The 122800-nt window shown below is 28.4% G+C and overlaps 28 protein-coding genes across 32 annotated transcripts; 12 read left to right on the forward strand and 16 right to left on the reverse strand.

The window, feature by feature from the left end:
• Positions 1-5429: 5429 nt before the first annotated feature.
• On the reverse strand, positions 5430-8515 carry OCT59_020538. 2 transcript variants are annotated; one of them, XM_025322789.2, is made up of 14 exons: positions 8356-8515; positions 8059-8171; positions 7863-7980; positions 7707-7781; positions 7472-7610; positions 7260-7401; positions 7035-7127; positions 6849-6957; positions 6636-6776; positions 6442-6553; positions 6282-6340; positions 6134-6205; positions 5682-6058; positions 5430-5578 (listed from the first exon to the last, which is right to left on the reverse strand). In XM_025322789.2, the coding sequence occupies exons 1-14, from the start codon at positions 8396-8398 to the stop codon at positions 5573-5575; spliced, it is 1599 nt and encodes a 532-aa protein (XP_025165390.1). In that variant the 5' UTR covers positions 8399-8515; the 3' UTR covers positions 5430-5572. The 2 variants fall into 2 exon arrangements, with proteins under 2 accessions (XP_025165390.1, XP_065990185.1); XM_066149258.1 differs by lacking the exon at positions 5430-5578 and having other exon boundaries at positions 5603-6058.
• Positions 8516-8841: 326 nt separating this feature from the next.
• Positions 8842-10653, reverse strand: OCT59_020539 (NADH dehydrogenase Fe-S protein subunit 7 ndufs7). The gene is made up of 9 exons (XM_066149259.1): positions 10614-10653; positions 10503-10532; positions 10205-10345; positions 10075-10139; positions 9984-10008; positions 9764-9912; positions 9619-9704; positions 9410-9518; positions 8842-9333 (listed from the first exon to the last, which is right to left on the reverse strand). Exons 1-9 carry the CDS (start codon positions 10648-10650, stop codon positions 9307-9309), a joined length of 669 nt encoding a protein of 222 aa, XP_065990186.1. The 5' UTR covers positions 10651-10653; the 3' UTR covers positions 8842-9306.
• Positions 10654-17750: 7097 nt separating this feature from the next.
• Positions 17751-21916, forward strand: OCT59_020540 (uncharacterized protein; the record flags this gene model as incomplete). Of its 2 annotated transcripts, XM_066149261.1 has the most annotated exons (11): positions 17751-18045; positions 18116-18624; positions 18701-18922; positions 18998-19192; positions 19484-19914; positions 20146-20239; positions 20303-20457; positions 20986-21248; positions 21317-21464; positions 21561-21599; positions 21685-21916. In XM_066149261.1, the coding sequence occupies 11 exons, from the start codon at positions 17751-17753 to the stop codon at positions 21914-21916; spliced, it is 2583 nt and encodes an 860-aa protein (XP_065990188.1). The 2 variants fall into 2 exon arrangements, with proteins under 2 accessions (XP_065990188.1, XP_065990187.1); XM_066149260.1 differs by lacking the exons at positions 17751-18045; positions 18116-18624; positions 18701-18922; ... (5 more) ...; positions 21317-21464; positions 21561-21599 and having other exon boundaries at positions 21710-21916.
• Positions 21917-23397: 1481 nt separating this feature from the next.
• On the forward strand, positions 23398-26723 carry OCT59_020541 (uncharacterized protein; the record flags this gene model as incomplete). 2 transcript variants are annotated; one of them, XM_025322791.2, is made up of 8 exons in its annotated part: positions 23398-23975; positions 24060-24223; positions 24359-24565; positions 24870-25142; positions 25228-25437; positions 25536-25648; positions 25717-25890; positions 25968-26723. In XM_025322791.2, the coding sequence occupies 8 exons, from the start codon at positions 23398-23400 to the stop codon at positions 26541-26543; spliced, it is 2295 nt and encodes a 764-aa protein (XP_025165393.2). In that variant the 3' UTR covers positions 26544-26723. The 2 variants fall into 2 exon arrangements, with proteins under 2 accessions (XP_025165393.2, XP_065990189.1); XM_066149262.1 differs by lacking the exons at positions 23398-23975; positions 24060-24223 and having other exon boundaries at positions 24379-24565.
• Positions 26724-26962: 239 nt separating this feature from the next.
• OCT59_020542 (uncharacterized protein) lies at positions 26963-29883 on the forward strand (the record flags this gene model as incomplete). The annotated part of the gene is made up of 7 exons (XM_066149264.1): positions 26963-27651; positions 27744-27895; positions 27967-28104; positions 28176-28681; positions 28786-29617; positions 29701-29720; positions 29799-29883. Exons 1-7 carry the CDS (start codon positions 26973-26975, stop codon positions 29881-29883), a joined length of 2412 nt encoding a protein of 803 aa, XP_065990190.1. The 5' UTR covers positions 26963-26972.
• Positions 29884-29958: 75 nt separating this feature from the next.
• OCT59_020543 (uncharacterized protein) lies at positions 29959-31614 on the reverse strand (the record flags this gene model as incomplete). The annotated part of the gene is made up of 6 exons (XM_025312083.2): positions 29959-30427; positions 30497-30587; positions 30653-30852; positions 30927-31153; positions 31252-31463; positions 31527-31614. The coding sequence occupies 6 exons, from the start codon at positions 31612-31614 to the stop codon at positions 30001-30003; spliced, it is 1245 nt and encodes a 414-aa protein (XP_025165395.1). The 3' UTR covers positions 29959-30000.
• A 441-nt stretch (positions 31615-32055) lies between these two features.
• On the forward strand, positions 32056-33944 carry OCT59_020544 (uncharacterized protein; the record flags this gene model as incomplete). Its single annotated transcript, XM_025309680.2, has 13 exons — positions 32056-32147; positions 32212-32428; positions 32490-32543; positions 32610-32699; positions 32768-32801; positions 32866-32909; positions 32992-33057; positions 33135-33149; positions 33214-33319; positions 33402-33439; positions 33511-33587; positions 33652-33750; positions 33824-33944. The coding sequence occupies 13 exons, from the start codon at positions 32056-32058 to the stop codon at positions 33942-33944; spliced, it is 1053 nt and encodes a 350-aa protein (XP_025165396.2).
• A 303-nt stretch (positions 33945-34247) lies between these two features.
• On the reverse strand, positions 34248-36626 carry OCT59_020545 (uncharacterized protein; the record flags this gene model as incomplete). The annotated part of the gene is made up of 6 exons (XM_025322793.2): positions 34248-34611; positions 34690-34772; positions 34860-35040; positions 35114-36195; positions 36286-36436; positions 36519-36626. 6 exons carry the CDS (start codon positions 36624-36626, stop codon positions 34579-34581), a joined length of 1638 nt encoding a protein of 545 aa, XP_025165397.2. The 3' UTR covers positions 34248-34578.
• A 1499-nt stretch (positions 36627-38125) lies between these two features.
• Positions 38126-40026, reverse strand: OCT59_020546 (uncharacterized protein; the record flags this gene model as incomplete). The annotated part of the gene is made up of 6 exons (XM_066149265.1): positions 38126-38131; positions 38220-38381; positions 38453-38547; positions 38626-38719; positions 38840-39123; positions 39201-40026. The coding sequence occupies 6 exons, from the start codon at positions 40024-40026 to the stop codon at positions 38126-38128; spliced, it is 1467 nt and encodes a 488-aa protein (XP_065990191.1).
• Positions 40027-40718: 692 nt separating this feature from the next.
• Positions 40719-43346, reverse strand: OCT59_020547 (uncharacterized protein). Its single transcript, XM_025309681.2, has 3 exons — positions 42650-43346; positions 42389-42578; positions 40719-42262 (listed from the first exon to the last, which is right to left on the reverse strand). The coding sequence occupies exons 1-3, from the start codon at positions 42915-42917 to the stop codon at positions 41272-41274; spliced, it is 1449 nt and encodes a 482-aa protein (XP_025165398.2). The 5' UTR covers positions 42918-43346; the 3' UTR covers positions 40719-41271.
• Positions 43347-43513: 167 nt separating this feature from the next.
• On the reverse strand, positions 43514-45555 carry OCT59_020548 (uncharacterized protein; the record flags this gene model as incomplete). Its single annotated transcript, XM_025328713.2, has 10 exons — positions 43514-44050; positions 44113-44201; positions 44288-44385; positions 44465-44489; positions 44558-44761; positions 44821-44950; positions 45018-45131; positions 45215-45250; positions 45324-45404; positions 45469-45555. The coding sequence occupies 10 exons, from the start codon at positions 45553-45555 to the stop codon at positions 43856-43858; spliced, it is 1059 nt and encodes a 352-aa protein (XP_025165399.1). The 3' UTR covers positions 43514-43855.
• A 4073-nt stretch (positions 45556-49628) lies between these two features.
• OCT59_020549 (uncharacterized protein) lies at positions 49629-50162 on the forward strand (the record flags this gene model as incomplete). Its single annotated transcript, XM_025328714.1, has 1 exon — positions 49629-50162. The coding sequence occupies one exon, from the start codon at positions 49629-49631 to the stop codon at positions 50160-50162; it is 534 nt and encodes a 177-aa protein (XP_025165400.1).
• A 14059-nt stretch (positions 50163-64221) lies between these two features.
• OCT59_020550 (uncharacterized protein) lies at positions 64222-65696 on the reverse strand (the record flags this gene model as incomplete). Its single annotated transcript, XM_025320401.2, has 6 exons — positions 64222-64416; positions 64484-64513; positions 64588-64767; positions 64848-65144; positions 65235-65467; positions 65539-65696. The coding sequence occupies 6 exons, from the start codon at positions 65694-65696 to the stop codon at positions 64271-64273; spliced, it is 1044 nt and encodes a 347-aa protein (XP_025171482.1). The 3' UTR covers positions 64222-64270.
• A 1021-nt stretch (positions 65697-66717) lies between these two features.
• Positions 66718-68580, reverse strand: OCT59_020551 (uncharacterized protein; the record flags this gene model as incomplete). The annotated part of the gene is made up of 7 exons (XM_066149266.1): positions 66718-66994; positions 67064-67462; positions 67536-67983; positions 68056-68140; positions 68221-68295; positions 68366-68478; positions 68562-68580. 7 exons carry the CDS (start codon positions 68578-68580, stop codon positions 66988-66990), a joined length of 1146 nt encoding a protein of 381 aa, XP_065990192.1. The 3' UTR covers positions 66718-66987.
• Positions 68581-69256: 676 nt separating this feature from the next.
• Positions 69257-70896, reverse strand: OCT59_020552 (uncharacterized protein; the record flags this gene model as incomplete). The annotated part of the gene is made up of 4 exons (XM_066149267.1): positions 69257-69581; positions 69664-69886; positions 69954-70732; positions 70814-70896. 4 exons carry the CDS (start codon positions 70894-70896, stop codon positions 69368-69370), a joined length of 1299 nt encoding a protein of 432 aa, XP_065990193.1. The 3' UTR covers positions 69257-69367.
• A 183-nt stretch (positions 70897-71079) lies between these two features.
• Positions 71080-71694, reverse strand: OCT59_020553 (uncharacterized protein). The gene is made up of 2 exons (XM_025320398.2): positions 71501-71694; positions 71080-71432 (listed from the first exon to the last, which is right to left on the reverse strand). The coding sequence occupies exons 1-2, from the start codon at positions 71564-71566 to the stop codon at positions 71265-71267; spliced, it is 234 nt and encodes a 77-aa protein (XP_025171479.1). The 5' UTR covers positions 71567-71694; the 3' UTR covers positions 71080-71264.
• Positions 71695-78733: 7039 nt separating this feature from the next.
• On the forward strand, positions 78734-81894 carry OCT59_020554 (uncharacterized protein). Of its 2 annotated transcripts, XM_066149268.1 has the most exons (7): positions 78734-79061; positions 79152-79401; positions 79491-79604; positions 79676-80115; positions 80190-80581; positions 80657-80783; positions 80897-81894. In XM_066149268.1, the coding sequence occupies exons 1-7, from the start codon at positions 78882-78884 to the stop codon at positions 81560-81562; spliced, it is 2169 nt and encodes a 722-aa protein (XP_065990194.1). In that variant the 5' UTR covers positions 78734-78881; the 3' UTR covers positions 81563-81894. The 2 variants fall into 2 exon arrangements, with proteins under 2 accessions (XP_065990194.1, XP_065990195.1); XM_066149269.1 differs by having other exon boundaries at positions 80657-81894.
• Positions 81895-83389, forward strand: OCT59_020555 (uncharacterized protein). The gene is made up of 7 exons (XM_025323604.2): positions 81895-82029; positions 82101-82154; positions 82222-82248; positions 82330-82412; positions 82484-82804; positions 82889-82976; positions 83077-83389. The coding sequence occupies exons 1-7, from the start codon at positions 81970-81972 to the stop codon at positions 83137-83139; spliced, it is 696 nt and encodes a 231-aa protein (XP_025171477.1). The 5' UTR covers positions 81895-81969; the 3' UTR covers positions 83140-83389.
• OCT59_020556 (uncharacterized protein) lies at positions 83236-84848 on the reverse strand. Its single transcript, XM_025320396.2, has 9 exons — positions 84808-84848; positions 84609-84680; positions 84419-84530; positions 84267-84352; positions 84033-84185; positions 83923-83959; positions 83786-83818; positions 83558-83672; positions 83236-83494 (listed from the first exon to the last, which is right to left on the reverse strand). The coding sequence occupies exons 1-9, from the start codon at positions 84817-84819 to the stop codon at positions 83401-83403; spliced, it is 714 nt and encodes a 237-aa protein (XP_025171476.2). The 5' UTR covers positions 84820-84848; the 3' UTR covers positions 83236-83400.
• A 130-nt stretch (positions 84849-84978) lies between these two features.
• On the forward strand, positions 84979-85813 carry OCT59_020557 (uncharacterized protein). The gene has a single exon (XM_025320395.2). It carries the CDS (start codon positions 85102-85104, stop codon positions 85657-85659), a length of 558 nt encoding a protein of 185 aa, XP_025171475.1. The 5' UTR covers positions 84979-85101; the 3' UTR covers positions 85660-85813.
• A 105-nt stretch (positions 85814-85918) lies between these two features.
• Positions 85919-87116, reverse strand: OCT59_020558 (uncharacterized protein). The gene is made up of 2 exons (XM_025320394.2): positions 86615-87116; positions 85919-86511 (listed from the first exon to the last, which is right to left on the reverse strand). Exons 1-2 carry the CDS (start codon positions 87054-87056, stop codon positions 86300-86302), a joined length of 654 nt encoding a protein of 217 aa, XP_025171474.1. The 5' UTR covers positions 87057-87116; the 3' UTR covers positions 85919-86299.
• Positions 87117-90467: 3351 nt separating this feature from the next.
• OCT59_020559 (uncharacterized protein) lies at positions 90468-92692 on the reverse strand. The gene is made up of 2 exons (XM_025320393.2): positions 91412-92692; positions 90468-91343 (listed from the first exon to the last, which is right to left on the reverse strand). Exons 1-2 carry the CDS (start codon positions 92603-92605, stop codon positions 90774-90776), a joined length of 1764 nt encoding a protein of 587 aa, XP_025171473.1. The 5' UTR covers positions 92606-92692; the 3' UTR covers positions 90468-90773.
• A 292-nt stretch (positions 92693-92984) lies between these two features.
• On the reverse strand, positions 92985-97855 carry OCT59_020560 (uncharacterized protein). Its single transcript, XM_025320392.2, has 17 exons — positions 97722-97855; positions 97536-97640; positions 97124-97468; positions 96706-97044; positions 96439-96637; positions 96256-96365; positions 95957-96181; positions 95779-95892; positions 95618-95714; positions 95374-95544; positions 95170-95295; positions 94285-95093; positions 94088-94204; positions 93901-94014; positions 93589-93823; positions 93430-93517; positions 92985-93366 (listed from the first exon to the last, which is right to left on the reverse strand). Exons 1-17 carry the CDS (start codon positions 97779-97781, stop codon positions 93234-93236), a joined length of 3387 nt encoding a protein of 1128 aa, XP_025171472.2. The 5' UTR covers positions 97782-97855; the 3' UTR covers positions 92985-93233.
• Positions 97856-97967: 112 nt separating this feature from the next.
• OCT59_020561 (uncharacterized protein) lies at positions 97968-100683 on the forward strand. The gene is made up of 11 exons (XM_066149270.1): positions 97968-98091; positions 98257-98334; positions 98411-98502; positions 98722-98953; positions 99029-99178; positions 99256-99452; positions 99524-99660; positions 99728-99827; positions 99908-99947; positions 100026-100173; positions 100245-100683. Exons 1-11 carry the CDS (start codon positions 97972-97974, stop codon positions 100331-100333), a joined length of 1383 nt encoding a protein of 460 aa, XP_065990196.1. The 5' UTR covers positions 97968-97971; the 3' UTR covers positions 100334-100683.
• A 1359-nt stretch (positions 100684-102042) lies between these two features.
• OCT59_020562 (uncharacterized protein) lies at positions 102043-104061 on the forward strand (the record flags this gene model as incomplete). Its single annotated transcript, XM_025333541.2, has 5 exons — positions 102043-102513; positions 102587-103481; positions 103549-103683; positions 103755-103787; positions 103862-104061. The coding sequence occupies 5 exons, from the start codon at positions 102043-102045 to the stop codon at positions 104059-104061; spliced, it is 1734 nt and encodes a 577-aa protein (XP_025171470.2).
• Positions 104062-104257: 196 nt separating this feature from the next.
• On the forward strand, positions 104258-105703 carry OCT59_020563 (uncharacterized protein). Its single transcript, XM_025320390.2, has one exon. The coding sequence runs from the start codon at positions 104355-104357 to the stop codon at positions 105363-105365; it is 1011 nt and encodes a 336-aa protein (XP_025171469.1). The 5' UTR covers positions 104258-104354; the 3' UTR covers positions 105366-105703.
• Positions 105704-107279: 1576 nt separating this feature from the next.
• On the forward strand, positions 107280-107600 carry OCT59_020564 (uncharacterized protein; the record flags this gene model as incomplete). Its single annotated transcript, XM_066149271.1, has 1 exon — positions 107280-107600. One exon carries the CDS (start codon positions 107280-107282, stop codon positions 107598-107600), a length of 321 nt encoding a protein of 106 aa, XP_065990197.1.
• Positions 107601-110205: 2605 nt separating this feature from the next.
• On the reverse strand, positions 110206-110886 carry OCT59_020565 (uncharacterized protein; the record flags this gene model as incomplete). The annotated part of the gene is made up of 3 exons (XM_066149272.1): positions 110206-110312; positions 110385-110740; positions 110879-110886. 3 exons carry the CDS (start codon positions 110884-110886, stop codon positions 110206-110208), a joined length of 471 nt encoding a protein of 156 aa, XP_065990198.1.
• Between the last annotated feature and the right edge of the window lie 11914 nt (positions 110887-122800).

The raw sequence follows: 122800 nt of genomic DNA on the forward strand, positions 1-122800 counted from the left end.
TTAATAATCTTTTCCATGTATAATATTAAATAATAAAGAATTAGTAATTATCTATTTAGCTGTAACACATTTTAATTTAAGTTGTTTTGGTGTATGATGTGATGTAATTTTTTTGACAATTGTATCAATACGCAATTGATTTGAGCCTTTAAAGTTGAATATCATCTAATACAATTCTATGTATTGAAAATAAATGCTTCATATGTCCAATTCTACCAACTTTTTTTATATTCATACTTTATTACTATTTGAAAAAATAAGTACTTTACATATATCATGATCATAAATAATCCTAAACAAAGCTTGTTTTTTTAGTTTTTGGATTAATTCAGATTTTTTACATGTGACAACAGTGGCACTTCTTTTATTTTTTTAAACTCTTTTCTTCTAATTGAAATATCAGAGTTTGTTATTTTCTTCATTTGAAACAATATATTCATCATTGCTATTATCCATATTTACTGTATTAAAATTTAAAAAAAAAATTGCAAAGAGTGGCTATGTGTCATAGTTAAGGTTGCTTGCCGAAACCTAGGGGTTTAGGCAAGATGGTATTTCGCCGAAAAGCAAAATTCTGCCGAAACTATATTAAAGTTATATTAAAAAATTGGCGAAACTTTGGAGAAAAGCGAAACTGCCAAAACTTATTATAAATGCCGAAACTGCCGAAACTTTGCCGAAACTATAATAAATCTATAGTAAAATTTTGACGAAACTAATCGTAGGATTTTGAAGAGGTTTAGAACAAAGCAACGCCTAGTCATAGTGTCCTACATATGTGGACTCAAAATAACTTTGCATAGATTCACATTATATAAATAATAATAGTTAAAGTATTATAAAAATTAGCAACTTGACTCGTACTCAATTTACTAATTACATTAATCAATAAAAAAATTTAATCAATGATAGGTGACTAAACAGGCAATCTGACAGGTAATCTGCCAGATTGACCTGATGGGTTGATCCACTTGCCACCACTTAGGTGAAAATTATTACTATCCAAATATATCTATCTGTAGCCTACTTTATATTTTATTTTACTAATTTACTTTACTTTATCTTTTACTTTATGTATTTGTCATTTCATCTTTGCTATATTTTTTTTTGTTTTTTCACTATTCCTTTTCACTCCATTTACTTCATTCCATTTCTTTCATTCCATTTTTTCTACTTTTACTCTATTTCTTTCAATTCCATTTCTTTCAATACATTCTTTTTATTCTGTTTTTTTCATTATATCTGTTTTTTTCACCCTATTTTGTTTTTATTTTTATACCTTTCATTTTTGTATTTTTTTTCTCATTTTATTTCTTTATTTTCTTTTCCTTTTTTTTTCTTTAACTTCTTTCATCCCTCATTATTTAATAATACTATAATTTTTCATTAGTTTTTTTATTTCTTATTGTTTTGTTTTATTATTTCTATTATATCTCATTACCCATAATTTTTATCACTATTATGTTTTTCTTTTCTATTTTATTTTGGTTTATTATTACATTATATGATTATTTGATTATGATTAAATTACAAGTAAAAAAAATAAGTGAAATTCACCACCAGTTAGTGTTTTTTTAAATTTATCAATTTTACTGGTAAAATTCATCTCTATATATACAGTTGCTTTCAAAAAAAATGCAACACCTATATTGTTAATCATTAACTATAAATTTATTTAAAAAAAATTGTATTAATAAATAATATATTATTTTTTTTGCTGTGAAGCACATATAGACCTTTATTAAGATTTTAAAAAAAAGTTCATACAATACATGTAAAACTATCATAAATCCTAATTTAGTAAAGAATTACACCACCCGCTAACTTTGGCAAAGCAACCACAGCATTTACATGCAGCTGAAAGATTAGGCTATAAGTAAAGTTCCACCCTTTTCAGGTGTCCTTTTTTAGAGGGGTCCCCTCTTTTCGGTCTACACCAAAATAATATATTATTATTTAATTAAATTATTTTAATTATATACATAATTTTTGGCATTTTATAATAAACAGTTTTTCATGTTTACTTATAAATACAATGTGAAATTTCACGTAATAGGTGTTTTCTTATAATGGTTTCATTATTTTACATATTAAGGAAATTATATATGCAGTATTACCTTAATTGTAGTTCTATTCATCTTTATGAGAGTAGTTATGTTAATTTCTTCAATATTGGAAATCTTATATATAATGTTATGTAATTATTCTATTAGATAAAATAACTTCAGTATTGAAATATCACCTTGATTTTTATATAAAAAGAAAATTTCTCTTTGCGATAAGGATTCTAATGTTAATGATTTAAATGTATCATCTGATAATGACGATGATTTTAGTGATCTTCCTATTCATTTTATTTATTTTAAATCAACTAGCTAAAACTAGTAATTGTAATGCCTCTAATACTACCTAATGTGGAAATGATTCCTGTTAATCAATCTGTAATGCCTGAAAATTTCTGGAAGGATAAACAAAAATTAAAGGCGTGTATTACAACTGATAAACAAGTCAAAGACCAATCAACAACGGCAAAATCTGATGCACAAACATCAGCTAAAAAACCTCAAAAGTGCAGAAGAAAATATTCAACTGGAAAAGTATTTAAATACGTATCAAGTACGAAAAAATCAAGGAGAAGTGAGAGTGAATCTGTGATATTATAGTCTATGATATTTCATATATCTGGAATCTGCACAAAATTTTAGCAGAGTTAAGCCATTGAGGTCATACTATTAAATTGTCAGTTAAACACTAATACAAGTATCAGACACTTTAAGTCAAAATAGCATTATCCTCATTTGCTTTTCCTCAGTTTAAAAAGTTTTGGATGACCAACTTAAGAGGTATACTTATAAGATAGTTTCCTGCAAATTGGACTTTATGAAAAAAAAAATAATATAAGAAGTTTCGTTTATTATTCGTGACATTAGGAAGAAATGGTAATGGAAATTTACTTTACTTTGTGGGTTGACTATAAACCAACTGAATTTTTAACATAGTGCAGTGCTAGTTTATTTAAAATTATTCAAACAAGTAAAGGAAGGAAAAACTTGTGGCCTATTTTGAAAATTGAAAGACCACAATTAAGGCCTTAAATATATCATAGGTTTTCTTACCTACAAATAAGAAGTTAAAATGGTATTGACATTTTCTTTTCTAACTTAAAGTAAATATAATTGAAACTGAAAGCTAAGAATGTTCTGAGCAAGAAGTCTAGTGGAACTAGACAAGTTTTGGATAGTAATAAGTTTAAAAAGAAGGATAAAAATTATTTCTCAAAGAACCCAAATATTCAGAAAAAGGCAAAGAATTTCTCGCAAAGTAAAGGTAGTAGTAATAATGTTAATAAGGAGGCTTTAGCAGAGATTTTGACATTATTATGGAAATTAGCTAATTAGTTTATTTTTAGTTAAATTTACTAAATAATTTAGATTGTTTTTAATAGCAGAATACTTTGATTTTTTATTTCTACTCTAGGCCCTATGGTTTAGAGAAGTCTTATTTCAGTTGACTCTTTATTTTTACCCAATACATTTGGATTATCTTAGGCAGCATAGTTTTATAGGGTGTGCGATATTAGTCTAATCACAAATATAGTGCAATTATTATAGTAAACATCCTTTATATTAAGGATTTTTCTTGTCGATCATCTGTCGATCATTTTATAATTTATTAATATTTTAGAATCTTGGATTTAAATCATTTAAAAAATTTTAAAAAAGAGGTTTGGATTTAAATTTTTCTATTTAAAATCAGGTTATCGGTTAATTTACAAATATAATGCATTACTATAGTGATCATTACTATAGATTTTTATTAATATATAATAAATTACTAGTAAAATTAAATTGCCTATAACTTTATATACATGTTTAACTCTCCATTTTTAGCAACAGTTTATAATATTAAAATCAAGCGTACACAAACTAATAGAGTCGGATTTTTTGAGTACATATAAATTTAGTTGTAAAAATCATGTTGTAATATTTCACAGCAATGTAAACTTTATTTTTTTTATTTTATTGTTCAAAAACTGGCTCTATTTCATTAAAATACGACATTTAAAATTTCCAAAAAAGTTGTTTTTGGAAGCTAGCATCTACTTACTACAGTGCCAACAGAGTATGTTTCATGTCTCAAAGAGTAAAACACTATCACTTAAAGAATGCATAATGCAGAGTGAATTTTTAGCTGAAACTTTTCAAAGATACTCAAAATAATGTACTAAAGCCTATTGATACTATTTAAATGTTGCAAATCATTTAAAATAATTCAAAACTTTGTAAACTTCTTTCAATTTAATGATCGTCAAAATGATTGACAAAAAAATTCCTCAATAAGGCCTACAATATAGTGGTTTTACTATGTTTGTGATTAGGCCGATATCGCACACCCCAATAGTTTTACCTAGGTATAGCCTTTCTCTTTATCAAAGGATACACATATTAGTTTTTTATATTTATGTACCAATTTGCTTTTATTTGTAATAGACTAGAATTACTTTTTTTCTTAAATTTATTCTTATATGACAAAGGATATGTTTTATAAATGAAATATTTAAGTTTATGGAAAAATTGATAACAGATGGATCTGTGTAGAGAAAGGATTATGCAATGAAATTTTTTTAATGTTAAAGCTAAAATTAAAACATATAAAATTTATTATTCAACTGGAAAAACATATTGGTGAAACTAGTTTTACAGATCAAAGTATTCAACAAAATAAACCAAGTATTTTTAATAGAATTATAACACAAAAATTTGTAAATTAAAATTGAAACAGTTAATTTCAATTTCAATTTTAATCTTAATTTCAATTATGGGTTTTATGAAAAAATTGGTATTTTAAACTTTTTTTTTAATTTTATAAGTAAAGTTGTAAAATAGGCAAAATATGTATAGAATATATATTTTAAAAGTTTACATTATATTTATTTAAAAAAAATGAAATTTATAATATTATGTAATCATAAAATTATTATTTCTTTTGAAAAAAAAGGAATACTATATATAAAAGGTATTAGTATAATAACCTGCATTATATAGTAATATTTTTTAAAAATAAGTATTTATTATAATTTAATAATTAAATAAACTATTTTACTAGTATTTTACTATTTATTAAATATAACTTTGCAGTACAGTATATTAAATATATAATGAATATTGAAAGTTATGTAACTAACAATAAAGATGTAATTTAATAATTACTATTGTACATTAATAATTAATATAAATTTTTTAGTATATTAAAAAGTGTTAAGAAAATACTTTTAAAAAATACATATTATTATATATATATATATATGTAAAAAAATAAGATTTAAATATATAAAAAAACATAATATTTATATAATTATATGAAATTTAAAAGAATATATTATAAATTATTTATAAACAAGATTAATAGTTTAGAGCAATACCAATTATTTTTTATTTGTTATATTAAACAAGAATTCATCAACCAAAAAAAAAAATTCAGTCTCTTAAAATTACAACATTTGCAAATTACAGAACTAATACTCAATAAGTATAAATTGATATAAGAATCTTGGTGAATAATTAATCCGACTTTATGACTTATTTGTTTTATTTTATATATAAAATAGTAAACCAAAATGAACCAAAATTAATAAAATAATTAAAATTTGACTATGTCACTGTCCATTTACTTGAACCTACTTGACCATAATAACTTCTTATACTTCCATTCCTCCTTGGCTTCAACGAATAGACTTTATCGTGAACGGGATATGTTGCCACAATTCCGTCCGTTTTCGAGCTATTAGCTTCAACCATAATCACTTCATCTATTACTTCCATCGAAAATTGTCCATTATTGTTATTTTGAGGATATATTATATCAGAGTATTTTACTGTAGAATCTAGTCTACGCAATAAGTTTTTTTGTGAGCGATTTTTGATTATTTTGTGACGGTAGGATCTTACATATTTTGAAGGACCGTATTCAGCAGGAATGATGGAATTATAAATACTTTCTTCATCAGATGAATCTTCGTACTCATTATCCGGCACGATGTGTTTATCGCAATGTTGTTCTAATAAATACAACGAGATAATCTATATTTGTTCAAACTTTCATAAATAATAACGAAATCATTAAAGAAACGTACGTGATATTCGCTTATCAGGATCGTCTTCCTCTTCGTGAATTTCATCAGATGCAATATTTTTTCCCGGTATTTCTATTATTAAAAAGTAAAACGTTAATAAAAAAACTTTTTTGATTTACTAATGCAATTATAAGAAAATGGACTGAACCTTGTATTTGGACACTCGGTGCGTGCCGTGATCGGTCCAAATTTTCAAAAATTGTGATCCTAAATTATATTATATAAGAGAAAAAAAAGATGATGGGATAATATAATCGTAATTAATCATTTTCATAAGCAAAAAAAAAAAAATTCAATTAAAATCTTACATGATTTTTTCTAAGTATTCTCTCGTGTTTTTATTTTCCATATTGCTAGGATGAACATCCAAGGTGTATTCAGGGCCAAAATAGTCATTATCACTATTATTCGATGGTAATTCTTTCGGTCAGCAATCATAAAATAAATAAACTAATTAATAACTTGATCATAAAATGGAACTCAAATCAATACAACATTTTACCTGGGCCTATTTCTTGCCCAATAATAACTGCAGTTTCGTACGCCCATGCCCTTGAAACATTTCGTATGGTATATCCACCTCCACCCAACACCAACATCGGTATATTAAATTTTTTAACGAACCGAATGCAATCTGCATGACCTAAATTAGCAATCATATCAATGAATAAATTTTAGACATTAATGTTAGCATAAGGAAGCCTCTTATTATTACCTTTAGATGATAAATTAAAACAACCAAGCCGATCCCCGCTTAATGAATCAGCGCCGCATTGTAAAACAATTACTGAGGGTTTATACCATTCGACCACATGTGAAACAACCTAATTATTATAATAAATTCATTATCAAATTTTTACTCATTTTGTTTCACAAAAGACAATTCAAAAAGAATATTTACCGGTTCAAACACACTTTTATAAGTCATGTCATCGACACCCTCTCTCAATGGAAAATTTACTGAATAATATTTACCTTTTCCAATACCAATGTCCTATATATTAATATGTAAGTGAGCGTGTAAGATTAATGAATAAATATTTGTGATAAAATCGTCGACCAAAAAAACCCACCGCCGTTTTTTTTTTCTTTATTCATATATTCATCGAAGAGAATGCAAACATACATGTATATCTCCCGTTCCTGGAAAATATTCACCAAAATTGTGGAAGCTCAATGTCATAACTCGATCTGTTGTATAAAAAGCTTCTTCCACACCGTCTCCATGATGAATATCGATATCGATGTAAAGTACGCGCTTATGGTATCTATTCATAATTAATCATCAATGATTTATTTCCTTGCATCATAAAGATATTATTAATGAGATTAATTTACCTTAATAATTCTAATATTGCAACCACTATATCATTCACATAACAAAATCCGCTTGCCTCCTGTTTTTTGGCATGATGTAAGCCCCCAGCCCAATTTACGGCTATATCACATAATCCCTGGTTTAGTCTAGCCGCACCTTCTGTTGGATTATAAAAAAAGGAATATCAGAAACATCGTAAATAAATTAATTTTCTTAAAAATAAAATTGCATCGAACAAAGGAAACACTTACTAACCAAGAGAACCTCCAGTAGCTCGCCTACAATATTCGAGTAACCCATCAAAAGCCGGACAATCATCACCAACATTAACTACAAAAAAAAACAAACTTTATTCTCTTGAACTTAATAGAATATAAATAAAGTAACAATTCAAAGAAATACGATACTTACATCTTGTACAATCTTTTATACAAGTTTCCATATTCGATGGAGTAACTTTACCCAGGAAATTTATGTAATCATCTGTATGAAATTGTGTTAATTCATCGATTGTGCTTGGTTTTGGTCTCTGTATAAATATTGAATTAACAAGGCAGTCCACTTAACAATATGAGGCTTAAAGGAGGTAAAAATTAAATTGGCTTACAAAAATTTCCATCTTCTTGCACAATCCATAATTCATCACTAGATTATGGGTCATCCTCACCCTGAAGGGTTTCATAGGATGATTTGTACCATGCGTAAAAATACCAAGAGCATCTAAAAAAATATTTAAAATAATCACCATGTGAATTTGATGTAATATCAAAATTTTTCATTTTCTACCCCAAAAATCTCTTTTGATATTATAACCTATATCAAACTAAGACTCTCATATAAGAACGTAAAAGACAATAAACTCCAGCCCCTCCCTCTACAACTTAACGAACAAAAAGTTACTCACGATCATAAAAATAGTTTATTCTTTTTTTTGGTTCTGCAGTCATGGGTATTTTGCTCAAGTCTCAAATAATCTTTTTCTTTATAGTTAAACCTTTCTATAACAGTTTACTTTTGTTTACTAAACCCTTTCTTCCTTTGTTACCTTTAAAAGTTTGTGAATTACTGTCCACGAAAAAAAAGTTTTTGTTGTATTTATAACAAATATATCATATATCAATTTAAAAGTTGTATTTTATAATTATAGTGTTATATGTCATCAAACCCGGTAATATATAAGATATACTGTACATCAGAGATGCGTTTCATGTACAACCCATATATATAAAATAACATACACTTCTTGTAATGTGATCTTTTAAAAAAAATCTTAGTAATTTATTGAAAATTCCTACAAATTAAAACTATTTGGGTAATTATTATAAAATTGATCGTAAAGAACAACCAAGATAATTTACACTTATACTACAACACTTATAATCATTCAAATTTAGATTAATAATGCAATTTATTGTAAACATTTATGTTTCCATCACAATCCCAACTTATAAACAATGAGCAATCGTTCGTTTGTTATGAAATTTCATTAAATTCACTTAATACAAAAAAAATACCACCGTCTTTATAGTATAAAAATATAGACTATTAACATAATTAGTAATAATTATTATCTTAAAAAAGCATTTTGGCTTATTATGATTAATCATTACCTTTTTATTACATCTAAGTAATAAAATTTTGTACAAGTTCTTGGCATACAAGAAATTAAAATGTTTATTTGAATACAATTATTAGTGACAGAAACATTTGGTTAAGTATTCTTTTATCCTTGCATATAGAGCGCATGAAATATGGCATACGTCATATATGCAATCATTAAATTTACCCTTAAATTATTGCTTCGTAATTTACTAATATTTATAAATAAGAAACATATGTTGAGTTACCAACTTGGTTACTTACGATACCAAAGTTGAGTAGTCTTATAAGAAAAAGATAGAAGAAAGATAATTAGTATAAGTTAATATAAATCGTAAAACTTAAAAGAAGATATATACCCTAGAGCGCCTCATTTTCTTCTGCAGTTGTAATACACCATACATTAGCGCCTCTGCTGTCGGAGGGCATCCGGGAACATAAATGTCTACGGGAACAATTCGGTCACATCTAAAAGCAACCAATTATATACATATAATTATAACTAATTTTTTAGTCATTAAATAATAACGATGCTAAAAAAAATATGAAAAAAAAGAAAACAGAATACCCTCTAACAACACTATAGGAATAATGATAATATCCTCCACCATTTGCGCAAGAACCCATAGAAATTACCCATCGAGGTTCAGGCATCTGTATTCGAAATTTATTAGATTAAAAAATAAATAAAAAATAAAAAAGAAATAACCTACCTGATCATAAACTTTTCTTAATGGAGGAGCCATTTTATTAGTTAATGTACCTGCTACAATCATAACATCGGACTGACGAGGAGATGCACGAAATACAATTCCAATGCGATCTTGGTCATATCTAGCTGCTGCCATGTGCATCATTTCAACTGAATGTTATAAAAGGAAATTATTTGAGTCATATATTTATTTATTAAAATGAATTTTATTTTATGCATACCTGCACAACACGCTAAACCAAAAGTCTAGGAGAATATTAATGTATAATTATGTATAATTACAATAAAATTAGGGATAAAAAATTTTCTTACCATAGGCCAAATCGAGCCCTGACGAGACCAATTTACAACTTGGTCTATGGTAGAAAGTACATATTCTATAATTGATGTAAATTGATTAGTATTGTCTGTTACGTACTTCAATAGAATGAAAGAACAGTACCTGCAGTATTAGAAGGCTTGGCTAAAGCAAAATCTCCAGGCGTTGATTTTTTTTGTATATTATCAAGAGGCTTTGAAGGGTTTGAAGTAATTGCTCCATTGCTTTCTGTGACGAACCCACGAATTAGATTAAATCTAAAAGCTATTTAAAAATATAAAATATTAAATATACAGAAAAGAGCACTCATAGTGTAATAAGTCTTGAAAGCTTTTAAGTAATTTAAATTAAAGATAAACTATATTTCGAAGCACAAACGAATTTGAAATTAAAGCTAAAAAATAAACTAACCGTTGCTCACCTTCCTTTGTCTTTAGAAATGGTCGCGTAGCTATTTCCAATAAACGTTCAAAAGTTCACTGAATTGCTACTGAACTAAGAAACACGCAAAAAAATTAGATAAATTATATACCTGCACTAAAAAAAGATGAATTTCGAAAAATTGACATTTTATCAATTGATATCGTAACAAATTTTGATTTTTTATACTATACGGTCACGTGATCCACATACGCCCCTATACCATATTTTTCCAAAATTAGTCACCCCCCGAAATTAAGCATCCCTACAACTTTTCGAACTTTTAACCAAAATTCTTGTAAAAAAGGGGTGACTAATTTTGAAAAATATGGTATGTCACCGATATCTTACTATAAATTAAATCAAAATGAATTAATTTAAGTTTTTCATATATAATTTGGGTAAAATTAAATGTTTAAAAAGTAAAATAGTAGAAAAAAAAGGGAAGTACCATCTATATAAGAGGTATTGTAATTCATGTTATACAGTCACATCTCCATATCCATATGCATTTAGAGAGGGTATGCACTTAAAGAACAGCTAATAGAAAAATCAATATTATTACACAATTAGCAATCTGAAAGAAATTTTATTTAAATTTAATTTTATTTTATATTTTGCAAAATAGAATTACTAAAAGAATTTTTTCCATTAACTTTATATATTCTTTTGCATTTCCTGTTAAAATAAAAATTTCTAAGCCAGCAATTGTAGTATTAGTACTAATAATAGGAAATTCATTGCTATTATCCATTTCTTCTAAATCCATATTCTTCTTGTCAATATTTTTAAAGAAATATATATATGAGTTCTTCAATAATTTCATCATTTTCATAAACAACAATATTCTTTTCAAATATATTAAAAAATTCTTAAAGTATTATATCTGCAAGTTCATCAAATATCAAGTTTTTATTTTGGTAAACCTAAAATATGCCTAAAATACTTGTAAAATATACTTTTAATATACTTGTTTTATCCAAATATTTAAATTATACTTAAAATATACTTAAACTAGAATTTAAATACAATATAAATGTATTTTTACATATTTAAAATATTCTTAATATGCTTAAATGTAAATTTAAGTACAGTATAGGTGTATTTTTTATATACTTAAAATATACTTAAACTTTAATAAAACTCGTATATCTGGACACTTATTAGTGGTCAATAGGTGTCAACGTCATAGCAATTCTGTCAGGATCCCACTTACTTATAATAAAGGTTACCATAGAAAATTGGCCTTTTACTAATAGTTTTTACCTTACTTTTTTCTTAAATTCTATTGGTTAATTAGCTAAAAAGGAAAAAAATCATAACAATATAATATAAAATTTCCTTTTATAATACATCAGGAAATTTGTTTAGGTGTAATTTATTGTAATATTTTGGAGGTGGTGTAAAATTTTGAAATATTACACTAAAAACGTAATATTACAAAAGTTTACGCTTTTAAATTTGAATAATTATAGTAATTTAAGAATATCTCGCTATCTACTAATCCAATCAAGACGATCTATAACTCATTGGAATCAGCTCATCATGATGAATCGAATGGTAGTAAAATCGTATCTTTACATTTGATAGATAACTTTCTATTAATTTAAAACTTTATTGCATACTATAGAACATTCTATCAACTGTAGAAATGCGAATTTACTACCATTCGATTCGTCTTGATGAGCTGATTCCAATGAGCTATAGATCGTCTTAATTGGATCAGTAGATAGCGAGATATTTTTAAATTACTATAATTATTCAAATTTAAAAGCGTAAACTTTTGTAATATTACGTTTTTAGTGTAATATTTCAAAATTTTACACCACCTCCAAAATATTACACTAAATTACGCCTAAACAAATTTCCTGATGTAGGATCTGCAAAGAATTTTATATATTATTTTTACCTTGGGCTTGAGGTGACCTATCTTATAAATAAGCGAGATCCTAATTCTGTCATATTTATTTTATTGTAATATAATAGGCAGTGATTTAGCTGCAATTTATCCACGATGAAAGCTATAATTATTATAATTTTCAAAAATCATATAAAAATTCATTAAATAGCTATAGTAATACTGCAATTAAATTGTGATCCCAAATTAAACATCAAATCACACAAATAATAATAAAATTGAAAATATTGAAATATTCCATATATGTAATATAATATAATTTATTTTTATTAAAATTTGTTTTTAATAATTTCCTATAATTTTATTATCACAGTTTTCAGAATTCTGTGTACATTGTGATGATTGAGTGATTATGATTGCAGGACGATTACATAATGATTACAGGACAACATTATTTGATTTTTGTCTGGTAATTATCCTGTAATCTAATAATTTTTTTATTAGATGATTTATAGGGGGTAGCACAATTTTGAAAAGTGCGATAATATAAATAAAATTTACCCTAAAATTTATTATAAAATAAAATTCTTTGTAAAAATGAATTATTAATAACATTTTTTCTTATTAATATAATTTATTAAATTTTGTTTTACTTTAATAATTTGTATTATATTATTACAATTAAATATATAGTACATAAAATAAATTGTATATTTAAAATATAAGATATATATACTAAATGTAACAAGAATTATAAACTGATAATCATAAACTATATAATTACGTTTAATTAAAACAATATATTACTAAACCTATACTAAAGATAACTTTAGTAAGACTTTCTTTGTGAATTAAAGAAATTTCATACATCTTGCCAGCTGGTGAGATAGCTTATGACCTCTAATCTCAAAGATGTCAAAGATAATTTGCAATAATACCACTTGATAAATTAGGAACAATTTTAACTCTACAAAAATTTATCAAAAATTTTCCTATATTTTAGATAATATTTAAAAGAAAAAAAACAAATAATTAATTCAACTTAACTAAATTTGTATTGATTAGATTTGATGCTTCCTAAACTGAATTTTTAAATGTTTTTTCTTTATTAGTACTTTACATCCCCATAAACAGAGTTGGGTAATTGTACTAAGACAGACTTAATACAGTATAATACAGTATTAAGTACGTGCTATTTCTTGAAAATTTAGTATAAATACAATTTTAGTATATACTATTAAAGATGGTGCTACAAATAAGTAATTGCGAAATATTTGCGATATGTGATATTGCGGAATATTGCAGATTTTGAAGTCTATATATCTGCAATTCCGCAATCCGTATTTAGACACAATTCTGCAATTTTTCTGCAATTCTGCAAATGATCTGCAATTTTGTAATTATTTGCAGAATTGCGAATTGCCCGCAAAAAAAAGGATAATTTTTTTTAATAAATGTAATTTTTTTAATTAACTAATAAAGAAACCGATTTCTTCTTATTACTAAAAGTAAAAAAAAATCGGGTTTTCATTAATAAAATTTTTTTAAAAAAATTATTTATTTTTTAGAAAAAACATATCGGTCGGTTAATTCGACGGTTATTAATATTAATAGTTAATGATATGGATTACATTATCAGATAGCATAGTACAAATCAAATAAGAATTGCGTTGTGCAATTTTAAATTTTTTTTTTCATTTTAAAAAAACAACACCGTTCTTTTTTTTGTAAATTTCGGCCTGGAACTTGAATGGAGACCGGTGAGTATTTTAAGGGGAAGAAGTGGGGTTTTTTTTATGTAAGAACATTTATTAACGTTCTTTTATTACTTTTTTTTTGTAGATTCTGGTCTAGAACTTAGAAATGGAGACCGGTGAGTATTTTAAAGAGAGGAGTGGGTTTTTTGGTTTTTTTATGTAAAAACGTTTATTAATGTTTTTTTACTTCTTTTTTTTTTGTAGATTCCGACCTGGAACTTGGAAATGAAGACCAATGAGTATTTTAAAGGGGGAGTGGGGTTTTTTTGGTTTTTTTATGTAAGAACGTTTATTAATGTTCTTTTACTTCTTTTTTTTGTAGATTCTGGCCTGCAGGCTTAGAAAATGTAAAGATCCGGTAGATGTTTAAAGAAAGAGGGAAGCGGGGTTTTTTATGTTTTATTTATGTAAGAACGTTTATTAATGTTCTTTTACTTCTTTTTTTTTGTAGATTCTGGCCTGGAACTTGGAAATGGAGACCAGTGAGTATTTTAAAGGAGGGAGTGGGGTTTTTTTATTTTTTTTATGTAAGAATGTTTATTAACGTTTTTTTACTTCTTTTTTTTTGTAAATTCCAGCCTGGAATTTGAAAATGAAGATCAATTTATTAATTTTTAATAGGTTATATAAATCATTGATTGAAAAAAACAAACTCATATTATCCAAAATACTAGATTTTTTGATAGGAATAACAAAAAAAAATGAGTCATAACAATAAAGAAAAGAGAATATGTGAATAAAAAAAGGAAAAAAAATGAGGGGAAATGAAAAAAATAGAGTGAGTGAAAGGAAATGAAAGAAACAAAGGAGGATTGAAGAAGGAATGAAATGAAGTAAAGGGGAAGTGAAAAAAACAAAAGGAGCGAAAAAGATCAAGTGAAAATGAAAAAAAATGAAAAAATGAAGGAGAGACGAAATGGAGCAAAGGGAAATAAAAAGAATAAAAGGTAGTGTAAATGAATAAAAAAGATAAAATGGAAATGGAATAAAACAAAAGGAATAAAGGGTAGTGTAAAGAAACAAAAGAGATGAAGTAAAAACAAAACAAAAATGAAAGGAACGAACAGAAAATAAAGAACAACAGAAAAAACAAAAAAGGGAAAAATAAAAAAGCAAAAAAAATGAAGAAACGAAAAAGAATAAAAAATGGAGAAGAAATGAAAATGAGATAAACAGGGGACCAAGTAAAAATCAAACCCATAAAATAAAAGAAAAAATAAAGTTAGGTAGGAAACAGAAATTACATGTAATAAATAAACGAAAACAAAAAAATAAAACATACTTTAGTAGTTGCAGAGAAGAACTGAAAGATCTAAAAAGAGTGAAATACAAAATGTAAGAAATGAAATATAAGAATGAAATAAAAAATAAGAAACAGCCTAGTGCTGGACATATATACCTTAATTGCAAAGCCAAAAGAGCTAAAGGACTTAAAAAAATGAAATAAAGTTAGTAGGAAACAAAATGCAAGAAGCAAATAAAAAAAAAGAAAGAAAACGTACTTTGAGTCATGTAAAGTTAGGTTTAAAATACTTAAAAGAAAAAAAAAGATTATTCAAAAGATGCTTAAAAAAAAAATAACAAAGATAAAAATGATCAGCACATTAATTAGCCAATAAAATTTAAATGAGGTAATATCACCGGGTAAATTATATAAAAATATATAAAATTATCAGGTTAAATCACCCTAGGTGAAAAATTGCTAAATCACTCTGGGTGAAAATAGTTATAATCTTAAAAAAAATATAAAAAATAAAAATGCAAAATATGAATTTTAATTATTATTTATTATTATTTTTATATAAAATTACAGAATATGCAGTATTGTTATATTTGAAATATGATTCAGTGTAAAATAAATGCTAAATTGTTCTTTATAGAAAATTTGCAAAAAAATTAATATTTAAAAAAATTCAGTATAAAAAAAATTGTTATAAAGTAATTCATTTTATATATAAAGTTTACACAATCTACTTTGTTATATGTTATATAGCATTTAATTAGTAAAATTTGATATAACAAGATTTTTTTAATATGTAAAATTCTGAATCACAGTAAAAATCCATTATACTAAAAAATTTGTTACATTAAAATTTGTTATAAAGTAAGCTGACTATATATAAAATGAATTAAATTTAAACTATATCAAAATATTACAGTATATTATACCAATTTGGCATTATATATACTGATGTAATACTAATGTAATTATTTTCATATAAATTTTTAAATAAAAATTTAATATAATAAAAAAAATAAATTAAATTATAAAATTTTTTAAGACTTTTGCTAACTTATTATCCCTTAAACTGTTTTGCGGGCAAATTTGCCCGCAATTTCTAAATTAGAATAAATGACGCTATAAAAAATTCTTTAATTTTGGCCAGATCATCACATAATTTTGCAGCCAAATTGATCTACATTCTGGCCATAAATTGTATAAGTTAGATATACAGTTAATCATTAAAATTGGATTAGAAATTAACCCGTAAAAATAGTATCAGAATTTTTATATAATAAAATTTAAACTTTTTTTACCATATTTTTTCTTTATTTGAATATTTATTATAACTTTTTATTTTTATTATAAAAATTTTGCATTATAATAAACAAAATAGAGATAAAAAAAATCAATTATTATGAATATATAATTAAAATGCATAATAAAATTTTCATTAAAGTTCTATATAAAGTCAAAATCCTACTTTTAAATATCAAAAATCATATTAACAAAAGTCGTTTCTCATACCAAATTCTACATATTCTATTAAGCTTTTATATAGCTACAAATAATTATCAATGAAATCGTCAAAGTTAAGTGCAAAGTTTTTTAAAATTTTGTGATTATCTTAAAATACAACTTTTGACCAATGGGTAATTTTCGATTTTCTAATATATAATTAATAAATGATAATAATTGCTGCACAATATATAATTTAAACTATTTTGGAAAAAAATTTTATTAAAATTGCTTTATTTTTTATAAAATTAGATGAGAGCTGAAATTTGGTAAAATTGCGGGCAAATTTGCCCGCAATTGCTTACAGTTTAAGGGATAATAAAATTATGTAATTTATATTATTTCTAAAACTATATTTATTATATAATACAGACTGTTTTATATATATTATATATATATATATATAAGCTTTATATTGTACTGTATAGATTTTATTTCAATTAATTATATAGGTTGTACAGTATAGTTTATTTATTTATCTAGTAATACTAATTATTTATTATACTAAATGATTCCTCCTTATTTTTAACTTTATTACTAATTTTATAAAATAAGAAATTTTAAACATATAACTTTCAGTTAAATTTTGGAATAAATTTTAATTGAATTTAATTTCAATTTAACTTAATTGCCGATCTGCATGTGATCGATAGAATAAATATAGTAAATTTTGGCGTTATGTTTAATAATAAAAAAAAACTCGTCTAGAAATCTCTTTTTCCCCATAATAAATAAATATCAAAATCTCATATTACTCCAGGAAAACTTGTTGCAACTGGCAGTATTGTGCCAGAACTTCATTATGGTCCATATTTACGCGATTGGTAGATATTTTCTAAAGAAACAGCCCAAGACAAACATTATCCTATTCCTTTACGCCTAGGACTTGAAGTTATGATTCAACTTAATAATAATCCATTTATTATTCGTATAGTTCGTAATGTCCATAGTTTTTTACAGCCTGGTTATATATGTGAAGGAAGAGGACAAAGTAGTGGTATTAGTACAAGTGCTTCTGCAGCTATTACTTCTGTTTATCAATCTATCTTTGGCAGTAAAACGAAATATGCAGGACTTTCTTATTTAGGTTTAGACCAACCTGAAACAGCTCAAAAATTATTAGAAGGAATTACATTTCGTCCTTTTATTATTGAATTAGAAAATATAACAGTTTTTGTTAGTTGTCTTGGTAAAATTACAATATCAAATACAAATAAAGTTGGACATAATTATGCGGCATCATTATTTCATAAATATAGAAGAAGTACAATCAGTTTTTTATCAGCATATTGATAAAAATTTTTTTGTAATTACAATTTACCAAAACAGTCAAATTGTTGCTGAATACAAAGACATTTCACCTAATGCTGTTTGGAATAAAACTGGGGTTTTAACGTCTATTTTAGGTGATACTTTATTCGTTATAAATCATTCTATAACTTTAGATAAAATAAACCAAGCACGTCAAGAACTTGGTTCATGCCAATTACCTAATCAATGCATGCTTACAGATTGGAATAATGAGATAATAATGGAACATTTATATGAGTTGTATTTAAAAAGAAATATTAGAAGATCAGTTGAATGGCGTCAAGTGTTTCAAAATTGGATGCAACAAAAGAGTCATATTATTGAATTATATACTCATTTTTGCGAAATATATGATTTGGATTATAAATTTCAAGAAAGAGAATTACATGCATGGCGTATGATGCTTCGTGCTACAGGATGTACAAATATCACTCCGTATAATAAAGATGTTTCTTGTGTAAGTATAAATACATATTTGATGTAATTATATTGATATTAAAAAATTGTATAATTAATATTATGCATATTTATAGAATGAGTTTTGGACAAATGTGCCTGATCCTGAAAAAGATCGTAAAACAATTGCTAAATTATATGAAGAAGGTCTTTTGAATGTAAATTCACAAGCTGATACATTATGGAACTGTTTTCGTAATAGCTATAATGCAAATTCTAAAGGAATAGATGGAAAAATGCGTATATTATCAATAATTGCTGAAAATTTTACATATAAAGAAATAATTGAGCAATTAGAGGTAATGTAAAATGCAAAATTCTGATGAAGTATAAAAAATATGCGTATAATAACTTACCTCTCACTATTATTATAGGTTTCACCTAATTCAGTTAGCATGGCACGAAAACATTCCAGAATTAATGGACCTGGATGCCCCGCGTTAGAAAAACCAGTTATTGTTCGTTCAAAAATGTCTGAAGTTAAAGAAAAAGAATTCCAACTGTTTTTTGCAGATAAAGCAAACGTAAATATGAGTTCCTATAAAATGGATGCAAAAACACAAATGCCGGTACTTTACCTGAAAGACCAAAAAAGTGCTCTTTGGGAAAAATTTTCTGCCACTTATCCTAAATTGGAATGAAACGTACTTCTTTTATGTTCCTGCTTACAAAACAGCCGTTTCAAATATAGAAAGATTTAGGAGTTATGTATTACATGTAATGATTATGGCTATCAACCTTTTGAAAATTTGATTGAATTGGTAACCATAAATTTTTCTAATAAAATTCAAAGGGTTAGTATTAGTTTAATTTTAATATTTTTGTTAATCTAATCATACTTACATATAATTTCATTGTAGGATCAGTTAATTCATAAATTAGAATGTTTACGTCGTCATTTAAAGAGAAATTATGAAAGGGAGTTATTTGTAAATAAAGATGGTACAGCAGATCATGTAGATTGTATTAATCATTGTTTATTATTTGCATTCGGAGAATGCATGCATCAACATGTTTCACGATGCCAAGAATGTGACGAGATTTTCACTTTATTTAAGGATCTTACTAATCGTCTTGATCCCATCCACCATCCTAAACTCTTAGAATATCAAGAACAACTAGTGTGTTATTTAGCACATCAAACCACCCGTAAAGCATATCTAAATCTCGAATTTAATTCTACCTTACGTCAATTAGATAATTATGGTGCTATTATAGTAGTTGATTACAAAATGCGGATTTTGCCTGCAACATCTCGAGAAACTAAAAGTGAATTCTTTGGGAAGCGTGGGTGAGACCTCCATACCACTCTGGTGTTTCAAAAAAACAAAAATAATTATGAAGAATTAGATGTCAAGAAAACATGATCATTGGAGTGCCGATACGAAAGCAAGATCTTTGGTTTACGACGTCTTGTTTTGAATCGGTATTCGCAGAATGGATGCATAAACCACTTTGGGTTAAGATTATTTCAGATAATGGAGGACATTATCGCAAGCTCTGAATTAATGACAATTATTAGTCGCTGGTATGACTGGTATAATATAGAAGTCCGTGGATGGATTTTTCTTGAACCAGGGGAGGCGAAGACAACTGTTGACTCCCATCATGCAACAGTAAGTATATATTTGATTATTGTTTTTTTATATTTTTTCTGATTTTAAGTCAAATTATTACAGATAGCGCATGCTATAAAAAGGTATATTAGGGTTGGATGTGATCTTACCGAAGGGGAAAATATTGAGACTGCACTTCAAGATCTAAGTGGAACATCGGTATCACATATAGAACCAAACCGAAATATAGAGATATTAGTAGATCAAGAAAATTCGGGGTAAGTGTATTTTCATTAAAACAATAAAATTTATAGAGTTATAGAACAATAGATTTATAGAATAATAATTGATTATAGAACAATAGATTTATAGTATAATAATTGATTATAGAACAATAGATTATAGAACAATATATATTTATAATTAGTTACACGCTTGTGTTTGTGATCATGCTTGCGATCAATGCTGTAAATTTTATTTTGAAATTTTTTTGTAAAAAAAAATGTTTATCGGTAATCATCAATAAAAAAATATAACAACGTGAAGAAAAAAATAAGGTTATCGGTAATCATAAATAAAAAAATATAACAATGTTTAGTAAAAAAAACAATGAGGTTATCGGTAATCATAAATAAAAAATATTACACAAAAGTTAAAAAAAATAATAGGACGAACTAATTAGTCAAAACTATCTAAAAAGTATCTGATATAGTTGAAAAAATGTAAAATGAAAAATATAGGACGTTAATAAGTCCTGAAAAAATCATAAAAAAAAAATTCAATATACATATTCTTGACCATAATAGGAATAACCAAAAATCAAAAAACACTAATGAAAAAAAACCTAAAACTATACCTGGCATCTCAAAATGGTTCGAGTGGAACTGGCCAATAACAGGTCAATTTGCTGGATATATTCGTGCGCGCTCTCTTCCCCATATTGGCAAATGGAATGATTTCTCTCCTGCGCAAATTGATAATCTCTATAGTACAGTCCGACCATCTCCAACCGCCTCAGATCCAACTAAATCAAGCACCCCTTGGATAATGCCAATTCCCAAAAAAACAGGTTATATAAACTCATATTTCATTGCTAACAATCTTAAAATCATGATAAACAAATAATTATCTATTCAGATAGGAGGATAAATGAAATTAATGAAGATAACGAAATAACAAAGGAAATCACAGCAGAAAACAATAAATCAGGTAGTAAATATACTAAAAAAAATAGTTACAACATACCAATTATACTAATACTATATACGTTGTGCGAAACTGTAGGGTAAATATCATTACGAATATATTTGTTTTATTCTAGGAACGCTAAAATACTAAATAACAAAATTCATAGTCTTTGATCAAGAATTTCCTCTTTCAGCAATGGATGGGCCTTACTTTTGTTAAAACCTAAAACTTGGTAATAAGCAAGTGGAGGGAAAACGTATATCAAAAAAAGTTGTTCAGTATTTACAAGGATTTTTTTTAATGGAAATCTAAAAGAGGCAGATCGTTATTCACCCTGAAAATATGCATACCTGCTTAAAAATTGTTGAAGAAGAGAATATTGAAGAAATACCAACAGTGAAAACTATCAAGGGGTGGATAGGAAGGTATAGTGCTAATTTCAAGAAGGAAGCATCAGAAAAAACGCTGGTAGAAAACATGGAAAATAGCCAAAGCATAACAGCTGTTGAAGGTAGTACTAGGCCTAATAAACGCCAAAAAAAAGGTTAAAAACCCTTTATTAGGTATTTTGTCAAAACAGAAATTAGCAGGCTATACCAATAAACTATTATGAAATCTTCTTTTCCCCTATATAAAACTTCATAAGCTGTGATATAATAACTTTTTTTTTTAGCGAATTTGAATTTTTAAGATCCCTGTCGCACAATAATTGTTGTAAATTACGCAATTGTATAACATATAATCATTGTTTTATTGTAATACAAATTGATGATCGACATCGTTATATATGAAAATTGCGCCACATTTTACTATGGAAATTCTATCAATCACATGCAGATCGGCAATTAATTTTAATATGATTTATATATATATATATATATATTGTGCCTCAGATCGATTCTTGCCTCAGATTGAAGTTTACACAGTTCAGGTTGAGATTGTTACCTGACACATCTTATTTGAATCATGCAATAAAGTCTGTTATAAGTAAACTTTTTTTTCTCATTAATTAAACCACTTTTTGTAACATATTCAAACCTATGTACCATAATGAGTTACATGTTTTCTGAAATTTTTATGTAAATCTGATTTATATTGAAGTTTATACTTGTGTTTTATCTGAAAAATCATTAAATTTTAAGTCATTTTCAAATGAAAAGATTTTTATGAGTATGATTCCAACTATTCTGAAATTTTAGGATTGTATACTTAAAATTATGATGAATAAATTTACTTAGTACTTAAAAATACATTAAAGTTGGAAAATTTGATGTTTAATTATAGCTCATTTTATTAGCAATTGAGGTGCACCAGGTGATCTGAGGTGTGAGCTTCAATCTGAAGCACTGAGACACAACATATATATATATATATTTTTACTTTTGAATTTTTAATTTTTTAAAATTCTGATCATTATATAAACTCAATTTCTGAAATTTATTATTACTGTATTAAACAATTAACATGTAAAATTTAATAAAAAATTTATGTAAAACTTAATAAAAAGTAATAACTTGCCATATTTTAATTAATAAAGTAAAAAATAAAAATTTATTATTATTTTAGTTAATTTTAATAAATATTAAATTTTCTATTGGCAGAATTTATGAAAAAAAAAACAAACAGATATAACAACCTACAGTATTTTATAATAAGGAAATATTATATGTAAAGTAATTATCATTGATCAATCACGACACAATTTTTATTTTATTTTATTTTTGTTTATTTTAAAATGAATTGCAAAAGTATGACAAATATAAAATATATTAATGTTTTTAAATTAAATAATTAAATTCATTATTAAAGGATCTGCCGTTAAAATACCAATTTAAAGATCTGTCAATTATAAATAATATCCGGAAATTGCGACGGTTGTATTATATAATTTTCATGTGATTATCATCAATCTGTTTGGAATAAAATAAATAAAATATGAAATTCACGAGTATTTTTTGAAATCATATGAAATCTCGGTATAGATAAATAAACGAGATTTTTATTGTAAGAATCCAAACTATATTTCAAAAATGTGGAGAGCTCTCAATAGGAAGCGCATAGGCTATGCTAGTTTTGCGGCAATTACAGGAGGAGGCTATTATCTTTATAATAAAGCTATAGTTAAAAGGCGCCCACAGCCATATCAACAACGCCTTGCTACCATTTCACCGGAACTTTTTATGTCAGAAACGTATACAGACGCGTCGAACACGATTCAACTTGAAGGTCTATCAGATAGGCCACATACTTTATGGACCCCTCCTTCAAGAAAGGAAATGTTAAATATGCTCAATAATGGTGAAAGTAAGGAACCACCTTTTGATATTTTGATTATAGGTGGTGGAGCCACTGGGTCAGGCACAGCTCTTGATGCTGCTACAAGGGGGCTGAAAGTTGCCTTAGTGGAAAGAGACGACTTTGCTTCTGGAACTTCCTCTCGGTCTACAAAACTTGTTCATGGTGGTGTTCGATATTTAGAGAAAGCCATAAAGGAATTAGATTATGAACAATTCAAGCTTGTAAAAGAGGCACTTCATGAACGTGCCACATTTTTACATATTGCGCCATATATAAGTTATCAATTGCCAATTATGTTGCCTATATACAAGTATGATTTAACGATCTTTTTTGAAAAAATTTTTTAATCGTTTAAACCGGATTGAATTCACAATAATATTACTCATTGATTAAGGTGGTGGCAAGTCCCGTATTTTTGGATTGGTTCGAAATGCTATGATATGCTTGCTGGCAGAGAAGCTGTGGAAAGTTCATACTTTCTGACACGTGGCAAAGCACTTGAAGTTTTTCCATGGTTGAATAAAGACAAGCTAGTTGCTGCAATGGTTTATTATGACGGTTCGTAAAATAATAGCTCAATTACTCAGAGTAATTGTTCTATGTTCCTAACTTCAATAAGAAATTGATATTTTTCGCTGCAGTGTCCGCGTAATCGGTAGATCATTGATGTCCATTCAACCTACCTTCATTCAGGTCAACATAACGATGCACGTATGAATGTAGCAATTGCTTTAACTGCAATTTCACTTGGTGCCGTCGTTGCTAATCATGTGGAAGTGAAAAAGTTGGCGAAAAATGAAGAAGGCAAAGTTAGTGGTGCATATGTAAAAGACACTCTAACCGGAGAAGAATGGCTAATAAGAGCAAAAGGGGTCATAAATGCTACTGGTGCATTTACAGGTAGGTTTATCCTAATTTATCATTTTTATCTTTAATGATTTCTCAGGTTATAATTATAAAATATAATGAATAAGTTTAGTCATTACAATATAATTCACTATGAATTATATTTACGTTAGATTTCAAATATATGGCAAAAGTTAACATTTAGCGCCAAAGGCGATTGAATAATAAGAAAGTTTAAACGATTCATGATTGACATTTGGAGGTGCGTCAGCTATCAACTGACGCAAATCGTCTCCTAAGGCAAGACATATACAAACAAAAAAAAATCTGATCAAATTTTTTTTTTAAAAAATTTCAGACAGTATTCGTTCAATGGATGACCCCAGAAATGAAAATATTGTTGCACCTTCTTCTGGAGTACATGTTACTTTACCCAATTATTATAGTCCCCGAAAAATGGGCATGATTGATCCATCAACGTCTGATGGAAGAGTTATTTTTTTTTTGCCTTGGGAAGGAAATACTATTGCTGGTACAACTGATTCACCTACAGAACTAACATATAACCCAATGCCGAAAGAAGAAGAAATACAATGGATATTGGACGAAATTAAGCGATATCTAAGTCCGGGTATATGTTATTTTAATAGTAATTTAAAAAATTTTCGTTTCTTCTATTTCATCAAAGTCTTTACATAATTTTATTTCAATTGTAGATATTAAGGTTCGTCGGGGTGATGTTTTAGCTGCATGGTCGGGAATAAGACCTTTAGTACGCGATCCTTATGCAAAAAACACTTCAGAGTTAGTACGAAGTCACATGATTTACGTTAGTAATTCTAATTTAATTACTATTGCTGGTGGTAAATGGACAACTTATCGCGCCATGGCTAAAGAAACGGTTGACAAAGCTATTGAGATATTGGGTAAGCAAATATATATAATATATGATATTTGTTTGTTTGTTTCCTTTTTTATTTTTGTAACTATAATACCGAAACTCTCATTTTCATGTGTTGTGAAGGATTAAAGCCTCAAAACGAGTGTCTTACAGAAAAAGCTAGACTTATTGGCTCGCATGGGTATTCAAAAACTATGTTTATTAAGCTTATTCAGCAATTTGGATTGGAAACTGAAGTAAGTTTCATGTTACAATGTAAATAAATAATTAAGTTTGAAATTATAATATTTCTTGCTTTATATAGACCGCTCAACATTTAGTGAATAGCTATGGGGATCGCGCTTGGGCAGTTGCCGCATTATCTAAACCTACAGGCAAACGATGGCCAGTATTTGGTCAACGGATAAGTCCTTTTTATCCATATATTGAAGCTGAAGTACGCTATGCTGTTCGTCGAGAATATGCTTGTACTCTAGTGGTATGTAATTTTAATTATGTTTAAATTATTGATTTAAATTAGTTTAAGGTTAAATTCTATTATGGCGATACTTTTAGGATGTTATTGCACGTCGTACAAGATTATCTTTTCTTAATGCTCAAGCAACTCTTGAATCTCTACCTCGAATTATTGAAATAATGAGTGAAGAACTTGAATGGTCTTCTGAACGACAAACTCAAGAATTTGATAAAGCTGTTGAATTTTTGTTCACTATGGGATTACCTAAACCAAAAGAAAAATTAACTATAAACAAAGTTCGAATTGAATCCTCAAAACGTTCAGAAAATGGAGTTCTTTATTCTCGTTCACAATTTCAGCCAGAAGAATTGGCTAGTTTTCAAAAGGTCTTTTCAGATTTGGATATTTCAGGTGATGGACGTATAATGACAAGCGATTTAGAAAAAGCTTTAGTATTAGTAGAATATTCTATCCCTAAAAATACGTTAAATTCAATTATTTCTGAAGCAAAATTTGATAGAGAAGATTCCATTGAATTTGAAGAATTTTTGGAATTTATGAGTGATGTAAAAGAGGCACAACTTAAGCATGCATTTCCCGAGATAGTTGATTATCAAATAGGCAAGCATGAACAAAAGAGAATTCCAATTGAAAGATCATCTGGCGGTGTATAGATTTAATGACATTATTAATTTCTTCGAAGTTGTTTATGTTGCAGATGAAAATTAATTTTATTCCATTTATTATTATATATCTTATAAATTACACTATATTTTTTTTATCTATTAAATTGCTATAATTACTATGCTAATAATTAAATGGTTATCTTTTTTTTTGTGGAATTACAAAAGTAAATATCACTTAATTACTGTGGTCCGAGTTATCGGATTAATTTATGGGAAATTTTGCGATCCACTTAAAAATATAACAATAAATTATTTATTAGCTAAAAAATGCTTGTTAATTTCAACTTATTGTAGCATCACAGTATCACAGTATCAATTATAAAAAAAAAATCTTAGACGCATCATTGCTGATCAATCTAATTGATAAAAATGATAACCATAGCCGATCAAGAAATTTTTTTTCCCTCGGAAAATTAAATGACAACTACAGAAGAAAAACATTCAATAGCTTCTTTGAATACAAACCAAAACATTTTTGGTTCAAATTCTTCATTATGTAGTAAAACCACATTATTTGTTCGTAGGATACCATATGATGCTATAAACAGTGAATTTGAAGAATTCTTTTCAAGTATGGGGCCTCTTAGATCCTGCTTCCTCGTTAAAGATAAGGAAGAAACTAACAATGCTTTAATAAGCAATTCTATTAGCGACGATTCGATTTTTCCTTCCATTAGTAGTGAAAAAATAACTTTCACTAAAGGAATGATTCCAGTGGTTAAGAATACAGAAAAAAATAAAGGTTTTGGTTTTGTTCAATTTGTTTTGGCTCAAGATGCCGAAAAAGCTTTAAAAGAATTAAAAAAAGTTAAGTTTAGAGGTAAAGGTACTTTGAAAATGGAATATGCTACTAAAAAACATGAAAAACCTCCTGAAGCTATTCAAAAAATTATTAAAAGAAAATCTTCTCCACAAGATGATAATAATAAAAGAAAATTAATAAAAATGGAATTCATTGAAAAAGATAGTGATAGAACCATTGTATTACAGGATTTACCTAAAAATTTGACTAGGAAAAAAATTTATAAAAAAATTAGGAAATTTGGTTACGTTCAAGATATGAAATTTCCTAACGGTGAAAATTCTACTGATATTGGTAAGTCTGCTTATATTTAATATTTAATTTAAAGGAAAAGACGTATTAAAGTTAAATTTATTTTCTTTCTTTCTTTTTATATTTATATATAGTACACGTTATTTTTAAATCAGTCAAAGATGCTAATGATGCATTATTGCATTTGGATGGTCACACTTTCCATGGATTAACGATGAGCGCAAAATTATTGTCAAAGGCAAATGACAAAAAAGGTCGCTTGATAGTTCGCAACATTCCATGGCAGGTATGTATGTAACACTGATTTAAAGACTGTAATTTACCTGTAATTTACTCTTTAACTAAAATTTATAATAGTATCGCGAACAAGAACTTTTAAAAATTTTTTCCAGATATGGTGAAGTAATAGAAGTAAATTTGCCACGTAAATTCATAGGGGGTCCTTTACGTGGATTTGCGTATATACAATATACTAATCCCAAATATGCAGAGAAGGTATCATTTTTTATATATAATGTGAAATCTTTATTACTTTAAAAAAATATATTGATTTATATTTTTTGTAGGCGATTGGTGAACTGAATGAAACGAAACATCATGGACGTACTATAGCTGTGGATTGGGCATTACCAAAAGACAAGTATTTGGAAGCTATTGGATCACGGCAAATAGGGAAACTTGATGAAGAGAGAATGCAAAATAATGATTCTGAAGAAAAGGGAATGGGTAATGATCAGGAAGAAGACAACGATGTTGAAGATGAAATGGAGCAGGATGAGGATGAACAAGAGGAAGATAATATTATAAATGAAGGCGATGATGAGTTGCAGTATGAGAAACAAGAGGTAGATGATGATATGAACTACACAAATGTGTCAGATAATGTTAGCTCTGTTACTGAAAATAAAATTCCTGGTGAAGTTAATGATAAGGAAAAATCAAGCGAGGACGAGAGCGATGTTATAGAAACCCATAACGAAGTACCAAAGATGATGTATCCGCTTTCTAAAGGAACTGTATTATTCATTCGGAATCTATCTTTCGATGCCACAGATGAAGAACTCTCTAATATGTAATATCATATTTGTTAGCTTGATATTTCTGCAAAATAGATGATATTAATAATATTATTATGTCCTTTTACATCTTTTACATCTTTTACATCTTTTACATTAGATTTAGACCATTTGGACCATTACGTTATTGTGTAATAACGATAGATCATCAAACAGGACGTTCACGTGGCACAGGATTTGTTTGTTTCAAACAAAAAGAACACGCGGAAGCATGTTTAGACGAAGCAAGAAAATCAAATCAAGAAATGTTTAGTGAATGGGAAGTGAATAATAAGAAAAAGAAACGAAAAGAAATAATATTTAAATCGATTCTTACAGCAGATCCATCAGATTCATTAGCTAACAAATTTACATTACACGGAAGAGTATTATCAATAGTTAAGGCTGTTGATAGAAACGAAGCGGATAAATTAACGAAAATGAATCAACAAAGAAAGCGCAAAGAAGACAAAAGAAATGTTTATTTGATGCAAGAAGGAGTGATCTTTCCAAATACAAAAGCAGCTAAATTATTAACTCCATCAGAAGTTAACAAATTTGTTGCATCATATTCTATGAGAAAGAATTTATTAGCAAAAAATCCGAATCTTTATATTTCAAAAACTAGATTATCGATAAGAAATTTACCACTAACAATAGATGAAAATAAATTAAGAATTTTAGGAAAAGAAAGCATTAAAAAGTTTAAAGAGGAGGTTGAAAGTAAAGAAAGGAAGGATTTGACTGAAAATGAGAAAATAGGATGGAATAAAAAAGTAGTTATTAAGCAGGCTAAAATAGTTAGAGCCAAGGATAGAATAGATACAGTAACGCAGAAACCACGCAGTAAAGGATATGGATTTTTGGAATTCGCGCAGCATGCACATGCATTAGCAGCGTTAAGATATCTTAATAATAATCCAGAATTATTCGGGGAGAAGAAAAGATTAATTGTAGAATTTGCAGTAGAAAATTTTATTATTGTCAAAAAGAGATTAGCAAGATTAGGCAATAATAAAAAATGACGTTAAATAAGACAATACTAAGAAGAGAAAGGTTAGTGTATAAATATTTTATTAGTAATAAATAATAATGATTTACTACTTAAATATTTATTATCTAATTTTATTCTAGACATGATAATAAATTTAGTAAAATTCTGTATTTTCATGAATCAGTGAATATTATACAATATGGCGACATGTATCTTCTCTATTGATTAATAATAATCTCATAATAATACTAATACATTAGAAAATCAATGGTAATAGAGGAAAAAAAAAAATTTTTTTTTGTGTCTGAAACTAAAAGTAAAAAAGCCTAATCATTTAATTAATTATGTATCTAAACATTCCCGAATATAATCTTTTGGAATGTGAGAATCGACTAAGGTTAAAAACGCTTTTAGAGTACATAAAGATTTATCTTTAGGGTGATGTTTATCATCATTTTGACAGGCAGGCAATTCTAAAATTTTATCGTTATATCTTACACGAACATAATGATTATCTTGAGCAGAAGAAAATTCTTCCTTGGATTCAAATAATTCTAATATAAGATGTGAATTGAATTTTGGCCATCTATGATCAAATGCATTGAATGTTGCTATTAAAGGAGCTAATGTTGAATCATGTCCACTGTATATTGCAAATTTTAAATCTTCTGCTTCGGGTATATTGTTTACTTTTGAGAGAATAATATCACGTAAATCAGCAATGAATGGACCTATTGCTAATCTTCTCATTTCTAATGTTTCATAAAATCTTTTTATATAAACTAGATATTAGTGCACAGTACTTGCCGGAATTGAGAAATTATTCTTGCCAACTTACCCATTAAACCATTCACCAGTGGATATTTCATCGATTTTATCTATAACTTCTTCAGTGAATTCTTTCGGAATAGGAATTTTATTTGCTTTTGCTAGAAAATTAAAAGGTTGTAATAATAAAAAACTCTAGAGAATTGACGTCCAATATTCTACTTACCTGCAGTTACAGTATCAAATATTTCGTTTAAAGAAGGCTTAGAATCAAGCTTAACTTCGTTTACAATAGGTTTTAATTGAGTAGTTAAATATTTTAAATCGGATTCATAACGTAATTTTGAAGCCTCCCCAAATTGCTTAATCAGTGTCATTAAGCGCTTACATTTACTATTTTGATGTAAAGTTTCTTTATAAAAGGCTCTATTTATATAAGAATGTTAGATATTAATATTTTATTACTAAGATCATATATTAATATATTAATAAATAAATACCTAGTATGAATTTTTAAAACGTACGAATTGGATCTGTATTGGGATGGATATAATCCGCCAATAACTAGCTGCTGCAATGATTCGAATGTTCTTGCATAGTTGGTTGAACGTAAATAAAGTAATTTATCGTTTGATAATTTTTCATCCAAAAATTTTAATTTGTCTACATATAATGTTCGAAAGTGAGCACCTAACTCAGTCATTGACCTACGCCCAATATCTGTTAACTACTCGAGCCAAAATTTTATTTAAAAATTTTAAATCTTAAATACTATTTATATACTCATATTATATATTCTATATTTTTATTATTATTTATTATTACCTGTCCAAACGCGCATGTTCCGGGAGAGGGAAAAGAATGAGAGTCAATACGTCTATAAGTAAATTGCTCGTACCCTAATTTTAAATTATCTTGATTATTTTTGTCCTCTTGAAATAATAAAATACTCGATTGAAATTCTTTTGCTTCGTGACATAAATTCCACAATGGGGGTATAACATGTTCTAGGAATGGTTTAACTGGCGTACGTTCACCTAAGTAATAATAAATAAAATAAAAATAAAATTTTTTACATAAATGTCACTTTTTAATTATACCGTGTCTATGAATCACTTGAACCAATTTCAATTGTAAATGATCTGGATAATAAAATCGGATTTTCTCATCGTCGTATGACGGAGGCATTGTTACAATAAAAATTTTTTTTTGATTGCCTTATATAATTTAAATAATAACAATTGAATTTTTTTTCTATTGTCATGTTTTAAAATGTAATTTACTATCACATAATAATTTAGCTTTTTTTTTAGTGATACATAATTTTCAGGAGTTAAAAAAAGCATCGCAGGTCGTTTTTTATTTAGGTTTAAAACAAATAATTTTTAATAAATTTCATTGGCGATACTGAGTCGATTACAAATTGTTCACGTTATCATTCTTTCAACATGGAAATTACAAAAGAACGACGTGTAAACAAAGTAAATAATACGTTCAATGATTTCTTGGAAACTACGTACAGACCAAGGCAAATATAAAAATATAAATTAATTTATTTTAAATTATGGTCTTTTTACTTAAAAACCGACTTTATAATCTAGAACATGGGTAATTCAAAAAATTGAATCGATGATTGAAAGATTATTGTTTGATATTGCAAAGAAACGTCCACCAGTAATTAATTCGGTATCGAATATCAAACGAAAAGAGAATCATTCCAGGTAGTCTAAATATTTGTGCGAAAAAATAATTTCTTCAGCTAAAAATTTTCATGATATACCGTAGATATGACGCACAAAATGGCATTATACGAAGAAAAAACAATAATCTTTCTAATAAACAAATACAGTTTTTATCAACAAAAAATCCCAAAACATTTGTTATTATGATTCGTATTCTTGATATTTGCCATGAACTTTTAATTCAAAATGTAACTGCTACTAAACGTGACATTTATTATAAAGATGTCAAATTATTTGGTAACTCACAAACTGTTGATCTGGTAAGATCAAACAATGCTTAAATTTACAAATCGAAAAAAATTTACATATCTTTTCACTTAGGTAATAGATGAATTGGCATGTTTTTTTCAAATACCAAGATCCTGTTTAAATGTGGTAAGCAACTTGTAATTTGTTACGTATATGATAATTTATGTGAATTAAAATTTTTCTATTCATAAGATTGCTTCCGCCAAAGGATTAGTCGCTGGTTCATTAAAAATAATTCAAAAAGATAGGTCTATATTAGATTGCTCAAAAACGAGTTGTCAGGTAATTCAGTAAAATTACTTTATTTAATTTAACGAAAATTTTTTTTTACGTGTTCTCTTTTTTATAAGGGAACGCTTATACCAACTATGGATCTAATTGATAATATCCTTTAAGTGTCATAACATTTTATTAATTAAAATAAAAAATTTCCCTTAATAATTCAAACGAATTGAGACCAATGCTGAATTCGTCTTGGTCATAGAAAAAGAAGTATAACATACTTTTGTTTATTATACTCATTTTTTTTTCTTTCGATTTTATTCAAAATTTATATCATTTTTAATATAATTAGGCAACATTTCAATACATTTTATCGAGCAAAATGCACGAGCAATTTGGACCTTGCATCTTAATTACAGTGTGTAAAATTGATCATATGTATATCATTTATTTTTATTTTTCAAATTAAATTAATCTTGTATTTTTTTATTAAAGGGAAAAGGGTATCCGGTTTGTATCATTTTATGAGTTTGATATATTAAGCATTGTAACAATTTTTATCGCAGTAAATTAGGATATAGCCACTCGTCAATTAGTTAAAAATTTAAGTGATTTACGTCGACCAGATGAAACGTATCCATTTCTACAAATATTAGGATTCTTTGACAATGATCCATACGGTGAATGACATTCATTTTGATTTTGTGAATTTCTGTTTTTTTTTCTTAAAATTAAAAATGAATTTCGTTTTTTCGTTATTAGGAATAGAAATTCTTTGCGTTTATAAATTCGGATCATTGGTAATATAAAAATCGGATCTTCTGTAAATTATTAAATGGAAAATAATTCACATATAATATACATAATGTAGACCATGTCATTTGACAATGAAAATTTGGCAACGCCTGGTATAAAATGGCTCGGGTTACACTGTTCAGACTGGAAAAAGTAAAGTACAAAGTTCTTGTCAAACTGGTCAGTTGTAACTATATTGCTAAAACTCTATATATAGGTATAGGATTTCAAAGAGTTCTTTAATAAGGATATCTTCCGCCGACAGAAAAAAAGCATATCATTTGTTACAACGCAATTATCTTCAAGCCGAATGGAAGTAAGCTATTATCGTTATGTTCATTACGAGATTTACCATTGTTTAATTACTAAAGTTAATATTGTTTTTTTAGAAAAGAAATTTGCCTAATATTGTATATGGGATATAAAGCTGAAATACAAAGTTTGGACGATTGTGAAAATGTGAATTTACTAAATTACCTAATATCCAAAATAAGTCGTAGCCGTTTTTAAATTTAACTGTATATTACGAAATTTCTTTTAAAAATCACTTTGTAAATATCACATTAATCTTATTTTAAATAATCGGAAATTACACAAATTATACCAAACTGGACGATTTAATCTAGACTATAAAAAAAGCTTCTAGACTTGGTATAGATAGACAAAATGATATCATAAATACGTTAGTGTTACTTACATAAATAAAAGATTGTCTTATGACTCTTAAATATTTGGCTAATTGTTTTAGTTTAATTTGTGTGACAACTTCGAAAAACATGCGTTTATGTAATATGTATGTGTAGCAAATAAATTAGATACGGCACCCATCCGAATAAATCATTCATTGTGATGGGAATTTATTTGAATTTTTATTATACATGTATCAGATAAAAAAATAACCATTGTAAGAAAAAAAGAAATAGTCAAAAAAAATTTATAAAAAAATTGAATTTACAGCATAAAAAAAAACAAATTTATACAACTAAAAATTTCATATTCTAAGTAGTTTAAGCTTTTTTTTTGCTAAATAATCTTATAAACTTACAAACCTTCAATCAAATGGATATTGAATAAATAAAAAATTTAATTAAATAAAATATCATACAATAATGTTTTTGTTGAATTACTCAAAACTTGCACAATGTTATATCTTCGAGCTTATGGAGCTTATGGTATCCTATATAAACATTTGAATGTGAATGTTAGAATAGAAATGTTACATCTGTTATTGAATGGGAGGCATTCATTTACATACATTGCGTCCATCAGGGATAGATATTTCTTCTATAGGATTTTTTACAGGAAATTTATTTATAGTGGCAATGAGATCGTTCATTCCTAATAACATTTTACATAAATAAAAAATAAATTTACAGATCAATAAACTTTTACGTTAAATTAATAAAAATATAGATGATGACATACTTAATGGTTTCGTAACATATTCATCCATTCCTGCAAAAAGACATTTCTCTCGATCTCCTATCATTGCGTGAGCCGTTAAAGCAATTATAGGAACATGACCACCGGTTTCTTGTTCAAATTCTCGTATCTTTTGTGTGGCTTCAAATCCACCCATTATAGGCATTTGTACATCCATCAATATCTAATTAACAACCAGGGAACGTTAGTAATTTTTTTTTTTAATAACAAATATCGATATTATATGTAAGACTCACAAGATCATATCGTTTAGCTTTAAAAGCCTCAACGGCCAATTGTCCATTTGATACTATTTCAACTCTATGGCCAAATTTCTCTAATATTTTAACCGCTAATTTTTGATTCACAATATTATCTTCGGCCATTAAAATATCTAATGGTTGTTGCCTTGCAAAATCACTTGGAACCGCAGCATGAGACTCAAGTGCTGGCAATAAAGCATTCATTAAATCAGGTAAATTCGATGGCGTACTACTATATGATGTGATACCAAGATCAATACAATTTTTCATATTTAAGTTAGGTATCTCTGGAGCTAAAAGAACTATGGGGATGTATCTTAAATGTGTAATCTCTCTTAATCTTTCAACAATGCTTAAATCATCAACAATTACTGTGTCGAACAAGGGTGTATCTGATTTTCGAGAAGCTGTTATAAGTGCGGCCTCCTCTACAGAACAAGCAATTTTTGGTCTAAGGCTTAATTCTTCAATTATACTGACAACACCCGTTTTATCATGCATTGTATCAATAAATAAGACATGCCGACCATGCCAAGGATTCATTTTTTGTTCTATTGTTTCTCGGCTCATTGTACCCAAAGTTACTTTAACTGTAAAGTAGAATTCAGATCCATGTCCGTATACGCTCTTTACCCATAAATCACCACCCATTAAAGACACAAGACGTTTTGATATTGAAAGACCTAAACCAGTACCACCATATTTTCTTGTTGTTGAACCATCAGCCTGACAAAAAGTATCAAATATCATATCAATCTTGTCTTCCTGAATACCTATACCAGTATCACTAACGCAAAATTCCAAAATTACTCGATCATCCTCGATTAATTGTGTGTGTACTGAAAGAACAACTTCACCTTCAGTGGTAAACTTGATGGCATTTCCGATCAGATTTGTTATTACTTGTCTTAAACGTAATGGATCACCGATAAGTTGATCAGGTATTCCATTATCTACATCATAAATTAAATCTAACTTCTTTTGATTTGCTTTAACCGCAAGTGTTTTAAGTACTCCAAATACGGCTGATCGTAGTGAAAAAGGAATTTGTTCAATAGTCATACGACCGGCTTCAACTATATTTAATGAATTTAAACATCAAATAAATTTTTAAGTTTCACTATTAAATAAAATAACGATAGATACAAATTGCTCGCTTAACTTACTTTTTGAGATGTCTAAAATATCATCGATAATTGTCAACAAAGAGTTGGCTAATGTACTTACAATCATCAGATTTTCGCGTTGCTGTCTTGTCAATTCGGTTTCTAGGGTTAACGTAGTCATTCCAATAATGCCATTCATAGGTGTACGAATCTGTATTCAAAAATTGATCAAATTACAAAATGTGCCTTGTTATTTAAAAAAAGTAAAAAAAGTAAAACAAATAATAAAATACCTCATGTGACATATTAGCTAGAAATTCACTTTTACTTCTATTAGCTAATTCTGCAGCTTCTCTTGCAGCTGTATTCTTTTGAATACTTTCTCTTAAGTTATAAACCATTTGATTGATTTTTGTTTTAAGGGAATCCATTTCACCCGAAGCATCAACAGTAATATACTGTGTGAAATCGCCATCCGTTGCCGCAGCGGATATTTGAGCAAATGCACGGACCTGCGAAGTTAAGTTGGAAGCCATAGTATTGACGTTAGATGTAATTTCTTTCCATGTACCTTTAACATCTTTTACTTGTGCTTGGACTCCAAGTTTTCCCTCTGTACCAACTTCACGAGCTACACGTGTTACTTCAGCAGCAAAGGTAGACAACTAATACAGTTTTGTTATAATTTCGATATCAAAAAAAACATTTATATTCAATTTTTTTTTTTAGCTAATAAATTTAATCCATAAAGATAAACATATAATTACCTGATCTACCATAGTATTTATAGTATTCTTCAAATCCAAGATTTCTCCTTTGACATTCACTGTAATTTTCTTGCTGAGATCACCACAAGCCACGCTCTTACAGACATTTGCAATATCACGTACTTGTGCCGTAAGGTTAGACGCCATGGTGTTGACATTATCCGTTAATTCCTTCCATGTACCACCAACGTCTTTGACATGCGCTTGGACTCCAAGTATACCTTCTGTACCTACTTCACGTGCTACACGTGTTACTTCTGCAGCAAACATACGAAGTTGGTCAACCATGGAATTTACTGTATCTTTTAATTCAAGTATTTCGCCTTTGACATCTACACTGATCTTTTTGCTCAAATCACCGCAAGCTACAGCGGTCGTGACCTCGGCTATAGACCGTACTTGCGTGGTTAAATTAGCTGCCATAATATTTACATTATCCGTTAGTACTTTCCACGTGCCTTCCACATCTTTAACAACAGCTTGGCCTCCAAGTTTTCCTTCGGTTCCCACCTCTAAAGATACTCGTGTTACTTCCGTAGCGAAAGTTTGTAGTTGATCTACCATAGTATTTATTGTATTTTTAAGATCCCATATCTCTCCTTTTACGTCAACTGTTATTTTTTTACTTAGGTCACCGCGTGCTACTGCTTTTGATACATTTGCAATATCACGGACCTGAGCCGTGAGATTTGCGGCCATAGTATTGACATTGTCTGTTAGTTCTTTCCAAGTACCACCAACATCCTTTACTACGGCTTGTCCTCCTAATTTACCTTCTGTACCTACTTCTCTTGCTACTCTTGTTACCTCTGCTGCGAATGTTCTTAATTGTTCCACCATAGAATTTACAGTATTTTTTAAATCAAGTATCTCACCCTTAACATCTACAATAATTTTTTTGCTTAAATCGCCTTTGGCTACAGCGGTAGTGACCTCGGCAATCGATCTTACTTGAGTTGTAAGGTTTGCAGCCATTATATTCACGTTGTCAGTAAGCTCCTTCCATGTTCCACCTACATCTTTAACTACAGCTTGGCCACCTAATTTCCCTTCAGTTCCTACTTCCAAAGAAACACGAGTAACTTCAATAGCAAATGTCTGCAATTGATCTACCATAGTATTGATGGTGTTTTTCAGATCTAAAATTTCTCCCTTTACATCCACAGTAATTTTTTTACTTAAATCACCACGAGCTACAGCTTTTGATACATTTGCAATATCACGGACCTGAGCCGTGAGATTTGCGGCCATAGTATTGACATTGTCCGTAAGAATCTTCCACGTTCCATCGACTCCTTGAACTTCAGCCTGACCACCAAGCATACCCTCAGTACCGACCTCACGAGCAACACGTGTGACCTCGGCTGCGAACATACGCAATTGTTCAACCTAAGAATAAGATAGTTAGTAAAATTACAAACCAAACACAATCTACTTATTATAAGTATAAAAATAAGTACCATAGTGTTGATTGTTACTTTAAGTTCCAAGATTTCACCTTGTACAGGTACGGTAACTTTTCTTGATAAATCGCCACAAGCAACAGCTTTACATACTGTAGCAATATCACGCACTTGATTAGTAAGATTTGATGCCATAAGATTTACATTGTCGGTCAAATCTTTCCAAATACCGCCAACATCTTTAATATTCGCTTGGCCACCTAATTTCCCTTCTGTACCGACTTCAAGCGATACTCGGGTAACTTCAGTAGCAAAGGTTTGTAGCTGTTATTGAATGGATGAAAATAAAAAATTAAAAATTAAAAATTAAAAATTACAGTGTGATTAATCTTCAAACCCTTTAAAAAGGATCTCAACTAAGTTAGTTAATTTAAAATATCTTACCTGATCCACCATAGTATTTATCGTATTTTTAAGGTCTAAAATTTCTCCTTTGACATCAACAGTAATCTTTTTGCTAAGATCACCTCTAGCAACAGATTTAGATACATCAGCAATATCACGGACTTGAGCGGTAAGATTGGCAGCCATTGTATTGACATTATCAGTTAATAGTTTCCACGTTCCGCCAACACCTTGGACTTGGGCTTGTACGCCCAATTTACCTTCAGTACCAACTTCATGAGCAACGCGAGTGACTTCCGAAGCGAATGAATTTAGCTGGTCAACTGCAAAATATATGTATGTATATATGATAAGTATAAGACCAATTCTAAAAATGTATATATTTTTTAGAAATACTTACCCATAGTATTAATAGTATTTTTCAAAACAAGAGTTTCTCCTTTTACTTCAACAGTAATCTTTTTACTAAGGTCACCGTGAGCGACAGCTGTACATACTTCCGCAATATCTCTCACTTGTTTTGAATGGTTACTAGCCATCATGTTCAAATGGACCATCATATCCCTGAAATCACCTTCTAAATTTTCACTTTTAGATTGTACACCTAGTTTCCCTTCTTCGCCAACCTCGCGAGCAACATGAATAAGTTCAATAGATACTCTGTCAATTTTGTCGACCATGGTATTAATCGCGTTTCTTAGTGTTAGCATTGGGCCGGATGCAACGGGACAAATAACTCGTTTTTTAAAATCGCCACTAGTAACAGCCAAAGCAACGTTTGTGCATTGATCCAGACATTCCAGACAAACTCGATCACCATGTTCCAAGGAGGGTGGTGTATTAGGAGAACTGTCTGAATTTGAGTCGTGAATCTGATTATTTATATGATTACTATTGATTTGATTGGTTTGACATTTATCAGAAGGTGGAGCTAATATAGCGGTTTCATTAGATTGTTTCACTTGGAGACAATCTTCATTATTAGTAGCGGGCAAAGAACTGTCTTTAATAATGACTACAGAATCATTTTCATTCAATAGTGATTGGTAACGAGCGACCTCCTCTTCCAGGTAAATATGTTTTTCTAGTAGTTTTCTTAAAACAGAATCAAATTGTTCAATTTGTTCATTACGTTGTCCTTGATAACGCACTGTCTTGCAATATTCCACATTGCCATCATTAATGTTTTGAAGGACGTCGGTAACGTATCCGAGAACGTCCGTCATGTATGATTATTGGATAGCGGTTAATGTCTTATCTATTTTATATCTAATTTTGTACTTTCTAATAAATAGTTTAACAGCTTGTAGCTGGAAGTTTGAATGAATTAACTATAATTGCACCAAAGAGTACACGAAACGTGAAAAAAAATATTAAAACATATATGTAAAAAATATAAATAATATATAAAAGTAGATGTATTTTATGACAAATACCTAAATAACAAATTTGAGATGAAAAAGCGAATTTCTCTTAGAGAGTAAATAAGTTAACCACCCAAGAACTGGAGGGTGAAAGTTTCTTAACGGAACGGGGAAAAAAAAAAATTTTTTTAAAATTCAGTAAGTCAACATGTACAGTATGGTGATATATGTGTAAGGTGTAAAGCTTGCGTTATATATAATCGAAGCAAAATAAGGTTATTTCTAGGTTATTTATCACTATCACATAGAGTATCACGCATGAACCTTTTAAGTTTCTGAATTATCACAATAATATCAAATATGATCATATAGTTAAGCTTGAACATCTAGAATTCCAAAAAAAGTTTATACAGCCAAAGACACCAGATAATTATAGTTAAGGTCATATGCTCTGCTAAAAATTGATTGGGTATATGACTTCCTATTATCTATAGCTATTGTTAAAACAATGCTTAATATTTTTATATATAGAGATGGTGAAAAAGTCGAGATCTATGGTAAAAAGTTACATTTTTCATATGCCGTTTAATTCCCTAATATTTGGCAATTATCCGCAGCCAGTTCACAGCTCACGTGATATGTAAAATCCACATGACATATAACAAAAGAATTCACATTTCAAAAAGTCCGTTATATTAATATATATATATATATACAAACTATAGTTGATAATACAAGTAATACATTTAACAAAGTAGAATTTTCACTAATAAAAACAGGGATGTATAATAATAATATAATGAGTAATATGATAATAAGAGAGAGAAAGGAATAACAACTAGTATCTACAAGTTTACAACAAATATATATACAAATTAAATCATAGCAAGAGAAATATACAAATAAAAGTTGATATCGAAAAAGCAATTGTCCAAACATAGAAAAATAGGAAAAGCTAAATGAAGGAGTAATGTAAAATGCAATAAAAACGTGACAAAATCGCGTACGTTATCCTCTAAATAAATAATTATTTACAAAAAAAAATGTTCAACAACATTTATTCTTACACTATTAAGCCTGAATAAATAAAATAAAACACCATATAATTTACCAATAACGAACGACACGGTATCGACATCCAACAAACTGAAATTCACGATTACCCATAATAAAATTTCTGGGCCAAGTGTTGTGAGTTTGATCTTTTTGTAGAGGACGTGTACCATTATCTTGCGATAATTGTTGTAAAGCAACAGTAGCACTAATTGCTTCATAAAGGTCATGTTCAGTTAAAGGCGATGGTGTTTGTTGAGGAGATGTAGGATAAACAGTTGGAGGAGGATACGGAGCGTAAGAATCTATATGTGAGTGATAGGAACTTTTTTTTTGGATAATAGTGCTACCGGAAGATTTAAACGAATGTAAAATTTCGTTGTAATGGTCTTTAAACGTTGATTCGACAGCATTGGTAGGTGAGTATTGATACTTTAGATCATTATGTTGAGATGAACTAGAATAAGCTGAATCTGAACCACGACGACCGATAGTTAAGGTGTTCGGATCACATTCAGATGATGAATTTTCATCATCACCAAGACTACCATTCTCTGAGGATTGCTGCCTTCTTCGCTTGGACAATAGCTGATTTTCTATCATATTCTCAGCAAAATGTAGGTCCTCGGCTGTTCTCTTTTGTTTGCGCAAAATAACTAAATGACTATTGTTCTCTGCATTTTGAAATTTGGAGAATTGTATGGATTGATTAACTGCGGAGAAATCATTATGAATTCCGCACTTTACATCATTAATATTACCACCACTATTCTCTTCAATTGGTGGTGACATAATTATACTAGCTTTTATACCCTTGTCTTTATTATTATTCGTGACAGAAATATTGTCTACGCGTGTGTCCTTTGGTTTGCGTCTTTGCCGTTTCTTAGTTGGTACTGAGTCAGTGAGGGTCAAGCGGCCAAATCCAGGCTGTGTCGGATCCAGTGCTTGCGAAGGGAACAAGGGTCCAAACAAAGGAACGAGTTCTTCGCGAACAGCATAGCATGTCCGACGACAGAGCTCATATGCTTTTTCATATGGCATCCTTAAAATATTAAGAAAATAACAGCATTAAAAATATATTTATGATGCATTTAACTAATAATCAAGTAAATAATCAAAATGATGTAAAATAACATCCATAAGTTAAAAAAAAATATATTCAACGAACCAAGTTCCTTGGATTTTAAGAAATCCTCCTCTAACTTTCTTGATAGTTGATGCTAAATCCGGATGAGTATCCACTAATCTAGCAATATCGGCTTTATTATTACCGAGGGCTTTCCATATTCCAGTAAAATGAACGTATCCATTCTCTCGATCCCACATAATTGGTTGATCATTAATAGTGAATTCATATACTGATCATATAAAATAATAGATTAGTAACTCAGCATTTAAAGAAACTAATGGCATCATTAATGTTAATTACCAGGAATGTAACCTCGAGGATCCAAAGAAGTAGAATATTTTGTTCTCTTGATTTTGATATTAGTAACAGTATATGGACGGTAAGCCTCCGGTTCATTCTTGATCCCATCGTCGTCGTCGGAGACTTGTTGTTTAATAGTCCTTTTCTTTATCATAGCAGACTTGTGTCTCTGGCCTAATATAAGCGGTAAATTCTCGGTAACAGTTGTCTTTTGGCCAGTAGCACTTGTTTCGGGGAACGTTTTTAAAGTCGTAATTAGCTGAGACATAAGATAAATGATTGTTCAAAAAGGTTATATTGTGAAACTAATTATGATAATTGCTCAAAGGGTTGATTCCTTGAGCAATGAATTTAAGGAGAAGAATTGGACAGAAAGTCTAGCAAATTTAGGTTAGATCAAGAACAGCCAAAGATTTTATGGTTGTAAAATTTAAATAAAAAAAAAGAATGTCCGAAAACCCGAATTCCGTGTTAGAATACAAGAAGAGTTAAATCGTAAGTGAAGGTAAAGTGGAGAAAAAAATTTTACTAGTATAAAATTACAGAATTTTTGAAACGGCTTGTTTAAGGAGGGTGTAGTGGAATAGTTGGCGAATAATCGTACAAGATCGTGAATAGAAGAGAAGCAACAAAGAATGAAGCTCAAGGTAAGCAGAGGAAAGGATATATGAAAGAAAAGGGTAAAGAAAGGCGCGGACGGACTTAAAACTGAGGACCGAGGACAGTTTCCATAGAAGGAGTATTGGTAACCCTGAGAAAATTTTAGCCTCACACGACTATAATGTTCCCGCAGTAGATTACCGTACTACCAAAGTTGTGATGAATACCCTTTCCCCCAGATTCTCGGACAAACACTTTGAATATACAGTATTATTGTAAATTTAATATAATTTATTTATTTATTTTATTTGTATACGGACCATTATAAAACAATGATGTAACGGAAATCGGGAGGGAAAAACAGAACCACAGCGAATTTTAAACTATCTCTTTTAAGGTATAAATTGATATCAAGACATTTTGTAGTACAATAAATAATGAATTTGGACACGTCCTCGTGACAATTTTACACCAACCTATTTGGCCAGAATTAAAGAAAATTTTGGCAAGTATTATGTCTGTCTCTTGAACAACGATCCATGCATATACTTATATACTTGTAATTTTTATTTTGTATTACGCATTATTTGTAAAAAAAAACAAAAATTATTTCATTAATTCGATAAGTCCCAGCTCATGTTTTACTTGATCACCAGCAAAAATAGGCGGATAAAGAGATAGATTCGGTTTAAATGGTTCCAGAGGTTGTAAAATTTTATCACTCGCAACATGAAGAAAGAAAGTGGATGATATACGCCAGAGAGGACGATCTGGTCTTGTATTTTTGGCATCTTCAATGGCCTAAATTGTAAATCAATTAGAAAGGGTTTATTAAATATAAAGAATCAATAAGCTATTATTACCTTGATTGTATCTTCTGTTACTACAACTTCATGATATCCAGCTTTTACTTCACCACCCGTAATCCATTCGAATTGTTTTCCAGCTTGAACTACCGCGAAGTAATAAATTAATCGAAAAAAAAAGTTCAACAAATGAACAGTTTGGAACAAAAAAACATCAAGTTGAAAAAAATACCTAAGAGGTGACCATCTGGTACGCGGACCTGCATTTTTACGCCTCCATTACGTGGCCAAATGTGTAAGCCAGGAAAACGGGATTTTCCGTGAATAGTCCTACCATTTAAATTAATAAACAAATATCCATCAAATTCGTTCAAATATGTGAAAGATTTTCAAATAATGTAATGCTAACAAGAAATTCAGGTCATAATGAAAACCTATAAAACGAGGTTTCAGAAATCGTCAGCAAATAATTTTAAATTTGCATCATTAAAAGATTATTTACCGGCAAAAATGTTCCCAAGTTCCCCATACTTGTCTAAATCACTTCCAGTTGGAGCTAATAAATGTGGTCCATTTTTTGTAAGCTCAGGTAATTCATCGGCACGCATCCCAAATCCAACAGAAGCCATTTCAGCAACACCAAGTACAACACGGTGCATTTGACTTCCCCATGCATTCATTATGGCAGGCCAGATATCCTTAAAAGCTATAAAATGCATTCCGTTAGTTCAGTAAAAAATGATAATTAAACATTCATAGGCAGACCTTCGGGAATTACAGGATCAGCGTTGAGTTGCGGATATTTCGTTTCTTTCGGGATTTCTCCAATTCGCCAAAAGAATCGCCATTTGGGATCAGGTCCCGATGTAGGCAAGGGTCTATTTTCTACTGGTATCTAATGGTGACCTTAATGAATTCAAAATATAGAAATTATATTCAATAGTTATGGAATAACCACATACTTGACTAATTAGCTTTTGACAATCGATATCCTTGTGGCATTTAGGTTCTTCAGTGAATTCTGGAGTAACTCCAACTTGAAAACCAACATCTGGACGTGCATCTTTAAGTTTAGCCTTCAATTTTTATTTATAATTATAAATGAAAATATTTTCAAGCGATTTCTTCATCTTTTGTCAATGCAAAGGCATTTGTTTACCTCTAATGGTTGAGCGAAATAATCTTCAAGTAAATCCTATATGAATCAATAGTAGATGTAATATATAGCAATAATGAATTCTTGCACCATTCTAAAATTAATTACAAACCAAAAAACGAGAATTATCATCAGCCTTTACGCCTGAATTATTAATTAATAAAGCTCCATAGTCGCGTAAAGCATCCGCAGTCTAATAATACTAATATTAATAATATTGAAGCAATAAATTTTGCACCGACATATGAAATCTCCACCTTTTTACATTCATTTATTGCCGCTAAAGTTGTTTTATCTCTCATATAAAGATCAAAGTCAATTATAGGAAGAACAAAACTATCCATGTTGGAAATGTTGGAAGTAAAATAAAATAATAAACACCCTGCAGACCTGCATTAATAAAAAACACGTGAATTTATTATACATGGCGCAGCTGAAACATATTTCGCGTTTTATTTAAACTATTAATTCAAGTTTCCTCTGTAAAGAAATCATAATCCTATTACAGTTGAAAACGAAATTTTTTAAAAAAAGTGAATATAAAGGGCCATACTAATACTTGTTATTTACCTTTTAAATACAAACTCTATCAGTACCAAATTTTTTGATAATTAAATAAAAAATGTTGCAAAGGATTTAACAAAAACGTTTCGCAACGTTTTTTTTTGAAAATTTGTACAAAAACGTTTTTTTTTTTGACTAAAATTATGGCTAGACATAAAAATATCAAAATTTTTGATGGAGATATTATTCTAATTATAATATAAATATCGTTACTATATGTAAATTTATGAGTAGAACAAGTTTCCCTTAGTTTATTATAAGTAAAATACAATTTTTGTGATTAGTATCAACTCAGTTGTTTTACACATTTATTATTTAAATTGAAATTATTGAAAAAAAATTGATGATGTTTTTTAACTTTGGCCAAAATTATAATTTTTGGCATGCTTACTTTTACCTTGAAAAGGAGGAGAGAATTCTGAATTAAGTGGTATGGTAATAATCACCACTGGTGATATTTAGCAATACTCCTATAAAAATATAGGCCATGTATATGTAATTATAATATTTTATTATCAAGTTCATTATATAAAGACAATTTTTGTAAAGTTCTTAAAGAGAGTTTTTAAATATATTTGCTATATACATGTCCTAGTTTTGTAATATATCTGTAAAAGAAAAACTTCTTATGATGTTGACTACATAGATCTACACCTTTCTAAAGAAGTAAGTTGACTACCTTCTATTTACTAATGCATTTTTCCAATGGTACATATTTAGTTAATTTAAAAGGTATAAGTTTCGTTGCGAAGCCTACTGTCTTTTTTTTCATTTTTTTTAACAGTTGTTATTTTTAATAATAGAAAAATTTAGCTAATATTTAGTAAACTTTAGTACACTGGTAAAAAAATGGTCTATCCTACACATATCCTACACATATCTTACATATATCGGGTACTCAAAATGTAGAAAATCATACACAAATAATACACATATCATATACATATCGGGTACTTATATATATAGTATACCTATCGAGTACCTGATATATGTATGATATATATATTAGTACCCGATATGTGTATAATATGTGTATTATTTGTGTATGATTTTCTACATTTTGAGTACCCAATATGTGTAAGATATGTGTAGGATAAATCATTTTTTTACCAGTGGTATATAGATTATTATAATGTATTTTAATAAAATAATTTGTTGTTTAATAACATTTAGTATTGTTATATTAATATAATTTATATAAATAATAAAATATTGATATGATGTTTATTATCTTTAAAATAATGTACATCGTAATATATGGGCAATGAACATTTTGAATTGGTGATGAACATCAAATATTGTGATATCAATAGTACATTGCAGGGTCTAATGTTTAACATTTTTTTATGATATATATCAAGTGACCAATGTACATTTGATTAATATTTTTCCTGTAATTTTCTGATGCATATTACTTTTAGGAAAAAAATTATTGGAAAAATAGAAATAATACTTGGTATAGCTATAATATGCTCTTATACAATATAGTATTTATAGAAAATTTTATAAAAATAAGCAAACTAAATAAAGATAATTCCAGTTCTAATGTAAATATTATATCAATTACAAGTGATATTTAAGACTTATTTGATATTGTGTAGGCAGATTTCATTATAAAACACTCTGAATATACTACTGAACTTCATAAAAATAGGTTATACATATATTTAAAAATAAGTCTTCTTCCATTATTTTATATAATATATCTGAAAAAGACTTATTTTAGAATACATTTTTTGTCTAAGTTTACTTTAAGGATGCTTGTCAAAACTATTTTTTTAAAATTTTAATATAATCAAAATTCAATTTGAATATATTTTTTATAATAAACATTAGGAAGTTTTAAGCGGCCATATAATGTATTGAACAATGCCATGTGTTACTCAACTTCAAAAAGTATTGAGCAATAAATCCTTTGTAAACTGATGCCACTTAAAAATGGTGAAAAACATATATTTTAACATGTAAAATAACAGCAATGTGTTAAATAACATGAGGACCCCGGATATCTAATATAAAGGTCATAATGGACTTTTGGCCAAAAACACCCTTTTTGCTGAAACTCAAAAAATCGTTTTTTGTAAATATCTCAGCATCCAGTAATTCAATTTTAATGAACTTTTTTTTATTTTGTAGCCCTCATATAGCTCTACAATTTAAAAAAAAGTTCATCAAAATTGGACTACTGGATGCCGAGATATTTACAAAAAACGATTTTTTGAGCCCCTGAAAAATGGGCCAATCTGCTGAAAGTGTGACTTATGACCTGTTTTGGAGATATCCGGGGTCCTATAACATGTATATTGGCATCAATTAATGCATTGATTAACAGTATCAACAATGTAAAAAGCGTATATTAAATAGTGTCAATTAAAATGATATAATGTAAATTCTTTATTAATAAATTATTGACTATTACTACTTATTATCTATTAATTATTAAATACAAAGTTTCGTAACTTTTAGTTAATGAAATTTACCATCTATCCACTAATAAATCTAAATTTAAAACATATAACAAAGTTTCGTAACTAAAGTTATAAAATTTATCATCTAATCCCAAATTCAAAAGTTTCGATTGATGTCTACAAAAGAAAAAAAAAGAAACGTTAAAAAACGTTTCTAATAGTAAAAAAATAAAAATAAATACGAAAACTTCCCAAAATTTTGCGAAACTTATCATTTTTATAGACTGAAATTCCAAAGTCCTACAAACAAAAGGAAAGAAAATGTTAACTAACATTCTCAATAAAAAAAAATATATGGTAATTTATGAAACTTACTATTTTTACCTGAACTTATAAAAAAAATGAAAAGAACGGTTAGTAAACCATTCCATTATAATAAAAAAAATAATAATAAAACCAAGATTCATATTTGTATCCTATGAATCTTAGTTCATCCATTTGTCAGAAATTTTCTGAACCTATAAAAATCAAAGAAAAGAACGGTTATTAGTAACCATTCATAGTGTTTTTTTTAAAAAAAATAAATAAATAAAACCAAGATTCAGAATACTTACGAATCTTGGTAGGATCCTGAATAATACTAATATAACTCACAAGTAAACTTTAAGTACTGAAGTAAAAATACATTTTATAATATAACTCTGTCAATATTGAAGCCAGAAATTCGATTTTACTATCATTAGAATCCTCTCATTGAGACGAATCCAATGATATAAATTTTATTAAAATCGAATCACTGGTTGTGTTAAAAATAGGGGTATGTGGGATAACAAATTTTTAAAAATACTTCTGTAATACGCAACTTTTGAAAAATTTTAATATAAACTCTACACAACTCAAATGTGAGTGTATCACAAATCAAGGATATTTATAACGCCTTTGTTTCCGCAATGCGTTTCAAAAAACTGACCTCTGCACAGTTAGTATATCTACATTCTGCTGTTATTCTCCCAAAGGTTCACTTTCAATCGCAAGTCACGTATATTCCTAAAATAACACTTGTACGAACCATTGGATCATATTATATTCTACACAAGAAACTCCTTTCTCTTTCCCGTACTTTTTCTTCTTTGGCTTTGTCATTAAAATTTTTTAATGAAGATACCAATCCATATACATATTTGTGTCAATGACTTATTTTTCGTTTTATGGTTTAGGTTTCCCTATATTCCTCTGGTTTCACGTATTCCAACTGGATTATCATCACTTTCTGTACCTTTCAAGCAGCTCTGAAATAGCTTTCTTCTTTAGACAAAATTTCAAATTTTTCTAAATGGAATTCTGGTCAAAGGTCAATTTACCACAATTGGATTTTTCAGACTTTACGTATCCTTTCTGAAAGTGGTTTAAATATCAAGCTTCCTGTTGCCCTCTGTCTGGATTTAATGCCTTCTCATTCTATACCACTGGTCACTCTATCATCTGAACTTGCAAATTTTGAGAAAGCTATTTGGTTATTTTCTCCACTTTGGTGTCTCATGCAACTTGTTGATCCTTTTCACCAATTTATTTATACTTGGATGGATCTTAAAAAAATGAACTTGGTTTCTAAAACTGGCAAAACCCCTTTCTGGTTTATTCATCTTATCAACATACCTGATTTATTTTCTTATTTACTGGCTGTTAGTACGTCTGTACAATATCCTTCCTATTTATTAAAATTACAAGACTCTGCCCTTGCTACTATTGACGAGCACTTTCATCTTGAAGCCCGCAATCAGTATTATTGGATCGTGGAATTAGATGGTGCTAATTCTATGATTTTTGGACGTGTGTTTTACACTGTTAATATTTATAGCACTCGGATTGTCTATTTCTCGCATTGGATTAACTCTTCTTCTAATTGGCCCTTTATAACTCCTTGTCAAGATTGTTCCTTGCATGACGAATCGTTAGTAAATGGTCTTCTCCAAGTGTGATCTGTTAGATCCAAATTGTCTTATCGATCCTGTTTAACGTTTCTTCCTTCTTATAGATGTTTACAATTATTTCATATGTCTTCACATATAGATTCTACTTGTAATAATATTAATTTATTTCTTTCTCCTTTTTTGTTATGTTCCTTTTTTAAAATTTTATTAGAATATTCTTATGTCCATATTAAAGCTCTAATCGGGTCAGTTCTAATCTGATAACCTGGACTGAAAATTCAGATTGGTCCAGTCTGGATTGATGCTTTAACCCAGACCAAAATCACTGGTCAAAAACCAAGGTAAACATAGCATGAGCTTGAATTTTATTAATTAATGCCGAAGTAACTTTAGAGAAACACAGAGTGATCTAAAAAGTATCGCAACAAGTGCAGAACTAATAGAAAAACAAAGAACAAATAATCTTCCGAAATTACAAATAAGAAAAGCTAAGATTAAAAACCCCACCCTCTCTATATAAATAACTACGGCTACTCCCCCCAAATATATCTCAAAATGAGTAAAGTCGACTATGCTATACGTAACCCATCCAGCGCCGTACCCACTCCTAGAATCGGTAAAGAACCTCCGAGCTACCATTAGCACTATCAAAAATGCCTAAAATTCAATTTCCCCTATTTGACTACATACTATGGATAACAAACCTATTTCACAAAGACCTCTGGGAACTTTTTAGTGTCATGCAGTCCAGCCGATGGGGAACTTTTTAGTGTCGTGCAATCCCTGAAGGGACACCCACCTCATTTCGAACGATCCCAAACGGAGGACACCCACCTCATTGCGAACAATCCATCGACCTAAGATCTACCTAGATAAGTCAATCCAATGATAGTCCATCATGTGACCACCTTGATCGGCATACTACAAAAACTGCGGTACCCAACCTGTCACCCCCTTATCACCCCAATGATGATCGATTTTGAAAATTGTAACACCAAGCCACCATGACGATCAAATTTTCCAGTATCCCCCACCCCCAAAGAAAATAAGGTTACACCGAAAAAAGTGACCAAGAAAAACAAAAAGCAAAAAATAAAGACATAAACCTCAGGAAAACTCGAAGTGCAATGAGAAAAACCTGAGTAAAATTCACCAAACATACACCTCAACTCCGTCTCCTTATTTTAGAAGACTAACTCCCCAGTTAACAACATCAACTAGCAAGAAATACGTTGGTCAGGAGCTCCTTCCAAGAAATACCAGTCCGGCCTGCGAACCACTTGGCCAGTTAGACTTTAAAGGCGTAGGAACCAAGACGCACTACTTTTCAACCTTTCAGAAAGCCCAGGGGAACGTTCGTATGGAACTGCCATCTTACAGTATTATTGGTAACTCCAAGCACTACGATAACGGTCCTAACTCAATATAAGCCGTAAGGAGTTCAGGCGAAACTAAAGACCTCAGTAATAACTTTATATAACATCGAAAAGTCCTTTTACTATCACTCAAGGCAAAAAATCCTCATATTTTTCATCCATAACTTCATGGGAAAAAATGGGCAGAGCCCAACGGGGGAGAAAGTACGATCATCACTGGTCAAAAACCAGGCAAACGTGGCATAGTAGCCTTTATCTTTATTAAATTTATTCGAACTTTGACAATTTACAAAAATAAAAAGAAAGATATAAAAATAAAACTAACTAAAAACAAAGCTATATAGTCTCCTAAGAAAAAATAAAGTAAAAAATTAATCTAAAAAAAGAAAAATCGCATTACACTAAATTTCCCCAGATCTTCCCCCTTGATATATTCCAACCAAAGTAGAAGCAACTATGCTAACAAAATAACGAATAGCGCGCCCACTATAAAAATCGACACTCCATCCTGCAAAAGCTGTTATTAAGTAGCACCGTTAGACGACCCATAAAACCCGAAAAGTGATTAAACTAAGGCAAACTATATTTCATCGAGTTCTTCAACCAATCGGTTCCGGAGTCACGTGAATCGTGTAGGGTCGGAGGTGGTAAAGATGAGTAAGGTATGTACATCGACAAAGGCAGATTGGATGGCTTCGGAGTAGTTTTCAACTTATAGGTAATGTTCATCGCATTTTTCCATCTACTTTTCTCATAAGAACGCGGATTCCAGATTCGTCTTCTGAATTTCTGGACAAAATTGTTATGAATAGCAGCGATAACTTTAATCGCAGAAGTTCTCGGAATGGATAAATCAACAAATAAGTCGATGAAAAGTTTGGGTAAGCAACCACGGATAAGGGCGAAGGAGGACCAATTTGTAGAAGAAAAGGACCAGCATGAAAGAGAAGTAAGTTTAGCTATAAATGGAGTAGGATCAGTATCAACCAAATTACTCGCTTCCAGAAGTTTGGAAATCAAATGATTTTGATAAGATTGGAGAATTTGCTGCATAGGCAGACGTCGTCTTTTGCACATAAAAAGGTGCATCAGGTCTTCCATGCGGTCGATACAAGAACGGCAAGTTAATTCGTCCATGTATAAGTCTGGTCGGGTCCGTTTAAGCTTTTCCAGTGTAGGCAAATCATCCAAGAAAAGTTTGAATTTAAAGGTTAGGTGTCTTGAAGCGTGCTCGGAGTAAAAGATGCATCATGAGAGGGCTTAAAATTTAAGGTGAACCAAGTAAGTTCCCAGTCAACAATATAATCTATATTAATTGATAATAAAGTAATAAAGTGAAATCGCGTTAAATTTAACAAATCGCGCATTAGCTGCGTTTGATAATATTGTTTTAGGAGGTGTCGTGGATTAAATTCACAAACAACATCATTGTCATAAATTAAGACAAAATCATGGGCAGAGGCCAGGTCCATTCCAGAGATCAAAATACTGGTTGACGCGGTATGAGCAGTATTGGCCAAAAGGAGTCAGCAAAATCGTTTAAGTAATTGCCAGAATGAGCTTTAACTTTGACGGGAAGGACAGTCAAATTTTTTGAGAGGATGGTTCGCTCGATAATAGCCCAAAGTTCAAAATTTGTAGTTTTATAGTACAAACGACTATTTGAATAAATAGAGGAAAAACAACTTCGAGACCATCAATGGCAGTTTGCGAGTCAGTATAAATAGTAACTTCTGAGTCACGTGGAGAAATAGTTAAAACTGCATAAATAGCAGCAGCCTCAGCACGAGAAGAAGAGGGATTATCACGTATGAGGCCGTGAGCGTAAGTGGCGATAGAGTTAGGAAAACCTGCATCGGGGAGCTATTTGCATCAAGACCAGCCCATAGAGAACGATCGGGAGTGCTTAAATTAATAAGAGACCCATCAGTGAAAAAGGTATAACGCGAATCCGAGGAAACGACCAGCGGGGAATTTGCAAAGACAGCAGCAGCCGAGGATTCAATAGTGACAGGAGTATTAGGGGCTATAGCGGTATCTGCAGAATAAGAATCGGAATCAAAATCCAATCTACTATAATAAAGACGGACACCATCTTCTATATCAGCCCAGGTAAAAGGTGAAGTCACTTCAGAGGTAGTACGTCTAATTCGTTCATTGGTAGTGGGCAAAATAAGCGAATGGCGTAGAGAGACCGTAGTTGTACATAGGGTTAAATCAGCATTCCATTTTTTGGAAGGAGGTAGGGGAATATGGGCAGCGCAGCCAGGGCAAGGAGAAAGTCGAATAAGATCTCCAGGCGAAGATTCACAATCAGGAGAGACCCAATGGACAATGGAACAAGTACCACGACTTGTTTGGACCAAAAGTTGTTTGCCGAAGATGGGAGAACCAAGATCGTCTAACGTGACAATCCAATTTTTTGTAGTGGGAGGAGAGGATAGACAAGGTTCCAATTCATAAAATGAAGAAGCATTCGTATGCAGAGTAATAAACTGATCCAGCAAACGATTATTGGAGTCAGAAACAGTGGTAGCTTGTTGGATATCTTTATACCAATAAGGGATACGGCCAGGGCCACGTCGTCCAACCAAATTATCATAGTAAGCCTTCCAGGAAATTAAATGAGTTCCTTGATGGAGTAACAAGCTGAGATAAATAAAACAGTTGTCGTTTACGCAGGATGGGAAAATAGGCTTTAAAGGCTTTAGGCGTCGTGCATTCAAATAAAGGAACGCATCCATCTATCAAGGACAAATTTGGAAGCTTCGATAATTGAGTGTGAAGCAACCGAAAAGGAGTAGAAGACAAGAGAGCAATAGTGCATGCGATATAATCTTTTTTGAAAGAAAATAGAGAAGACCATATAGACCAATCTTTAATTAAAAGGGGAGAAATAGGAATCAAAGAATTATATTGAATTAAACTCAATCTATAAATAAAAAGAGATTGAATAAAAACAGAAGAAGAGTTAGCCATTAAAAATAAATTAGTAATATGACATTGTCGTTGATGAGCAAACAAATTAATCAAGCCCAAGGCATGAGACAAAAATAAAATGGAATTAGGTAAAGAACGAGAAAAGTTTGCTTTATGCTTTACGACAGATCGTATACTTCTCGTTATTAGGTGACAATCAGATTCAGATAAGTGAGTAACTTGCATCCGATATTCAAGTTTCGGTATAAGGACGGCATTATGTAAATACACAACTTGTTTGGAAGAGAGCTTTGCAGGTCGGATGGTCGCAGCAAAGGAGCAGCATTCGCGTTTGAGTGCTTTCTTAGACAAAATCACGGGAGCTCTTAATGTTAAACCAAACACCTAAAAAACGAAAAGAAGTTGTCATGGAAATTGGGGTAATAGTAATGGAAGGAACACTATTTAAAAAGGATAAATCCAAATTAAAAGTGATAGGGGATAAAGTGGAATTTGGAGTCAAAGGCAACGAATTAGTGATTAACACATATTTGTTATGATTGGCAGAAGTGTTATTGATCTGATAAAATTCTTCAGTAATGGATAACATAAATTCCATGCCAGCTTTTGACGAGGAAATAAGAGTAGAGTCATCCATAAATACTAAATTATTAATCTTCAAATCAAGAGAAGGACTTGAAGAATCAATTAAAGACGGTGTAGAAAGAACATAAGGGTCCATCATCTCATTCTTCAGAATAGTAAGTAAGGGATCAATATAAATGACCCATAAAAGAGGAGAAATAACTTCGCCTTGGTCAATACCAATGCGAACCCTATAGGCAGGCGTAGATCCATGAGCAGTGAAAACGCGATTAGTGCGTTTCATAAAAAGTGAAAGAATAAACTTAACAGCGGAGGCTGGAAGACGTATACGTTCTAAAGCGAAACGTAACATCATTAAATCAACAGAATCAAAAGCTTTAGAAATATCTTGGGAAAGAATCCAAAGTGGGTTTTTGTTGATATCAGGCATCATGGATAATAGATTCTAAAGTAATAATAGGGTCGCGGCAAGAACCTCCAGGAAGACCAGCGAAGTTACCACCTTTAAGAACATCATGTGAAGCCATAATGGTAGAAAGGCGATTATAAAAAAGTTTGACAAGAGATTTCCTAATCACTTCAAGTATGGTAATAGGGCGAGTATTTTTTAATTGACACTTCCATTCGTGAGGTTTGGGGATAGGAAAAACCATTGCTTGTCGCCATAAATCAGGAATATCAGCTTTGGAAAGACATGCTTGAATCGGAAAATGAGAAGTAAAGCCGAGGTACGAGATCCGAGATGTTTGAGCATTTCATAAGTAATCATGGAAGGACAGAGGCTTTACCGTTAGGAGTGGAAGAAACGGTGGATAACCATTCATCAAGGGTAGGGGGATTCATTAAAGAATCATAGATGGAGGAGGACACATCATCCATAGGTTGATAGGCAGAAGACCATTTATCAGGTAGTGTATCGATAGATACAGGAGGAGTGGACTTTATAGGTACAAAGTTTTGGAAATGGTTAACAACAGCATCATCTATGTCCTTAGGAGCAGTCAACAACTGAGGTTGAGAAGGATGGTCGATGAAGACACGGTCCAAAGTGATACGGCGACGGAGTGCGAAAGCGCTGAATCAATAAAGGAGGAAAGGTCAGTTTCAAAATTATTATTCCTATCGTCCAAGTGAGCACGGATGGAGGAGTCTTGGAATTCTTTTTCTTGAAGTAAATGAAATCCCCGTAAGGATTTTGAAATATTGGATAAATCATCAAGAAGTGACTTGAAATTATCTTGTCGACATGATGAAAGAGAAAAGGGCAGAGTAGGAATGAAAGTAAAAATTTTCTTATATAATTGAAGAATGTTCTGAAGTCGATGCAAATGTATAGACCACTTATGTTCATGAGCAGCAGAATAAGTTAAAGGATATTTGCGCAATAGACGTATCGAATGCATTAGGCGATTTAAAAACCGATAATTTTGAGTTAAAATTTCCAGATCTTTAAGGAACCTAGGAGTATAATTATTGCCAACAGTAGAAGAAGGTAAAGTAGCGTTGGCGGATTTAAGGATTCGCGATTGAAGGTATTCGCACATCTGATTGATATGCCAGGAGGAAAAGGTTGATGGTGAAACATCACATAAGGCATCAGCTTTGTCAGCAAATTCCGTCCATTGAGTATCAGTTACAGAATCAAATTTGAAAATGCGACGGGTTTGGCGCTTAAGTTGACGAGCGCGAGCCAATTTGGTAGAGGCAAAAGTAAAGACATATCATAATATGTGATGACAGGGTTGTGATCAGATGTGCAGATGTCTTGAGCATTAAAAATACAAGCAGTAAGAGCAAATCCTTTGAGAAGATGGCAGGGACCATACATAATCAACACGAGTAATGTGGTCATTGCGTTGAAAGGTACCTAAAGAATCGGAAAGATTAATGGGTGTAAAATCTTCATATCCATGGGAAAGGAGATGAAAAAGTAATCGGTGTATATGTTTTGAAGCAATTTGAGGTTGATTAAAATAAATAGGATAATATTTATCTAAATGCATATTAAAATCGCCACAAACAGCATGATAAAAACCAGCTTGTTTAGTAAGGATAAGTTGTTGAATAAGCAAATCAATAGTGTCAGTGCGCAGAACACTTTCAGCAGGGGGAGGGATATAAATAACAAATATACGCAATTTAACATTGCCTTTGAAATATAAATCAACAGAAAGCAGTCGTGAAGAATGGGATTTAAAGTCTTGTACATGTGATGCAAGAGAATTTTCTATAAATAGGGAAACACCACCAGAAGAGAGAATTTGTTTAGAAGTATCCAAATTCGAAGAAAACACAGTATAATTAGAAAGTCGTTTGGATAAAAACTTCATTTGTTTAGGGTGGATATGAGTATCAACAATACCACCAAAGGAAATATGTTTTAGAGAAAAGAAGGTAGAAATCTCTTCTAATTTAGTCTGACCATGCATTTTAAGGCCATTGACATTAAAAGAGGAGATATTAAATGAATTGGGGATAGGAGAAGTGTTACTAGGAGAAGAAAATAATGATTCATGTGAAAAAAGTTCAGTAACATTATTGGGGTTGGGAGGGTTTCGTACAAAGGTGTCATAATTAAAATTATTGTCCGACATTAAAACACAATGATAAAAACAGTCGGGGAGATAAGATTTGAAGAAGAAAATTAAATAGAAGAAGCTGAATCAGCTTGTTCTAGGGGAAGCACCACCAATGGAGCTAATGAATTGTTTGATATGACCAGTAAGTTGGTCCAATTTACTTTCAATAACGACTCTACTATTTTTGAGATCATTAATTTCTTCTTGCGTGGAGGAGATAGGGGTAAAAGGAGGAGCATTTGGAGAAAGGTGAGAAGAAGGAAGTGATGTGTCGGGAATAATAGTGAATGTAGGCGAAGGTCGCGTTAAAATGCTTTTGGGGGGCAGTGAAGATTTAGCGGAAGACTGAATATTAAGCGGAAGCATGAGTTACGGGGGATCTTCTTGCATGAGGTCGGTTCGGGTTCGTTGGGCGCAGGAAGTGGATCGAGGCCAAGGTGTGATTCAATACGAGTCATCCGTTGGTCAGCAAGTTCAAGAGCGGAGATGCGTTTGTGAAAGTTGGCAACTTCACATTGTAATTCTCGCAAAAGGTTTAAAATGTTATTAGCATCATCAGGAGATAATGCAGAGTTAGGAGTTTGTTGAGGTAAGGGACGTGCTTTAGAACGAGAGGAGGAAGAAAAGGAGACCGATCGTTCTTTGCTATTATGGCGGGCACGATGAGAGGTACTGGGAGGGGGTTTGTTATGATTATTATCATTATTAGTGCGGTCGTGGGAAACGTTATTGGCTCGTCCAGAATTGGAAGCGGATCGATCTTTAGATTTGGAGCGAGATCGAGAGCGAACGTGCATTGGCAGCATTAGAATTGGAGCGATGAGGTTGATTAACATTAAATCGTTCTTTAAGTTTTGCAACAGGGTCGCGAGTGCGACTTCTACCTCTGGTTTGTTTGAGTGGGCAAAAATTTGGAGCACAACCTAATTTGCCACATCTGTGACAAAGTTTGTTAGTATTATCTGGGAGGACCAGAAAAGCACTTTGCCTTGGAAGCTGACAGTCTGTTCCATAGCAGCATCCATGGTTTCTTGGGAATTGAAGGTGACGTAAGCCCATCTTTTGGGCTTGTAAGATTTAGAGAAAGCGGCACATTGACAGCTTTGCGCCGAAGTACAGTAAGGGGAGCCAAATTGATATCCTTAACATTGGGGGGAAGTTGGGTGAGGGTGGCAACGTATTGACGGCGCGCAGCCTTTTGATCACAGAATAAGAACGTGGAGTAATTCGAGGCAGGTGGAGAAACATGCGCAGCCCATTGGTCGGTAAAACGAGCAATAGAATCGGCGTGATCATAAACAATGCGGGCTTGCTGAACTTTGGCATTAGGCCTGGAGAAAAGGCGGCAAGAGGTGATATTACCAAATTTCTTAAAATAAGCCATGAGGTTGTCTTTTTTAATGAAGAAAGGGATATCGGTAACTTGGATAGCCCGGAGATCTTCGTGGATCGGAGTTGGCGAGGGTCATGTGCATGAAAGATTAAGTCAGGGAACTCAGGATGGGTGGAACCAACGCACAGATCGCGTGCTTCAGCTGTATGGAAGTGGATAACGAGGCGTTTGGCTTCACCAGAACCAGTCATACGTGCTTTTCCAGTAAACGACTCGTAAGTTTCTAAAAAAAGATTATTAACAGCCTCAGCAATGGGCTTTAATTAAGGTAGGAATTTCTTAAGAGATTCAGGGGCAGGCATTCGGTGCAGCCGCAGCCTGAAAATCTTCTCTGGTTATGGCGAGGTCGCACTGGATCTGGAGTATGATCGTCATCGGAGCGCCGTTGGTATCCAAATTGGGCGACGCGTTAGGGGGTTGTTGCAAGTCTTTGTTTAAAGGTGCGTACGTGGACGCGTCCACATTTCCAGAAGACGCGACGTGACTGGGCGCAGTTGGCGCAGCAGATTTTTTCGGGGAGGAGGTCAAAGTATTTTCGCCAGAGATATTTTGTTGAGGAGAAGAGGAAAATCCATCTACTCCAACGTCAGCCGTCTGGTCATCGGCAACGTAAGTCTTCTTCCATAGAATTTTCGGTAATCGTACGATTACGTTTCTGCTGGACAGTGTTTTCACCATCGGAGCTTGAGTTATCGGAGTTATTATTTTTTCGTTCTTGACGGGAAGCTTTCCTACTGTTAGGGTTATGACACGCCAGGCTCTCGGCATAGTTACCAGACGTAGTAGAGGGCTCGAGTTGGGAATATATAAAATATAAAATTTTATTAGTAGTTTGTATTATTTTTTAAAAATAATAAAAAATATTTTTCGTCGAAAATTTCGTTTTTGAAAAATTCAGGAGAGAGTTCACTAGTCACTACTGGTCAAAAACCAATATATCGGGTAGCAGATATGTATTAGATATGTACCCAATATGTGTAGTATTAATGCAGAAAATCGGGTACCCAATATGTGTAAGATATGTGTAAATATATATATCGTCTACATATCATTTACATATCATATACATATCGGTACCTAATATGTATATGATATATATATTTACATATATCTTACACATATCAGGTACCCGATTTTCTGCATTAATACTACACATATCGGGTACATATCTGATACATATCTGCTACCCGATATATTGGTTTTTGACCAGTGAATATTCGGTCTGGTCTGGTCCGGTTTCGGATTATAAATCTAACCCAGATTGAATTAAACAGGTTGGAACCAACCCGGACTGATAAATATTTTTGCAATGGTTTATATTAAAACCGTTGCGATTATTTAATTATTAAATAAAAAAATGTTGCGTAATGTTTTTTTAACATATTATTTATACATGCCACCCAAATTATTTTGGACTGCCGTAATTATAAGTAAAATCCCAAATTCAATTATGGCATCCCAAATTATTTTGGCACTTTACATAGTAAATTATATATAAACTGAATGAATTATGGCATCCCAAATTATAATTATGGCATCCCAAAATAATTTGGGCAGCATGTATAGTACTTCAGATGCCCACTTAAGAGCTGAACCTAAAAAAAAAGTAAAAAAAGAACAGTTAATAAATTATTTTATAATAATAATAAAAATAAATAAATAAAAATAAAGATTTGTATTTACAAATCTTTAAAGTTTCTGTATTTAAAAAGCCCACCCGAAAGCTGAACCTAAAAAAAGTAAAAAAAGAACGGTTAGTAACCATTCATATAATAAAAAAATAAAAAAAGAAAGATTTGTACTTCGTACTTATAAATCTTAAAAATACTTTTTTTTCTATCCTTTAGAAGTCCATTTCCTTTTGTTTTCCTTTTTCGTTTTCATTTTACCTTTTCCTTTTATTTTACCATCTCCCTTTTGTTTTCTTTTTTCCTTTTATTTTTTACCCTTTTTCTTTCCCTTTCATTTTCTAAAATCTATAATAGAAAATATAAGAACAGTTAGTTAACTGTTCCATAAAATTAAAAAAACTAAGATTACAAATCTTAGTTTTTTTATTACTGTTTAATTTGTAGTTTTGACCAGCATTCCAGTTTCTATACAATAATCATAAAATTATCGAAAAGGGTAAGTAGGAAAGGAATATTAAAATCAATAAAAAATTTTTTTTGTGTTTATGACAATGAATAAATGAATAAAAGTTTAAAAAAAGAAAAAAAAAAGAATACATAAGATTCTTTTAATATATGTAATGTGTAATGTGACTATTCAACCAATGTATAATTGTAGATTATGAGGATCCTGCTTACTTATAAGATAGGTCACCCTCAAGTTTAAGGTAAAAATTATATATAAAATTCTTTGCAGATCCTACTATAAAAGGAAATTTTATGTTACATTGTTATAATTTTTTTATTATAAATAAGCGGATCCTAGATTATGGTCGAACTTTTTAATTTTGAATATTCTTTTTTGACTAGTATTCTATAAATATTATATATGCCACCCAAATTATTTTAAACTGCCGTAATTATAAGTAAAATCCCAAATTCAATTATGGCATCCCAAATTATTTTGGCTCTTTACATAGTAAATTATATATAAACCGAATGAATTATGGCATCCCAAATTATAATTATGGCATCCCAAAATAATTTGGGTAGCATGTATAATAAATATAAACTATAATTATTTATAATTAAAAAAAAAAAATTTGATAGCTCAATTGTTAGGTCATAAAACATAATAACTGAGTTATCAGTTGTTTAATATCATATATTAATGGTAATATTGATAGCTTTGAGTAACAATATATAATGTGTTAAACTATACATTAAAGTTGAACAACGCATATATTAATATTATGTATTGGTATACTCAATATACGGGTGTTAATAATTATATTGAACAACTAGTTAGTATTGATCAACATGTACAGTATACTGGTGTGAATCAACACTTACTAAACTTCCTGATAAAATTAATTGTCTAAACTGTTTTTTTTTTAAAAAAAAAGATTTTCTAAACAAATAATGATTAGCCAATAAAATTTAATTAATCATGTGATAAGGGGTAACGATGACATTACACGTTTAATGAATAAATTCTCTCTTAATAAAAAATGTTGCAAAACATTTTTTATTATTAATTTATCAAAAAAAACATTTTGCAACATTTTTTTTTAACGATTTTAATAAAAAATGTTGCGAAACATTTTTTATTTTTAATTTAAAATAAAAAATACTGTTTCGCAACAGTTTTTTTACTATTTTAATAAAAAACGTTGCAAAATGTTTTTATTATTAATTTATTGAAAAAAATGTTTTGCAATGTTTTTTTAACGATTTTAATAAAAAATGTTGTGAAACGTTTTTATTATTAATTTATTGAAAAAAAATGTTTCGTAACGTTTTTTAATGATTTTAATAAAAATGTTGTAAAACGTTTTTTATTTACCATTTTGCAATAGTTTGAACTGGATTTGAACTGGATCTGTTCGAATTAATCCGATCTGATCTGATTTTAATGAATTGTTGATCGGATTTGATTCGATCTGAAATGGATCAAATTTTTTTAATTCGGATCGGATCACAGATCATAAAATATATGGTCTAATCTGATTCATCACGGATCAGATCTGCAGATACGAATCAGATCAGTTTTTTTTTCAGAATACTAGGTATAGAAAATTAGCATTATTAATATAAAATTTAATACATAAATAGTATACATGATGCTCAAATTATTTTGGACTGCCGTAATTATAAGTAAAATTCCAAATTCAATTACAGCATCCCAAATTATTTTGGTACTTACATAGTAAATTATATATAAACTAAATGAATTATGCCATTCCAAATTATAATTATGCTATCCCAAAATAATTTGGGCAGCATATATAATAAATAGAATAGAAACAAAAAGAAATAGGTGATATTTAGATCATATAATGGTAGTTAAATACTTAGATTAAATAATGGTAATTAGATTATATATTAATAAAAATTATAAATAATAGAAAAGATTAAAGGAATATTTAAAGCATAAAATAGATACCTAATACAAAAAAAAATATAGGTTATATAGTGGTATTTAGATTATATTATTTAGATTATATGGTGATACTATAATTTAGAATAAATAGAATACTGCTATATAATATAATTATATTACATAATGGTATCCCACTCCTATATAGCTACTATAATTATTTGATAGATAACAGTATACAAATAGAATTCTACTTAAGAATAATGAATAGTTATAAATTACTAATATTAGAGTAATATATAAGTGTAGTATTTTGTATATTTTTTATTATTTACTTTAATAAATTTATAAATGTACTATGATTTGTAAAAAAAAAAATATATAATTTTCAATATATAACTATAAAGAGAATTGGTTGTACAACCTATATTATTTAAAATTGGCAAAGTTTTATAAAATTTTGGTTTTATTTGTATAAAAATTGGTAAAAACAATTACTTTTATTTAAAAATAACTATTAAAATTAGTATGTCTAACTGAAATATCAGAATTTAATAATAATCAATAAATATTATACTAGAATTGTTGGCAAGGCTAGTTTGAAAGAATTAAAATCTGATTTTTCATTAAACTTGTAATATAAAAAGTAGTAAATACTAAATAAAGATAATATTTGATAATATTTTAAATTAAATATTAGGTTTGTTAATTATTACTAAAATATGCAAAAATCAACAAGGCTATATTGAAATTAGCAAAACTATTTTAAAAGGGTTAAAATCTGAATTTTTTTATTTGACCTGTAATTGGTACTGATTATCAATGATAATAAATAGCAAACTTCTTTTCTAAATAAATTGATAAATGCAAAAAGAATAAAATAAAATATAGCATCTTATTAATAAGTTAACAAATCTAATTGTATTAGTTTCCAGTAATCAGATTTAATGAATTTTATACCATTTGATTCATCTCACTAAGACAAATCTAATGGTGATAAAATCATTTTACAGAACAGCATGTCTAAAAATTATTTTAAGCCAAATTTGGACTAATTTGCCAAAATCAAAATGACTAGACAGGTCAGAATAGTTATCCAAGGTACATCGTATTGTCATGTATCTCTGTCTTGCGAAATCGTGGAAAACACCACGTCGAACCACTTGAAAGAGATTACATTATACACTAATTATATAATAAATATATTGTATATGTATAATTATGTGTCTTTGTTAAGCAGAAATTTATAGTAAATCAATTTTGAAATTATTTTTATTATTTAGCATGTAAATATTATTTATTCAAAATAAGAAAAGTATTCCATCGGCCGCATAAACAGTCTACAATTTGTTTATCTCTGAATTCCGTCGAATCCACTTGCACAAACAAATAGTTATCATTCAGTCTATCAGCACCTAAGCCTAATTGTCCATATTTTCCTATAGAAAATTCACATTCTTTAAGTTTTAAGTCGAGAAATAAACCCGTAGCAAATAATTCACATACCCCATCCACAACTCCACAATCTGTAATCATCTATGTCGGATTATAATGAATAAGTATTGTAAGTTTTATATTACGTAAAATTTTAAATTCTCTTTTATCTTTACCTGTAATAGCAACAGTATGCGCGCTCCCGCATGCCACCTTCAATACATTTAATTCAATGTCATTTTCACCACCAAACTCAATCAGTGAGGGTTCAGCACAATTCACCATTGAATCTTTACCCGAAGAGATCCCCAATCTCCCAAAGTGATTCCATCCAAAAGTATATAAATCACCCGAGTCTTTACAATTGTCAAGAAAAGTCGATGTCTCGCACAAGATATTTAAAAAGTAAAGTATTTTGATTATAATATGTACGTACCAGTAATTACTGCGGAATGAAATCCTCCGCAAGCGATTTCTTTAACTCTTAATCCCTGAAAAAATTCAATAGATGTAGGTTTTTCTAATGAGTTTGTAAATTCCCCATGTCCAAGCTGACCAAATCTTCCTGATCCCCAGCTAAAAACTTCACCGTCTCTTGTTAACGCCAAGGAATGATTCTCTCCACAAACAACGTTTGTGAAAAATGGATTTAAACTTCCGCTCTCATCAAAAGCAGTTATTTTCTTTGGTTTCTCATTATTTTTTAAATTAAATTGCCATAACTTTCCATCCACTTTTTTTTAACGATAAGTAAACGATATTTTTACTTATAGCAGTTAGTAATTAAAGTTTAAAAATTAAGAAACTGCCATATATTACGTACTTGTTACAGCAATTACATTACTTCCGGTCCACATTTGCGCAACATCAACGCACTTTGCAGGCAGGTTAAAAATCTTTTTGGAATGGCCATAAAGGTTTCCATTAATATCTAAATATCCCTGGATCCCATTGTCATCTCCGAAATATTTCATTATATTTTGTGCAGGAAAATGGGTAGGAGATATAATTTTATTTCTTGTATCATCAAACCCCCAAAACATCAACTTTCTTTCACTATTAGATAGAATAAATTTCGTTAAGCAATCATCAAGTATTGATTACAAAAACATTATGATTTTACCAACATGTTGTTTATGCCCAAAGTTGAGCTAATATTGGCCCAGATGATATCATCACACTGTGTGAACCCTGTAATATCACTTGGAACACTTATAATATCATCATTATTTGCCGGATTAGTTTGTTGAAAGGAATTATAACCGAACGAATAAATTTGCCGCATCTATGATTAATTCGTTAAATTTGTTAATATTATTAGAATTGAAAATATTCCCTTACAACAAGACGAGATGTTCTTATTACTCAGACTAAGAATTCATATCAGCATTTGTTAAACAAGCCCATCAGGTAATACATGCTAATTTTTATTAAACATCATAGAAACTAAAACACGGTAATCATTGTCAAGAAAAATTTATAATACCTAAAAATTTGGTTCAGAGATACCGAGCATCCAAAAAAAATTCGCTATTATGACATCTAACGTTAAACTAGCCGAATTCGGTTGGGGACCGTGTTCGGTCACGTGATTTTGCAATATTCATCAGGGTTGTGGTAGTACACCTGTACTAGCAAAATTCTAGTACGTACTGTACTAACAAAAAATTTCGTACAAGTACTAAGTACACTGTACTAATACAATTATTACTCTTTAGGATATAATTTAACCATTTTATGTATTTGTACTAAATTTTCAAGTACAAGTACAGTACTTAGTACTGTACTATACTGTACTAGTACTGTACTAGTACAATTCCCAACCCTGCCCTACATCACACCCATCAGTGTTTTCCCATTTATATGTCATGCCGCTATTTGTCACGTTTTGAAAACTTAAGGAACATTCCCTTTGCACCAGGTGTTCAAATGCAACGTAAGTATTCAAAAATTATCTAATGAAAAAAAATCAATTAATATATTTAATCGAATCGGCTTTAGACCCTCATATAGGCTATAGAGAATTAGAGATCGATCTTTGTATGCATTTATAAAATAAACAGTAGTAACAGGCCTGTTCATTTCCGGTCGGTTGGGTTTTTCGGTCGGGTTTCATTTGTTTTGGTTGGCCTGATCTTCGACAAAAATCAGAACAAAAAAAACTAAAAAATTGGGGTTTTTTTTGGTTCGAAAAATAAATAAAGCACCGCGGCGACCAATAAAAGTCATTTTGCTAATTATTACAAATTTTTATTTGTTTTCACGTGTAAGTCGAACTTAACTAACTTAACTGCAAACTTTCAACTCAATTTACAAAATAATTTTATTCGTAAATTTTGAGTAGTACAAAGTCGACCAAAAAATCAGCCGACCAGAAATGAACAGGGCTAACATTTACGGATTTTGAAACGGCTTTTATACCAATTTTTTTGTAGTTTGAGTTTCTATTTTCTAACTTTCTTTTCTATAGGACGGATTATTTAACTACAATAATAAAGTTTCGTAATATGAAATAATTAGACATACTGTAAATAAATTATTTTTTTAATTTAACTTCTTTATTTCTTCCTTTACTTTTAATAACTAAAAAATGAATGTACATTAATTTGACGTTTTAAGTTTCGAATATAGACAAGAATGTTTAACAATTACCGATAATGTTCAGGTTTAAATGGACCATCAACATTAACACCGAGGTATTTAGCTTGAACTGGAGTAAGTTTTGTGAGTTTAACCCCTAATTGTTCAAGATGAGCAGTAGCGACTTCTTCATCAAGTTTTTTTGGTAACATATGAATACCAAGTGGATAAGAAGCATTATCAGTCCATAGAGCAATTTGTGCTAACGCTTGATTTGTAAAGGAGTTACTCATTACGAAACTTGGATGCCCTGTGGCGCATCCTAAATTAACTAATCTACCTTCGGCAAGAATTATTATACGTCGGCCATTTTTCAAAGTATAACGATCAACTTGAGGTTTAATATTAACATGAGATACAGCATTTTGTTTTAACCAATTAACATCAATTTCAACATCGAAATGTCCAATACTTTAATCAAAAAAAAATAGTATGAACTCTTTTTTTTTAATAAAAACAAATTTACGGTCGGTAAATTACTTACTTGCATACAATAGCATCATCTTTCATTTGTTCAAAATGCTTGCCCACAATAATATCACGATTAGCTGTTGTAGTAACGAAAATATCGGCTTGGGCACATATATCTTCCATAGTTGTAACTTTATAACCTTCCACCGCCGCTTGTAAAGCATTAATCGGATCAATTTCAGTAATAACAACACGAGCACCAATTCCTCGAAGTGCTGCTGAACAGCCCTTACCGACATCACCATAACCTGCAACAACAGCTAATTTTCCAGCAATATGCACATCAGTGGCACGTTTAATACCATCAATTAAGGACTCTCGACATCCATAAAGATTGTCAAATTTCGTTTTTGTGACAGAATCATTTACACTGATAGCAGTAATTTTTAATTTTCCTTCCTTGAGCATCTTATATAATTGATGAGCACCAGTTGTTGTTTCTTCGGAAATGCCTTTAATATCTGATAATAATTGATTAAACATAAGCCTCACTTACTTTAATTTAGTACCATTTGAAAATAAATTTCCTATACCTTTTAAAAGTTCTGGATGCTTTTCATGGACCATCTTAGTTAATTCACTACCATCATCAAGTATCATATTAAGAGGTTTTCCATCCTTAAAAGCAAAAAGAGTTTTTTCAATACACCAATAAAATTCTTCTAGAGTTTCTCCTTTCCATGCGAAAACAGGTATACCCGTATCTGCAATGGCAGCTGCGGCTTGATCCTGTGTAGAAAATATATCACAAGAACTCCAAGCGACTTCGGCACCTAAATGAGTTAAAGTCTCTATCAAAACCGCGGTTTGAATAGTCATATGTAAACAACCGGCAATACGTGCCCCCATTAAAGGTTTGGTAGGTCCATATTTTTTTCTTAAAGTCATTAATCCTGGCATTTCATTTTCTGCGAGTTCAATTTCTTGTCGACCCCAAGCAGCAAAAGACATATCGGCTATACAAGACAAATTAATCAATTTTAATAATGAATTTTTTAATGCGCAAATATAAAATATTTAATCATGTCAATTACACCACCAATTTTGTAGTTAGCCATTTTTTTTTTCTTTTTTTTAAAAAAAAATTTCTTGATAACTTTTCTCTTGAGTCTAAGAGTGATATTTGTATATGCAATTTAACGTAATTTTATAAATATGAAGGTGTATCGTGGTATGCCTAAATAAGATATGGAAAGGATGTTCGAAATAAGCTACAGAGTAACATTTCCATTGGTGGAAAATAAGATAGTTTTTAGCTCAAGTTTAGGACAGTTTTACTAAATTTTTATTGTTTTTTTATAGAATGGCTTTCTCTTTTTCATCATGACACAGAAATTTTTAAATAGGTATATGAAGTATTTACCGCGCTAGTTACAGCTTTTTCATAAGTTACGGACATTCAGAATAAGGTAAACATTATATCGTTAGATTCGGACTTCGGAGCACTTGATCCGAGTACAGCGGAATGGTTTTAATCTCTACCGAGTTTTACCGAGTTACTTTCGGCGAGACAAGCCGAATAAAAGTGTCAGAGATTGTCAAAGTGACTATAAGTTTACAACGGGTCATAGCAACTATGTAAAACCCATAAATAAAAAGAGTTATCTATGTCCTTGCTGTATAAGGTTGTACAAAGTCTTGAATTTAAGACTTTTTTAACAATCACCGACCTGGTTTTTATAAGGAATTTATTTTTAAATTAATAATAACAACGATAACAACAATAATAAATTTTTATATTTCATGCTTATTTAATATTTCATGCTTATTTAATGAAATATGATTATACAATATTCTATTTAGGAAAAAAATGAAATAAAAAATAATGTAATAATTATTTGATTCTTAAGACAAAACTTTAACTATGTCCCTAGCAAGATTAATTGTTTCACAGATCGTATTACTAATTTCTTGTTCATCATAATGTAAACTTAAATTTTGGTCTATGTTTTCTACAGATCTCCAACGTTTATTTTTAAGGCTCGTTGTTTGTTGGGTAATTAATTTTCCATTTGAATCTTGCTTAATAGTAGCAATGGAAATTTGGAAAGACCCGTTGCTAATAAATATATAATAAAATTTTGGATATTTAAATCAAGATTTTGTACGATAAAGAAAAAAAAATAATTTTTTTTACTTACAAAAATCTTCTTTTTGACATAGTTTGTCTTACTTCAACCTTATCTAGTTTTCCATCAAAATCCTCAACACGAAACCACATTTCATCTCTCATTTTGAAAGAACGATTATATTGTATTTCATCAATAACTTTTGTGAGTTTACTCCCAACTTTCAGATCATAACAAGTTTTCAACAAAAATCTACAGTCTGGAGCTTCATTTCCAGAAATCAAATCCAAAATAGCTTAAAATAAAAATTAATTATTAAATACCAATTTTTAAAAAATTTCGTATTATAATAATGAACTTACCCATTCGATTGATGCTACGCACACATTTTGTTATTTTCCATGAACGATCATCTTCATTCCAATGCAACTTAAGTTTTCTTCTTGATGAATCTTGATCAAAATATATAGCAATACTCCCTTTGTCTTTGTTTTTAGAAGTTATTTCGCTTCTTTTATCTTCTTTAAAATTGAATCCTTTTTCAAGTAAAGACATTTTTTCCAAGATTTGAGGTGCGCTTTGTTGGAACGATGTACAATATTTTTTCCCCCATCTACGGAACTTAATCCATTCGCTGACATCAAAGTATTGCTTATCGACATTAGAGAATAGTTCCCGACCGAAAAAAAGATTTAAACGGACCTCTCTTCTTTCGGAATCAGTTGGATCAGCTTTTGAAAGTTGTGAATAGATATCATTTAAGCAACTATCCAATTTTTCAGATGTTGTGAATCCACCTCCTGAAGGAGAAATTTCAAGTTTTTGATCGAACGAATCTGCAAGGTCAAATTCAGAGTCATCTTTTGTCTCTTTCATTAATTGGACAGAATAATGTTCCTTATTTTTTGAAAAAACATCGATATCAACCCCCTCAAATTTAATAAATTGAAATTTAGCTTTATTAACATCAGCTATACTGTCCACTTCTAGGAGAGTATATCCAATTGTTGGTATAACTAGTGATTTTTCAATGAATGCTTTAATTAGGGTTTTAGCAGCTTCACATTGTTTCTTGTCACCATTAATAATTGCCAAGGGTCGTTCGCCTTTTTTAATACGGATTTTAGCACCAGATTCAGATCTAAAGTGTAAATTTATTTTTTTTAAAAAAAAATTTCAATAAATTTTTACAATTAATTTTTAATTAATTAATATTACTTACTCTATTTTACGAGTATTCATATATTTCACTTTTTCCGGAGGGATTGGTATAACAGTATTAGGATTTTTGGTAAAATGACTCATCTTTAGAAATGATTTAGAATTATTTAGAATTTTAAAAATTTTGAATCTCTTATCATCATCCCTTTAAATAAAGTTTTGAATCATTTAACACATGTATTTGAAAACCTGTTTTGGAATATGGTGATATGATAATTTTATAATAAATCAATATAAATAAACGCCCACGGAAAAGACGTTTTGTTTCTTAATATGGTAAAAAATTTTTATAAATCATTTCCAAGTTTACAATAACAAAAAAGCAACAAAAGCAGAAAACAAAAAGCAGAAAACAAAAAGCAGAAAACAAAAAGCAGAAAACAAAAGCAAGTTCGCAGCAGTGAAAATCTGAACAAATTTAGAAATATCTGCGTCATGATCATCGCATCGTATCATTGTTGATTGTCATCCTTTAGATCAGCATCTAATGCACCAGCTTCAATAGTATCATTAAAATTTTTCCAAAGTGAAGCAACATTTTCAAAATCTTTTCCAACTGCAACTATACTTTCCAAATTTTTATTAAGTATAGCCATATTAATGATAATTTGTTCTAGTCCCTGAAATTCGGCATAATAAAAAGTTATATTCAATTTAAAAATGAAAAATAAAATAAAATAATATTTACTTGCGCAATATCATTTATTAAGTTATCACGTTGTTTTTGGAAAGTTATTCTATCACCTGATTCCATATTCGAAATAGTGAGTCCCTTTTTTTAAGTCTTAAGTTTTATGAAAATACAATTTAGAAAGAAGTATAGGGAACAAGCGTGTCAGAAAAAGCGTGTTGAAAGCGCGTCAGTCAAAAATTATGGAAACTGATTTTAGGGGTTACGTGTCCTCATCAACCTTATATTTTATAGCTTCGGATCTTTCGGATCTTGTGTAACAAACAAGTGTTCAAAATTTTTTTATACTATCGGAGCAGATCGGAACGCTAATTAAGTTCTCTACATACCGCGAAGCAAATATTATCTTTTTGACCCTGCACGACATCCTTTTTTGACCCTACAATATAAAATAACACTAAGAGAGTCAAAAAGGTAATTTTTGCTACCGCGAAAGGGAGGATGGAATAATTGGGACATGTCATCAAGCGTACACTTCGGACTAATTACACTTTAGACTAATAAAAAAACTAAATTTCATATTTTCGAAGGAAATGACGAAGGAAATGTAGGTAAACATTTTAATACGCGTTTTTATATGTAGGTTTTGACATTATTTATAATAAAACAAAATATAAAACAAGATTGATTCTATTTTGCCAAGTAATCTATCTTCTATATATTAAAAAACACTGCAATCACGTGGGCGTTATGTTTAGATTAACCATATAAATAAGTCATTTGAATTGTGTAACCATACTCCTATTCGTCACTAATGTTACACAAGACCAAAAAAGGCAATTTTATTTCTGGCGAAAAACTGAAATTTTGGGTTACACCGGATTCCATAAAAGGAAATTGTCGGTTACGCAAATTTACAAAAAAGGAAATTCTTTGCAGATCTTTTAATTCTGGCCGGAATTACATATTAACTGTTGTCGTAGACAACAGGTGAACACTAGTATATTTAAAAATTAAACTAGCCGCTATTGTACTTTATTTGGGTACCCAATAACAATCCATTAGGAATACAATTAATTATCCCATCGGTATTATGTATACACCGATGGATTTTTTTGTAAATTATTCCACTGGTATAAAAAGTATAAAATCCATCAGTGTATATGCCATACACAATGAGATATACCTGTTATTCCCCAAGACATCGGTGAATATTTCAGTTATTCATTGATACCCATGGAATAACAAGTATATATTTCAATTATCTTTTTCTCAATACCAAAAATTGCTACAAGAAAATTTTCCAAAATAGTTAATCTACAACGTCTCAAATTTTCAAATACTCAGATAAATATTGCATCATACTATATAGTATAACAAATAATTTATTGAAGTGAAATATCCGGGAACTCCAGTATTATTTCCAAAAATACCCTTTTTTTAACTCAAAAAAACAATTAAAATGGAAAATTTCTTTGTGATATGGGTGCTTTGCAATAGAAAGGGACGAAACTACTAAAAAAAATAAAAAATGAGTTAATATAAAGTCTGAACAAATTATAGCATTTAGAATATTTTTGGCATATAAAAGAAAATTTGAATTTTTTCAGTAGTTTTGTCCTTTTTTACTGCAAAGCATCCATATGACAAATTTTCTTTGCAATATAACAAATTTTATAAATATAATAAAAATTTTTAATATTTCTTTAACATTTGCTTTCTTTCATTTATTTATTTTTAATTTGAAATATTTATATTACATAATTTTAAGTATCTATTGCTAAACAATTATCAAAGCTTTTGTAAAAGGTAAATAGATCGTTCTAATTGCCTATTTTAAAAAAAATAAGTATATCTAATCTAATACCAAATAAGAAATTTATTTTTTTAACTATTTATCATGTCTAAAAAAACCTATTCTGTAACTCATAATTCTTGCTTTAATTTAAGAATTTCCAACCTATCCTTCTCAAGTTTCAGCTCTTTCTCTTCTAGTTCTAATTTTTTCTCTCTCAAATAAATCATTTGTTTTTCTTTTTAAGATCATCATTTACAATTGATAATGTTAAAGTTTGGGTGACTTTCTTCAATTTATTTATTTTTTTTTCAATGCAGATGGTTCAACCTTATTAGAATAATTTCTTTTTACTATAAAAATAAAATAAAGTTAAAAATATAGTAAATAAAAATTTTTGCCAGCTTTTAAAATAATATTAACTGGATCTTGTATTGCTTGCTTTTCTCACGTTACAACTTTAAGATCTTTTCCAGCTTTTCTAATACCATATTAATCTTAAGTTTGACATGTAATAAAATTTCTATTATTATATTTTTTTAGTTTTAAATAATAATGATAAAATATTAATTAAATATAAATAAATAAATAAATAGTTAATATTTTACCTTAAAATTGTGATAACAATTTACCATCTTGATTTTCATTTGTATAGTATGATTCAGTCACATTGGTATTATCTGAAGTTTTGTACCAGATATCTTCACTGATAAAGGAATGTAAAATATTTACCGATACTTATATCCAAAGAATAATATAAAATGAAATTCAATTTAAAAAAATGCATAATTCAATCATTAACTTCAGTTATAAATAACTTTAAAAGGTTACAAGTCAAAATTTTTTTTCTGCTAGAAATTTTCTTTTTAACTGAACCAATAATTTTATTTTCTTAATCAGTTTCTCATTCAAAATGCAATCTGATGATTTTTGTGATTTATTTAAAGAAAGATATTTAAGTGATAATGGAGATAATAATATCTTAATTAATCTTATTTATTAATTATTATTAATTAATAAAAAATTTTATGTAAGCTTTCTTACTACTTCATGTTATTTATTCATATATACATTTTATTTTTTTACTTTCATTCTGTCACAATATACAGTATGTAGGTATGTACAATATAAATAAACATGTTTCTGATTCTTATTAAAGTGTATATAATATAATAGTAATACATTGCAAATCATTTATGTAAATACAACTATTGCTTGTGTGACAAATTAATTTTTATATATAATAAGAAATCAATTTTTCAAAATATTTTGAATTTTTTCCTTACAATATTTAGCAAAATAAAATTTAGCAGAATAGTATTTACTGATATAAATATTTGCTTCAGAAGGATGGAATATTTTTATTAGTATATTTTAACTTCTAAGTAGAATAATATTTATATAATGAATGTACAGGTTGAAAAGTAAAAAATCAGGCATTAATCAGTCACCAATCGGTCATCAATCAGGTAGCTGATTGGTAACTGATTGGTAACTAATTGGTGACTAATTGGTATTTTCGCCAAATACTGTCTCCAATCAGGTAGTTTGCTAACTTTTGATTCAGTGATCAGAAAAGGACAAAATATAGCTCATTGGAATCGTTCCAACAAGACGAATCTAATGGTAGTAAAATTGCATTTCTAGATTAATAATTAATAAAAAATTAAATAAAATATAAATGATATATTTTTATTTTTATATTCTACTTAATTTCTCATCAAGTATTAATTCTAGAAATGCAATTTTACTACTATTAAATTTATCTTGTTAAGACGATTCCAATAAGCTATATTTAATCCTTTTCTGATCACTGAATCAAAAGTTAGCAAACACGAACTTTTTTCTCAAACCAAAACTGTCTATATTAAATTTTATCACTATATACTGATTTTATTATAAATTTCACGATATTATATATAACGAAGTCTGATCATAAACCAGTCATATGTATTTATTTGCGATAAGCCGATTACCACCAATTTTTCACTTTTCGTTTACCAAATCTTTATATGATTGAGTGAAAAAAAACTATATGTATTATTCTTAATATCTTTATAAATATTAAAATCTTTAATATACATTCAGACATTCCACATGCCTTTATTTAATGTTCTGCACAAATTAAATTTTTTCTTTAAAAATTGATTTGATTTAAACTTAATTTGAATTTAATTCAACCTTCAAAAAATATTATTTTGAATTTAGTAATCCAATTTTAATGATCTTTTTTTTAATTGATAGCTTTTATTACTTTGATCAAAATAAAAAAAAAATCTTCAAAATTGGATTGTTAGATTAAAAGTTATTTATAAAATACATTTTTACCTTTTGGAATCAATAAGAGTTATACTGTATCATAAATTAATTTGTACAAAACACTATCCTTATTATTCTCAAACATAAAATTTTGGTGTAAAAATTTATTATATATTTTTCTACTTTGACTTCAACATAAATTCAAGCTTAAAGAAGATGTAAATAAAAAAATTGCAATACATTTAAAGTGAAATTGTTATGCTTTAACTTTTACTTAACCATTGTATAAACTGATTAAAGTTTTATTTCTTGTCTTGTACTTCCCTAAGAATATTTTTGATAATTTTATGAATTGAATATATGTTATTGAATTCCATTGCTTCTTTCATAATTTTTTTTCTAATATATTTAAAATGCTAAAAATTACCACTGAATTAAATTCCTATAGTAAAAAATTTGTCTGGTATAAAGTTTACTTTTTTTTTATAAGCAACTCTGAAGTATTTTTTCTTTTTACAGAAACAGACAGGAAATAATATTTCTTTATATACTTACCATCTTAAGACGAGATATACTACTTTTTATTTTAAGATAGAAATTGATTTAATTATATAATTTCTTCATTACATTCATAATTATCTTAACCATTTCAGTTCAGTATACTTTTTTTAAAAGTTTGAGACTATATCATATGTTTCATAATATTTAAAAATATAAAGAATTAAAGGTATTGCTAAATATTACCAGTGGTGATCGTCACCACATGTAAAATATTTTTTGAATTTTCAAAAATTTTTGACTGAGATATTATTCTAATTATAATATAAATATCATTACTATATTAAATTTATGGGTAGAACAAGTTTGCCTTAGATTATAAAGGCTGTTGTTTAGATAGTTTTTGAGAAAAATAGGAAAGTTTGATTTTATAAGCAAAATACAATTTTTTGTTTTAAAAAAGATTTTTTTTAGTCAAATTTTTAAAATTTTAGTGTGATTAGTATCTACTCAGGTTTGTTTTACACATTTATTATTTAAATTGAAATTTTTGAAAAAAAATTTACGATGTGTTTTTTAACTCTGGCCAAAATTATAATTTTTGGCCAGAATTAAGTGGTGTGGTGACGATCACCACTGGTGATATTTAGCAATACCCAAGAATTAATATCCTTATATTTTATTTTAAAGCCTTTTTTTTTTCATATACTTTGTGATAAAGTTAATATAGTATTTACTAGTTGAAGTTATTTTTCAGGTTAATTCATAAAGAAAAATTGGAAATTGTGAATTTTCAGCCTTTTTATAGAAAGTATTTATATATATTTTTAGAGCTTTCTGCTTCAAATTTAGATAATTATAATCAAAGCAAAAAGATTTATATTTTAAATTTAATTTTTTAGGAATTATTTTATCCTTTTCTTTTGCTGAACTTATTATCTTTTTAAATTGATCCCTTTTTTTTTCTATAGAGGTGAAATGTGTTTTAAGCTCTACTTTCTTATTAAATAAATTCTCTAATATAGTAGGATATAAATCCTTTTTTTTCAATTAATTATTATGTCTTATATACTAAGTATAGATGTCACACTTATTGAATAAAAAACTAATTAAATGTAAGCTATTTTTATTTTTTTTTTACAGTATTAGTTTCATCTAGATTTAATATAATTTTTTCTGGTAAAAGGTTATAGATTACAAGATCTTTTCATTATTGACTATAGCATTTAGTTTTAATCTAAATTATTATTATATTAATATATAAAAATTATTACTAGTATTATAAATATTTTTTTTAGTAAAATTCTGCATATATTTTTAATGACTAAAAATTTGCTAAGATTTACTTAATAAATTTTTACGTATAATTTTAATGCTGAAAATTTGCTAAAATTTACTCTAATATTCTGCGCATAATTTTAATAATTTAAAATTCTGTGCAGAAATCATAAATTTTTTTCTTCAAAGTTTGATAAGATTTGTATAGAAAAATCAATCTACAGACTTTGTAATCTAAAAAATTTGCTGATATTATTTAATAAGGCTATGAATAGAATGATAGATTTAGGTTATTTATCTAAATCTTTCCAAAATTCTCTGATTAGTTTCTCTAAGATTTTACTATAATTTTATTATAATTTTATTATAATTTTAACAAGATTTTGGCAGTTTCAGCATTTATAATATATTTCATCAGGTTTTGCTTTTCTTTAGAATTTTACTAATTTTTTAATAAAACTTTCATATAGTTTTGGCAAAGTTTCACTATTTCAGCATTTCACCAACTTGCTAAAACCCTTTAGTTTCTCCAACAACCTTAGGTAGATTATAATTATAGAGTAAAATTTTTCTTTTATTTTGCAATGTAATGGATTTTGTAGTTACCTTTATATAGAAATTAAGGCATTTTTGCTAAAAATAACTCATTCTACACATGACTTACCTATTGAGCAAAATTGATCATTTAACAGTACACATATAATGTGTGGTTTATTATGGATTAATTATATTAGAATAGTTAAAGTAGTTAATAATTACATTTTTATAAAATTCCTATTTGTTTTTACTTTAATAAATTTATAAATGCACTGCAAAATAGGATTATTGAATTTTTCTCTAATGTTTGATTATACTATTAGTTTAGTTTTGAATTTAGTTTACAATTTTCTTTTTCTTTTAAATTTGTTACCCTTTTTGCCCTATAATTATGTATTTACATTTACATTGTACAGTACTTATATCAGATAATTAGAATTTATATATGTTAATTCCCGGCAAGCCAAAATTGTGTATTATTATAAATATTTTCAAAATTTCTTATTCTCTATAATATCATTCTTTATTTATTTACAATTTAATTTTATGATTATTATAATTTTTAATAGGATTTGTTGAACTTATCCTCGCAAATCTAAGTTTGATATGATTCAAAACTTGTAGAATTCTAAAAAATGCCACCAAAAGAAATTATTTGCAGTATAGACTGATACAAAGCGTGAAGGATACGCCCCAATGTAATAAACGCGTAGCCTGACACGTATTATATAATTTTGTAGGTTTTTGACAAAAATGGATAAAAACTTCTATTTTTTCCATATAAAGTCAGTTAGAGTGTCACGTTAACATCTTGACTTGTACTCCTCATTCCCCTAATTATATGTTCCGGTTTAAGCCCCCGACCAAATTGTTTTAGCCACAGGAATTATAATTATTACTTCTCACCGTTTCTCAAAAATATATATCAAAAAGATTTTCTTTATCACGCTGAACAATTCTTTCGGCTTTATACTGTAAAGTCCGAAAAGCACTCATTTTTCTATTAAAAAATAACAATTATTAAAGAACTATCAAAAAAAACTTTATGATTTCTGAAACCTATCAGGTATAATGACATCTCAACCCACTTCACAAGTTACAAACTCAGACAGTAAAGTTATTTCTACAGCATCCTCTTCTAAACAAGTCAGCAATATTAAAGGAAATTCTCAAATACAAGAAGAATGGGTAAAATCCCCTGTTTTTTTTAATTTGGATCTATTGTTTTACAAAAGCTGCAAAGTCCCAAGTGTAGTAATAAATATGATAATTTAATGTTCCTTTTTTTAAAAAAACACTTTTTTCCGCCAACTAATATCTATTCTTGTTATATTCCCAAAGGGCGATGAGGACGGGGAGTTCGAGCTTGAAGAGGATGTTATTACTCCAACCGAACAGTCCATGGGTGAAAAACAAGAATCTTCAGAACCCGTAGAAAATAACGCTGATGATCAGAAAGATGAGGATGCTAATTTTTTGAATCGACAACAGTCTTCTATAAACTATAATAATTCACATAAAACAGACGACGATAAACCGTCGAGTAAGCAAGCTAGTTCATCATCATCTCCTATATCACAAAATGCTGATGGTATATTTCTTTATACAGTTAGTGTTAATAATTAGGTTTTATAATTATGACATTCATTATTCAAAGTTTTTTTTTTATAAATGTAATAGCACAGGAAGATGATAGTTCGCCGAAAACTAAATCTGGCCGTAAAGTTCAAAAGCCAGTTTTATTTATTCCAGAGGCTAAGAAATCGCAATCTGATAAAAGAAGTAAAACATCCGGTAAGTTATTTATACCTTACATTAGTTTATTTTTATATAATTTGTTTGTTCACTATTTTGCTAAATTTTAGGTAAACGACAACGAAGATTTTCTAACGTATCGCACAATGTAGCATCACAAAATTCACAACAAAATACTTTGTCATCTGCGTCGTCTCCCGAAGAATCTCCAAATATGGAGGTCTCAATAAAGATTGAGCAAGAGCCGGAACAAGTTGTTGCTGATGATACTGTTTGCATTATATGCCATGATGGTAATTCCCCTAAGCATAATAGGATAGTTTTGTGTGACAAATGCGATACTCCTTATCATCAGCGGTGCCATAAACCATCTATTGAAAACCGTGTAGTAGAAATACCTGATGCTGAATGGATATGTTCAAAATGTGATGATTTACGCGGACGCAAGCGTAGAAAAGTTGAGATCAGTGCTACAACTGTCAGCACCGTTGGCAGCAGTTCTCGCAGTTATTCAAGTGAAATTTCTGGTGATGGGTTAACAGAAGATCAGGTGTGAATAATTAATCATGCAATGTTAACAGACTATATTACCATATTTTAATTTTCAAATATTGTTTACGTTAGAAAATAGCATATTTATCGTCTTTACCGCAACGAGTATTGATTGATTTGATACTTATTGCTGAAAAGTTACATCCGGATCTTCCACTTTACCCTGCAGATGTTAAAGAAAAAATTGCAAATAATGCTTATGCGAGTGATCGTGGTAGTGACCCTCGCGTTTTAACTAATTCTACCGCTTTACCTCATCAATCTTTTATGTCACAAATGTCCATTCCTTCACAACCAACACAAAGTTATTCACCGTCTTCTATTAATAATAATCTATCACGGGCTCATTTACCAGCTGTTGGTATTGACCTACCTTCATATGAAGAAATGATAGTGCAAGCACTTGCATCAATAGCAGATCCAGCTGGAAGTGCTCCTCGTAACATTTTTGAATGGATGAACAGGTAATCAATAAATTAATCGACGGAACATTATTAACTTTTCAAACAAAAAAAAATGATAATAATTTTCATTTATAGTTCGTATCCTCTTCATAAAAATTTTCGCGCCTCGGCTTCTCAAGCTTTGCAAAAAGCTGTGAAGAAAGGTCGCGTGTTTAGAATCGGAACAGTATACAAAATTAATCCCAACTATCGACCTGCTAAGGTATTTTACAATAGTTGATACAGAAAGGGATATTAATATATTTTATAAAATAATTCATCATATTTTATTATTAATATTATTTTAAATTAAAATAATTTAAATAATCTTATAAGAGAACTCGTCGATTTTTTAAAAGACCGAGCTCTAATGAACCATCAGCATATAAAGAAGATGATGATGACGATGACGATGACGATGATATTCTAGAGACAGATAGTCACGGTGGTCATGATGGTATATACGAGATAGCTGTAAGATTAGATGATAATGATAATTTTACTTCTGTTCATAGTTTAGATATGGAAGAACATCCAAGTCTTACATCATCGGCTGTATCTAGTCCACTACCAAATGCTATTTCTAGTGGCCACACAGCTGTGACTTCTCCTGAAGCAAATTCTCCATTGGATGATATGCCAAATAAGATCGTTTCTGTTATGATCAATGAACCTTCGGCATCAATAGGTTCAATTATGTCCAATCAATCTATATTATCACCAGTTATGGGTAGAAATATAGCCACAATAAATAATTCAACCGATTTATCTTCAACATTATTACATCCTCCTGTGCAGCAAACATTACCTCCTTTAAGCTCAGTTAATTTTTTTGGTTCGGGTTATGTTGGAAATAAACAAAATTCAACATTTTATTCCCCATCACAAACGGGAAATTATAATATTGGGCTTCCATCTATATATAACATCTCTTTATCACGAGACCGTGAAAGCGTTCAAAGGTCCGGAAACTCTAGTGCAGGAGCTATGCATCTTCAATAAGCGGGGCGTTTTTGTTTGTGAATTGGTTAGACAGAACTTTGTACAAATTTATGATTGTCTTTAGCACAATTGGTTTATTTTTTATTCTTAACAAAAATTACAAATTATATTGACGCCATCCGTCTACTTGTTAATAATTTAGTATTTTAAGTATATAATATCTAGGTTTAAGGAATTAAGATTTATCCATCTTAATTCTTGTAAAATAAAACGCAAATATCCATATATTATTTTGTTATGTACTACATTTGATGATAAAATTTGATTATCAAATCGTTATAAATTAATCAAAGATCTATTAAAAAAAGCATGTATTACGATAATGGCGGATCAAGATTAAACTGGCGTATTTTCTTTTATTAACCCTCATTTTTTCGTTTACCCTTCTCTGTGAATAATAATTCAAAATGGCGCATAATACCCGTGCTCTTAACGACGATGAAGTGCTTAATGAAATGAAAAAAATGGTAAATCTATATATTTATGTACATATATAGCAATACTTGTGCGTTAAATTAGATGTTTTTTTACGGTTTAGGTTGCTTTTATCAACCAAGAAGCAATTGAGAAAGCTCGTGAGATAAAAGTCAAGGTATGTATCAACTTGGTTTTTTTAATAAAAATAAAAATAGGATACTTTTTGATTTTTTTTTTTTTAGGCTGACGAAGAATTCAATATCGAAAAGGTTAGCATTTTTTCAAGCTACTGGTAAATTGTTTTATTTTGTTTAAGAAAAAGAGATATTTAATAGTATAACATATATTAGGCTAAGCTTGTTCGTCAAGAATCAAATAATATTGAGGCGACATTTCAACGAAAGATCAAACAAGCCGAAATCCAAAAGAAAATGTAATGTATTTCAGTTATCCAACTCCTAACTTTATTATGAAAACTTACCTCTTCGTTAAATATATTTGTAGTACTCAATCAAATATGATAAATAAAACTCGTCTTAAAGTATTGCAAGTACGTCAACAAATGCTTGAAGAAGTATTTAATGAGACAGTAAGTCAACTTAATAAAGTATCACAAGATGAAGTTAAATACCGTGATCTTTTAAAAAATTTGATCTTACAAGGATTATATCAACTTATGGATGATCAAGTTAAAGCTATTGTTAGAAAATGTGATAAAGAATTAGCTAATAATGCTATTCAAGCTGCTGCTAAAATTTATAAAGAATCTACTAAAAGAAATATTAACGTTGAACTTGATAAAGAAAATAATTTACCTGATGATTGGTAAGTATATTTTAATCTAATTTTATTTTATTTTAAAATTTATATAAATCTGATATTTATATTTAAAATTTTGACGATATTTAGTGCCGGTGGTGTTATTTTGACATCTCATTTTGGTCGTATAAGAATTAATAATACTCTTGAAGAAAGATTAACATTGGCTCAAGAGGAGGTAAACATTATTAACATTATTATTTCATATCATTACTGAATATTTTGATGACGACTTAAATATCATATAAACTAATTTTTCCAAATAAATAAATTTATAGTTGCTTCCTGAAATTCGTGTTTTACTTTTTGGTCCTTCACCAAATAAAAAACACAACCATTAACTTAACAATTATTTAAATTAAAGTATTCTCTCTCTCTCTCTTTTTTTTATATTATTTAAGCTTTTCTTTATATCGTAATTATATTAATTATATTAAGTATAATTGAGTTTGGTATCAGATTTTTATTATAAACATAATTATAAAGTAATTACAGTAAAAATAAAAAAAAAATGAAATGAAATGAAAAAAGAACAGCTATATAAAAGTAATGGTTGTACTCGTTGTTCATTTTGTTCATTTTAAATGCTATAAAATAAATATTTATAATTTCTCACTAGGTAAATCAGTAATATCGACAACTTGGTCAGTACCGGGATAAAGTGGAAGATTTAATTCATATTTTTCTTTCAATCCTCTATAAGTTTATAATTTTATGTTAATTCAAAAAAAAAAAGTCGTATAAATTTAAATTACTTACGGAGGAATAAATCTACCACCAAGAAAATGTTTACCGTTAAAATAATTTGCACATAATTTTGGTGCCGTTAAAGAAATTAACATTGATGGTTTTAAACCGTGATTATTAACGTTGCCTATAAAATAAGTCGATACAAAATAAAACGGGAAGTAATTCAAGTAATTCAAGTAATTCACAAAAATGAAATCTTCATATCTATAATAACTAAAATAATTACAAAATAATTACCTTTCTCTACATCCCAACCTGATGGAATATCAACTATATTAAAAAAGTAAGTTCGCGTAAATTAGAGGTATAAGAAAATATCATAAGATAATTATTTATTTTTATTTTTATTTTTTTTAAAAAAAAACTCTATAAACCTGATACAATAGGAGGAATATTCGTTACTTTCAATTTCTATTAAATCAAATAAACTTAAGTTTAAATCTCTCATTTCAATTTGACTAATTCACGACCAGTATATATTTACCTGAATAACTTCGTCAAAAGGAGGTCTGATTTCACCAGTAAAACTAAATCCAAATAAAGCATCAACAATTAAGTCATTATCATTTGTTAATGAAGAATTTGACAATTCAGTTACAATAGGAATTTCAAGACTTTGACATTGAATAACTAATCTCTGGGAAATTAATAGTTATTATAAATTAATCTTTCTTTTGAGTAAAAAAAGAATGACTTTACAATCAAATTATATATTTACTTCATATAATTCTTTTTTGCTCTGTTTAGGATAAAATATGTTTGGCTTATAACCAAAATGAAATAAATGACGTGCCGCTACAAGACCTATCCAAACCATAATGTTTGAAATATTTACATAATTACTTCACGTAAGATAAAGAAAATAATTACCATCACCACCATTATTTCCTGGTCCACAACAAATCAATACACGAGAATATTTAGAATTATCATAAACTTTTGTGATGGCTTGTGCAACACTTAATCCTGCTAATTCCATAAGCTGTAATTATATTAACCGAACAGTTAATTTTATGATAGTATACATGATTTAAGAATTTAAAAACGAAATTATAATTACCTGATCCACCGAGAATCCACCCGAAGAAAATAATTCTTCGTCGATCGCTTGTGCAATTTTTTGAGTAAGAAACTTAATTCATTATTATAATTTATGATAATAATAAAATATTAAATTGAACTTATTTAAATATATGAAAAACAAAAAATAAAAGTTCAACGCGTTTTGCAATAAAAAGCTTTCTTAAAGTTTTTTTTACCTTCAAAGCCATTATTCGTTTACACAAATTCTTGCATCATTCGGATTTACAAATTGCCTTGCATGATTTTTTTATAAAAAATTATGCGTCACCCGAGAATTCGGTTGAAAGTTGTGTACCAATAGCTTATTTTTTAAATAATGGTATTACAAAAGTTTCAGTTTTTTTTTTATTGTGAAAAAAATGTCGAGTGTGACGGAACATTCACTCTTTTATACCATTTTTCAAAATCTAGTTTCCATTTCTCGTTTCAAATAAAATCTTAAGTCTCTCAATCGCTTCTATAAAAAAAAAATGGCAACAAATAAAATTTCCGATCAACAATTACAAGCATTCTTTAGTCGCATAGACGTTGACAATAGTGGTACCTTAACTCCACTAGAACTTCAACGCGTACTATTAAATGGAGATTGGTCACCGTTTAATCTAGACACAATAGAATTACTTTTTTCTTTATTTGATCACGATAGAAATGGTACTATAAATTTTAATGAATTTATAGGTTTATGGCGTTATATCGAAGAATGGAAACGTTTATTTACAACTTTTGATAAAGACAATAGTGGTGCTATTGAAATTCCCGAGTTAGTTAATGCTATGACAAGTTTTGGTTTTAATATTAGTGAACAAATGTTAAAAAAATTTGTTAGAAAATATAAAATAACTTATAATGTTGGAAGTAGAAAATCTATGTTAAATAATTTAGATGAATCTGTTTCTTTTGATAATTTTGTTCAATTATGTGTTACAGTTAAAACTTCTGCCGACATTTTTCGTGCTTTTGATCAAGCTGGTACCGGTTGGGTTAAAATGAATTATGAACAGTTCATGGAAGTCATCCTTAAAAATTAATAAATAAAAGATCAAAAAGTAAACTTTTTAAGGTATCACGGAAAGATCGCAAAGATCGCAAATTACATATACGATCCTTGTATTATTTACTTATTATAATAAATTTCAAATAAAATCAATTTGGATTCTTTTATTTCAAAGATATAAACGTCCTAAAACAATTATTATTCACTATATATATATAATAGCGTAAAAAATAGAAAAAGAAAGTTATATTTATTTTATATTTATATTTATTTTTATTTTTTTTTCTTTTTTTCTAAAAAAAAAATTATCCTGCAAAAAAAAGAAACCAAGAAGAAAATATTTTCTTGCAAATTTTCTTGAATATACACTCCTTGTGTTTCTGATCTTTTAAAAAAAAAGATTTATACTTTTCTTTTTCAAATTTCTACCGTCTTTTAAGTAAATGAAAAGAGAAATTGGCAGGTATAATTGAAAAAAAAACAGTAACACAAATATTATAACTCAAGAAAATTTTGCCTTAAGAATAGCGAGTTATTTGGTTTGAAAGTCAAGATTATAACATATACATATGATATAAATTTAATTATCAAATTTATACAAAATATGTATACATCTTGACTTTACTATTTACAATAAAAAACGATAACAAAATAGAATAAATATCTCATTATACTTACCGTCCAGCATAAGAATATCTAGAACTCCAGCTTTCAATACTTGATTCACACAGACTATTTTTAAGTGCAGTTATGTCTTGTTGTGAATAACTTCCCATTAATATTTTTGCTACCACAATGTAAGCCTCATCAGTTTTGAGGCATAAAGGCGCATTCACTTGTAGTGGAAGACGGTCTGTGGTGAGCGTCTTTAAAAATAATCGTGATTCTAAATAAAAAATATAAAATATATAAAAGAAAAATGTATATATATGTATATATATGAGAATTAGACAATTAAACGATGTAGAATCTTATATTATATTACATACCAAGATTATCCACAAATACAATTAAATTGTCATTTTTGCCCAAATCCACTTTTCTTATCAATGTGGGAGGACTTAGCCGACCAAGTTCAGGACTTAAAAGTAATACTCTACCAAGACTCTCTTTATCAAGTGCAGGTTGTAATTCTTGTCTTACAACTTTCTTTACGTCGGCAATGTCGGCATTATATGATACGTAAACTTTAACAGGGTCGGCATGTTGAGAATGTTTTACCCATATAACAAGTTGTTTCTCTTGTATACTACCTCCAGAGTTACCACCACCTCTTCCACAACCAGTTATCATAAAATAATGCCACCCAATAAATATAATTAAAAACCAAAATACATAAAACATAATATTGGTTGGATAAGGTGGTGGTCTCATTTTTCCAGAATTATTTGTCACTCTGGATTGAAATTCTCCACTACTTAACGATACCATTTCGTTTATCTCGTAATTGTTTTGTTGTTGAATTTGAGAGACGAAGTATTAAGAACTCTCCTTTATACGTTTACTTTCAAATCGTCATTTTATATTATCTGTTTCATACTGCGCCGGAATCTTGTATTAGATGCTGCTATTCCGTAATGATAGCGGATTTACAATGAAAAATTTGATTTATAAGATAAGAACACTATTTGGAGTTACTCGAACTTAATCACATTGTTACTCAGACTTCTGAATTAAAAAATTATATGTTTGTGGCGCAGATTCATCCGAGGACTTACGCAATGGCCAGCAGGGACAGGCCTAATTTTACCTAATATAGAAATCCGCAGTACTGATCATTTATAATCACGCCCAAAGTTGCCGGCGAAATGATAATGTCGGTCAGGCAGCCAAAATTGTTGAATTTTTTTTTTGGATCTTAATATTTTTAATGAGGTTCTTTAACGTACAGTGAGGGTGTAAAAATATTAACGTACAAACTGGCCCGAGTTTAGGAGTTATGCCCTTGCACGTGATAGCGTTAACGTTAACTTCGGCCAGTTCGTACATTAATATCGTACGCCCCCACTGTACATTAAGGAATCCCACTTTTAATAACTTGTCTAATGGAACATGGATTTATAATGATATTTTGTATTTTGTATTTGCCATAAATTTAAAATTTAACAAATCATATTATTTTAATTAATTTTATAATTATTTATATTAAATTCATTATTTTTTATCTTGTTTCAGGATTTAATCTAAATCTAATATGTAGGCTAATTAATAATTTATATATATATTACTTTTTTCAGTATTTTGCTTTAATTTTCTTTTCCTTAATCTTAATTACAGAACTCTACTTACTTATAGTAAGAATTTCAGAAATATAAAGTAAATTTATATCAAAAAAAAATTTTTAGGTTTCTAGTTTTAAAAGTAAATTTAAATTGGTTGAAATCCTATTAATAAATCATACTACGTGTAAAAATAAATTTAAATAGGAATTTTTTATAAATCTTAGTATATACTATATATTAAGATAAATTTATTTATAATTTTAATATTTACTTATATATATTAATAAAAATATCAATTGCTACTAATTTTACATATTATATAATAAGTATACTATGTAATATATTAGATTATTTTTAAAAAAATAGGTATTATTTTTATGATTTTATCTTAACTTATTATCACAATTACATTAATAAATAAAATATAATAAAAATAAAATAATAAATGATACAAAATTTTAAATTTTATCACTTTTAACCCATAATATTCTAGTATATTATTATTATTTATTTATTAGTAATACTTTTAAATATCAAATTTATAAGAATTGTTTTTAAAAAGTATTTAAGTTAAATTAGTTATTTAATAGAATTCTAAATGTATTTATTGCTGTTTTCTAATTACTGTGATCTAGCATTATTTAATAAAAAAAAAAAATTTTGAGAAAACATGTGAAAATAAAAATTTTATTGCATTTTCAAATAAAGAAGGTATGATTATAAGCTAAAAATTATAATTTTAAGAAAAAATTTTCAATTTTTAAATAAGTTTACTTATAAGTAACTTTTTAAATTTTGTGTAACAAATCGTTTTTAAAAAAGTTATTTATAAGCAAACTTATTTAAAGATTGAAAATTTTTTCTTAAAATTATAATTTTTAACTTATAATCATATCTCCTTTATTTAAAAATGCAATAAAATTTTTATTTTCACATGTTTTCTCAAAAAATTTTTTTTTTTATTAAAAAATGCTAGATCACAGTAATTAGAAAACAGCAATAAAATAAGTCATAAGTTATATTTTAAAGTAAATATGCCATAGTGGTTTTATCTTTATTAATAATTTTACAAAAGTTTACAATAAAAAAAAATATATAATAAACAAACTAATAAAATACTAACTAGCATTATATCATAAATTTATTTTAGTAAATGGTAACCATTATCACTAGTAATATTTAGTAATACTCTTATATTTATAATCAAAAATTTTATTTTATAAAATTATTTTTTTACAAGTAATAAAGTAAAAACAAAATTTTCATAAAAATATATATTATTAGTAACTATTTGGTTAAATTGATACTTTAAAACAATAAGTCCTTCTGATTTTCTTAAAATTTCTGGTTTATTAATTAGAAGTGTAGTGATAAAACCAATATTATTAAAAATAATATAAAAGTTGGTACTAAAAAAATCAATAATATAAAAAATATTTATTGTGGTAAAATAACAAGAATTTTATTTTTCAGATTTCTAAATTTTAGTATATAATAAAAAAACTGATAAATTCCATTTTTATCATTTAAATGCAAATATATTTGAATAAAAAAGCTAACTTTTAAAATCTTAATGCTTTTTTTATTTTTTAAGAAAATTAGTTACAAATATTAATTTTTTAAAAAAAACTGTAATATGAAATTTTGTAAATTAAAATGAATGCAAAGTTCAAAACCAATGGAAAAATAAACACCAAAAAATTTTTTGAATATACAAACATCTCAAATCCTATAGTACACAAGCTTACAATAAATTACCAGATTTCTTTAAAAATGCTTGGTAATTTTCACATTGCATAAAAATACATAAGTTTTTGATGAAATCACTCAATTTTTTTTTTATTTGAAAGATAATCCTTCGTAGATTTTATATCTTAAATAAAAAAAAAATGTTTATAAGATATAAAAAAAATTATCTGATTATAAAATATGATACCTTTTTGAGGTTATTTTATATATTTATTTGCACATAGATAACTTTTAAAATTTCAAATATGTCAACCATTTTTATTTGCATTTTTAACAACTACAATTGATTATCTTTCAAATAAAAAAATAATAATTATAATCTGTTAAAATTTGACAGACTTGTATATATCTTAAAAAATGCCTATTTTACTATATTTTACTATCATTTTTCAAGTTTATTAGTAATTTTCAGTAAAATTGGCATTTTTCTAGATATACAAAAGTCTGTCAATTTTCAATAGATTTTAATAAATTTTTAAAAATGTTATATAAATGACATTCTAAAACCTATCTATGTAAATAAATATACAAAATAATTCTAAAAAAGGCTGTCATAATTAACAATTAGACAATTTTTTTCCATACTATAAAATATCCTTTTTTTATTTAAAATTTAAAATCTACAATGGACTAGCTTTCAAATAAAAAAAAATTTGAACGATTTCATCAGAAATTTATAAACTTTCATGCAATATGAAAATTACCAAGCATTTTTAAAGAAATCCAGTAATTTATTGTAGTCTTGTGTATTTTATGCAAAAAAATACATATTTATTTAAATCAGTAATAAAAGATTTTAATCTAAAAAAAAAATACAATTTTAAGCTTAACTATTAAATTAAATTTCAATCATTGACAAATCTACAGGTTTATAATTTCATTATGTATTATATATAATATTCATAATTTTATAATTTTTTAGCCAAAAAGCTTTTTTTACTTATTAATATATATACAAGCACAAGGTTTCTATAAAATTTAGTCTGGACCTCATGACATTAATACTATTATTATACATATAATACTTTTGAATTATATTGTATACAAGTTATTGTTATCCCCAAATTTTCAAGAATACTAGAATCTAATGATTGTTCTCTTGAAAAGTCATTTTATATACTGTATAAACCATAATTTTTTGTAAAATATTTAGCGGATATTATGTGATGTATAGCAGTTAACCAATGTCTCCAAAGATATCATTATCCAACAAAAGAGCTTTGAGGTCATGCCAAGACATCGGAATTGTAATCCTAACTTCCCCAGAGGGGGCTCTTTTCGCCATGAATATGCCATGAAAATAAAAATCTTCCAAGTAACGTCGGAAAGTCTTCTCATCATTGCATATCGAATTTTCCAAGCAATATTTGAACAACGTGTTAAAGTCCAAACTATCCCCATTTGCTTCACTTCTTCTGGTAGCTGTAACAATGTGATCTGCCAACATGGCAAACATTCCACGACGGTATGTATTCCATGATGATAACACCAATTTTAATTCTTTTCTCTTCAATCGATAATCTTTTGTAGCCTTCTCTTTGCTTGTTACCGTAAATTTGTAATTACTAAGCTTTGTTACTTCGTGAGTATGCCAATTCATTTTGTCTTCTGCATTAACGTACCATCCGAGGCAAGAACTGACATTTTCACTCGTAGCGAGGAAGTGTATATTTGGAATATCACCGAGTAAATTCAACGCATATCTGGCATCGACACTTTGAAACACGTAACCATCTATATTATGGACCTAATTTTAAACAAAAAAATAGTGATTATTCATCTCGTTAAAAAAGTCAAAAACTAAATAATGCTCACTATTATTTTGAATTTTATCCTCGAAACAACATCGTCATAATAATTGCGGATGCCAAGTGCTTTCCCGATTAAAGTATGATTTTTAAAAATATGATCAGGGCCGAGTATCTTGTCCAACAACATTAAATAGGCATCATTCATGTCTGTTAAGTCACCGCTTCCGTCAAAATGAATCCAAGTGACATTCTCATTTTTATTATCGAAGGCCTGATATGTCTCCAGAATGTGCTCCTTCGACCCAAATCCGTAAAGCAGGACATTTATGTTAGAATTTAGCTCAATCTCCCATTTATTGAAATGCCTAGTAATGTGATGATCAAGATTTTGGAGTTCTTTTGCGTATTTAATTTCAGTAAAAGAAGGTAATACTTTGACATTGAGCGAACTTGGCATGTCAGCCGACAATTTTTTTACTCTGATTCTTTTTTGTTGAGTTGCATTATCTTCAAAAGATCTCTCGGATCTAGTTGACGCGTCTTGTTCGCATAGAACAGATTGATTTGATCCCTCAAGCATTGTGAGATCGACAATCTCATAGTCTACATTCTTTGGTCCCCTTTTTATTAGCTTGGGAACGACATTAAAGGGGGAAACTAAATCTTTCGAAATGGGCTCGGGAGTCCTCAAGCTAGCCTCATCTGTAAGATTTTCCGAAGCACGCTCAGGTGTCATCATTCGGAGAACTTTTTTTCCATTTGCCATGGCGAGAAGACTTGCCACCGCATCTAACTCTTTTTTCTCCTCTCGCGTCTCTTTAAAGCTTTGGAGCCGTCGTCTCTTTTCTCTTGTGAACGGTTTGCCCACATCTTTGGGCTCTATGACGACACTTACAACGTTACCCTTCAATTTCCTAATATGTCTTGTTGGGGTTATCTCATCCCAAGGTTCCCACACGGAATTATTTTCTTCAGTAGCTATTTCCAGTTCTTGCATAATTTGAGGTTCGTTTTCTTCAAGCCTTTCTATGAACTCATTCCTCTTGCGCTTAGCACCTCTACGAGACTTTCTGGGCAAAAAAGGATTCTCTAATTCAACCCGTTTTATCTCAGTCTGACTTGTAGACATTCCTCTTCGTCGTTGTTTAAGTCTTTCAGCTATATTATTACCCTCTACAGAGGATAAAGTCGGGAGAGTCTCGTTGTTGTCGATAAGAAGAGCTTTAATTTCTCTTTTTACTTTTTGATTTCGGGACATATTGGATTATTTAATAAAAACATTAATCGTCCTATAATAATTGTATTTAATTATCGTTCTTGCAGTCGCCTGTATGACTTTCAAAAGCGAAGTGCGATTTTTTTTATTTTGATCAACAAAAAACGAAAATCTAGTGTAGCACCAATTGTACAAATTAGGATAACGTGTTGTTATGGGACACAGTATTTTGAAATTTCTAAGTACATATGCGTGCTTATTTCATCTTTAGATTGTGTTATTTTAACATAATATAAAATGAACGAGAATAAAGTGTAATTATATCGATTTACATAAACTATTAACAAAAAAAAAAATCCTTGGTAATGCACAAGAGATTAAAATTTGATATAACGAATCCCTTGGAGTTCAGAACGCCTTTTAAATATAACGAACAATTATTTATTAAACACTATTTTATGTATGGGAACTTAGCTCATTTTGTGTGTAGTTATCACTATTAAGTATGATATATTACATTACTTACGAATACTTTTTAGTAAATAAAAACGACGAAAATAAGTTTTTGGTCCCTATTTTATACTCTTCGTATGAATTTACTATAGAAAGTTATACAATTTCGGCACTCTATTATGTTACGAGAATATGGTCATTATTATTTTGTTATTAATCATATTGATCCATAAACCCATCTACTATTAACTTTTTGTGCCATTATTTTCATGGGAGGTAATTCCCAATTTTTTGGGCCAAAACTTGGAATTACGTAAGCCAAATTTTCTGTATCTTTATTCCTTTTCGACCTAATATTAAAATTTAATATTAAAGAATGTAAATTGAAGTAAAGTATAAATAACAATACGTACTTGCTCGTTGGAAGTTCAACAGGTTTAGAAAATGTACATAAAGATCTACCAAGTTTTGATAGCCAACTTGATTCAACAATAGTAACACCTGAAAATTCGCCAAATAACATAAGTATTCTTTCTTTTAAAATTTGAAATATGATCAAAAGTTTCTTTCACCTTTCATCCAAACTTTACTTGTTTTATATAATTCTTGATATACAACAAAGTCTGGTGGTTTGTTGTGAAATAATACAGAAGTAGGATGGATAAATACATTATCATTGCCCCACATTGTGCAATATTCGACATTTCTTGTTGATGAAAATATTTTTGATGATTTATCTATTAGTCCTTTACGTATTGCTATTTGATCAATAAATCCTGCTGTAATAACTTGTCTTATTGCTTTGAGCTAAAAACAGCATTCAAGAAATAACACATTAAAAGGAAATTCTAATAAATCAAATAAAAATTGCACTAAAATCCTACCTGAATAGTTGATGGAGGCTTCATTTTTGGATCTAAACAGACATCAACTCCGGGACAATTCATTTGTATAATATTCGTTATTTGTCCCCTTAATTTACGTATTTCCTCCATTGCCTTTAAAAAAAAATTTTTTTTGAGATAACCCATAAATTTGATAAATGGCACTTAATAACAATATATATTATACCTTAGGACGAACAAAATTACATTCACAAAATTTGTCCGTGCCTCCTTCATATTCGTATGCTCCCACAACATTAAGTAATTTTAATAAGTCACTAGTTGGGTCAAGCCCAGCATGTTTCTAAGATGATCAAAAAGAGAGTTATAGTGTTTAATATTATACAATCATATTATATAATCAATAGCCAGATTTATATGTACCTTCTGCACATCATAGAACTTTTTTCTGATTAATTTTTGACGTTCTTTTTGCAAAATAGCTTCTTCACTTAATTTATTTAATTCATTAGATCGAACTTCTTCATATTCTTCCTCTTTCACATCATCATCAGAATTCGTACTATTATCTAGATGGTAATCCTTAATGAATGGGTCAACAACGGATAAAGCAGAAACAATAGCAATAATATAAGGTAAACATCCATGTTGTTGTCCGATTATCAACATTTTAGAAAATCTTGGTGCAATTGGAAATGTTGCCATAGTACGACCAAGTTCAGTTATTCTACCATCTTCATCCAGCGCATTCATGTATTGTAATAACTTCTCAGCTTTACGCAAACGATCACGATCAGGAGGAGTAGGAAAAGGAAAATTATTTACAGTATCTATATTCATCGCCTTCATTTGTAGTACTATTCCTTCAATTGGCATACGATGAATTTCTGGTACTGTGAATTGTTGAAATTGATCATTGAATACGGCCGAAGAAAAGAGTCGATAACAATGCCCAGGGCCTGTCCTTCCTGCACGTCCAGCACGTTGGTCAGCTGATGCCTTTGAAGTCCAATCAACCACATATGATTGTACTCCAGTTGCCACATCGTATCGACGTCCTTTAACTTTTCCACAGTCTACAACATATTTAATACCAGGAATAGTTAATGAAGTCTCAGCAACATTAGTTGCAACAACGCACAGACGTGTTCCTTCCGGCGGTGGTTCAAAAACACGCAACTGAGCATGAGTAGATAATAATGAATACAATGGAAGTACGTATAGTGGTCTGGCTATGTTAAAAAGAAAAAAAGGGTTCAATAAATTATTTATGAAATGGAGTTAAAAAAAAAATGTAATATAGTTTACAGTGTTCATCCATTATCATTTCATCATTTTCCAAATTTTCTTCAAAATCTTCAGAATCAGTATCAAGTAATTCTGTTTCTTCCAATTCTTCTTCACCGATATCCAAATCTTCAATTTCAAAATCAGCTGTAATTTGTGCCGTAATTTAAATAATTTGAATTATTTAAAATATTTGTAAAGAATATTTTAACATAACAAATTCACCTTCTTTAGAATTTAAACTTTCCCTTTCTTGTTCAACTTCTCTAAATGTTTTTTCTTTTTCCAGCATCTGCTTGCTATTGTATTGATTTTGCATTAGATAAGGAAACTTCCTACGAAATTTCTTGCAAAGAAGAGTAATTTCGTCTTGGCCAGTCAAGAATACAAGAATTCCTAAAAAAAATGACAAAAAAATTCAATAAATTAAATTTACGAAAGAAAATATTCAGGAAACGTTGCAACCAACCTCCATGTGGAAGTTTAGTGTGGATTTTGCAAACTTTCTTAAATGCCTCACTAACATAGTCAAAATTTGGAGTCCGCTTGTTGAAATGAATTGAAACCTAATAGAACAAATAAGATTAGATATTTCTCATTTAAAATATAAAATTACAAGTTTTCACCTACAGGAAATTGACGCGTATTGACATTAATAACCGGGGGAGCTACGTCAAATAGATTTTTATTTTGTGTAAAATCAGAGACACGTAAAGTTGCCGACATAATAATAACTTTAATTGGCTAAAGAATTATATAATTAATATTAAAAAAAGACCAAATTTCTCTTTTATCTGTATTTAAATACCCTAATTTTGCTCCCATCTTCTTTGCTTAATTCGGCTCGTAATTTGAGTACACGACTTATAGCACCAATCAAAATATCAGTATTTAAGCTTCTTTCATGTGCTTCATCAATTATGACTGCTGAGTATTTTGATAAAAGAAAATCATTGGCGAGTTCACGAAGCAAAACGCCATCAGTCATAAACTTGATAACAGTTTTTGGTGATACTGTCGCATCATAACGAATCTGCACAAATTTGATCAAAGTTTATATTAATTTACATAACATTTTATTTTGTGTTAATATATTCTAATAAAAACCTGGTAGGAAACTTCTTGTTCACTTAATGACAATTCCTGTGCTACACGTTTCGACATGCTTACAGCTGCAATACGTCGAGGTTGTGTTATACCAATTATCCCAGGATTATCTAAATATTTAATAATAAAAGAGATGGTGAATCTAAAGATAAAAGATTGTGATGATAATTGACATTTACATACCACTATCCTTATTGCCATATCCAGCTTCGTATAAAAACTGTGGTACTTGAGTTGTTTTGCCAGAACCAGTCTCACCACATATAATTACTACAGGATTATTGCTTATTGTTTCCATTATTATTTGTTCTTCAGCGCAAATAGGAAGTTCCATTCTGGCTTCTTGTATTTCTTGGTTTCTTTTGACGGGAATATAGAAGGCCTTAAAAATAATGAATCTGAAATTAGGTTGATGGATAAAATTTACCATATCTTGAAATATCTAAATACCTTCTTAACAGTTTTTTCATTATCACCTATATTTCCATGAGTAATGTCAATTCCATCTTGGATTAAACAGGTTTCAACATCTTTCTTTTTCTGCTGTAGGTTTGTAGGTTTCGATTGAGAAATTATACTAGGTTCATGTATAGTATTTTTATTTTCATTATCTTTTGGTTTAATGCCCATTTGCTCTGTTGCCCATTGTTTGAATGATTGCTCTTTTAATTTTTCACTTATTGCACTTATTGCAGCATCAGAATTTTTGGTTTCTTTGTCAGTATCATACTGAGAGTCTGAGCTATCAAAAGAATCTTCTTCTAACGTTGACTTTTGTATTGTCTTTACCTTAATAAGTTAAATAAACATAAAAAATCAGAGTTATAATTATTAACAGGTAAATCCCTGTAAGAATGAGAAAATTTACTTGTTTTTTCTTTATCTTCTTTTTCTTCTTTTTCTTAATGGGAACTGTAAACTCTCCATTCGGAGCTCGTTTAAGGGCATTTCCCACAATAACACTTTGATTAATAATTTTTTGATCATTATTCAGTTCCTTAGAATCAGGAAGTATGCTTGAAGAATTATCTTTGATAATCTTGGTACTGTTTCCGTTCATCACGTGATCTTCCTTTTCTTCATCCTCATCCTCATCCTCATCCTCTTCCTCTTCTCTCTCATTCACGAACAAAGGAACGCTAAGATCAGACTGAGGTAATCTCAAACGTTTCTCATTATAAGCCTTACGAAGTCGTTCCTTCATAGTCTCTTTCTATTAGGCAAATATAATTTCAACAATATATAAAAATAACAATTAACCGGAATTCTTTTAATCTTACCCTTCTACCCAAATTTTTACTTGATTTCATCAATTCTGATGAAAATGAAGATTTTGAAAGTTTCTCTATTAGCATAACGCGTTCTTCCTTTTTAATTTTTTTCTCCTGTAAAAAATTTTTTCTTTAAGGCCTGTTAAGTAATATTGTAGCAAATTTACAAATTTGAGAGGTAAATTTATGGCTTACAATATATTTCTTTAACCTTTTCTTTTTTTTACTCGACATTTTCTTGATCGTAGGATCCATTTCGCTAATTTAATTACGATTGACTTTTTTTTAACTATACTAACTATAGCAGTTCTCGGATCACATCAGTTTTTCAAATATTTTTTATCCAATAATAGTTTTGATTACACATGCTCGTGTGAATGTTTGAGTAGCAAGCTAGTCATCAGATCGATGATCCAAAACGTAGTAGTAAATGAAATTCTAAGTCATGAGCGAGACAGAATTACCACAAGATCCAACCCAACTTCAAGTTCTCGCTCGCCAGCAGGCGAAAGAATTGAAAGAGCTTCGAGAACAATTGAATGCTAGTCATACAGAGAAAATTTCGGTAAGCAATCGCGTCTACATTCAGTGGTTCTTTTAGCTCTTTTCTATTACAGGAACGCTAATTTATACCATATAAATTAACTATTTATTTCCATACGTTTTATAAATATATGTACTTTTTGTCAACTTTCATTTATTGAATTCCACCTTTTGATACAATTTAAAGGATCGCGCTAAAGCTCTGCAGCAAGTTGAACAAAGTGAAAAAAGCATTACCAAATCCCTTCAAGAACAATTGAATTATGTGAGAATCTTTTTTTATTCCTTTATATCCTATCTAATATCTAATGATGAGCGCTTTTTATTCTCTTATTATTAAGGCCAGACAAGAGAAGGCAAACTTGGAAGCATCGATGGAAGCTCGCGCTAAATCATTTCAGAGTACTTTGTCTAAATTACAAATTAATCAATGGTTAGTTTAGAGAGGGTGGATAATGTTTCTTTTTTGTATATATCTTTAGGTTTGATACGTGAAGGATATATTGAATGTTTCGTATTCTTTACGACATGCATTCTTTGTTACATTTTTTTTTCAGACGCGTTTTTTAAAAAAATAGATAGATTTTATATTGCAAAGTTTTTTAGAGGAAATTTACTGAAATTTAGGGATTAATAAATTTAAAATTATTAGTGAAGTCAGTTCAGAAGTACCGCCTTCACCAATTCCCACTGATACACAAAAATTAGTTTTGGAATCTGAAGATCCAATCGTTTTAAAACAGGAACTTCAAAACGCATACGAGCGTATTCGACAACAAGAATTAGATATTAAGAAACTCAAATTTGAAGTTGAAATGGAACAAGGCCATGTCAATATTTTAAGACATGATAATCAAATGTTAAGACGGATGACAGTCGACATGGTAGGTAGTTTTGTGGTATCATGATTTTTACAATTATAAAGTGTTATATTTTATACATAATACATTCCCTCTTAGCATGCATCTGCTGAACAAGAAGAAGAATACATTTCAAATAAATTACTGAAACGTATTTCAGGACTTAAGAAAGAGAAAGGTGAGTTACTCCTCCAAGTTGAACAAGAGGAGGAGTATCTTACCAATACTTTACAAAAGAAACTGAACCAAGTAAGTCCTCTAATATACAAATTACCACAATAACAATAATCATTTAAATAAATTATGATTATACGATTTTTATTCAGTTGCAAAAAGAAAAAATTGATATGGAAAATGCTCTTGAACAAGAACAAGAGTATATTGTCAATCGACTTCAAAAGCAACTTGATTCATTGCGTCAGCAACAGACGTATCATCCACATCATTCACGCGAGAATAGCACTTCTTCAACTTCTAATCCTGGCAATATTACTCCTTTGCCACCTGCATCTCCATCTTCGACGTAGGTGATTTTTACTTTTTGATATTTGTAACGTAGTTGCTTATGAATTTAAATCATTTTTCATATTAAAGTCACAAAAAGTGGGTAACTGCGCATTCTTCTTCTCCCACTTCTCCTGATTTTGGTCTCGCTTCTCCTGGTGTAGTTGAAGTACTGAAAGCAGAAGTTAACACGCTTAGGACTAAAATTTCAGAGATGGAAAAAGAATGTGAGTCATTTTAATACATTTGGAATATTGTTCGTTTATTTGATTAAACATAAAACTTTCATGTTAGATATTGCGAAATCCAGTCAAACAACTCGATTAAAGAATGAATTAATTGAATTGAGAAAGAAATCCGGATTACCAGTAGAAGATTTATTGACAGAAGAACCGTAAGATGGAGATTTGAATTTCTTTGTACAACTGTTTCAAAGTATGTACAATTGTTTATTCAATTTATTTTTCTCTTCAGTGTACCCGCTTTTCTAAGGCATAATAGCAATCCGAGAAATGTAAGTACAATTTACTGGCTTCCTCATTGCCATGGATGCTTTCGCCTTTTGATTGTGTCTTAATTTCTTTGAAAATAGACGCGGAGATCAAACTCGAATACGCACAATTCGACACCAAACCTTGTCCGAGGTCGATCGGTGTCTGCAGGTGATGTTAAATCCGCGCTTCCAAATGCAGTCAGTTTAGGTTCACAGGGTAGTATCCAAGCCTCACGGTCACGTAGCGGTAACGTGTTAACTTTAAGTTTTATAATTATTAAAAACAAGTTCAGTTTTTTATTTATCACAATCTCTTAGTGTCGGCAACTCTCAATCAAGCACCCAGCATCGGAAACTCATCTCAATCGGAATCTTTATCATCACCAAGTGGTCCTTCCCAGGATTAATTATCTTAATAATAATATCTAAGTTTTATAATTTTTTACTTAGGGAGTTGTTGATTTTAGTACATATTTTCATGTTTTTTAAAGGAATCGAAAGGTGAAGAACGAGGTTTAAGATGAATTATAGCATAGAATAACAAAATTACGATATCAGCACTTCCTATCTTAGCAAAATAATAGAACAATTGGTATAATTATTTTTTGCTAAATGATCTCTCGAAACATTCTAAAAAAACAAAAAAAGTTATTACCAAATATATTCTTTCAATATCGTAGAATTTAAAATTTTATATTGAGATGGTGAAAAAAATTCATCCATAAAATAATATCATTTTAAATGTTTAAATGTATAATTTCAGCTTTTTCTTGTATTTTAATAAAGTATTATAATTTACAAAATTGTGTTTTCAATTTTTCGATTGAATTAATTATTGGCCACTTCCGCAGTATGTTCAACCCCCCACGTGACCTAAAAATATTCATCACCGGCATTTGGACGTTTTAAATTATTTTTTCACGTCCGTTAAATGTCACCGGTCACGTGGGTAGAATTTAATTATAGTGGTGTTACAACAGAGACCCGGATTTATTCCGATATTAAATCGCAAATTTTTATCACGATAACGAAAAAAATTCCGATTTTATTCCGATAAAAAATTACCAATTATAGTAAGAAACATTTGATAATTCTAGCCGGCCTACATCTTAATGCAGGCCAACTTAGGTTGCGCTAGTGACACGACAATAATTTTTAGTCAAAAACTGTATAGATATTACAAAATTGCAAAATCACATTTTTTTAGTTAGACTTCTATCACGATATAGTCAATAAAATATGCAATAATGATTGGCTAGTTGTCACGTGCCGGAATAAAATCATAAAAATTCCGTTTTATTCCATAATACAGCAAAAATTCTGATTTATTCATTTATTATAAAAATGGAATTTTCCCGGGTTTTTTTTTTAAATTTTTTTATTTTTAAATCCACGTGAACTAGATTACAGAAAGATAGACAAGAACAAAAGATAAAACAAAAGTCAAACGCTATCTAATACTATGCTATAATCAAACCGCCCGAAGACGGCGCCACTCTGGTTGGAATTTTCCCGGGTCTCTGTGTTACAACTAAATACTAATATTTAAAGCATCACGTGATAACCAATTCGTTATTAAACAGACTAACCAAATTATATTAGTTAGCGAACTAAAAGGAATTTTTGCCGATGATCTGTTAATTCTGTTATGCACTCTAAAAATTAGTACTATAATGACATGCATACTGAATTAATGCAAGACATGCAAATCATGTATGACAACATAAAAATATTGACTTTATAATTGGTTCTTTCTAATGTTACAAATTGATTTTTTTTTTCGGTCCGTTTTTTTCGCGCCAAACTCTAAATTAAGATACCTTTTATAGTAAAGTGTTAATTAAAGAATGGAATAATGCAGGAGATTTTTTATTATTCAACCCGATTTTCAAATAATAAACAAATGTATTTTGTAATTAATATTTATATTTTGTAACTAGAAATCATAATATGCTTGCGTTTAAGGTATAATCAATTTATATTTTCTTTTCTTTCTTTATTGTCTTTTCTCATAACGAAAATTTCGCGTTTTAAATTTAATTTTACAAAAAGTTAATTCGTTATATGTATGCTTTCTGCGACGATAAATAAAAATATATATACCCAAAGCTAAGTGATGGAAGTGGAATTTAAACATTCGGATTTTATTCCAGCACATACGACATCAAGTTCGATAGATGATTCAGAATTGGAACAAAGGCTTGAGTTATACGGACTTTGTAAAGAATGTCAACATCCAAAACTTAACGAAGAGTGGTGTTCAAAATGTAATAACGAAAGATTTGAAGCAAGATTTGATACATGGACTAGTGGAAATAAAGATATTGATAAATTTATTTCTACAGTACAATTAACTGCTACAAATTATTCTCAAATATTGGAATGGATTCCATGGAAACGTTTAATGGAAATTGTACATATTGGAATTGGTAGATTTGGATCTGCTTATTCTGTTAGATGGTTAGATGGATATATTACTCATTGGGATAATACAAAACAAGAATGGGGAAGAAGTGAGTCCGGAAAAAAATTCTATGTTAAAGTCCTTCAAGGTTTATCAACTGACTTCGCAAATTTTGTTAATGAGGTGAATAATTCACGTGATTCCTTGTGAAATTTTTTTTTCCTGATTAGCTAATGTCTTGATTTGTTTTCCCTAGTTGTTGTCACATCAAAATGGTAAAAATGGGTTGATCCGATGTTACGGAATAACTCAGGACCCAGCCACAAAGGATTACGCATTAGTTATTCGTTGCATTGAGCGAGACATGAAAAGTTATTTATACAGTTCTCTTCCATATCCTGAATACGACTGGAAGACAAAACTAGAAATCCTCGCAGATATCGCTTCGGTCCTTCATCGTATTCATGACGCAGGTTTCGTTCACAAGAATCTTCACACAGGAAATTTAAGACGTTTAATGAATAGCACAATAGTAACCGAGATAAACTTGAATAGTCACGGTGACGATTCACCGACACTATCACATTCGGATGGGGTTTACGGAGTTCTTCCTTATATTGCACCAGAAGTCTTACGAGGGGGGCCAATTAATAAAGCGGCGGATATATATAGTCTTGGTGTAATTATGTGGGAAGTAGCAATTCAAAGACCTCCATTTGATTTAAATGCTCATGATAAATTGTTAGCCCAAAGGATTTGTTGTGGATTAAGACCTCACATTAACAATTCAATGCCAAAATCATTGGCTAAATTAATTAAAAGATGTTGGGATGCAAATCCATTAAATCGCCCCGAAGCTGAAGAAGTTTATATTTGGGTACAATGGTGGCTAGATTTATGTAATGATTCTACTTCTGATATTGCGGCAGAATTTAATATTGTTGATGGTGAAAGAAAACAAAAGGATGGAAATTTTTTTACGCACCCCGAGGCTATTTATACAAAACGTTTTTTGGATTTTCCGAGTTTACCTGAGCCCGAAAATTTTTCTCCTGATACCTATCATCAAATGGTTTCTTTATATGCAAGACGTCAACATATTTTGGATTCTGACAGTCATTGGAGCGCAAATAATAACTCGGATATTTTTGGTAAGTAATTAATTAAAGATTTTCTGTTCGAATAGTTTGAATATAACGCGAATTTTATTTCTAATAGATTTCGAATCGCAATTATCGCGTCCACCTTCAACCTATGCAGAAAATAACAAGGACAATCAAATTCTCACCCCACCTCCTCATAAGATTATAAGAGATATCTCATTAGAATATAACATACCAGGAGCATTTATCGGTAATGATACTTTTCTTTCATAACTATATAAATTATGTTTATCTAACATACGTATATTCTCATATATATAGGCGACAATATAGAAATAATTGACAATTGGGATGGTAAATATAATTATTTATTATATTTAACAATTATATAGAATGAAGTCTAATTTCCTCTTTGAATTTTAACACAGATGTTGAAGTATATATTCATTACGTTGTAATGGTTCTTATACCAAATGCATTTACGATAATTTTCCCAGATATCACAAAACATTATAAGAGTTTACCATTTTATATCAGAATTAGCTTTCTATCGTTAATGTTTTACTCGATTTTTGCTTCTATATGGAGCCTCATTAGATTATTTCTCCTTTTTTTATTTCTTTATTAACAAATAATTAGAAAGTTTATTAAAATTTTGTATATTAATATAATATTTTTAAATGAAATTTATAATTTAGACAATTATGTTTGTTCTGATCAACATGATCAACATAAAAATTGATAATTTTGTCAAGGCACGTGATTCAAAAATGCATATTTACAAAGTCAAATCTCGTTTAAAAGTCTTTTTTTTTTTACTTTTGTTTGAACTACATTATTTTTTAACGTATTTATATTTTTTTTAAAAAAACCTACAAAAAAGTATTTTCAACTCGTGCTCTTTGTTTACTACTTGACGCAATGGCTTCAATACTTTCTGATGGCTCTTTAACCGATGTATCCTCGTCGAGTTCGCCTTCGTCAGGGTCATATGATAGTTCGGGAAATTCTTCACCTAATGTAACATTACGTTATCAAAAAGGAGAAGAAGCGCTATGTTATCATGGTCCTACGGTATATATAGCACAAATCTTGGACACGAGAATAATATACACTAGTAAAGTTGGTGAAGTAGGTCCACAATATCACGTACATTATAAAGGATGGAACAAGAAATGGGACGAATGGGTACCTGAATCAAGATTACTTAAGAAGACACAAGAAAATATAGAGATGTACATGATGCCGAAGAAGCATGTTATGGTTGAATCATCAGAACAAGATTCAGCTGATAATATTGTTGATAATAATAACAATAATAATAAAAGGAGATTTAAAGAAGATGAAAGCGATCTAGAGGGAGGAGATAAGAAAAATCAAAAATTACGCTCAAAAAGAATTAGGTTATCCGTTGATGTAAAGATTGAGGAGAAAGTCAGGATGATTGATGAATGGCAGTGGATAACTAAAAATCAATTAATTATACATCCAATGCCAAGAGAAAAAACTGTGGATGATATTCTAAAGGAATTTTTAGACTGGTACTTGGAAAAATTAAGAGAACGTAATAAAATCACTAAACAACAAGAGTTGGATGTAGACGATGATGTAGAAGATTTTAAAGAATTCTTTAATGAAGCCCTTCCAATTTATCTTCTTTATCGTTTTGAACGACAACAATTTGTTGAAATGACAGAAAAATATCCTGAACTTCCTTATTCTTCAATTTATGGTGCAGAACATTTAATGCGTCTTATTGTAAAAATACCAGATCTTGTATTTTCTGTACAAATGAAAGAAGAGAAAGCTGAGGAAATACAAACGTTGGTTAGGGAGATAGCAGAATTCATGCAGCTTAAATGTAAAAATTATTACGCTACTCAATATGAACCTGCTGATCCTGCTTATATTAGAATTATCTGGGAATATTAATGAAAAGCTCAATGAGAGAATTTTACAAAAAAAGCAAATGGAAAGTATTAGAAGAAGTAAATGTCAATTTGCCAGCATATTGTAAATGCTATTTTATTTTCATTTTTCAATAACTTACTTTAATTATTATAATTCTATTATCCTTTGTATATATTTTTTTATTTTTTTTATTTTAGTATTCTGCTTTAGTAATTAATGTATTTTAATTCTTTTTTTTTATGTTTAGCTGTGATAGTTTATAACGTGCAGACATATTCTTTAACATTATAAACTTATTGTTTACATTATCAGGTTTTGTTATTGAAGAAATAAAAATTAATATATACCCAAAAAATTTCAATTATTCTAATAATAGTAGATGTGTTGTATGCTAACTGAAATAAATAAATTTGTATATTATATAAGATTTATTTGATTTATTAGAATATTAATAAGTAATAATTTTGGATAAAAAAATTTTATTTACTAAATTAAATAAAAAATATTAAAAATTCTAATAGAAACAATTTTTTTTATATAAGATTATAGCTTTAACAATAAATTTAAATAAAAAGTATTATATTTATCTAATTAAACTATATTAATTTGTATATATAAACCCTAATTTTTCAATATACAGTTGTCCTCCCATATAGTCACCCTCACAACTCCCTTATAAGCACATTTACATTAATCCCAAATTACTAATAAACTTACTAAAAAAAACCTTTCCTTTAATCACATCATATATAATTTTTATAGTCACCCCTTTTTTTTTTGATCCCAAAGGGTGTAATTATATGGGAGGATAACTGTATACAGTATAGCTTTATTTTTTTATTTTAAATTTAATTTCATATTATTATTAGAAATAATGTATTTACCGCACCCTGCGTTACAAATTTATATATATTTTTATGTTTATCATTTGCCATTTTAGGGGGGGTGCGGCGTATAAACTAAAGATTGACATAAATAATTTACAAAAAAGGAAGGATGCTTTGTAACGCAGGGTGCGGTAAATAAATTCACTCTTATTATTATATAATATTAATATATAAAAATAAAAAATAACTACATGGAAAATTAACCAAAAAAATTATATAATTTCAAATAAAACTATTACATGCATTATTAACATTAATTCTTTATTAATTTAAATTAGCAATATTCTATAAAGATATATAATTTTTTTATAATATTAAATATAGTATTATATAAAAGCAAATCAAAATTATCAATTATAGAATCAAATAAGATCGTATATAATAAAAAATTTGTATTTTAACTAATCATATAAATCTAAAGGCTAAAGCTATTTTAACAAGTTTGTTATATCCTTTTTTTTTAATATACTGTGCATTTATTAGTTAAAGTAAAAAAAATTATAGATATATAAAGTACAAAAATAATAAATTAAATTACAGAATACTAATAAATTACTTATCATCCAATACTATAAACTCTACATATACACAATTAATATTTAGCAGATTAAAACAGCTATATAGGTATATATTTATAAAAAATTCATTTTTAGCATAAATGCTTGTAATCTAAACTAGTAAAAGCTACCTTACTATAACTAATATTACCATATATTAGTAAAAATTAAAAACAAAAAAAACTATATAAATTAATAAAATCCTTTTATAATTTCTATAAAGTCATTTACTTAAGTAAATAAAATGGCAAGTTAGCCTAATTAAATTGTAAAACCATTTTGATTTTCTGGATTTTCAGATTAAGTTATGGAAAATAAATATATTAGTAATTAAAACTCAAAGAAATATCATTTATGGCAAATATATTTAATATATCAGTATAAAGAATAAATATATTGTAAATAGCATTCAAATTCAAATAAAATTAGAGAAGAAATTCTCACATGGACCATTTTTTCACGAAAAAATAATATTTTATTTTAAAGTAACTATGGCCAAAAATGACACCAAAAACACTCAAATATGCTTAGAAAAAGCACAAAATGTACTTTGCAACTTTATAAAAGAAGTATTCATCGCTTTACTTGAAGTAGTTCTAGAATGCCTTATTAAAACTAGCTCTACAGGTGTATACCAAAGTTTACAAGACCGTTTTGACTCTGAGATGCTGAACTACTTATCAAAAGACTTCTTTGATAGCTTTATTGATGCACATATGAAAACTAGAACCTTTAACGCAAATAGTTTTATGAACTTAATATTTCTTTTTATGGAGTTTTATGAAATCTTTCTTGAAGCTTTCGTAAAATGAGAAGGCTCAGAAACTTGAGAAAAAAATTGCACGACTTCCCGCATGTCAAAAATATGCACCAATCAGGAGGTTATATCTCTATGTACATCAACATCAGAAATGGAAATTTTTGAAGACACTATACATCAATCATAGGACGTGAATATTGAAATACAAACAAAAGCGCAGATGCCAAATCGTACCCTTTACAAAAGAAAAGAACCGCATGGTGACTTTTGCTGATATTGTGAAATGAAAGCCTGATAACGATAGCTGGCCATCTTTATCTACTCCTATTGGACGTAAAAGACCTTTAAAGACTTCTGCTAAGAAAGATCCTAAAAGCAGTGATAAATCGTCTAAGAAGTTTGATAAAAAAATTAAATCTCAATAACATGCTTCTAAAAAAATAATTTTAATCATTAGGGCAGTGACATTTATTACGTAATATTTTAGGGGGTGGGAGGGTATTTAAAGGTCATATAACATATAAGTGTAACGTAAGATTTTTCATATTACATTTTTTAAAGATGCGCTTGCAGAATGATATTACGTAATAAATGTCACTGCCCTGAGACTGGATATGAGTCTATGAGGATAATATTTGGAAAATGGTTGTTTATAATATTTCCTTGAATGTATTTACAGATGAAATACTTAATTACGCTAAGGATTGGAGTAATATTTTGGTTTTAAAGTTCAAAACGCAGAAGAAATATGTAACAGTCACAGTATTAATAGACCTTAATGACGCAGCTTTGAGTCAATGGAATGAAAAAGTATAGACTGCTTCTCTTAGAGGTTTACCTGTTTAATAGTTTTCAGCAGCTTGAAATCTAAAGCAATGCAAAGAGCACGAAAAATTCCAGGTAATTTTATTCAATGTTCTCAAATTGCTTACTACTGGTACTTTATATCTTACTAATAACCCTGCCTAATCATTGCTTTCTTTCACAGGTTGTAAGGTATTCAAACTTATTCAAGATAAAGGGTGTATGAAGCTAATTATGTATTACCAATCATAGGCGGACTTGAATAAAGTCACAAATATGAAATTTGACTTCAACAACTTTTCTGATGTATAGATGAGGTACTGTCCCGGGTAGTGGATGGATAGTTTGGTTCCTAATAATATTAGTTTTTTTTTTTACTTTTCATGTATTGGTTCAGCTAAAATTCTAATAAAGGTTCCAAAATATGCTGCAGCTAAAAAAAAAAAAAATAGTATTCAAATTAATATATTTCAATTTTTATTCTAAATCTATATAAATACAGTTAACCCTTGTTATAATAAACCTTAGAATCCAGACCTCAATTTTGCTATAAGACTATAGTAAAGATTTTAAGATTCGTTATAGCAAAAGGAAATTCATTATAGTTGTCTAAAAAATTCACTATATCAAGAGTTCACTATATTAAGATTTGACTATACACTAAATTAAAATCCAGAATAATATTAACACAACTCACATTTAAATTTGCTTAAAATTTATATTATAATTTTTCAAAAGTTGTGTATTACAAAAGTATTTTCAAAATTTTGTTATTCTACATAACCAGTGATTCAATTCTAATAAAATTTATATCATTAAATTCATTTCAATAAGAAAAGATTCTAATGATAATAAAATTGCATTTCTAGCTTCAATATTAATAGAATTATACTATAAAATGTATTTTTACCAATTGGTATTTAAAGTTTATTTGCAAGTTATATTAGTATTATTTAGAGTTTTACTAAATTCTACCAGTTACATTCTTGTATAAAATAATAATTACTAATTTTAACTTAAAGATGCTACCCAAAACTTAGTAGTTTCTGAAACTGTTATTGGTAAAACTATTTCTGAAATTTTTTTATTTTCTAAAACTAGTAAAACTGGTAAAACTAATCTAAAACTGGTAAATTACCGTATTTTATCGAAAATAAGCACCTATCAAAAATAAGCACCTCCCCTTATTTTGTGCGATTTCATGCAAAAATCAAAAATAAGCACCTTCAAAAATCAGCATCCCCCGGTATTTTATTAATTTTATTGACAATAGAAAAAAAAATAATTTTTAACTATATTGATTTTATTGACTTAAAAAAAATAAAATTTAAACAAATATTATTAATTTGTATCGATAAAATCAATTTCATCCATTTCCTCATTTTCATCTTGAAGTTCTTTAAGAAGTTCATCAATTTCTTCATAAACAAGATCATCTTCCGATCCATCTAAATCATTAGATATACCACATTTTTTAAAAGAACGGATAATAATATAAATGAAAGATATTCTGACGCTTAGCACTTATTTAAACATCACTTATTTTAGCACGTCGAAGGTTTCCTGAAGTAGTATACCCAGCACCACCATTAGACATCCAGTGGTGCCATTCTTTACGGAGGTTGTCTTTAAATGGCTTGTTGATTGCGCATCAAGTGGTTGACAAATGCTAGTCAAACCACCCGGAATTACTGCCAAATCAACATTAGTATCATGAAATGCGTTTTTAACAGATTCTTCTAAATGTCCTCTAAAAGAATCATACACCATCAATGCAGGAGAGCTGGATTGACCGTTTGTCATTATTCTTGAACGTTTGAGATAATCAACATACCGTTTCATTAAGTCCGTATTCATCCATCCACTCTCTTGGAACAAACAATCACACCAGAAGGTGCTTGTTCTCCGCGTGGCATTTGTTTTCCTTTGAAAATACAAATTGCCGGAAATTTAGTTCCATCTATTATAAATAAAAAAAATTGTTATTTTATTTAAAAACTAATAAAAACCATAAATTTAATGTAAATCTTACGCAAGCGCATGTTAAAACTTACTGTAAATCTGTTTTTTTCATTTCCTGTTCCACGAATATGAATTGTCTTATCGCCTTTCGTATGAATGGTAAAATTTCCAGCCATGTCAAACCAGACAGGCGTTTCGTCCATATTAAAAATATTACACAATTCAAAAGATTTTCTGACCCTAATTCGAATGACAAATCTGCGAAATTTTTCCAATAATTCTTCTGTTTGTTCAGGTAGTTTTTGCGACACTTTTGTACGCCGCCGTAAAGCCAATTTATACCTTTTCATAAATGCAGATAACCAACTAGATGTTGCCTTAAATGTTTCTATTGAATTACCATGAGAGAGATCATTTCTGGCCGGTCTAAAATTTCAAACATTGAAATTCGTAAATTCACTGTGGTTATAGCTAATGCCATTTTTTCTTTTTCATTTGTTCCATAACCCATTTGTATAACTCCACTTCTGCTTCAGGATAAAATGCTTTTCGGCCAGAACCTACACTTTCATGTTTGTTGCTTTTGTTTCGCTCTTTCCAGTTTAAACTTGCTTTGACCCACTTCCAACCCCATCTAGCACGTCAAGTTAAAGTGCTTATAAGCTTCATTTACGCACGTTCGGCAATTAGCATGCAACGACAATTTTTTTTTGCTCAATAGAATACGAACTACGTTGGCGTTTTGAAACTTGTGGCGTAGTATTAAAACAGGTTTGAAATTGTATGAAATTGTGAAAGTTATAAAAGTTGTATGAAAGTTATGAAGGTCGTATAAAAGTTTCGTGAAAGTTACGAGGTTACGCGAAAGTTATAAAGTCACGAACGCGAAATAATACCCCTAATTCACATGGTGAAATTCCCGAATTAGTAAAAAAAATTTCCAGAGTGATAAAACCCCTTGATTAATAGATAATCGTATTTTAAAAAAAAGTCTTGAAAATAAACACCCCCCAAATTTTTCGTCCAGAATCCTTGCAAAAATGGGGTGCTTATTTTCGATAAAATACGGTAATCTGAAACTGGTAAAACTAATTCAAAACTAATAACTAATAAAACTAATCTGAAACTGGTAAATTAATCTGAAACTAATAATTAATCTAAAATTAGTAAAATTGATTAAAATTAATAAAAAAAAATTTTTTTTTTTTTTATTTACCCTCATAGGGATCGATATTTAATTATGGTAAGAAGTTTACGTAATCATAAACATTAACCTCTAAAATACTCCACTCAACCAGCAAATGTTCCCGATGAGCTATAAGCTATATACTATACAATCATAAAATAAAATATTTAAATTTACATAATTTAGAATAATAATATAATAAAATTAAAGCTACCAAAAATCCTAACATAAAATAAATAACCATATAAACATTATATTTAAATCAATTATTCACCAAAATTACATTCCTATATCAAAATAATAAAATGACGATAATGGTTTATAAATCTAAGGCAATAAAATGTACTTTTTGATATACAATTGAAGTTGAGAGTGCATCAGGACTAATGAGTCATCTGTGTAATAGGATCAGGCCATCCAAAACAATAATTTCATCCTCTGCGGTTATAGGTCTGTCAGTAATGGCAGGCTTTGGAGTTAATGGACATGACATGACAGGAGCGCTTTATCCCTGAACTGTAACGTTATGTGATTGTTCCCATTTGATAACTCGTTCACATCTGTTTTTCCATAAATGGTTTTTGAAAAGAATAATAATTTGCATTAGAATTTTGGATCCCAATCTTACACTATCAGCTCGGGATAGTTTAAGATTTTTCTTCAGATGAGAGATTGCTGTTGTACTAATCTTTGCCTGCATGGCATCAGAAAGTAAACTAGTACATTCAAAAGAGTCTGGTGAAGAGCCAAGGAGTGAGTTTATGGAGCGTGATCTAATGTGAGGAGATAGTTTTTAAAATTCATCAGTGTTATTAAGGAAATAAATGAGTTCAGATCTAAGATAAGTTCTGAAATCTGCTGTTTGTGTGCAAGTTGATAAATGATTTGAATAAAAAAAATTCAAAATTAATAAAAATTAATTATTGTAATAAAAACATTGTAAAACATTTTTTATTATGAAAACTGTTATGAATAGTTTTTATTTTTTAATTTTAAAAAAAAACCATTTTGCAACAGTTTTTATTAATTATTGTAATAAAAAATATTTTTTATTATTTTATTTAACAAAAAACTATTGAAACAGTTTTTATTCTTTAAATTTAAAGAAAAATTATTTTGCAATAGTTTTTAATTGTTGAAAAAAAAACCATTTTTTAGTAATAATTTTTAATTAATAAAAAATATTAAGAATATTTTTTATTACTATTTTTGTAATAGAAACACTTATTAACATTCTTCATTACCCCTTTTTAAAATCTGCATAAATTTCAAATTAATTTTAGAAGTTTCAGACTAGAAATTTCAGAATAATTTTAGAAGTTTTGGAATAGTTTTGAAGTTTCAAACAAGTTTTAGTTTTAGTTTTAGTTTCAGTTTTAAAAATTGAAAAATAGTTTTAGGCAGTATCTTTATTTTAACAATCTTTTATTTATTATTTTTTTTTTCTACAACGTATTAAAGTAAAAAAAAACAAATTAGAAGAAACTATATATAAAATAAAGTTCTAATAATATTTACTCTAATATAATTAAACTACAAATCACTTGTCATACATATACTAGTATCCTTGCATGTATACTGTCAAGTGATTGTTTGACTCTGTAAGTAGACTTCGTTTAGAAATGGGTCATCTTAGCAATAAAGCTCTATCTTCAATATCAGGTGATCAGGAGACCTACATTTTAATTAATCTTTTAGTGATCAATTTAGATTAGTAAAATTTAAAATAATTCCTACTAATCATATTAATTTTCTTTATTTGACTGATTTATAAAATCCAAAAAGTTAGTTTCAAATTTAACTAATCTACAGTAGGCAATCAAAAGCAGCGCAGAAAATCCATTATAATTTAACTGGGTTTTCTGGTAAATTTCTAATAAAACTGGTAAAATCTTATAATCCCAGAATTGTTCCAGTCATGATGTAGCAGATTTCTGGAATATTTTGTAAATACTGGAAATTTTATTTAATAAATTTATATCACAAAAAAGTTTTTTATCTTTAATTTTATTATTTATTATTTCAGTAGTCTATTACAATATGATTATTTAAAGCCAGTACATCTTTTCATATTGTATATGCACAAATAAAAAAAAAATAAAAGATTATTATATATTTGGTAATACCATCTAAAACTGGAATTTTTTTTAATTCTGATCACATGTACCGGTTGAAAAAATAAATTTCTGGAATTTTTATATTTAACCAGAATTTTTCCAAAATTTTTCTAAAGTTTTTTTTCACGCTGATCAAAAGTATATGGACACCATTCAAATTAAAAAAATTCTCATACATTTAATATAAAATAAAACTAAAATATAAAGTAAACATATTTATTTCATCTTTATTTATTAAATTACATATAAATATAGACGCTAATAATTTAATTTATGGCAGTAATTACTTCAATTTTCCATACATCATATTGATTAATTTTCTTATAATATTTTTGAAAAAATATTTTTTTTTGTGCATTCTCTATTATTTTTTTTAAGTTAAAATGATAGTAAAGTATGCCAGAAAGTAGGTAAATAGTTGTTTTTATATCTGCTCAGAGATTTTCAGTAAGTTTAAAACCAGATTTCTAATCTTATGTTTTTGATGATTTTAGTGCAAATGATTCCATATTTGATAAAAATTAACTAATAAAGGAAAGTCTGAAAAATTAAGTGCATTTGTTTATCATAATTTTAAATTTAAAATTATGTGTTATTCATATCATATGATCATATAGTAATCTACATAATTTTGTAAAACAAGGTGTCCATATACTTTCGATCGCTACTGTATATTTAATACCTCTAGTTCTTTTAAAAGAACACTAAAGAATAAAATTCAAAAATACTAAAAAAAAAAGTTATAATTTTTAGAAATTCTAAAAAGAAAAATTAGGTAAAAAAAGTAATAAATATCAAGTTTTTATCTAATACTACAAATTTACAACTCTTCTAAAATTAGGCTAATATCTTTTAATTAATAGTTTTACCTTTTACTAGAATCCTGAAAATTACTAAAAAAAACTCAGATTTAAATTTATATAAATTATATATAGATTTTAGCCTTAAATTTTACTAACTTAAAATTTAGTAATTGGATTTTAATAATCTTTAGTTTGTTAGATTCATTTCAATACAATAAAATAAATATTTTGATATATAATTTATCTTTTTGGATATAATATTAACTGAGATATTATAGGATCTTGCTACTTACTTATAAGATAGATTACCCTTAAGTCTAAAGTAAAAATGAGATATAAATTCTTTGTAGATCTTATTATAAAAGAAAATTTTATATTACATTATTATAATTTTTTTTCTTTTTAGCTAATTAATCAATAGAATTTAAGAATAAAGTAAAAATCATTAGTAAAAAGCTAATTTTCTATGATGATCTTTATTATAAATAAATCAAGATCCTAATATTGCATTTTTTTAGTAATTTTTAGGATTTTCTTAAAATTTTGCCTACTATTAAGATAGATTACCCTATGGTCTAAGGTAAGATTTACATATAAAAGTAATAAAACTCTTTAAAAATCTTACTATAAAAGAAAATTTTATATTATATTATTATAATTTTTTTAATTTTTTTCTTTTAAATTAATTAAATAACCAATCAAATTTAAGAATTTCCTAAGGTAAGATTTCATATGAAAGTAAAATTTTCACTAATAAGTAATAACATATCTTAGTAGTAAATGGAATTCTGTTTTTTTTACTTCTATCTGATTAAAATCTAATTGATTAAAATTAAATTACTAGATTTTATTAATTATTAATCAATAGAAATTTCATTTTTTTTGTAATTATTAATAAATATAAATTTTTTTAAGTTATATATTATAAATTTTTATTCTTTAAAATTTATTTTACTTATTTAAATACTTTTTTTTTAATATAATACTTATATAAAAAATTTATATTATTAATAGTCAGTAGAAATGTTACAAAATTAACAAAAAGTTTTTTTATACTGTGATATTACAATATAAATTATTAGTATCTCTTAAATAATTTTATAAACAAATTTGCCTGCAATTTTTTAAATAAAATTATATCTAAATACAAAGTTTGTCAATATTATTTAGATTATTCTACAATTTTACAGCTATATTGATTTACATTTTTAACATTAATTGTATTGGTTTGATATGTAAATGATCACTAAAATTAGACATAAATTAACTCAAAAAAATAATATCAGAATTTTATATAATAAATTAATTTTCTTTACCTTAATATTCTTTATTATAAAATATTTTAATATATTTTTTTATTTTTATTATGAAACTTTACATTTCAATGAACAAAATAAAAATGATAAAATTTAACTTTATACATTTTTACAAGTTTATAAAAATAATTCATTTTTTAGGATTCTATATAAAGTCAATGCTACTTCTAAATATTAAAATACATAATAATAAAAATTGTTTTCTATAGCAAATACTATATATTCTGTTAAGCTTTAATATAGCTACAAATAAATCCTAATGAGATTATAAAATTTTCAAAATTTTTTGTCATTTAAAAAATACAACTTTATAGTTACCGTATATCATTCTCTTGAAAAATTTCATAATTACTTATATAAGACCTGTGGGGGATATTTTATAATTATCTCATAATCCAGAGATCAGATTTGAGTCATCTTTTTTTTATTTGATAGCTCTCATTAAGCTCTTCAAAATAAAAAAAAAGGATCGTTTAAATTGGACTGGTAGATTATAAGATATTTGCAAAAAACAGAATTTTTAAGTTTTATTTAATATCTGGAAGTACAGGGTCAAACCTCCAATTTTTGCAAAATACTCAGAATACTGTAGCCCGCTATATACAGTAATCTTCAATTTTATAATATATAATTAATAAATAATGATTAAATTATGATTTAAATTCTTTGCAAAAAAAAATTTTATTAGAATAACTTTATTTTTTCGCAGTTCAGATAATATTTTGCATAATAAATTATAGTAAAAGTAATTCAAATAATATTTTATATATAAATTACATTAAATATATAAAATAAATTACTTTTTATTTTATAAATGTATTTTTAAATTATAAATAGAATATATTAAAGAATTTTATTATTATATAAAATTAAATAAGAACTAGAGATCCTGGGCGAAACTGAAATATTTAGTCATTTGACTAAACTGAAATAGTTTAGACATTTAAAATTAAAAGACGAAATGCTGAAATTCAATATTCCATAGTATTTCCATGGATTTTTTATAGATTTCCATAGATTTTTAATTATAATAATTACTTATAAAAAAAAATAATAATAAATTTATATTAAAATATAATATTTTTTAAAGGAATTTATAAAACTATTATATATATATAATATAATTTCATATATTTTTATAATAAAACTATAATTTTATATAATTAAAATTTAAACTTAAAAATTATTACTATATAGTTTAATCAATAATGAAACCGAAACTGGTTGGTGATAAAACTGAAATTTTTGGTAAAAAGAGTTTAGCCAGGTATTACTAATAAGAACTGAATTTTCAGTAAAATTGCAGGCAAATTTGCTTGCAATATTTTACTATTTAAAGAATAATATAATCTTAAAGTCTATAGTATATATGTAAAATCTAAAGTTAATCAAAGTTAATACATATGATTAAAATTAGCACTATAATTCTGGTTAAAATTTTTTTAATTCTGGCCAAATTCACAAAACTGGCCTAAATTTGGCTAAAATTAAAATTTTCGGGTTATAGGTAGTAACATTGCATTTACACAATGTAACATCATTTTAACAATTACAGTCAAACCTTGATATAGCAAACCTTTGATATAGTGAATTTTTCAGACAACTATAATAAATTTCCCCTCACTATAACGAATTAACCAATCAAATCTCTTAAAATCATCACTATAGTCTTATAGCGAAGTTGAGGTTTGAACCCTAGGGTTCGTTATAATAAGAGTTAACTGTATGAGTATATTTATCTAGTTCTTAAAAATACATTTATAAACTTTAAAAAGTAAAAAACTTTGTTTTATTCAATTCAATCTAGTTAAATTTATTAATAAAAAATAAAATTTACTGCAATACTGCAATTACTGCAACATGATATATGATTTATTTATATCAGTATTATCAGCAAGTAACAATATCTGAGACATGTTACATAAAAAAGAAATGATAACTACTTGGTAACCCCTCAAAATTTTTCTATGATAACTTTGTTTAATACTTAGCAAAATTGTTTAGCATTCAATTATGCATAAATATATATAATTTTTGTAGAGTTTTTTAAGTTACAGAAGAGTATGGACAGAGCGCAGACATGTTTGAGACAACCAAAAAGGCTGCGAACATCAAAGATGTACAATACTGATTTATACTGGTAAAATCACCTGTAATGATAATTAGAAATTTTCATATATTATATATAATTAAAAAAATTAAAAATTGTAATGTTTACTTTTATTATATTTTACTATTTATTATTATACTAATCCTTTAATTTTGGTAAGCAATTTTATTTACAATAATACAATATAAAATATTTAATTATAATCAAAAAATGAAATTTATTATTACTTATTATTTATAATATAATATTCAAAAAAATTTTGGTTAAAAAAATCACTATTGATTATATATATTTTTTATTTAATATATCACTTTATATTATTATTAGTATTTCACATAAATCAAATTTTTGTCTTACAAATTTGATTTGATTTGGACTCAATTTAGATTTGATATACTGTAAAGTCAAAAATAATTATTTCATAATCCAGTAATTAGAATTTGATGAATTTTTTTTATTTTATAGCTCTTAGCTCTTATAAAGTACATTAAAATAAATAAAAAAAATTGTAAAATTAAGAATACTAATTATTATTCTTATAATTTATTATTAAAATTATTAAATAATTACATGGATTATTTTAATATTCATTAGCAGAAGTAAAATTCATCAGATGATTTTCATCATATTATGTGATTTATAAAAATTTAAACTTTTATTTTTTGAAAAAATTGATAAATAAAAAAAAATCAAAAATATAATATAAATGAATAAAACCATATAGAATATTCTTTTCTTTCTGATTAATATTTTATTAGCAGATGAAATTTATACATAACTGATAAAGCATAATGTAAATCATGTTCCAGTGAAATTCATCAGAGGTTATGTAAAATTAATCCATTATACATTCAAAAATAAACCATTTTTTTAGACATCTGGAATTTGTATAATGCCGAAAAGAATTGGATTTTGGCCTGCATTATGAATGACTGATATTGGTTCATACTTTAAAATATATATTTCATACTTTATAATTTTTTGCTAAAAAAGTTAATACTGTGAAAATTTTATTTGATTTTAATATCTGTTTATTTTATTATTATAGAGTAAATACAATAAATACGCTATTATCAAAAATAAGAAACGCGTAACGCGTCTTAATATTAATATTTTTTGGTATTTATTATTAGGAGAGAAAAAAATCAAATACTCTATGACTTTTACATCTTTCTAATAATAAAATATCAAAAGAAATTTCGTATCTTACAGCTTTCACACTTATTAGAAAGGAGTGAGAAGCGTGATATGTGAAATTTTCTTAATATTTGATTACTAAGAAGGTGTAGATATGAAATATTCTCTACAAATATACAAGCTAAACTCAATAAAAATTCCATATCCATTAAGTAACTTAGTTTTCAAGTTTCCAAAAATTAGTACCGTATAGCATTGACTAAAAGACTCCCCTTTTTGACGTGCCCCATTATAATATACGATATAAAATACCCCAGGTATAATTTAATTTTTATAATGATAAATTGATTTATATACATGGGTATTTTAGTCAGTGCTATACGGTATACTTTGATCAAGTACCAAAACTATACTCTAAACCTTTGTATAAAATTAAATATATTGCAAGTATTGAAGCGTGGGAAAAAGGATTTTAATATAAATACTAGCCCGTAATGCACTGCGTTCTTGAGGTTCGTCAACGTTGATGAAATTTTAAGGTTTGGTTTATAAGAGGTTAAATTAGTTGTTTTATTATAATTAAATTGTAAGAATAATTATTTTTAAATTAAAATTTATATAAGCTTAATATTATTAATTCACTATTATAATTTAAACTTTAAACTCTATTCTTTTTTCTATTATATAAATTTAATATTATGATCAATTTTTAAACAATTTAATTCTAATCATCATACTGAAATACTAACCCTAATAAATACTAATCCTACCCTAATATAAAACTAATACTAACATTAAACTAATACTAACCCTAATCCTAACCCTAACACTAACTCTAACCCTAACTCTAACCCTAACCCTAACCTTAACCCTAACTCTAACTTTAACTATAAACTTAACTATAAACTTAACCTTAATTCTAATTCTAACTATATCTCCTACTAATATAATTAGTAAAATTAATTTTTGTTAGTATAATTTATTATGCAAAATATTATCTGAACTGCAAAGCAGTTCAGATAATATTTTGCATAATAAATTATACTAAAAGTAACCCAAATAATATTTTATATATGAATCATATCAAATATATAAGAGTTTTGCTAACTTGCCTTTTAGGTTAAATAACCTGGATTAAATCACTTAAAATTTATAATTTATATTAATCATTTTTTTTTTAAAAAAAAAAAATTATTTGTATTATTATTTATTTTACTTTATATAATTTGAATATTATAGAGTATAATGATCAAGTTTTCTTACATTTTTGATAATGTTATTTGTTTTTGATTGTGATAATTTACATTTTTTTGAAAATTTGGGTAAAATTATATAATTAAATAAATTTTATTTATCAAGGATATATTAGGATAGTAATATATATTAGCTAATATTATTTTAATAGTAACGTTTACTCGCCCACTCCCAGGTAAGATTTTATGACCAATCACAACCATTTCACATAGTTTATATTATGTGTAACCTAAGATTTTCTTTTACTCTCCCACTCCCTAAAATATTAGCTAATATATATCATTACCCTTATTATATACTATCACTATATATGGTAGTTGTTGATAAGTGAATTAAAATATAAGTTTGGATAATAGCATTGTTAAAAAATTAAATATGAAATATATATTATTTATAAAGTATTGTTAAAATTTAAATATTGGATTTTTAGTTAGAGTTTTATAATTTTGAAAGTTTTTTACTGGTTAGAATGTTAGTTAAATTGTTATTGATTCAAAGTTTGCTGTAATGCTAATCATATTCTTTTAATATATGATTTTTAATTGGTAATATTTGTTGATGAGTGAATTGAAAATATAAGTTTGGATAACAGCATTGTTAAAAAATTTAATATGAAATTTTTATTTATAAAGTACGTATTGTTAAATTTAATTATTGCATTTTATTTAGAACCTTATAATCTTGAATTTCTAATATATGATTTTTAATTGATAATAGTAATAAATAAATTGTTGATAAATTGAAAATGTAAGTTTAAATAAAAAATCAAATATGGAATTTTATTTATAAAGTATTGTTAAAATTTAAATATTGTATTTTATTTATATAGCATTGTTAAAAAATCAAATGTATTTATTATAGAGTATTATTAGAAATTTAACTATTGAATTTTTATTTATATAGTATTTTAATATATAGTATTGTTAAAAGTATATAAAGAATTGTGATTTGCATAAGAATTTCCTTTTTGAAAATTTGCAAAACGTCACATGATAGACTTTGATAGATCTTTAATTCCGGCCGGAATTAATTGATCTGCATGGAAATTTCCTTTTTGGAAATTTGTGTAACTCAAAATTTCATTTTTCGTGAGGAACAAAATTTCCTTTTTTGGGAATTTGTGTAACGTCACGTGATATATTTGGCTCCATCGGTTGGCTGGCTTGATTGGTCCTTATAGTCAGAATCAGCTGATCATGGGGATGCGACGTTTAATGGATGTGGCAGTTAGCGCATCATCACACACAAAATGTCACCCCTTCTGCGGGGATCACATTATATGTCACGTGCCGCATCACATGCCTTCAATTTATTAGTGACGGAGAAAAGGCAAATATATATAGTGGTGATTTCGTGGGAAAAGTTTTTGCAGTTGAGTTATTATGGTTGTGATTATAATCAACAAAAATATACGATTTGTTCGCCTTTGGGATAAAGATCAGAACAAAATGAATAAAATTATTAAATGACTTAATTGCATGTAAAATATATATATATATATATATGTATATTCACTTAATATAATAGTAAATACAAAACTTCTATCAATCCCATTACCTCATAATGAACTTACGTTTTTATTGTATTAATAAAGAACCATCGTGATGTAAATTAAGGTAATAAATATACAATTATTATACGTTAGAAAATAACAACCTTATAAAAAAAATTGATCACGTATTTTTGAAAAAATTTACATCATTAATTACAAATAGAGCTACAAATATAAGAAATCTCTAAAAAAAAGACATTTAATAATTATATAATAAATTTTCTTGTTAAATAATTTAATTTAAAAAGGTAAAATTCAAAACAAAGGGCTCTTTTTTTTTAAAGGATTGTGTTTTATTATTCACGCGAGAGTATCTTGTATTTGATTTATGAATATGTTGTTTGTATTCGAATAACGAAATTTTCGTTTACGAGATGATATATATATAATAATCGGTCCGAGTTAAAAACATTAATTACGACAGACATCTAGAACAAAACTTATCGTATGATGATCTTAGGTGGCTTAAAAAATTATAAAGATGCTATAATAATAATAATTATTATTATTATACAAACATTATTGTGTTTTAAAAGTATTTGTCACTATTCTCAAAATAGTTGTGATAATTATTATTTTGATGTTCCTATATTTCAATAAGGATCGAATAAAGTATCACCAAAAATAACGTGACTTTTTTCGTGTAAATTTGCGACTTAACTTTGAATAATTGCGAATGGGGAATATTAACGTTATTACGATCATAAGTTTAGTAAATATACGAAAATTAGGTTGCGAGTGTTTGTGATATAATAATTTTAAATAATAACGTTCGAAGAAAAAAAACGAAATAAAGAAGAGATAAAAAAAAGTAAGGGATCACGGATTGGTGGACGGTATCTTGAAATTTTAAATATAAATATCGATCGAATAATAAAAAATCGAGCACCAAGTATTGTTTGATTCCAAAAAGAATCAAACTTGTTAATAAAAAGAAGAACCATTAAAAAATGGTGAGAATATAAATTGTCTGGGCAATCGGCGTATTGTTCCTATGTAATCGTGACTTAG

The sequence above is a fragment of the Rhizophagus irregularis genome, chromosome 3 (assembly GCF_026210795.1).
Source record: "Rhizophagus irregularis chromosome 3, complete sequence".
Taxonomy (NCBI): Eukaryota; Fungi; Glomeromycota; class Glomeromycetes; order Glomerales; family Glomeraceae; genus Rhizophagus; species Rhizophagus irregularis.

Coding starts and splice junctions, on each gene's coding strand:
- OCT59_020561 (XM_066149270.1), top strand. CDS start 97,972: ATGAGCGAGACAGAATTACCACAAGATCCAACCCAACTTCAAGTTCTC. Junction 98,092..98,256: donor GTCATACAGAGAAAATTTCG/GTAAGCAATCGC, acceptor TACAATTTAAAG/GATCGCGCTAAAGCTCTGCA. Junction 98,503..98,721: donor AAATTACAAATTAATCAATG/GTTAGTTTAGAG, acceptor TAAAATTATTAG/TGAAGTCAGTTCAGAAGTAC.
- OCT59_020560 (XM_025320392.2), bottom strand. CDS start 97,781: ATGGATCCTACGATCAAGAAAATGTCGAGTAAAAAAAAGAAAAGGTTA. Junction 96,182..96,255: donor AACAAGAAGTTTCCTACCAG/GTTTTTATTAGA, acceptor AAATTTGTGCAG/ATTCGTTATGATGCGACAGT. Junction 93,824..93,900: donor AGCCTCCATCAACTATTCAG/GTAGGATTTTAG, acceptor TGCTGTTTTTAG/CTCAAAGCAATAAGACAAGT.
- OCT59_020563 (XM_025320390.2), top strand. CDS start 104,355: ATGGCTTCAATACTTTCTGATGGCTCTTTAACCGATGTATCCTCGTCG.
- OCT59_020553 (XM_025320398.2), bottom strand. CDS start 71,566: ATGGAATCAGGTGATAGAATAACTTTCCAAAAACAACGTGATAACTTA. Junction 71,433..71,500: donor TAATAAATGATATTGCGCAA/GTAAATATTATT, acceptor GCCGAATTTCAG/GGACTAGAACAAATTATCAT.
- OCT59_020554 (XM_066149268.1), top strand. CDS start 78,882: ATGACATCTCAACCCACTTCACAAGTTACAAACTCAGACAGTAAAGTT. Junction 79,062..79,151: donor AAAGCTGCAAAGTCCCAAGT/GTAGTAATAAAT, acceptor ATATTCCCAAAG/GGCGATGAGGACGGGGAGTT. Junction 80,116..80,189: donor ATGGGTTAACAGAAGATCAG/GTGTGAATAATT, acceptor TGTTTACGTTAG/AAAATAGCATATTTATCGTC.
- OCT59_020556 (XM_025320396.2), bottom strand. Junction 83,673..83,785: donor AGGTTGGGATGTAGAGAAAG/GTAATTATTTTG, acceptor CTTATTTTATAG/GCAACGTTAATAATCACGGT. Junction 83,495..83,557: donor GGTGGTAGATTTATTCCTCC/GTAAGTAATTTA, acceptor ATAAACTTATAG/AGGATTGAAAGAAAAATATG.
- OCT59_020547 (XM_025309681.2), bottom strand. CDS start 42,917: ATGTCTCAGCTAATTACGACTTTAAAAACGTTCCCCGAAACAAGTGCT. Junction 42,579..42,649: donor TCCTCGAGGTTACATTCCTG/GTAATTAACATT, acceptor TTATATGATCAG/TATATGAATTCACTATTAAT. Junction 42,263..42,388: donor CTTAAAATCCAAGGAACTTG/GTTCGTTGAATA, acceptor TAATATTTTAAG/GATGCCATATGAAAAAGCAT.
- OCT59_020555 (XM_025323604.2), top strand. CDS start 81,970: ATGGCGCATAATACCCGTGCTCTTAACGACGATGAAGTGCTTAATGAA. Junction 82,030..82,100: donor TTAATGAAATGAAAAAAATG/GTAAATCTATAT, acceptor TTTACGGTTTAG/GTTGCTTTTATCAACCAAGA. Junction 82,155..82,221: donor CTCGTGAGATAAAAGTCAAG/GTATGTATCAAC, acceptor TTTTTTTTTTAG/GCTGACGAAGAATTCAATAT.
- OCT59_020558 (XM_025320394.2), bottom strand. CDS start 87,056: ATGGTATCGTTAAGTAGTGGAGAATTTCAATCCAGAGTGACAAATAAT. Junction 86,512..86,614: donor TGTATTTGTGGATAATCTTG/GTATGTAATATA, acceptor TTTTTTATTTAG/AATCACGATTATTTTTAAAG.
- OCT59_020557 (XM_025320395.2), top strand. CDS start 85,102: ATGGCAACAAATAAAATTTCCGATCAACAATTACAAGCATTCTTTAGT.
- OCT59_020539 (XM_066149259.1), bottom strand. CDS start 10,650: ATGTCAATTTTTCGAAATTCATCTTTTTTTAGTGCAG. Junction 9,913..9,983: donor TGGTTTAGCGTGTTGTGCAG/GTATGCATAAAA, acceptor TATAACATTCAG/TTGAAATGATGCACATGGCA. Junction 9,519..9,618: donor TCCTATAGTGTTGTTAGAGG/GTATTCTGTTTT, acceptor GGTTGCTTTTAG/ATGTGACCGAATTGTTCCCG.
- OCT59_020538 (XM_066149258.1), bottom strand. CDS start 8,398: ATGACTGCAGAACCAAAAAAAAGAATAAACTATTTTTATGATC. Junction 7,611..7,706: donor AGCTACTGGAGGTTCTCTTG/GTTAGTAAGTGT, acceptor ATAATCCAACAG/AAGGTGCGGCTAGACTAAAC. Junction 7,128..7,259: donor CAGGAACGGGAGATATACAT/GTATGTTTGCAT, acceptor ATTAATATATAG/GACATTGGTATTGGAAAAGG.
- OCT59_020559 (XM_025320393.2), bottom strand. CDS start 92,605: ATGTCCCGAAATCAAAAAGTAAAAAGAGAAATTAAAGCTCTTCTTATC. Junction 91,344..91,411: donor GGATAAAATTCAAAATAATA/GTGAGCATTATT, acceptor GTTTAAAATTAG/GTCCATAATATAGATGGTTA.